The 144,179-nt window shown below is 45.6% G+C and overlaps 1 protein-coding gene and 1 pseudogene across 5 annotated transcripts; both read left to right on the forward strand.

The window, feature by feature from the left end:
* Window positions 1–19,748: 19,748 nt before the first annotated feature.
* LOC119185775 (uncharacterized) lies at window positions 19,749–68,997 on the forward strand. 5 transcript variants are annotated; one of them, XR_012885760.1, is made up of 7 exons: window positions 19,749–19,901; window positions 21,833–21,871; window positions 22,596–22,735; window positions 24,367–24,509; window positions 52,297–52,373; window positions 65,430–65,513; window positions 68,747–68,997. XR_012885760.1 is itself a non-coding variant. In XM_037434660.2 (7 exons), the coding sequence occupies exons 1-6, from the start codon at window positions 19,821–19,823 to the stop codon at window positions 65,469–65,471; spliced, it is 516 nt and encodes a 171-aa protein (XP_037290557.2). In that variant the 5' UTR covers window positions 19,749–19,820; the 3' UTR covers window positions 65,472–65,513; window positions 68,747–68,997. The 5 variants fall into 5 exon arrangements, 4 of the variants coding, with proteins under 4 accessions (XP_037290557.2, XP_075728553.1, XP_075728554.1 ...); XM_037434660.2 differs by lacking the exon at window positions 22,596–22,735 and adding an exon at window positions 61,571–61,704; XM_075872438.1 differs by lacking the exons at window positions 22,596–22,735; window positions 68,747–68,997 and adding exons at window positions 61,571–61,704; window positions 66,948–67,284.
* A 48,405-nt stretch (window positions 68,998–117,402) lies between these two features.
* On the forward strand, window positions 117,403–119,203 carry LOC142768339 (uncharacterized; annotated as a pseudogene).
* The last annotated feature ends 24,976 nt before the right edge of the window (window positions 119,204–144,179 follow it).

Raw genomic sequence — 144,179 nt, forward strand, 5'->3', positions numbered from 1 at the left:
TATCGCTGTTGCGTAACAGCAAAAACTGTGTTAATGAACAAAATGCCATAAAGTAGCTCAGGTCTAGTTAAATCATGACGCACTAGTTTTGCCTTCATCGAGAACTGCATCTTGAACAGGTGTCTCGATTTATGCGTGACACACAATGTACATGCGTACACTTGACATGGCACTGCCTGGGACCGTTGAGCGAAAAGAACCAGAAATCAATATAAAACGTAAAAAGGTAAACGGCCATAGTAAATACGTACGTGTAATTTGCAAGCTTATATTAGGCTAGGTTTCAAAATTGTTTGAAATCAGGCAGCAAAGCTGATTTTAAAAACAACTGCAGTAGAGAACGTCCAACTTCTAACTACTATGGTAAAAACAAAGCTATCAAAAAGAAGTTAGAAGCTTGTTATACAAAAAATACGTAAAGAAGATGTTTCGAGAAGTGGACATATCTTCTTTAAGGCTAGATGGAATTTCCTTAGCGCTAGCGTGTACGTGCTTCGTATCCTTTTCTCCATCTTAACAAAAGACGATAAGAGAGCAACTATGAATATGTGGGTGGGGATGTGGGGAGGAGTGCCGGGAGGAGTTGTGTGAGTGAAAAGGGAAAAAGTATTCCTTTATTAAATAGAGAGGAATAAAGCGGAGGAAGGTGTGGGGTGGGGGGCTTCACAAAACCATGGTTGTGAGACGTTGACACACCATTTAACTACGATACATTACAGGTTATGGAAGGACTCAAGTCTCAATTTTTTTGTCGATGTACTATATCAAGTAATTTAAGAGCCCTTTTCTTTGACATTCTTGCCTGCTGACTGAAGGTGACCTGAACGTATGAATAAAAAAATGACAGTATATTTTTGGTCGCTTGTGGGCCGAGATTTCCACTGAGCTATGTAATGTGTGAGATTGTTGAAGTTGTGTCCCGCTACGTTAAAATGCTAAGCCGCTACTTTCACTAATTCCTTTTTCATATCCGCGTAGCGAGCACTTTATCGAACATTAATGATCTGTCCCGTTTCGCTAGTGTACCATTTGTGACAATATGAGCATTACATTATGTAGAAAACATTTAAAGTAGTTCAGGTAAAACCAGATTCCATGTGGTGGACGTAGTCACTTGCAGTGTTTTCAATTATCACGTAATCTTGGAGATTTTTGCGAGTCTTGCATCTTGGATAAAAGAAGGTGTAGCCTCTTGAATAGAACGCGCGTTTACATTTGCCTGCACTAATATTTAGGATTCCTATGGCGGGCGTCCCACGCCTGTGCTACTCCAGGAGAGACTTTTATAAGGCACTCTTTGCTTACCAGTATCGGATAATATTTACGAAGGACGAAATTTATGTTTAGGACCACCTTTGAGCAGTTGCTTACAAATGCTGTTCGCTGATTGGATTGTGCTACGGGGGCTGTATAACTCGTGTTGTTTTCCTATATAGTTTACACGCTTATTGGTATATATTGTTAAGTGTGTAGCTGAGGCTGCAATGCCTTCATTTGTAGAAAAAATAATATTTTGTGAGCGCTAAAGTAGCAACTTATCATGGCCGTACTACAGGCCGTTATAACAGTCAGCCGCCACCCGATCCAAAAGGCACAGCCGGATACATCTTCTAATCCATCCGGGCATCGGAGCGGCTGGGGCGCTGAAATTGTACGGCACGCACCGAAGCTGTGCAAAGTTATCAAATTATTTGTGAAGGTAGAATACGTCTTCATAGTGATGCAAGCTTCAAGGGAATTCGGGAAAACTGCAACACAGTGAAGTTTAGGATCAAATTAGGACCTTAAGCAAGAAATTTGAAGGCACGCTGATGGCACTGTAAGATATTCTACCGCTGTAAAAGCATGCTTACTTTTTTCTATGGAGCATCTAGTGAATATATGTGTACAATCCCGACTTATCCAACGACTTTGGTGGTTTTTTACGCGTCACGGAAGAAGTTGCAACTTTTGATGGCGCATATCGAACCATTCAGGCTATATATACACATTCGGTGCTTCAATATACGAAGATACATATCTTAAAATTGCCTCTCGCCTATTTAATCAACGGCCACTTTGAATGAATCTGTGCTATTAATTCAGCAATTCTTGAAGATCGAACAATACCACGCTGTTGTGTTTTGTTTTGCGTTATTTATCACTACACTGCCCTAGCGCGTTCTAAGTTCGGTTGGCCATGCAATGTAGTTTTTCGGCTCTTTGCTCCTATGTGTAGATTACTCATGCTGTTTTCCTCTGCCTTTTTTGATTATTTTTACTGTAAAGGCTGAAGCCTCAAATGCCTCCACAAACATGAAAATTGACCAACTACGATCCACTCTGGAGGCGTCAACAATGTGACAGAAAAAGTTATCTTGTCGTGCTCATCACGCACTGAAATCGAAATTTTCCTTTGCACGCTTTTACAGCTTGAGCAAGTTTTGTACAGCACTGTGGTACAACCACTCTTGGGAAATCCCCCTAGCAAACGTCTAGTGGTAGCGCTGAAGTCTCTGTTGCATGCAACAGATGTGTACTTTCCTTTTTTTAAGCTGTGAGGGGCTGCATGTTGTTCCGCCTGTTCGAGTTATCAGCTCTAATCTCTTGATAAGCTTAGTGCCTGTATCAACAAAAACAGCGAGCATTTCATTCATCGGCATTCTGTATTACCCACTGGCATAGAACGAGGAAGACGTAGGCATATGCTCAAGTTCAATAAATGCGCCTTTATCCATTGCAGTTACGTCAAAAATGCTCGTGCATTGGGTCAATGCAGCCTGAACAGTGCACAGCTCGCTGACGGCTGCCGTCGACACTTGGCAGGTGCATAAGCTCTACATCTTTTTTCACTGTACAAATACGCCGTGACACTGTGCGAAATCCTCGCGACAGCGTCGGCTTGATTTTTGTAATGTCGCGCGGTGACTTTACAACACCACGTTTCATTAGCCACTAGTTCAGCAAAAGATGTCACTCGCATAAAAACTTTTTTCTGACACGCACACATTCGGGGATCAAATGTGAAACCGCGAGCCTTTTGTCGTGGTATTGCGACACACTTCCACTCTTCCCGCTGATCACTCTCTGTAGGCAGCATGGACTTGGAGAGTTTTTCATCATTTATTATGTAACTGGATCGACAACCAGGTAGGCAGCTTGTATAGGGTATCCTTTCCGTTATTCAGGCGCAGCACACTAGGCACAATGGTAACCATGCGGTGAAAAAACGACAGGACTGCGCATAAGGCACAGCACAGTCAAAGCGAAAGATAAAAAAGCGGCCTTTCAGAGCCTTTTCAAAACACTTATTGGGTAACCACTGCAAGCACACTTGCTTGATACCCACTAGGGCATTAATAATAATTTTTGGGTACTAGACCGGCATTCGATGCTGTTTTATGTCATTCTTCTGAGAAGCCTGGTATCCGCTAAACACTTGCAAGGAACTTTGTGCCAATTGTTCATGCAGTGGCTGACGATAATGCGCTATGGCTGGAGTGGGTGTGCGACAGAGTAATTAGGGCAGCAAAAACAAGCTTTTGTAATGGGTTGGAGCATTGGACGGCCCACTCGTTGCGCTATTTGCATTTTACCATGACTGGTTGTTAATTCGCCGTTATCAAACGCTTTATTTATCGTAATAACGCGATAACCTGTGCATATACGAACACACAGATAGGACGCATATATATCTAAGGCAACGCGCACAGCTAATGGTCCTATACCGAGAGCACAATATAGGTCTGCAACTCCTTGAGGAGCAATGGCTAAGTTTTCGGACTTGCACAGATGTGCACGAGCAACTGTAGGGAATCCAACACGCCCGGGCAGCGGTGGAAAGACTACGTCTTACTGCACATAATGTACTGGTGGCTTGAGCCTGGTCTGACGCCAAGCAGCTGTTCTAAATAAAGTTTTTTCCGTCGGTCCATCCATACTTTCATTCGGACTCTCACTACAGAAGCCAACGCCCGGTAATCCCACCAGTGGAAGTGAAAAAAAAATTATCTGGCACTAACTCTAACATGGAGAGCATAGGTGAACGGTAACGGTGAATAAGGTAACGTTAGAGGAAGGGTCATGGTGCTTCTATGGTGACCTGATGTTCGCGGCTTTTACTACTGGCCGCCGCAGCGGCATTCAGATAGCGGCGCAGTGCTAGTGGTTGAGGTGCTTACATGTAGGTGCCTATTGAAAAACACCATTAGGTCGAAATTTTGGAAACACTCTAATGTTTCATTTCGAATAGACATATTGTGGTATTGGAACATTAAACCTCAGCACTCGAACTGCTACATGTGAGAGAGAACCTTGCGCCTGACATTTTATTCGCGCCCGTCCGGGACTGTAGTTGAGCTGGACGAGACGCTGTTCCCCGTTTCGCCATCTGCATCTCCACACACTTTAGACGTTCCTGTCGTTTTGTTTGGTGTCAGCTTGTACTTGACTGGTGGCATTAATTTAGGTTAAATGAAAGAACGAAGTATTGAGGGTTTGTTTATGACACAATCTTAGCTCCTAGCTATCGCACTAAATCCTGGAAAAACGCCATGGGTTTTTACCAAACTTGTTGTATTCTGTTATCAATGCTTCACTGCATGAACTGTTACAGTTAGTTTTGCTTGTGTGAAAAGCTTTGAAGCACAGAGTCATGTGAAGGGCAATACGCATTTTTCGCACGCCTATCGGCTCTCGAATGATGATGGTTGTGTAGCAAAGAGCGGGTTGAGCCTGGCCTAAATTTCCGCTAACGATTGTGCGTGAGCACCTGCTGAAGAGTACGTACTCGTCGTGATATGTCACACAACCCAGTGTTTTCAGGAAGCCAGGAAAATTTACTGCATGTTCCTACTCATTGCCCTGGAAGATTCACAAAAATTACAGCTTGAAATGAGTCACCGGCACAGCCAGATCAAAGGCTCCATGTCGTCGATGTTACCACAAAAGAAACAAAACGGGGAAGCTTCACGTTCAGCCTTGAATAGTCGCGCTGGCGTGTATACGTAGTGAGTCTTCATCTGCCAAAAAAAGAAAGCGCCGCTTGTTCTCTAAAAAGTCCACGGATCACAAATGACTGATGCGGAAACTTGTGAATCCCCTGACGTAACTGCCTATTACATCCATGCTATGGTAAATTTTAGGAGCTCTTATTTTTTTAACATAACCTCGTGCTTCATGTACAAGAGCATTACCTATTTAATCGCCTCCAATGCCAACGTGGGATGGGATGCACTGCAACAAGACGTTCTTGCAGATCAGGTGTTCATTGAGAACCACACTGCCATGTGAACATTCTTCAGGTAGGTCTCGATACAGTCGCTATAATGCCGACTGTTAGTCGATCAGCCCTACTACAATTTGAACATAATATGATCGCAACGTTTGCAAAGACGCGGTGATTGCGGCGCTTTCTGCTATTGTGTGCGACAAAACACGATCCAAAAGCCCGGTCATACCATACTTTATGACGACAGTGGAAATGCCGCATGTCCCATGAACTCTAAGAATGGTCGGTGCGATGAATGATCATCGCTGAGAGGAAAAACAGACGCCTCAAGTACGCTCTTTCTTGAGCGAGGTTGAGCAGTATTGCAATACAAGATTATCAAAAGATACTGAAACATATCTTATGGATGCTTGATTAGATGCTCAGATATGAACACATCCTTGTGGTGCAAAAAAAAATAGGGCACCGTAGCGAACACCGACAAAACAGTCTCCCTTTGCAAAACTTCTAAAAAGGATCCCCTCAATTACGCGAACAAATTGGTGTCTGTTCCATTAAAACAAGCTAGGAGTTATGAATACCGTGGCGTAACCTTCCCCGACAATTTTCTTGGAACCTTTACATCGAAATCTCATGCTCCACTGCATTCCCAAACTAACGTATCTGCGACACAATCTTGGAAATTTCTCTTTATACATTCAGTTACTCGCTTATCTAACCTATATTCGGTAAAGCTAGAATATGCCTGCGTCGTGTGGGATCCGTATACTAAGCTCGATATAAACAAGCATGAGAAAGTACAACAAAAGCAGATCGTTTTATTTATGATAAATAAAAGAGTTCAGACTCACCGCCCCAACCTATGTTGGTTAATGATATTTCTTCTTTTCAACTAAGAGAACATAAGTGCCGCCTGCAATTTTTACATAAACTACATTTACATAAATTACCCACAAATTCAACCTCAGCCCTTCCTCTTTATGTAAGCCTCCTTTCCACAAGGGAAACATGGCACCATCGCTTTAATGCACTAACACCAATGTATGTCAGAACAGGCCCGTTCAAGTTTTCCTTTTTCCATGGATTATTCCAGAATGAAATTCGCTGCCGGCGTCTAAGAACCTCTGACGATATGGTTGACATGTACCTTTCTGCATATTTTATGAACATTCTGTTATACTTTTGTTGCATACTTTGAATATGTATATATATAAATGTAGGTGTATACTATTTTTGTATGTATATATATTTAGCAGTGTGTACAATTATGTATGCTCGTCTTGCAAGGGTCAGAATGTTGCCTGTAGTACGTGCTAAAATAAAATAAAAGAAAATATTTCTTGTAATTTTTTTTGTTTTAATATAAATTTGTAAAATGCACTTGTATCTTTGTATTAAATTACTTTTAAGCTATACGGAGTACATTGTGATACTGTGCGGCACACAGATAATTCTTAATTTTTGGTAGAAAGACAGCTGCCTACTTTGCAAGGGGGAATGGAAGGCTTTTGTGCTACGCGAAGCACATGCCACTGGTCGCCGTCATAGTAAGTCAAGTGCTTGAGTGACTGACTGTCGCTGGCGAGGCGTTGTCTTTGAGAGAATTGGGCATGACTCAAGCCATCTCGACTTTTCTAAAAATGCTCCCCAAGGCGGGATGCGCCCCACAAAAGCAGGAAAATTTTGCGAGCTCGTGGAGACGGTGGAGCGATGTCGGAGCTGGCACAGCCTACATAGAGAAACTTTTTGCCTTGTTTGGTGCCTGCCTGTCTTGTATGTCTCGAAAAAAGCAATTATGTCACCGAAAACCATTCCCTACCCTCTTGGATAGAGGCAGAGCCATTCGCTGGATAACTTGTCTTCTCGATGTACGTTACGTGAATGTCATGGGCAGCAGGGACTGTGTATCGCCGAGTGCAACGACTCCTCGACGACAGTGTGTTACTTGGTGGTGATGTGGTGAGTGGTGTCGTGTTTGTGATTGTTTTGAATCGCGAGAGAGCAGCCAGCCTGAGGTGTTAAAACTACTGTACTAATTGGAATAAAAGGCTCTGTATGTTAGAATAATGGCTCATGCAGTTCGCTTGCGGCTCCGGACTTTAGAATATTAACTCATCCCGGACACTCGGGGCTCATGACTCTGGGTTGATGGTTGAATAAATCCACTCTACTTGGATCTCTGACCTTTTAAACACTTATTTGGTGTACAAAAGAGGGCACGAAACCTGTTTGCTTTCGTTTTTTTTCTCTTCAACTCAATCGGGACACTCAGACACGCTACCAAACTCAATCCAGCTCTGGCGCCACCTTAGTGCGAAACAACTGACTTCAAGGTTGATGTGCTCGTAAACCTTGGGCCCAAAAGTGTCCAACACTGTGATGGCAGAAAGGCGGAGGCAGTTGAATCCTATCGATGAAAGTCGATGATCCTTTTCGGGCATTAAGTCATTTCACAATACTTTTGTTGAGGCCGAACTTACGTTAAATTACAACCTATATTAGAACCTGTTTTTGCTCAAGTGCAGTTACCGCAAGAACCATATCATCAATGCACATGTTTTGTTTGTAATAAATTATTGTTTTTTCCCGATTCATTGGTGTTCGTCAGTGGTTTGTTTGATCTGCTGGACTAAGAAGTGTCGTTGCGCTTAAAAATTGTTCACAACACTGCCCTGCGTCTCGTAAATGTCTTTGCAGTGAATCAATACTCCCTAAATTGAACATGTATTGTACTAATTGCATTGTCTTATCTGTATTCGTATATCCGTATTCCAGAATACTTTTATTCCGTGTGCGAAAGTCTTTTGCAAATATCTCTTTGCGTAAAGTTAAATGTATCTGGATGTTTGTATTTTAGGCTTCTAGCGTTTATTTTTTTGTCTGCGTCTCAATAAATGTTTGAGTATTTTTTCTCAGACCTGCTTTTAGTATGATGTCCACTGAATGTATTGTCTTTGTTTGGGTAACTTACTGCCGGTACTGTTCTCAGAATGGCGGTCACTACATCTATCCCTTTCCCTTTCATGAATCAAGGGCTCTCATGTACTCGCAACACTCAAGTTCGAAGGACAACCTCAACGGGGAAAATTTTCAAGCACCCTGTTCATCAGAAAAAAACCAGCACTATCTGACATGTTCGTTATGCTTCAAATTTTGTGTTGGGTTCAATGTAGGTTTACTATATCTGCATTCGCTGTCGGTGGGTTATAATAATTCATTTAGTCAAATGAGCAACGTCTCATGCACCTTCTCCGCGAAACTGATTCATTTACCATGAATGCTATTAATGTAAGATGACTGGATACGCACATGCAAGCTATCGGAATGGGCAGAGACCCTCCCACCTGCCGTAGTACCACACTTGTGTGAGTTCAGCGCCAGATCACGGCCGATGACTGACTCTGAACGGTGGTTCTCAAGACTGTCACGACTATTTTATTCCGCGAGACGAGAACTAGTCAGTCAATAGTCAAAAGTGCGTGACTTCGTGACTTCGTGTTATTAAATGTACACATAATGTTTCTTACAAAGAGCCTCCTTTTAACTTGCATTTTGGATAGACGTTGCCCCACGTGCATATCAAACAACATAGATATAGCGAAATAAAGAAAAGTACGCAACAAACGTAAACACTGCGCAACTTGTTCTTCATTGTAGGATGGCCACATACTACTCTAATTGTGTGTTGGTAGCTGCCAATCACAATAATACAGGGAAAGCTAGTGTCAACTCAAAACAACTGTCGATTTGGGCGGTGATGCTGTCCTCTGCAACCATCACCGGTGTTTGTAGCAGAATGAATGTAAAAAAAAACAGGCGCAGGTTCATATTTCATTAGGTATGTCACCTTGCAGCCTAGGCATTGTTTTGCTGATTACAATAATGAGGCGAAACATAAGCAGACAACTTTCCTGGCATCACATAATGCGTACTTCTGAACGTGTGGTGGTATAGCGCCTTTCAATTCATTGCCTCAGTCATATCTTCCCTATACAGCGTTGTTATGAGCCGCAACATTAAAAAAAATGACCAGCACAGTCACAGCAAAAGCTGCAAAAGCGGCTTTGTAGAGTCTTTTTTAAACACTTTTTGGGTCACTGCTACACGCACACCAGGTGAATACCCCATACGTCATAAATAATCATATTTTTTGTGTAGTACACCAGAATTTACCATGCTATCTTTCGTCATTCTTCCGAGAAGCTACACACTTGAAAAAAATTTTGTGCAAATGTTTTGTGCACTAGCTGACGACCACAAAAAATATGCCTGAAATGGGTATGCGCCACGGTTATTTGATGATCAAAAACAGGCTTCTGTAATAGGTTGGAGCATTGAGCGACTCACTCGTTCGCATTTCGTGCTGCCTGACTATTTTTGCTGTTAGAAAACGCTTTATTACACAATTCCTTTCCCGACATTATGCCTGCTTAAGACAAGTGTGCAACTGCCTTTCAAGCACAGGCATGGCTCTGTAAGTACGCGGCTGGCGCCCAGGGGACCCGGGTTAGGAACCAGCTGTACCTTTCGTGTTTTTATTTGGTAAAGTTTCAACTTTCTTACATCGTGCTATAGGGATTATGGACACCGCCCCGCCACGGTGGTCTAGTGGCTAAGGTACTCGGCTGCTGACCCGCAGGTCGCGAGGTCAAATCCCGGCTGAGGCGGCTGCATTTCCGATGGAGGCGGAAATGTTGTAGGCCCGTGTACTCAAATTTGGGTGCACGTTAAAGAACCCCAGGTGGTCGAAATTTCCGGAGCCCTCCACTACGGCGTCTCTCATAATAATATGGTGGTTTTGGGACGTTAAACCCTACAAATCAATCAATCAATCAATCAGGAATAATAGACACCGGCGGCAGTGGTGGACAACTACGGCGCCGCATGGGACCCTTGTTGCGATCTCATAATAGCTTTCGCAATAAAAAGTGCCGAGCAATGTACTCGAACACATTGATTTGGAGCCTCATAGTGGGTACAACGGCAAAGTTTTAAATAGTGATAAGTTCTCTAGTACTACAACTTTGCAACATTGTTCGAAGTGGACAGTCTGACAGCGGGCTCTGAGGGTGGTCGTAGAGTTTTATACATTATTATCTAGAGAGGAGTCTCGCGCTGCAATTGTGTACCCCATAGGAATTATCGGAAGTACAAGCTTTGAATTGGATTGCGTTATCTATCAAACTGTCTACAAACTTTTTCTGCAGTTTCAGTTTTGTTCTTCGCGCAGACTGGTAGTGGGGTGTGGTGAAAAGCGCTGAAGCAGTGCCTTTGTTTTTCAAAGAGGCTGATTGATGTGCTGCGACGCTGGAGCTCTACAGGGTGCAGTTTACAGTTCAAGCGAAGCGTCGTCCACTCACTGCTACGCACAGATGTAGCGTTCCATGCTAGTGTAGGATATCGCATCGAAATCACATTTTTTTTTTCATGATCACTTCTTGCCGAAACCTATTTAGAACGACTGGTGTACCCGTGTTACATGGGCATAGAAAATGACATTCGGTAGCGAAGACATTCGGTTCCCGAATCATTACATTTCTAGAGCGGCGCCGCTACACGTCCAAAGCTAGGGAGCCTACATGAACGGCCGTTTTTAGGGTGATGTCAGCCTTTGACCAACTACATGCCGCCAACGCACCGCCGCCCGCCAAAACACAATGTTGCCAGACAGCAACGCCGCGCTGTCGCCCCATCTTGGTACCCACACTGCGTCTACGCCCGGTTGCGTTTGGTTCTCAATAATACGGCGTCGAACGTTGCGGTAGCGTGTTAAACGCTGCCGGTGAAGCCTTAGAAGGCCTGGATGCTGTGTACCGCTCTGCACTAACCACAATAAAAAGGGGGTGCGAATGTTCAGCTTCCCAGCGAGCCCTGGCCGACGACAACTATGGCTGGCTCAAGTGAAGCGCGACGGCTGGGAGCCCACCAGTGTGTCTCGTATTTGCTCTGGGAGTACTGCGTATTTCGTTCACTGTTTTTTCCTGCGGCACACGTATATGTGTTCGCGGTGTTCGCGAATGAGTAGATAACCGAAGTTGTCGTTGCTGCGTCCACGCATTGCGAGTAGGAAGCCCAGAAACGGGACGCGTCCGCGCGTTCGTACGGAGACGCGCTCGCTAGTCTGAGCTGTTGCCACGCTTGCGTTCGTGTCAGCGTAACCTCAGTATTATGTCGCAAGTGTTTGTGTGTGGGCTGCGAATTTCTTCGTGCGCTCACTTTGAGAACTGGGTCGCTTACACGACCCTGAGAACCGCCGCTGTCAAAAGCCCAGGTGTTGTGTGTTGGCTGGCTCCAAAAAGGCGGTGCACAGAAAACTATGCTGAATTTGGGTGGAAGCTGGCAACAGAGTGCCCCGTTGCCCGTTGGTTTTGGATGAGTTTCTTGAAGGCACTTATTAAGATGTCTCCACCCTAAAAACGGCCGTTCATGTAGGCTCCCTATCCAAAGCGAAAGACATTTAACTTGATGATGTCGATCGCAGCACTTTCCTCGTGAGCATTGAATGAGTAACAATAAAACTATTACTGAGCGTTTACAAAATTCATACACATCAAATAATAAATAAATGTATGAATAGGCATAATACGCTGCCGTTATATTTTATTCATTACTTTGTTTCATGACGTGTCAACCGACCATGTAGCAACTGAAGCCGAAGCTAGTCAGATCCACAGCTTAAACATAAAATGGCACCTGTCGCATTTTGTTTACAGCGTCTACCAGCTGAAGATAGGTTTTAAACCACTTGTTTAGGTAATTAGTGAAAATAAAATACGCAAACGTTTCCTTCCAGTTGAATCAAATGTATTTTTATACAATGACTTCATCAGCTGTACCATCGAGAGTACGCATTTCTCCGTCGAATGAGCTCTGGCGATAACACTAGGTGACGAATGGCATTTGAGCGAATGCCATTTCGTTGATTCGTGTGGGACCGCGCGAATGACATTCAATCTGAAGGCATTAGGAGGTAAATGTCATTTTCTCTGCCGGTGTGGCATGTGCAGACGCCTCATCACGCTCCCCTGACACGACTTCACAACAAAACGAGAGGAGCGTTGGGCGCACACAACTTAGACCGATTCACCTGACATAACAGCAAACGAAACGTTAAATGTTTCTTATTTAGTACTGTACTGTTGTGTCCATAAAGTGATACACCACATTTTCGAGAAAAAACAAGTATGTTTATTTTCAAGTGTTGCGAAAAGTAATTGATTATCTTGTGATGCCGAATTCGGAACGCAATGGCAGAGCAAATTACACTGCTGGTTTAGTTTGTTTAGGTTTCACTTCTACCCCATGGCCATGAAATCCCTTTGCGTTAAGGTTTACATAGAAAAAGTTGAAGCAGATTTGGTTTAAAAATACCGTTATGTCACTTTGTTTTACACTCAGCGAACATGCGTCGCGAATCTCAAGAGCATGATTTATCCGAAGCAGATCCGAAGCCTGTGCTTGCCATATATTTCCATGGTGGTACAATCAGCACTGAAAGAGCCCCCGTAGACACTACCACCAGATTTCCCTGTACGTATTCTTGAATGAAACTCTGTGGAGTTATTCTCCACGCAGGAACTCTATGGCACGTCTCGCGCAGGGTTGCCAGTTTAAATGCGAAGAATTTCTTAGCGAACTTCGGCGACTTTGAACTTATCTATCTATCTATCTATCTATCTATCTATCTATCTATCTATCTATCTATCTATCTATCTATCTATCTATCTATCTATCTATCTATCTATCTATCTATCTATCTATCTATCTATCTATCTATCTATCTATCTATCTATCTATCTATCTATCTATCTATCTATCTATCTATCTATCTATCTATCTATCTATCTATCTATCTATCTATCTATCTATCTATCTAGCCACCTACGACTTTCAGCTCTCCTGGCCGTTTCGATAATGGTATCGATACTAAACTTGGTATGGCATAGCATGACTGTATGAAGAACATATTTGATTAGTCGTAACATCAAGAAATTGGCAGATCCCACGTACAGTGAGAATTGATGATATGCAAAGCCCGAATGGGGAATGTTGATATGTTTCTTTAAAATCAGCATAACGTTATGAGCTCCACATATACTAAATTTGGTATCACGAGATGTGAATAAGTGACGACGGCAAACGATACATCTAATCATGATAATCAGGACAAGCAGGTCATGTGCGGCATCACTTAGCTCCAACTCGTAACGTTGTGCTGATTTTAAAATGACTCATCAACCTTTCTCATTCGTGCTTCCGATATCAAGAATTCCCACTGTATGTGGAATCTGCTAATTTTTTTCACTCACTTATGGCACACACTTAACACGGAGCTACACCACTGAGAAGCTCATAAATTGAAGAAACAACAATTGCATAAAATATTACCGTTTGAATATACGTACAAAATTCGATCATCGCAGCAGCTATAGGTGGCGAACCGAAAGGTCGAAATGGCATGCAGACGAGATGGTGATGTCGCGAGCGTTTACGTCAGCTTCGCAGAGCGTGAAGACGCGTTCAATAGTTTATGACCCCTGAGAGACCGAACTGCATCACAATTTTATCACCATGTGACAGTTTCGAAGCATGGCTACATGGCACCGTCTAGGTCACTGGAATGACTGAATAGTGTTTCTGGCTGCTGCATGTATGCTGCTTCCTGATATACAGTTGTCAACTCTCAAGTCTATACTCGGCGACAACTTTTCTTGGCATTAGATCGAAGGTTACAGAGCTAAATTGCTTGCCTTCTGCCGCCCGCGAAGCTAGTTCCATAGTAGCGCCGGCGTTGTCACCGTGAAATATAGAAGGTCCCCGTTTATTTTCTACGTGCAGCTGTTTGAGACTGGACGCAGCTCTCACGATCAGATAGTGGTATTAACTCATTGGTTGTGAATAGGCCTCTCTGAACGTGCCAGAAATTCTCGTCGTTTTACGTGCACGTCGAACGCTAAGCGGCGTCTGCGTCTACACGAAACGCTGATGGTGCGCTCCCGTCACTTTCCACAGCGCTACGAGACGCGCGCCAAAACAAAATACGTCGCGTAGTGCCACATGTGCAAGAGCTTTGCCTCCGTAGCTTTCCCTTTAGTGCCAAGAAAAGTTGTCACCGAGTTAGGACGACAAAGCGTCGCACGCAGAACAGCACGAGTGACATATGCAGTCGCAAATGCACCACATCTGAGCTTGTACGGTGCAAGTGATGTACCTGACTTGCAGTTTTCTCCGCGGCCTTGCTGTCTATTTTATCTGCCGAAAGGGCTCTAAACAATCTAGCGCAAAAATGCAAGCAAAAAAAAAAAAACTAAGCAAAGCGTTCTCGCTGTAATGTGGCACCACGAAGTGAAAACAACTTGAGAGTATAAAACGCGCCTATCCAGGCAATTGCTGGTTTTTTTCATTTTTTACGGTGCTATATAGTTCACAGTCCTTCGACGGCGAAAGCAGTCCAGAAGGATCGAAACTGCCAGGCAGGCACATCACTGTCACGACGCATGCTGAAATGTGGGGTATTTGTGGCTGAAGATGTCGCTCATGCTGTTCTACGAACGATTCTCTGTCGTTCTAGACATGAGAGTTCACCACTGTACAACACGTGATTATCAATATATCTGATTCAGAAAAGTATTGCCTGCGTGGTCAACACCCATGCAATTATCACTCTCAGTGAATTGGTAAATTGAGACACCACTTAATAAAGCAGTCAGGGTCGGTACATCGGTTATAGCAGGTACTATTATGAGGTTATGTTGCAGATGGAACGAAGAACTATCAACTGTTGCACCAACACGAGACCATATACCTTATCTGTCAAACCTTAAAACCGAAGCTAATGAGCTAATCAGCACATTTATCTTGTCCAAACTCAGCTAGTGATATAGTTAACAAATTAGCAACATTGTGCTTTTATAATACCGAAATGTTGATGACCTAGCATTGATTCGGCGTTTAGATACTTGAAGTGAAGGCGTCAATGAATCCACAAAGACAATGACGGTGAAGCCGTACACGTGATCAACGACTGAACGCAGACAATGCAATGCTGGCTATACCGATGACGTCAGGTGCTGTCCCTCCTCGCCCCCCCCCTACCTAAAATGGTTTGGCATAAAAGAAAATTAGTCTTGAAATATTTTGCAGAATAGTTTTGGTGACTTTTAGACCATCGGTAGCATGCGACGCGTTCCTCATCATTTTTTCCCTCAGTTGAAACCGACTGTGAAACTCTTCAATCTTAATATTGTCCTGTGCGTCATCGCCACAGTGCTTCCATCCTTCCAGTTTCTTTTTTTTTCTTCGACAGAAATAGGAAAGCTTCCATGAGACAAATGCTGTCTATAACAACACGGTGACTCGGTATAACATAAAACTCTCTAGACCATTTGGGAGCTTGCACGAAAGCCAGTGATGAGGCTGGAATATTCGACGGTACCTGCATAAAAGCCGTGGCGCATCGCCGCTTGTCAGTTGAGTGACGGCCGACGATCCGTTAGCCGCGCGCTATCAGTGCCAGTGTGTGTTGCTGTGATTTCCCTTGGCGTTCACCATCCACAAGTTCCGCAGTGTAAACAGTTGCATCTTAGACCTCTGCTCTGCTCGCTTTGTCTATATCACGAACCCGTGACAATGTCAACTCACGCAAACGTCTTTTTTTACTAGGATAACCTAAACGCCCAGGCAGCTATACATAAGTATAACAAACAAGGAGCAGAAACGTGAGTTGGTGTGCGTTTCCTAGTAACTGCGTAACCGACCACTGCACTCACAGTTTGTCGTTCCTTCGTTGACGTCATTTTTCGCAATCGCACCCACAACCAAGCGGACAATGGAGGCCTATTTCAAGGCAAGCGATGCTCAAACACGGATTGAACTTATTCAACAAAGTTACTATAACAAAATAACACTGCAGAAATAATTAGCCTAATATCACTCCAGCGTTTTTCAAACCTGCTAGAGTGCCACCAGCTTACAAAATTTTTCATTGATCCACCTACTGACGCCTTCGTTGCCTTTACTGAAGAGGGAAACGACCAGGGAGCACTCGTGGCACACGACCAGGGGAGCAGCCAGGGGGTGGCACACAGGGCACGTGCCACCCAACCCCCGAATATTTTCTCCATAGCATAGAGAGCGAAAAATGACCATTAAAAGGAGGTGCTCTTCCCGAAATCAAGGTGGTTCTCCTCCCCCCCCCCCCCACACACCGCTCGAAAAACATTTCTGGCTACGCGCCTGCACACGACAAACAGTGTCACCTGCCATAACAAATGAGAACTAAAAAACTGCAAAATTTGGCACGCATGTCGCACACTTGTCTTGCAAGCCACCCTAGAAGTATTCAATGCAGGAAACTTAACGTGCGTACTCGAACACTGCTGCCATTGATGCCTTGGCAAAAAAGACAAGTTTAAACTCTTCACAGTAACGTAAGTGGCTATTGTGAAGGCTTTAGGACTACACCGAAAGCTGCATGACACTGTTTCTTTTTAGTTTTTATGTGTTCGTAAATGCTAGCAGACAGATTGTTACATTTTTTGCAAGAGGGAACACGCAAGCAATGATATGTTGGTATGAAACAACGCACGATCAGGCTAAGTGTTCCACAGACGTGTCTCATTTATAAACAACTTGGAGGCCAGTCTCCTAGCCCGTGCAAGTGCATGAGATTCATGCGTCACACGGCCACGAGATGTGTGAACACTTGCGAGGCACTGTACACGCCCACCTAGTCACTCGCTCGTTTCCTCAGTAAATAGGTTATTAGGAGTGTTCTCTGTGGGGATAATTAAACAACAGAACTAACGTCAGCGAAATGCTAGTGGACCAAGTCGTGAAAGCACGTTAAGTTTTGAATACAAAAAAGCTCATTGTAAAGAACACCACGCGGTCGAAATTTATGAAACCCACCTTTACCCCATTCCTCACAATCTTGCGTAGTCACTGTATTTTATTATAGGGATGGAGTCCTTAAAAAGTCATTTTTGGGGTGTGCGAGAACAGCATTGTCTGTTTCGTACGTACGGCGGCGTACGTGAGAGGCGTAGTGACAGGTGGTTGCTTATGCATCGGTGGAAGGGCCTCAGCGACTTGGGTTCGAATGGCGTGTTGAAGGTCCGGTGCGAAAGCTTGCGCGGGCTCATGTGTCAGTGGCAGCAGTGACAGCTGGCACGCTACCTTACATCGCGGAGAATGTTTGGGTAACATACAAGACGTTGATCTCTTGCGCCCTCTGGAGTTTGCCGAACACCCACCTCACCTCCAGCTCAATGCTGTGACGCCACCTGTGGCCACACTGCCCGCGCAAGACTCATTCCAGCCCTCTGTTGCCGCTGAGCTATCGCCGACACAAAGACGCGAACTCTTGTCCCTTCTTCGAGAGTTCCGTTCTGCGTTCGATTGCGCTCAACCATCTTTGGGTCACACAGCAAACATCACGCACCACATTGACACCGGTACTCATGCTCCCTTCCGCTAACGACCATATCGAGTTTCAGCGCAAAGGCGCCGTATTATCAACGAACAAGTCAACGATATGCTCAAGCATGGTGTCAATCAGCCATCGCAGAGCCCTTGGTCGTCCCCTGTTGTACTTGTGCGCAAAAAGGATGGGTCTATCCGATTCTGTGTTGACTACCGCCGGCTCAATAAGATAACTCGGAAGGATGTGTACCCATTGCCACGCATCGACGATGCCCTCGATTGCTTTCAAGGAGCAGAATATTTCTCCTCTTTAGATTTACGCTCAGGATATTGGCAAGTTCCAATGGCTGATCCTGACCATTCGAAGACTGAATTTGTAACATCTGATGGGTTGTATGAGTTTAACTTCATGTCGGTCATTTTCGGCCTGTTGACGTTCCTCGCTCTTCTGGCGTTCCTTGGCCTTCCAGTAGGTCTATACGTAAATAAACCACGTGACATCTCTAACACTCGAACGCATACTATCATCTAACGCGCATGTCACGAATGCTCAAATGAGTGTTCCATGAGTGAAACCAATGAACTGAATCTTCGCGGCGTTCGAAGCCTTTCTGCAGGGTTTTCCGACCAAATCAAATTTACATGAAAATCTTCGCAAAGCAAATACATACCATTATTCAGAAATTAGTTGGATGTTATCAAGCATGGGAACGCAAGATCGACCGATTTCTCTCTACTTTCGCGTCACTCGCGGCATTCCGGTGTGCTCTTAGCTTTCGGTGATGTTTTATTGTGATAGCAATTATATGGACATTCTCGACAGGATTTCGCCGCCCATGTTGGTGTTGACGTGTGTGTCGGCGTCGATGTCATGCACAGTATATGTATACGTACCTATTTATATTAAAACGCAACAAAGAAAAAGTCCAGAAGAAAGACTCTGGCGTGTGCACTCGAACTTGGGACCTCGGCGTCGGGATTGCGAGGTGTTAACCCTTGAGCCACTAGAGGGCACCTCCGTCACCGTTGAAACGGCAACCTAATCATATCTACCTTTGTTGGTGGGCATCTGGGGGGTGGTGGTGCACTGATCGTGTTTTCAGCATTATCAGCAATAAGTCGCAATGGACATGCGGTGGCTCTCATCTCTCATGCGTACTTTGGCCTGCGGAAAAGAGGGGATTGGACGATCTCTCACGAACCGTTATCTCCCGGTTGGGAGGATATTGGCTGGCGTTGGGCTTGCACTGTAATGATTGATGTTGTAGTTTCGGGGTACACAAAGGTCACTGCAATCGTTGCACAGCCTGCATTTGTGAAAAACGCGCGCTTTTCAGACACAGCGAAGTAACAACTGAGGTGCTTATTCACGTTCATCTGTACCCGTGAGTACGTTTCGTGCGTCATTTCTGCGTGCGAAACGTGGAACACGTTTTGATCTGCTTGCCTTTCTGCACGGGACCTTCCAAGCTGTTGCTATCACGTTCATTCCTTTGCCTTTCGGGCAAAGCTGCGAAGGTTTTGTTATAATTCCATTTATACAATTAGATATTCTTCATCTTGCATCAAACGACGGCGTCAGTTCTCAGAGTACAAAAGGAAAAACATAGTTATACTGATATACATAGGCTTCAAATTATTTCAAGCAGTAACTTTAAACACACAGTAGTGAAAAAAATTGAAGTGAAGCCGTTCCAGTCTTCTCATTGCAAAGCCACGGGTGCTTGCTCTCCCCATCGTATTGCGCGCTGTACGTGATATTATGGTGTTTAAAAATTATTAACAACGAGTCAAGTAAAATATTCAAGGTTGATTCGTACATTTGAAGGTTGGGGAGTGAGCGGGGGCATTGTCATCTGATGTGAAGGTGGTGACAGCTGAAGGAAAAAAAGTTAAAAATGTAATTGACACAGATGAAAAAATTCAACCAGGATGGCTACCGCATTGTAGTAGACAAAGGGCAGAGTAGCAATGAACTCGTCCTGAGCACGTGTTCTAATATTGACAAAGCTTTCTCTTCGATAAATCTTTAACGAGTGCTTTGTGAGTCCTTCCGTTAACTTCCAAGTGAACTTCAGCTTTCTGACGTCAACACTGTATTGCAGCGGATATAAAGAGTTTCGATAACAGGGTTTAGAACTCTGTATGATACAAAATTTCCGGAACGATTACTTGTGCCGCGGCTATAATGGCTCCCTACATTGTTCACCCATGGTTAATCATTTCAATTGCCGCAGTCGTGCCTCTTCGCGTCTCAGCTGAACAACCGGTAAGCTTAATGAACCTGATATATGTTGGAGATGTTATTTATATTGAGAATGCTTAATGGGATAGCTAACAAACGTGCGCATTTGAAGGAGCAGTCACACAAACATTATGCGTGTCACGTTTTTTGCATCAACGTGTAGTTATTGATCTCCTAGTAAAGATTCGGTAGTGTCAATGCAACAGAAAGACGAGATGATAAATGTAATACAAATTAGTACTACCAGCATCAAACCCAATTCAAGAGGCATCCAAAGCCCGCAAATTTCTAGCGCTGCCGAGTGGCCATGTCCCGCGGTCACGCCGCATTTCTTCACGTACCCACACAAATTGGGGACGTGAATTTTTGTTGATATTTGGTGAGATAGGCTTCGCCATCCCCGTCATTACCGCCGCCGTCGTCAGCATCCACAAAAAACGATGTAGACACTGAGGAATACACAATCGCGGTGGTTCGCGGCACGACGAATCAGTTTCGGTTTGATCCTCTAGTGAGCAGTGATTCTGAAATCGATGCCGGATCGAACAACGGCAAGGCAGCTGCAGACGAACGCTTGGGCCACGCAGGCTAGTAAGGCATATGAACACTGCGTGCGTGTTACTTATTGGCGATGATCGTAGGTTCAAATAATCAGATTCGCCCTCACAACTTCCCGACAAATCCCCTGAAGAGGCACAACACGGAAGAAGAAGAATTCACACGAAGGCGTTGCACGAAGTAAGCTAAGAAAAGCAAGTGAAGCCATTGCAAGCCAGCCAGGCTTCATAGAATTGCTGCTCGATCGTTGTCACTCAGCCTCAGACGCGGCCTAGGAGCTCGTTTAACCCGTAAAATACTACCGATAACTCATATGCCCCTGAGCGCGCCGTTTAGCCTTTGGAAGCTCTTGGCGCTCGAAGTTGAATAACGTAACGCCATTCAGTCATGTTCCGCTAAAAAAAATTGCCAGGTCTCACGTACAGTGGGAATTGATCATATGCGAAGCACGAATGAGAAATGTCAGCACAGCGTTACGAGGTGGATTAGCACAACGTTACGAGTTAGAAGTAAATGAGGCCGTACATGACTTCTGTGTCATGATTATTGTGTTTGGATATGTCGTTTACCTTGGTCATCTATTCATGTCACGGGATACCAAATTTAGTATATGTGAAGCTAGTGAAATGGCCGTGAGCACGCTATGAGAGGGGTATGTTGTCATGTTCTTACGTCACACGCGCGTCAGGATTATCTTGTTTTCACCAGTCATATATCTCGTCATTTATTGATGTCACGTAACACAAAATTTCGTATATGTGGAGCCAGCAACACGGCCGCGAGCACATAATGAAGGGCCCATACACTGCAATGTATCGTTGACACGCGCGCACGTTGGCCACAGTGACGCTATGTTAGCAAAACGTGAGCATGCACTGTATAGTGTGACGCCAGTCGCGACCAGCGTCCGTCGGCGCGGCTCGACGGTAACTGGCGCGAAATGCGACATGCTGCATTTTGAGCTTAGGCGTTATCCAGACAACACTACGTCTCCCTCTTTTCGTGACGGAGGGACGCCGGACGCGCTCAAAACACGCATGCGTCAAAGCAACGCAGCGCGGCGGGTACCTCTGATTATAAGGCAGGACAGGCGCCTGGCGTGGCAACGCTGGCGTGAAAGGACGAAATGTACGCCGGCGAGTGCGCGCACCGCGTCGAGTCTAAATGTATTGTCGCCTTCACTGTGGCATGTAGTCATGTTCCCACATGACACACATCTCATGATCATGTTCGCTCAAGTCCATATCTTCGTCCTTCATGGCATCACGTGATACCAACTTTGGCATATGTGAAGCTAGCGAAACGACCTAGGTTGGCCAGTGAATTGTTTTTCGGATAAATCACTCTTAGAAGTTTAGCGGGTCGCCGTAGAGCTGAATTATTTCTTTGTTTTGCAGAAAAAAAGTGCTCCACAGAAGAGGACAGGCCCATGGAAGGTAAGACATGAAAACGAACTGGCCCAATTATGCCTAATAACGTGAAAAAATTGTGCCAATGTTACTAAAGTGGTGGACACTGCCGAGGAACAGGTCACCAAGTTCGTACTGAATGCCACAACGGTAGGCTTCCAATTGGAGCGTGTTTTAAGGCACCTATTTGTAGTGACACCTGAGAATTCAACTGTATCTGAAATACACCAAGTTTGGCAGGAAGGTGTTAGGTGCAATGCGGTTTCTCTATGAAAGTCAAGAAATGCAGATGCAAAAGCTGTGGGCGTATTCACCACAAGCGCACATCGAATTCTACATCCAAAGTTGTCAAATTTCATTGCATATGGCTGCTTCGAGGTGAAACAAGTATGACCTACATTTTTGGGTTTATGTGCTCCTTCTACTATTTATCCTATGAACCCTAATGGCACTATGTTTGTGTTCTAAAGGCTGAATACGTCTTAGATAATGTGTAGGTCATTAAATATGCAGTGCCGTGTTGTGGCAAAAACCAGAACTTCGAAAAATCAAAAAGCAATGCGAAAGTGTCCACGATGTTACTGCACACATTTGGTTCAACTAAGCCTTCTTTGCGAAGAAGTGAGTAACCAGTAGTAAGCGGTGGTTTCCCATGAATTACCAGTGAGAAGACATATGAAGCTATACTGAAAAGCTTGGCATGATCTTTTCCCATGGAATGGAATGAAAAAACTTTATTTCGGTCCTGCAGGACGCGCTTAGCGCGTAGCGGGCGTCTCCCACGTAGGGACCGACAGGGAGTACCTGGCGGCCGCTTCGTGGGCCTGCTGGACGGCCCATCGCTGGTCGGCGAGAAGTGAGCTCCTGAGGGACCTCTCCCACTTGCTTGAGGTAGAGTCGGGAGGAGTTGTTCTACACTCCCAGAGCATGTGTTCGAGTGTCGCTGTGTGTCCACATGATGGGCATGTGTCGCTGGGGTATGCATCGGGATAATAAACGTGAAGCGTGGCAAGGTTTGGGTACGTGTGTGTCTGTAATAGGCGTAGGGTTAATGCCTGCGGTCGGTTAAGTTTCGGATGTGGGGGTGGAAAAATGCGGCGTTCCAAGTAAAAGTGCTTTGTAATTTCATTGTACGTAATTGGTGCATCCCGATTGGTATCCAACCCAGCAAGATGAGGTTGCCCTGTGGCAGTGCGGTCGGTAAGTGCGCGCGCTGCATCATGGGCGATCTCGTTGAGGTTGGATAGGGCACCCGGCACCTGGCCGAGATGGGCGGGGAACCAGATGACAGTGTGGTGCTTCAGGGCACTCGGGTCCGCATTGCGCAGGATACGTAACGCCTGGTCGGAGATGACTCCGCGTTCGAAGGCTTTGATGGCCGGCCTGGAGTCGCTGTAGATAAATTCCCGTTTGCTGTCGAGCATAGCTATAGCTATAGCTACTTTTCCCATCTGCATAAATTATTATCAGCACCGAACTGCTTCATGTAAGCGTAAACTCCGTGTTGCATGCGTTGCAGTCAAGCACTCTCACTTTAATGTTCATATATTTTGCTTATAAAACTGCTACCATTCATAGCATAACAGTGAAAATATATGAGAGTTGTCTGTAAATTTAGAGGATAACTACACGAAATAGAAAATTGCGGCCATATTTGTCAACTTGTGTATGGTAATAAAGCCAGACGGCATGCTTTGCGAGTACGCAGGATCCACTAAAATGATGAGGTGCGCTTGCGCACTCGAGCCACCTGGCTTTTCGAACCCACCCAGGCTGGCAGGTGCCATGTTTAGGATGCGCCCAGGTTATAGGCTTCGTTTCAACCAATCTGCTCAAATGGAAGTCTGTGTGTCAAAGACAATTTAGCAAGAATAAAGAAGACAACAGCAAAACGCCTAGAGTGCTTCTACGCTTTTATGAACAATTGCTTTCTTTGCGTTTCATTCTGCAACAGTAGGATGTCTTGCTTAGCGCACCGCTTCTTTTTCCTGCTTGCACCACTTTCCTATAAACTACTTCGCGCACAAATATAACATTTCATGACAAGGTTATAATTGAAATGAAAACGATTACTTTACCATTCCTAACTAGTAGATATATTCACTCACATTTTTTTTATTTACAAGAGCGTTTTGGCCACTGGAAATACCCTGTTGCGTAAGTTTTCATACGTGAAAACGCCAGTTTAAAATGGCATAAGGGTGTTTGTTTTAGACATGACGAACCCCTTTTAAGGGTGTAAAGTTAATTACGGATTAAGAAAGGTCACGTCACCAAAAGAGAATGCAGAGTTTCTAGGATTGAGTATATCTCTTGGAAAATGCTGATTTGTCGGATTTTATTTGAGTGAGTGCATTTTAGCAGGCTCTAACGGTCATCAAAGCTGTCAAATTTTGATGTGACAACTTGCCTAAAGATAAAACCAACCATTTAGTCGATATTGTATGCGTAGACGCCTTTTCCCCACGCCTTGATGATATCGCTAAGAAATAGATTTATTGTTGTCTTGTTCTTTTCTTCAGTTCATGAATACTGGTGTCATTTACCTAAACTTGACTACGATGAACACATCTGGAATATTGTGCAAAGCAGCAATGAGAACAAAGTTGAATGCTACTGCCAGAACCTTTTCTCAGGACATAGGAATCAGATACCATGATGCCTGGTGAGTCAACACAGCTACATTCATGCTAATGCCGATTTCTTACGAAGTATTTCAATACACTTCAGTGCTATACTTATCCAGTGCAAACATTCAAAAAAAAACAGAAGTCTTATAATGTTCACCGTTTCTATTTGGATAAGCATTGCACTTTTCCAGTAGAGAAGTCTCTGGTTGATAGTATGTGCACTGGCATCCATAAATAAAATGCAAGACTCTGACCAGAATATTGATTGTAACATTGTAAAAAATACACGAAAATAAAGCTGAAGGACCCAAAGCGTGTCGTATCAGCGCCATGAACTTTGCCCGAACAATCCTGTCGCTATTCCCACCGGCACTTGTGAAGCCTACTCTTGTGTCTGGCCCTACAATCAACGAGGTCACGTAATTTCGCTTTCTAGCAGAATAATTTCGTCAAAACTGCTGAGTCTTCTCAGTAACACGGGATTCTCCAGCCTGCAATACGTATTATGGCAATGTGCTACAGGGAAAGAACACTTGAGAAGAACGTGGTATGTCCACACGCAAAGTTTGACTTGGAAAACAATGCTCTCCTATAATTCCAAGATCATCCACATGATCGCAAAACAAACTAAGAAGAGATCTAAACTGTACATACTCTCAAAATGAGAGAAGAACAAACATGAAAGAAACACCATTTTCACGTTTTCTTGAAGAAGCAACCTGAGAATCAGATAACAAATGGACATTTGACTAACACAAGCAATCTTACTTTCTGTGATACTGCAGGTGAAGGCATCCGGCATATATTGTCGATTCAGATGTTGTCATACAGTGAGCTTTCCCTCTGACCCTAATTGTTATTAGACTTTAGTGTCCCTTTAAGGATGAATTATACTTGTTTTGTGTATAAGAGGTACCAGTACCACCTGGTCCATTTTTCATATTAAGTATGAGTTCTCCTTAGTGTTGGTCATCATTAAAGTATAAACCAACACAACCACGTGACAGTTATTTTGTAAAATTGGTTCGCCTATGCCTATAGAAACAAGTGAAACCAGTACTTTAAGATTACTGAGTTTCATATTACTGATATTGTTTCAGTTACTCTCACGCTTAGATATGTTAATTTTGTTTCTGATATCGAATTTCATCCAATAAATAAGCTCTCACTATCTTTATATTACCCAGCTTCTTTGATGTTATGAAGAACAGGAGAGAGCGCAAGCGGTACATGATTAAGGCGGAAGTAATTATCGCGGAAGAGAGGATGGAGAAACAAAGACCGACGGATACATTCGGTTGTTAGTTTTGTGCTCTCCTCTGTTCTTTCTCTGCCCTGTGCCCGGTGCTCTTTGTTTCAGCGCTAAAGGTATTGTCGTGAGACATTTCATTGGAAACGTAGTAATAATTTCCAGTCGCAGTAGCGCCAATCTGACAGAAACGCAGATTTCGTGCATAGCCGCAACCACAAAGAATTCGTCCACTTTCTCGTCCTCTGTCATTGCAACGAGTGCTCGCGTGAAACGTCGCTAACAGCACGAGAATTTTACGAAGAAGCAAAGACAAAGTGACACGTGAATCGGCAAAGGCTATGTATAGTAAGTATCTTGGTGAACATTGTCAGTGTCCCTCCTTTGTATGAATTTGATAATTAGTTTTTTTATATGATAGGTTGCGATGATAGTTGTTGGAGCTTTTTGTGTGTTTGCATGCATGCCTGATGGTTTCAGAGCTACGGTTTAATTAAAGTAAGTTGTGAGTGTGCGCTTTTCCATGTATTTTTTTTTGTTTTCTTTTAAGTTTACGCCTACGATGTTTTACAGAGCTATACACTAACTAGTCCGACAGCATACGTTACTGGCCTTCCTGTTCTTCCCTACAAAAGCCCCCGGGAGTGAACAGCAGTGATCGAGGCGACTAAGGCCTGGGTAGAAATAAAGGCTGATAATGAACCTTGAGCCGGCTAACATGCACCGTTTCACGACTTGGTTCAGGGACAGGATCGAGACGCGTAAGACCTCGGTTTTCCCACTGCACGGTATACGAGACACGGTAAGCGCATCATTGTAGTTTTCATCTTTGTCATCAACATGGCTAGCATAACTGCGCCTTTACGCATTGGTACGCTGAATGTACGTGGTCTAGGAACGCGTCGCAAACAGTACCAGTTGAAACGCTTGATGCAAGAAAAAGACCTTGACTTGCTCGCGGTCCAGGAGACGAAAGTTAGTACTGAGGACGCGACCGATAGCTTGGTAGCAGGATTTTTATTGCGGTACAATGCGTGTGTGAGCTATGCAGCGGGACCATCAGCCGGATGTATTATTTTTGTCAAGAACTCTCTTGGTATTGTAGGGAAAGAGGTCAAAAGTTGCCTACACGGGCGTTTTATTTTGTGTGACTTTTGTTACGGGAACACTAAATTCAGAGTTATCTGTGTATACGCACCTACAAATTCGAGAGACAGATGTTTGTTTTTTCGGGAAATGCAAGCGTACTTTGAATGTCAGAAATGCGTGATTCTGTTGGGTGACTTCAATTGTGTTTTGACCCAAGACGATTGCACGTATACTGCTAAATTAGGTGATGAAAGCGTTGGTTTGCTTAGAGACAGCCTTAATAAGTACTTTTTACATGACGTAGCTCTGTTTGCGATGGGTGGTAGTCGCCAACACTTCACACATTTTCAAGGTTCGAGTCACGCACGACTAGATCGAGCATATGTTTGTTCTGAGATAGTACCTTTATGTCAGAACTATGACGTTTATGCTGTTTCCTTTAGTGATCATTGCTTAGTTTCGTTTGAGATAGGTAGAAAGTGCAAAAAGAAGGTTGTATGGGAAACATGGAAACTGAATACTAAGATAATTACGCACGAAAGGTTTGTAGATAAGACAAAGGAGGAAATCGAGAATTTTTTCAAAAACGCAGAAAAGAGTGCCGCGGAAAGATGGGAATTATTTAAGCAAAGGATAAAAATGAACGCAATAGAGTGTGGTTGCTACATGCAGTATCAAGCTCGGAAACAGGAACGTGAGCTACGGGCAGAGCTAAATGATTTGGTGAATATTGAAGCAGAAAACCCGGGCTCATTCACACATCAACTGCAGGTTGTCAAAAACAAAACTGAATATCTTGAAGAAGATAAATATAAAGGCGCATTTATACGAGCAAGAGCTGAGAGATTCCTCGTGGGTGAAGCCCCGACAAAGCGAGCCTTGTCAGATGAAAAGGCATATGCGCGAGCTCACGACATACTAGAGATAGAATGGAATGGTAAAATATTGAAAGAACATAAAGATATTATGAAAGCTTTTGAAAATTATTATCAGGACTTGTTTGCTTATCGCGAACCAAAGGAGCCGGGTTTTGTAGATGAGTTCTTGATAGAAATGCCGACACTCAATGATGAGGACACAAATTATTTAGAAATGTCTATTAGTATAGGGGAAATTGAGAAGGCTATCGATGATCTTGGCATGGGCAAATCACCTGGTCCAGTTGGCATTAATGCCGCCTTTTACAAGGCGTTCAAGGAGGATATGGCCGCCGCATTGCATGAGGTTTTTTCAGAGTCTTTAGATCGCGAAACTCTGCCTCCATCGTTTAATCGAGCACACTCCGTGCTGATTCCTAAAGGGAAAGAGCAACATGTTTTACGCAAAGTGACAGGATACAGGCCAATCACGCTAAAAAACGTAGATTATAAGGTTTTTATGAAAGTTCTGGCTAGGAGGTTGCAAGGAGTTATATACAAGTTGGTCGGGTCACATCAGACTTGCGGCATCAAGCGTAGGAGCATATTCACGAATATTTATGTTGCCAGGAGCATTTCGGAGTATTGTGACGAGGCGCTTCTAAAAGTAGCTATGTTGCAAATTGATCTAGCCAAGGCTTTCGACATGGTTTCACACAATATACTCTTCATGCTAGCTGAGTACGTTGGTCTTGGTGCGATCATATGTAAAGGTATTAGATTGGCATACAAAAGTTCAACCACCAATTTAATTGTAAATAGAGAACTCTCACAGCGCATACAAGTACTTTCCTCCGTGCGCCAGGGGTGTCCTCTAAGTCCTTTGCTCTTCCCTATATTTTTGGAACCATTGTGTCAGAAAGTGATTCACCATGCAGGGATTAATGGTTTCATGTTGCAGTCATGTGAAGTGCGTGTGTTGGCATACGCCGACGATATCGCTTTTTTTGCAGTTGATAGAGAGAGTGTCACTTCGTTATTAAAAATCACTCAAAGGTTTTGTGACACGAGTGCAAGTTTAATGAAGAAAGAGAAAAGCATTGGTTTATGGCATGGTAACTGGGACCTTGCGCCCAGTTCCTTTGGAAATATTCAGTGGCTCACGACGCCTAGTCGTTACCTAGGGGTACCATTGGACAGGTATCAAGACAGTGAAGCATTTTGGCTTGGAAAGGCTGAAGAACTGCGTGCGACCGCCGAAGGATGGGGCGGTCGTGGCTTATCAATTTTCTCTCGGTCAGCTGTATGCAATGTGTTTCTGGCTGCTAAAATATGTACCTTTTGCAAGTACTTAGTTGTAAGCGTAAAATCATTCACAAAGTTCACAGGATATTCGCCACGTTCATCTGGAGCTCTACGTGGTAGAGAACATCTAGAACGAACTTGTTTCGGCGAGTTAAGCAAGGAGGGCTGTCTCTGTGCCATCTGTTTCTTAACCAAGTATTATCACGTTTCCTGCTCATTAGAGACCAGAGAGACTCGTTTTTACGTTCTTTATTTCAAACAACGCTGTTACACCACATGCCTGACTTCTTTGTATCTTCAGACAGGCGAGAACGACACACCTTGTCACCGTTCTTGCGCGAAGTTGTGTTCTCGTATCGTTTCTTAAGGGCGAGGTTTTCGATAGATTACCTAGCTAATGTGAAAAGAAAAACCTTAAGAAAGACCTAATACAGAATGTTTTTCCTGTGCCCCTGTACCGTTCAAGGTATGAAAAATCATATGTTCATTACGTACTAAAGCGAGTGAAAAACATGTGTATACCACCAAATGTGAAAACCTTCTTTTTCAAACTTCATACGGGAACCTTGCCAGTAAAAACGTGACTTGAAGAGAGAGGGATGTATGTACCATGGGGAAGCAGCTGTCTCCTGTGTAACAAACCTGAGACCATTGAACATGTGTTTATTGATTGTAAGAACGCTAGTTTCTTTTGGGACATTTTACAGAGGAATTTAAAGAAAGATTTACCTCTTACTTCATATGGAATTCGTTTTGCCTTGCGATAGTTCTGTGCAAAATTTGGATGTTATATTTTTACTTGGTCTTCATTCGGTTTGGCGTAGTATGCTATCGTACAGACACTGTGATGTGAGAGTTCTATCCGTTAATGAGTGTTTCGTGTAAGCTGTTATAAAAGTGCGAGATGTGTATAAGACTACCAACTGTTTTGAAGATGTAATATCTTTGTTTGACGCGTTATCACGCATGAAACACGTGTGATACTGATTGTCATATTAGCTTGACCTGTAGTCAAGAAGGCAATAAAGAAAAAAAATGCACCGTTTCACGACTGCAATGGCTCGGGTTGCGGGATAGCGTCCAAAGAAGTAGTTGAGAGAGGACGTGCGGTCATTAATTTGGTAGGGGCCGTCATAAGGGGGAACAAGCTTCGTTGAATGTCCAGAACTGTGGTGGACGGACAACCAGGCGAGTGAACCCGTCACGAAATGTTTGCAGCAACGTCACTGTCATCTCGGAGCTTTTCACGACCATGGGCGTTGCTCATGAGTGTACGTGCAAGCTGCCTGCACTCCTCCCCGTATTCGGCCGCTTCAGACACCGTCGTGCACTCGAAAGTGTCGCGTCGGTTCAGAAGCAATGTATCCATAATGCAAGACAGTTCTCTCCCGTACTGCGAAAATAACGGTGAAAAGCCAGTGGTAGCTTGTATGGCTGCGTTGTAAGCGTATGTTACGGATGGCAAAACAGTGTCCCAGTTGTTATGTTCGGACATAATACATAGGCAACATGTCGCCGAGAGTGTGGTTGAACCTCTCCGACAAGCCGTTAGTTTGCAGATGGTGGGCTGTTGACTTGCGATAGACGATTCTGCATGCAGAGACGAGGTATTGTATTACTTAGGAAAGGAACACGCGTCCTCAGTCGCTAAGCAGCTCCCGTGCTGCTCAGCGCCGAAGAACGAAGGTCCGCAAAAGGAAGAATGCATGGACGTTGTGTGCTGTAGCGGCCAGAAGTGCAGCAGTGTCGGCGCAACGCGTCGGATGACCGACTCCTACAACGGCATATCGGTTGGTCACCGGAAGAGCCGCAGGCAAGCGGGCCATATACGTCTATGCCAACGCGATCCAAAGAACCAGCTGGACGGGGCAAACTTTGCGATTTGGCAGAAGGCCGCTGGCGAACTTTTCGTCGCTGGCGTGACATGCAGGCACGAATGCACTGACCGTGGAGGAATACATTCTAGGCCAGTAGAAGCCTTGCCGTAGTCAAGTATTCGTTTTGAGAACACTGGCATGAACGTTATGAGGAGCAGCAGGAAATTGTTCACACATTTTAAAACGCATGTGTCCGGGAATTACGAGTAGCAACTGGAGACCAACGGGTGAATAGTTTCGTCAATAAAGAACACTGTTGGGCACGAAAATGGTAGCGGCTTGGCGACAAAGCGTACGAGAAAGTGAAAGGGTTGGATCCTCGAGTGAGTTGAGTAGAGCTGAAAAGGTGGGAGCCTTGCGCTGCTCGACATCCATTTTGGCTGCGTCGGTGGGCAACAGAGATGCTAAGGACATTGATGTGGAAACCACATCGAAAGGTATCGGCAATCGGGAAAGTGCATCAACGTCAGCGTGCTTCTTGTCTGATCTGTAGACAACGGAGTTGTCATGCTCCTGTAAGCGAAGCGCCCTTTCTTTGAGGCAGCCTGATGGTTTTTTTAACGAGGACAGCCAGAAAAGGGCGTAGTGGTCGTCAAAAAGACGACCATATAGGTATACATATGTACAAAATTTGACGAGAGTTCAAATGACGGCTAAACATTCCTTTTATCTGAAAGAGAAGTTTTTTTCTGTCTTCGTTAATGTGCGGCTGGCATACGCCACAGTATGCCACTTCTCACTACAGTATGAACAGATTGGTTATTTGAATGTCCGCTTGCTAGTGTGACGATTACGGTGGAGTAAAGCATGATTTGACCACTAGTGAAGCTTCACTGACTACCCATAAAACCAATACTAATGCAGAAATTGGCGGCTTTACACCGACTCTACTTTGCAGTCTGCAATCCTGCGTTACTTAACTCGGGTCTAGGCACCGTATGAATTTTAAATTTTTTCTTATTGTATACCTTTAATGCTCAAAAGCTGAAGATCACGCTCAGAATAAATGTAGACCTTGTTCATGTCAATGGGATAATGTACTCCGTTTTTTTGCAACTGTGGGAAAACAGCAATGCGTGCGGTGGCAATGCCTATATACTGAATTCACAGAAGAAGGCTCTTCAATCACCAGTTTAATCCTACAATAATATGTGCGAACGTTCTAGCCAAAAATAATGCATTAGGTTAAAGTGTCTGAACTTTGAAGTTCATCCTTCACTCATACAACGTTGTGGTAGGGACGTGCTTTTTTCTCCATTAGCATCAAATCACATTGTTCAAGCAATCAATCTAGAACAAACGTTGAAGCATAATCTGGGCTTTCCAAGGCGCGCCAGCACACCTTACTACGCAAGAGAACAAACAATATTGAAGGACAATTAATAAATTTGAAATTGTGTTGGCGTGAGCCTGCGGATATTTCACTGACTATGCCTTTTTTTCTTATTTCGATGTATAGCAATCGGCATATTTTTGGTATCTGGGGAGTCCACATTGTTCGGGCCTTCCTCAGAACTGCTTCACGTGGAATCATCTTTGTACCTCTCCGTAAACGTGCGACTGTCTCCACTGTTGCAACGAGAAGCCTGGCAAAGTAGCAAATGGAAGCTCCTCCTAAGAAACAATGGCACGCCTGCTTTTCTCCTGTGAAAAACGCGACCTAGTTTCCACTGAAACCACAATCACTAAAAAATGAAGCATTTCTTAGCGAACTTCAGCGACTTAGAGCGTATCTATCTATCTATCTATCTATCTATCTATCTATCTATCTATCTATCTATCTATCTATCTATCTATCTATCTATCTATCTATCTATCTATCTATCTATCTATCTATCTATCTATCTATCTATCTATCTATCTATCTATCTAGCTGCCTATGACTTTTTGCTCATCAGGGTGTTTCGATAATGATATCGTTGCCAAACTTGTCGTGGCATAACAAGACTGTATGAAGAACATATTTGTTTAGTCATAACATGAAAATCATGACATAAATGACATGAATGTCATGATTTTCATTTCATGGTCCTGCAGCTTTCGTGGTGGTTTTGTTCACATGGCATGTTGGAAAACTGGTATGGCATGACAAGATTGCATGGCGAACACAAGCGACAGACCATAACATTAGATTCTTGACATGCATGTCATGTAACATGATTACTTGCCACGCTTCTGAAGCGCTCGCGGCCGTTTCGCTAGCGTAACATATTGGGTATTACGGTACTGAATGGATGACAAAGGTATGTGACTGGTGCAAACATGATAATCGTGAGATGCGTGTCATGTAATAACATGACTACGTGCCACGCTCATGATCCGCCAGTGGCCGTTTCGCTAGCTTAACGTATACCAAATTTTATATACGTGACGTCAATGGATGACGAAGGTATGTGACTGGTGCAAAGATGATAATCATGAAATGCGTGTCATGTGAGAACATGACTACATGCCCCAGTCAAGGCGCCAATACATTTTGACGTGACGTGGTGCACGTGCTCGCCGGCGTTCATTTCGTCGTGTCCCGTCGGTGTTGCAACGCCAGGCGCCCCTGCCATATGCTCGCAGGCGCGCGCCACGCTGCGTTGCTGCATGCGCGTTTCATCGCGTCTGGCGTCCCTCCGTCATGAAAAGAGGGAGACGCATTGTTGTCTGGGCAACGCATCGGCGTGAAAAACAGCATGTCACATTTTGCGCCCATTGCCGTCGGGCTGCGCAGACGGATGCCAGCCGCGCCTGGCGTCACATTATAGAGTGCTCTTGTTTTGCTAGCGTAGCGTTGCTGTGCCCAGCATGCGTGCACGTTAATGCTACATCGGAGTATATTAGGCCCTTCATGATGCGCTTGCGGCCGTTTGGCTTGCTCCACATGTACCAAATTTTGTATTACGTGACGTCGATGGATGAAGAAAGTGCATGACTGGTGCGAACTGGATAATTCTGACAAGCGTGTCTTGTAAGAACATGACAGCATACCACACTCATAGCGTGCTTGCGGCTGTTTCGCTAGCTCTGCATATACTAAATTTGGCATAACAGGACGTGTATAGATGACGAAGGTAAAAGACACATCCAAACTTGATAGTCATGACACGAAGTCATGTACGGCATCATTTACCTCAACCTCGTAACATTGTGTTGATTTCAACGTGGCATATTACGCTTTCACAATCGTGCTTAGCATTTTATCAATTCCCACTGTACGTGAGATTTGCCAATTTTTTTCGCTACATAAAGCATTGCACATACTTGTGAATATTTGTTCGTTGCTACTGTCAATATTATCATGTTTGCCAGATCAGCAATGACACCATGCTGAGCGAAATTCACCTGAGGACACCCAAATTATTCAAGTGAAACCAGTGACGCAATTGCTCGTGCATATCATGTCTGGGTACGAATGGAGGGACACATGGATGGATAAGAGGACGTCACCTAATGGCATGAAGGCCTTGGCCACGAAACATTGTTTGAACTAGCCGAATGGCGTCTTACAGTTCAGAGGAAAATGCTCTAACACGAAGTCCGACTTTGCGATATTGAGTTGACGCGCATCTATTCGGTTTACACTTATTAACCATGCTGTCTCACCAGAGGCCACTCTAGCAAACTTCCAATAATTTATACAAATTTATCTTCAAGGCGTAACGTGTCGCTCATATGATATTAAATGCGAAGCATTTCTTAGCGAACTTCGGCGACTTAGAGCGTATCTATCTATCTATCTATCTGTCTATCTATCTATCTATCTATCTATCTATCTATCTATCTATCTATCTATCTATCTATCTATCTATCTATCTATCTATCTATCTATCTATCTATCTATCTATCTATCTATCTATCTATCTATCTAGTTGTCAACGTCTTTTAGCTCTCCTAACTGTTTCGTTAATGGCATCGATACCAAACTTGGTGTGGCATAACATGACTGTATGAGGATCATGACTACCATAACATGATTATCATGACATGTATTTCCTAAACGTCATGATTTACATTTCACGATTCTGCTTCTATTGCGGCGGTTTCGTTCACATGGCATGTTGAAAAACTGGTATGGTATGACATGACTCTTTGATGAACACAAGTGACAGACCCTAACGCGGAAATCATGACAAGTATGTTATGTGTGTCATGACTAGACACCACATTCATGGTGCGCTCGCGGTCGTTTCGCTAGCTTCGCATATACCAAATATTACGGGACGTGTGTGCATGACGAAGGTATATGAGGGATGCAAACCTGATAGTCATGAGATGCTTTTCATGTTAGAGTGAGACTATATGCCACGCTCATGATGCACTCGCGGTTGCTAGCTTAACATATACCAAATGTGGTATTACGTGACATGAAAGAATCACGAAGGCATGTGACTGGTGCAAACATGGTAGTCAAGAGATCCGTATCATCTCAAACATGACTACATGCCATGCTCATGATGCGCTCGTGGCTGTTCCGTCAGCTTCACATATACAGATTTGATATTATGGGACGTGAATAGATAACAAAGGTATGTGACTGGTGCAAACATAATAATCATGAGATGCGTGTCATGTAACAACATAACTACGTACCATGCTCATGATGCGCTCGTGGCCATTTCGCTAGCTTCAAGTATTCCAAATTCGGTATTACTAGATGCTAGCGGATGACAAAGGTAAATTTCACGTCCAAACAGAATAATCATGACATGCGTGTCATGTCTGGCATATTTTGCGTTCGCTTCGTAGCATTGCGCCCATTTTTAGAGTGACCTGTCAACCTTCCTCCTTCACGCATCTGATATCATCAATTTCCACTGTACGTGGGTTCTGTCAATTTTAGCTTGATTTTGTAACGTGTAGCTGAATAACAAATGTAACAGAGTCATTTTATCTTCAGCATCATGCTTCTAATAACATCAATTTTTAAGTAACGTCGACTCTGCTGAATTTTAACTTTAGGATCAGGTACATGAACAATACTCCCACAATTAGCATCTTTAAGTGACGTGAGCGATCGGTAGGAGTACACCGCAACGTTGCCAAAGATGCCGGAGATGACGAGGTTGGTTTCCACGCCCACATTTGCTGTGCACTCCCGTGAGAGGAGCAACAACATTTTTGTTTTGCGTATTGCTCCTGCTGCACTTACCAAAAAACAGTCATGTCATCACCAACAGTAATGCTATTCCTTGTTAACCAACGCCTCTACAGATTATAAAACCACTCTTTTTAAGTGGAGTGGTGCTTTCGTTTTGTTTAGTGTAAAGTGATATCTAAGCTACCATATTTCTAAGTTTTTAGTGATGCACTCCTCGTATGAAGTGTTTTCCCATTTGTACCTAGAAGCGACTATGTTTAAATATTATTAATTTAATTTCGATATATTTTACCTTCAAGTTTATGATGTGTCATAAATTTTTATTGTGTTTCGCATCTCTTATAGAGATGCGAAACACAATAAACAGAAATTTCTTTTTCTGAAAAGTTATCTGATGCTTTGCACTTCAAAAAATTGGCCCGAATCTACATGTTACACTGTAAATGCTGTCGAAAGACGATAGCCTTGCGTCTGAAGAGAGTGAACAGAGAGAGAGAGAGATAAAGATGCAAGGAAAGGCAGGAAGGTTAACCAGACGCACATCCGCTTTGCTACCCTGCACTGGGGAAGGGATAAAGGGGAGAAAAGAGGTTGCAGAAATATGAGAAGGTACACACAATCACGAGCACACTCGGGGAGCACACACAGTCTACAGGCGGTCGCTTAGGTGTGTTGACTTAAGATAACGTAGCAGTGTGTCATGATATGCGCGGTAGGTTCATCTGGTGCGCGATGTTTGTGAGTTTGTGCTGTGCCGTACGCCGACGAAGATGACGATGAGACAAGGAAAAGGCGGAATCGTGTCGTCAAAGTCAAGCCAAGCCATGGGGAGAGAGAAGAGGAAGACGACGACGGGGCGTTCGAGAAGAAGAATCTGAACGAAAGAGTGGCAGGCTGAAGCGCTCGTCGGGTCGTGGTCCCGAAGCCTACCTGTGCCTGTGGTCCGCACGAGCCTGGCTCCCTTCTACCGTGTGATCCAGCAGCCGGCGCCGGTCCGTTGTACTCGGATCCGGGCGTATTCCAGACCTGGGCCTACTACTGGCTGTCCGGGACGTGCTTGTCACACATCGACTCTGCCTCACGCTCCGCTCCGACCATGCCTGAGTCATCGCTGAGGTCGGCGTAAGACGCAACGCAACGCATCGACTCATCTGCCTTCGACGCCACACGGTGAAGTGTTTCAAACCTTGTGTAGTGCAGTGGGGGACTACGCTAAGCGTCAGACCTTGTCTTCCGAGAACGTATGTCGTGCTCGTACCTAAGGCAGTTCTTCGCTGTTGCCATGTAACACGCCAAGCTTCATTATTGTTTTTTTGTGTGGCATTAAAGCCTTATAACTCAAGTTGCAAATGTCTTCGTCAGTCTCGACAACGATTATTTAAGTTGCCGTGATTACCCGAACCTTATCCCTCACAATTGGCGTCCGCACGACAGGACGAAGCCGTTTGCACTGGGTTGAAATCTGTAGGGAAGATGAGTGAGCAAGAGCTTATAACGCTAGCGGAACGCATGGGGCTTCAAGGAGCCGAACTGAAGACGTGGGTAGACGCGCGGTTATAGCGGGCTCATGAGGAATCTGTGCAAGCGCGTGAAGAGCGTTCCGCGGAAAGGCAGGCGGCGAAGGAACGTTTGGAGATAGAAGAAAGAACTCTTCAACTGCGAATTCGACTAGCTGAGGTTGAAGGTAGCCGAGAGCCAACAGCGCGGGACCGCGAACCTGAGAGGAGTCAAAGCCGCCCGTGCTTGATCAATCCTCACAACCTGATTCCAGTGTTTGACGAGGGGCGTGACGATCTCGATGCGTATCTCAAGAGGTTCGAACGCGTAGCAGTTGGTCAAGAGTGGCCTGAGGAGAAGTGGGCGACAGCGCTTAGTTTATGCCTCAGTGGGGAAGCATTGAAAGTCTTCGGTCGTCTGTCGCCAGAAGACTCAATGGATTACCAGAGTACGAAAATGGCCTTGCTCCAGAGGTTTCGTTTCACAGCCGAAGGCTATCGCGAAAAGTTTCGGCAAAGCAAGCCTGAAGACGGCGAAACTGGTAAACAGTACGCCACGAGATTACAGAGTTACTTCGATAGATGGCTGGAAATGTCGGAAACGGACGAGGACTTTGCATCCGTGCGCAACCTCATTGTAGCTGAGCAGTTTCTGAATAACTGCCACGATCGCCTGGCACTTTTTCTAAGGGAGAAGAAATGCAGGACGGTAAAAGAAATGGCAGAAGCAGCTGATACCTTCTTGGAAGCCCAGCCGCAAACATGATGATTGATATGTGAGGTTTAACGTCCCAAAACCACTATATGATTATGAGAGACGCCGTAGTGGAGGGCTCCGGAAATTTAGACCACCTGGGGTTCTTTAACGTGCACCCAAATCTGAGTACACGGGCCTACAACATTTCCGCCTCCATCGGAAATGCAGCCGCCGCAGCCGGGATTCGAACCCGCGCCCTGCGGGTCAGCAGCCGAGTGCCTTAGCCACTAGACCACCGCGGCGGGGCGCCCAGCGGCAAACAAACTTGTTGGTATTTCGTGCCCAGTCTGCAAACAACATTCCCAAGGAGCAAGAAGGATTTACTTATACCCAGCCTCCTCTTAGATGTTTCGTCTGTGATCGACCCGGCCACAGAGCATCTGATTGCCGCACGAAACCCCAACGAGTCTTCTGTGGGCACTGTCGGAAGCCCGGCCACGATGCAAGAGCATGCCCAAGCAACGGCGGGTCAAAGAAAATGACATCTTGCATCGTGTCTACTGACCAGAAGTCCGAGACGCCCCGATGTGCCGATGATTCATCACAAGATGAATATGTTGCTAGTGCACTCCGAACGCGCACCGCAACAGCTACACGAAACTTGCCGGTGTTACAGGGAGAAGTGTTTGGACATACTGTATCAGTCTTGAGGGATACTGGGAGCAACACCCTGGTCGTGCGACGTTCCCTCGTTCCCGATGATGCGCTGACGGGTACTACCGCCACTATTTTATTGGCCGATGGTAGTTGCATCGAGGTACCGGAAGCAGAAGTACGGATTCTATCGCCCTATTTCACCGCAAATGCGATAGTCAAATGCATGACGTCACCACTTTACGATGTCATCGTAGGAAATGTTCCCGGCGCCCGTGACGCTAATGACCCCGACTCAACGTGGAAGGAGTCAGCGAGCCTGAAGTCGGAAACTAATCAGGCATTGAATTCTGAAGAGAAGTCCAAGGATGGATGCGGGACGAATAGCACAGTCATGGTTGGTGTTTCAAGCAAAGGACATCGCCGGAAGCTCACGACTGCTAAATTTGGAAACTTAGAGGTGACACAGGAGTCATTTCGCCAAAAACAAGAGGAAGATCGGTCGCTGGATGTTTGTAGGGCGAAAGTCGACACCCTCATCCGCGGTAAAGGAGCCACATACCACTCATTTATGTTCGAGAAAGGAATCTTGTACCGCGTTTACCACTTGACTCCGGGCAAATCGGTTCAACAAGCGGTGGTTCCAAAGGCGTTGCGTGTCCATGTGTTGCACTTGGCACATGAATCACCGATATCTGGTCACCAGGGTATCAAGAAGACGAAGGACCGAGTTTTGGAGTCGTTTTATTGGCCCGGTGTACAGGAGGAGGTACGAAGATTCGTAAAATCATGCGACGCATGCCAAAGGACATATCCCAAAGGCAAAGTAGGCAAGGCGCCTCTTGGACGAATGCCTTTGATTGACACGCCATTCGAACGTGTGGCCGTTGATATCATTGGACCTCTGACGCCGATTTCAAAGAAGGGTAATCGGTACATTCTTACCCTTGTGGATTTCGCCACTCGGTACCCGGACGCGGTGGCTTTGCCCGCAATTGATTCGGCAACAGTAGCAGATGGACTACTGGAGATGTTCTCTCGAATAGGATTTCCACGGGAGATCCTCTGTGATCAAGCATCCTGCTTCACGTCAGGCCTGATGGAAGAGGTGAATGCTCTGCTTGCTATTCGACATTTGAGCTCGACGCCTTACCACCCGATATGCAATGGCTTGGTCGAAAGGTTCAACGGCACTTTGAAACAGATGTTGCGCAAGTTGTGCCAAGAGAAGCCGAAGTCATGGGACCGATTTCTTGCGCCTCTGTTATTCGCCTATCGAGAAGTACCTCAGGCCAGTATGGGCTTCTCGCCGTTTGAACTGATCTACGGCCGGCACGTCCGAGGACCCCTGGATATACTGAAGGAACTCTGGACAGGGGAAGACCTAGAGGAAGATATCAAGACTACTTATGGATACGTGCTTGATCTGAGAGAACGTCTTGAACGCACCTTGAAGCTGGCTCAAGAGAATCTCTCCCGAGCTCAACACTCGCAAAAGAAGTATTATGACCGAACCTCCAAAACCCGACAGCTCAAAGTTGGTGACCGGGCTCTTATATTGCTCCCAACCAGGGAAAACAAGCTTCTTATGCACTGGAAGGGGCCATTTCCGGTTACAGGAAAAAAGAATGACCACGACTATTGGTTGGACCTTGGGCACACCACGAAAATGTTTCACATAAACATGCTCAAGCGCTACGAAGAACGTCAACCAGAAGTCACTAGTCAAGCTTCATCGTTCGTTGTAGTCGAAGAAGGAGAATCGGATTCACCCCTCCCTACATTTAAAGTAAATGAAGGGAAAGGTATTGAGTCGGTCACACTCGGAAGTAATTTAGACGAAGCACAACGCGATGATATGTGCAATCTCTTGAAGGAATTCCGAGACATATTTTCCGAAGTTCCTGGGAAGACGAACCTCCTAGAGTGCCGGCTAGAGCTTACTACAACAAAACCAATCAGCACGTCACAGTATCCGTTGCCGTTTGCAATGAAGGAAATAGTAGAGAAGGAGGTTCAAGATATGCTGAAGTTGGGAGTTATTGAACGATCCCATTCGCCGTATAACTCACCCTTGGTCCTGGTTAAGAAACCGGACAACAGCTTTCGCGCGTGCATTGACTTCCGTCACATTAATGAGGTTCTGGTGTCCGATGCTGAACCCATACCCAGAACTGACATTATGTTTGCTGAAGTCGGCACGAAGTCGGTTTTCTCAAAGTTAGATCTTACAAAGGGCTATTGGCAAGTACCCTTAGAGGAAAGTTCTCGTCCGAAAACAGCTTTTTCAACGCAATCTGGACACTACCATTTTCTCTATATGCCTTTTGGGATTAAGACAGCCTCGGCCATATTCACACGATTGATGAGGACATTGCTGCACGGCATTCCAAACACAGTGCATTACATAGACGATGTTCTAATTGCCACAGCTACGTGGGAGGAGCATCTAGTGACATTGAAACAGTTGTTTCAGAGGATCCGAGAAGCAGGCCTACGGATCAGACCTCAAAAATGTGAGATCGGAATGACTTCTGTCATCTTCCTTGGGCATCACCTCGGCGATGGTACAATCCGCCCAGTAGAAAGCACGATAGCGAAGATCGCTAAAGCCCCAAGACCGGAAACGAAGAAGCAGCTTCGCTCTTTTCTCGGCTTGGCGGGATATTACCGAGACCTCATACCTCACTATGCCCAGAAAGCGAGACCACTGACTGAAATGACAAGAAAGATGGAAAAGAACAAGTTAGCGTGGAATACCGAAAGAGAAGAGGCATTTGAAACCCTCAAACAAGCTCTAGCATCTATGCCAGTAGTCAAGGCTGCTGACATAAAGAAACCCTTCGTATTACGTACAGATGCATCTGATAGGTGTATAGGCGCGGTGCTTATGCAGGAACACGAGGGTCTTCTTCACCCGGTGTCATATGCCAGCCGCCAACTTATGCCCCGGGAAGAGAGATACTCTGCAATTGAAAGAGAGTGTTTAGCGTTAGTTTGGGCGATCGCGAAATTTCATATCTTCCTTTATGGAACCTCCTTCGTCGTTCAGACTGACCATCAACCGCTACGATACCTCTCTCAAGCCAAGCATTTGAACAGCCGGATCTTGCGCTGGAGTCTCGCATTGCAAGAGTACACCTTTCGCGTTGAGCATATCAAAGGATCAGAGAACGTAGGTGCTGATTATATGAGCAGGCTACAGGTGTAGGTGCTAGCTATACAACATTAATGTAATAATGTACCATATGCCTAGGGACTCTCACATACAGACTATTCTCTTGGTGCAACAGTTCTGTACATTTGTTTGTCGTAAGTCTTGTCTCCCGCGCACTTTGGACAGTTTTTTTTTGAAAAAAAAAACTTTTGAAAGGGGGGACTTTTGTCATGATATGCGCGGTAGGTTCATCTGGTGCGCGATGTTTGTGAGTTTGTGCTGTGCCGTACGCCGACGAAGATGACGATGAGACAAGGAAAAGGCAGAATCGTGTCGTCAAAGTCAAGCCAAGCCATGGGGAGAGAGAAGAGGAAGACGACGACGGGGCGTTCGAGAAGAAGAATCTGAACGAAAGAGTGGCAGGCTGAAGCGCTCGTCGGGTCGTGGTCCCGAAGCCTACCTGTGCCTGTGGTCCGCACGAGCCTGGCTCCCTTCTACCGTGAGATCCAGCAGCCGGCGCTGGTCCGTTGTACTCGGATCCGGGCGTATTCCAGACCTGGGCCTACTACTGGCTGTCCGGGACGTGCTTGTCACACATCGACTCTGCCTCACGCTCCGCTCCGACCATGCCTGAGTCATCGCTGAGGTCGGCGTAAGACGCAACGCAACGCATCGACTCATCTGCCTTCGACGCCACACGGTGAAGTGTTTCAAACCTTGTGTAGTGCAGTGGGGGACTACGCTAAGCGTCAGACCTTGTCTTCCGAGAACGTATGTCGTGCTCGTACCTAAGGCAGTTCTTCGCTGTTGCCATGTAACACGCCAAGCTTCATTATTGTTTTTTTTGTGGCATTAAAGCCTTATAACTCAAGTTGCAAATGTCTTCGTCAGTCTCGACAACGATTATTTAAGTTGCCGTGATTACCCGAACCTTATCCCTCACACAGTGCTTTAGTTTCTTTCTGCGCAACTGAGGCAGATGCCCAAGGTCCTAGTATCTTCTGCACACAAAATGGTCTGGGGTCAAGTCGAGTGAAAACCATCCGTAGCTGGCATCGCTGTGTGTCGTAGCAAGCGCAGCTGTACAGGACGTGTTCGATGGTCTCTTCATCTCCGCAGTAGTCGCATGTAGGAGTGTCTGCCATACCAATGCGAAAGGAGTACACCTTTGTGAATGCAACACCCAACCAAAGGCGGCATAACAGTGTCGCATCGGAGCGGGAAAGTTGTGATGGTAGCTTTAGCTTGAGCGAAGGATCCAGTTCATAAAATTGACACCTTTGGAGGCTGGTAGACGACCAGAACGTGCGTGTGAGGTCTCGAGCCAGCAGGTAAAGTTGTCTTGCTGCATCATTCCTTGATAGAGGAATCGGGGCTACACGGGTTTCTTCATGGGCTGAGCGGGCTGCATCATCGGCTAATTGATTTCCGGTAATACCGATATGTCCAGGCAGCCATTGATATATAATATCATGCCCTCGTGCTAGAGCTTCATGATGGCAATGTCTTATTTCTTGTACCAGTTGGTCATGGCTCCTCCTACGCATGGCAGACTGCAAACTCTGAAGCGAACAAAACGTTTGTTTTATGTTCTGCACAAGAAAATCGGTGAATAGTATTCTGCAGGCGCTGTGTTAGAGTGACTCTAGCGTGTGGTGGAGGCGAACGAGCGCATCTAGGCACATTAGACACAAGTGCCATCTGGCAGTTATCTTCGAAAACGAAGTCGTGCAGCCAGCGGAGAAAGATGCGCGCTAGTCTCGGAGGTGATAAGCTGTAGAACGCAAAGCAACGAGTAGGTGCCACCAATGTGACGTCGTAGCAAAGCGTTGGAAACACCTTTTTGACCATTGCGTTGCACTGTCAGCGCAGCGCAAATAAATGCTGCATTCCTTATAGTTACATGCGTGAGCCTTTTCTAGTATAAAGGCAGACATAGAAAACATCGAGGCGTTGTTGTGGCGCCTCAGATATGCGCAATAATTGCTTTTTGATTGACGATCGCACAACTATGAACGCTAAACCTTGAGCAATATTGGTGAGCGCTTCGGATGGGATTGGCCGTTTGGTGCCGTTTGAGGTATCGTTAGGTTGGACAAACAGACAAATGTACAAACAGACAGAGAGAGAGATAGCCAGACCGAAATTTTCTCTCCCACGCCTAGCCATGTGTGGCTTTGCCGTGTCCAGGGAAAAGCGGATCTTGGGGGTTGAGCCGACGTAGGGTGATCGAACCTTTAAAGCTCCAAGCAAAGGCAACATGACCCTTTGGCCCCGGCTTCACGTGGACGGCACCCCTAAGCTGACCCCCCCCCCCCCCCCCCCTGTGGAAATTGGCCAACGCCTTTTCCCATCTCCCTCTCCCTACATCGTCTTTATCTCTCACTTTTTATCCGTCCTGTCTGCTTCTTTCTTGTGTTTACTTCCGATTCTTCATGGCGGGAAGGGTTAACCTCGTGTGTTCACTCTACCTTGGGATGCGCCACATTAGTTTACAGTAGCGGTGCACAGCTGGCATTTCCAAGCCATTTATTTGTCTTGCAGCGTCCCCTCGTTTGGCTCGGTGGTGGGTGGCTGCCACCGCTACCGAACACAATCTATATTTTATGACTAAAAACTTCCAACTCTTTTTTCATCATTCAATGAAGAGCGTGCACACCGAAGCAAGCTCGCAGCTTCTCCAACCAAACAAAAACAACCTCCCACGCTATCATGTCATTCATAGTAGCACACCAGCAAAATCAGTCATAAAGCTCTCTCTGTTCTCAGTTTCAAGGTGTCTAATAGACACGCTTGGAACAAGTTACAAAGCACAGAAAATGGCCAGTGGAGACCTCCTCATTGAAGTCCGAGACAAGAAACATTATGAAAACTACCCAGCTTCAAGAATTTCGGCGACGCCCACAACATCGAATCAGCACATCGTTCGATGAACACTGTCTAAGGAGTAGTGTCGAAGGATGACCTAGTTCACTTGACAGACGTTGAACTTCTCGACGGCTGACAAGAAGAAAACGTAATCAAAATGCAGAGGATGAGAATGAAGTGAGATTGCAAAAATATTCCAAAAAGATATACTGATTACCTTTCGTTACAGCAATTTTCCGGAGACAGTTGCAACTGGGTACACAAAGCTCCGTGTGTGAACATAGATACCGAATTCCAGACAATGCTTCATATTTTAAAGATGTTGCCATGGCTCGCAAAGCTGTCGTGGCCGACAAATTGTGCGCAGTCTGGAGTTGGCAAAGAACTAGTGCACTGCGTCAACTGTGATGGAAATCTTGCCGCATATTCAGTCATGTTAATTGTGGAAAAAATACATCATCACATTGAAGGTGTAGCAGGATATACATTCAAAAAACAAGAAGAAGGGTTTCACTATTCCATGACCCAACAACATATGCTGATACGGGGCGAAAGAGGGCAGCGTCGCACCAGCCCTCCCCACTCACTCCTTCGGCCTGCGCAGAGTGAGCCGTTGGGTGTGGCGCCTACCCCAGTGGCGGCAGTAGTTCAGCCTACTCCGCCTACTAGAGAACAAAGACCGGAGACACCAGGGTCCTCAGATCTGAAGGCCTCACTTCACCAAGCGAGGCCAATGACCAGCTCGCACGTGCGGGCCTACAGTGCCTCCAAGGAAGCAATTGACGCGGTGGTACCCTTGGTGTCGAAAACTTGGCGCGGCTCGTTCGAGTGCCCAAAGTAAAAAAAAGCAGATAAAGGGGGCCGACAACGTTCCTGTTATTTGAATTGCCACTCGCTGTCTAAACAGTCACTTCCTATTCGTACACACAGCAGTGCAATACTTTCATAATGAACACAGAAATTATAAAATCTAATGTCAGGGGCCTTTTCAAAAACCTTGACGATGTCCAAGAAATTTTACACAAGCACTCACCAAAAGCGCTGCGTGTACAACACCCTTAAAATCCAATACCACCAATTTTCTAATCAAAAATGCTGTAATCAGAAAGTACCGGAACGATGCTGCGACGTTATTCGGTGGTGTCGTATTATAGTTAATCAAGGCGTAGCATATACTCGTTTACCACTACAAACATCCCTTGAGGCAGTGGCTGTTTGAGCATTTCTTTTGAACAATCCTCCCACCATCAGCTCTCTTTAAATACCTCCTCAGTACCGCCTTGAAGAACATGACTTCCTGTCCCTAATAGATGAATTGCCAGAACCCTACTTAGTTTTTGGGGACCTGGACGCACATAGCAGTCTGCGGGTTGGTACTCACTCTGATGCACGAAGTGGCCTAATTGAACAGTTTTTGTTCTCTTCTAATGCATGTCTGTTGAATAAGAAAGAACCAACGTATTATAACCTCACCAACAAACCTTAAGAGTCTATAGGCCTCAGTATTGTATCTCCTTCACTTCTACCCCTACTGAAATGAAAAATTATAAACAATCCATATAGAAGTGACCATTTGCTTGTAGTTTTGAGTGCACCAACATCGTATGAAAGTGCTCCAGGTGTTCCCAAATGGCTTACAAATAAACCTAACTGAGAACAGTTTCAGACCACTACTCGTTTAAGTTGGACTGACATAGGGGGGTTTGACGTAGATGAAGCTGTGCAGTACTTTCACAGAATTTCTTACTGATGCTGCAGAAAATGCATCCCACAAACATCTGGACTGCCCGGCAAGTGGTATTACTAAATGTGGTATTACGTGACATGAAAGAATCACGAAGGCATGTGACTGGTGCAAACATGGTAGTCAAGAGATGCGTATCATCTCAAACATGACTACATGCCACGCTCATGATGCGCTCGTGGCTGTTCCATCAGCTTCACATATACAGATTTTGTATTATGGGACGTGAATAGATAACAAAGGTATGTGACTGGTGCAAACATAATAATCATGAGATGCGTGTCATGTAACAACATAACTACGTACCAAGCTCATGATGCGCTCGTGGCCATTTCGCTAGCTTTAAATATTCCAAATTCGGTATTACTAGATGCTAGCGGATGACAAAGGTAAATTTCACGTCCAAACAGGATAATCATGACATGCTTGTCATGTCTGGCATATTTTGCGTTCGCTTCATAGCATTGCGCCCATTTTTAGAGTGACCTATCAACCTTCCTCATTCATGCTTCTGATATCATCAATTTCCACTGTACGTGGGATCTGTCAATTTTAGCTCAATTTTGTAACGTGTAGCTCAATAACAAATGTAACAGAGTCACTTTATCTTCAGCATCATGCTTCTAATAACATCGATTCTTAAGTTACGTTGGCTCTGCTGAATTTTAACTTTAGGATCAGGTACATGAACAATGCTCCCATATTTAGCATCATTAGGTGACGTGAGCGATCGGTAGGAGTACACCGCAACGTTGCCAAAGATGCCGGAGATGACGAGGTTGGTTTCCTCGCCCACAATTGCTGTGCACTCCCGTGGGAGGAGCAACAACATTTTTGTTTTGCGCATTGCTCCTGCTGCACTTACCAGAAAAACAGTTATGTCATCACCGACAGTAATGCTATTCCTTGTTAACCAACTCCTCTACAGATTATAAAACCACTCTTTTTAAGTGGAGTGGTGCTTTCGTTTTGTTTGTTGTAAAGCGATATCTAAGCTACCATATTTCTAAGTTTTTAGTGATGCACTCCTGGTATGAAGTGTTTTCACATTTGTACCTAGAAGCGACTATGTTTAAATATCATTAATTTAATTTCGATATAATTTACCTTCAATTTTATGATGTGTCATAAATTTGTATTGTGTTTCGCATTTTTTATAGAGAAGTGCAGGCATTTTGTTTTTCTGAAAAGTTATCTGACGCTTTGAACTTCAAACAATTGGCCCGAATCTACATGTTACACTGTAAATGCTGTCGAAAGACGATAGTCTTGCGTCTGAAGAGTGAACAAAACGTTTGTTTTATGTTCTGCAAAAGAAAATTGGTGAATAGTATTCTGCAGGCACTGTGTTAGAGTGACTCTAGGGTGTGGTGGAGGCGAACGAGCGCATCTAGGCACATTAGACACAAGTGCCATCTGGCAGTTATCTTCGAAAACGAAGTCGTGCAGCCCGCGCAGAAAGATACGCGCTAGTCTCGGAGCTGATAAGCTGTAGAACGCAAAGCGACGAGTAGGTGCCACCAATGTGACGTCGTAGCAAAGCGTTGAAAACACCTTTTTGACCATTGCGTTGCATTGTCAGCGCAGCGCAAACAAACGCTACATTCCTTAAAGTTACATGCGTGTGCCTTTTCTAGTGTAAAGGCAGACATAGAAAACATCGGGGCGTTGTTGTGGCGCCTCAGATATGCGCAATAATTGCTTTTTAAATGACGATCGCACAACTATTAACGCTAAACCTTGAGCAATATTGGTGAGCGCTGCGGATGGGGTTGGCCGTTTGGTGCCGTTTGAGGTATTGTTAGGTTGGACAAACACACAAATTTACAAACAGACAGAGAGAGAGATAGACAGACCGAAATTTTTGTGTCCAAGGTACCCAAGAAAGACTATTGTTTTTAAAAGTTGCACGAACCCGTACCTAAAATTGTCAGTTACGTAGATTCTACGCAGCAGAATCTCCACCTTCGCAACACATCACAATAAATGATTAAAACTGCACTATATCAGCCTTGTGAGCTTAAATATTTATGTGCAACATGATCACAAAACAGGCCATACTTTAAATTGAGGTTGAGGCCAGGCCTACCAAGCATCACAATACGGCGAAGAGAGTCAGTCAAGTCTGCGGTGAATTCAACTCATTGAAGGGTTTAAAGCTTGCTTTCAAGGGCTACTTGTTGTTCAGAGTTTGTTTCAATCACGCATTGGGCAGGCACCTTGCAGTTTCTTCCAAGATGTTCTTGCCTTCCGCAACGTGTGCCACTCGTTTGGTCTCAAGGCTTCTTGGTAATATTTTCGTCTCTCTAAAGGTCCTCGCGAATTAAAAATGTGTCTGGTAGGCCGTGATTCCGTGCACCGCGTTCTCAGAACACTTTGAAAGCAGTGCTGCTTCCTAATCCAGTCAATTATTAATGGTCTAAATTCAAACGACCGGGTGAGTGTATGACTTTTCTCGGTGTGAACGCATACCTGTGCGTATTTGCACTTGACGTCGTGCTATCGAACTGCCCACAAAGATTATGTGGTTTCAGTGCTCGTTTAACGGGCAAAAATATTTCTCACTTGAAAAAAGAGAGAAAGTAGATAAACATTGCCGAGCCACTAAAGCAGAGATACATGGAAAAGTTCGAGCACTGGGTGTGGCGCCATGTATTGAGAGGGCGACAACCGTGTCGATGCGAGGTACCTGCGAAACACAGACTACGCCAACCGGTTCCTTCATTGCCACCTCACCGCCAACAATAGAATCGAAGAAGCTGGTCCTGCGCATTGTCATCTCTCGTGCACCGAGAATCATTTAAACTCGTCAGGATCTCCGGAAAATTGTTAGTCACCATGGTTCACAACCTGCATCTTCGCTCACCCACTGGCCACCACGGCTGAAGAATTGGCCTTCTAAGGCGCAATGCCAAAGCGTAGTCCACGAGTAGTCCTGCTAGTGCGTGCTGCCAGCTACATAGGCGAAGACACGTGTTTTCTGAAGGAAATACGCCATCATAAAAACGACGTCAGGCAGATTGAAGTGTGACGCAGCAACACGCCTGTAAAAGAAAAAGACGCGAGGTGACACTTCCTTGACAAAGAGTGTTCCTAAACATCGGGCTCTCGACTAACTCGGCTAGTGACATTTAGGCTTCCTAATTATGACATTGCCATGTATTGCACAGTACGGCAAGAGTGCGGAAAAGATAAGTGGGGAGAAGGAGGAATGATTTGAAAGTAAGGAAGAGCAAAAGGACGCAGATGGTTTGAAAGAAGGAAGGAAGGTGACAAAGAGAGAAGGCAAGGGAGTTAACCAGAAAGACATCCACTTGGGTAACCTCCGCCAATAGTTTAGGGAAGAGAACCACAAATTTGAGCAAGTGGAAAGAGAAAGAAAATAACGGGCAGAAACAAATAGTAAATTCACTGCAGCGTGTACGACCACACCATAAATGAGAGGCGTTCAAACGAACCCGTCGTCCACAAACACAAAAGGGCTGTCCCTGTCGAGAGATATGAAAAATGCTATAAAAGCACCTGTTCAGAAAATGTTCGATCATCCAGTAGCCGCAATGCGTTAGCAAGTACTTGTCTGTCTGAGTCAAATGAAGGACAGTGGCGCAGCAGGTTTTCGTTATTTTTATCGGTGCCGCAAACATCGGATGCAATCGTAAAAGAAGGCTTATCCATATTTTGTGAGGAACCAATTTATTCAGCCAGGACCGAGCTAAATCACGCTGGTGATGATATTTACAGATGAAGAAGATCTACAGATGATGATGTTATCAAAGAGAATAAAGAGTCATTCGCTTGTCGCGCTCACATTATGTATGCGGTGCAGACAGGAAGACACATGTACACCATATTAGTCTTGCATAGCACAGTATAGTAACTTAATAGAGTCCTCGAAGTCGTGTGATGGGCAATCAGGTCTGAAATTGGTCAACAAGCAAATCGCCTGCAGTGTGCTGCCACTTACTAAAATGCGCAAAGACAGGTGGTGTAGCACTGAACTTTACATAGGCGCGAGACCGCACACAGGTCGTTCGCTGTACGTCTATCATGGAGAAGGAACACCCTAGAATCAATAAACTCGCAGGATACATTGCGGTGCTTTGATGGTAGTGGGCAAAGCGCCCTATTTAGGGCATTGTCAGTCCGGCATTGTTCAGTTATAGAAGCGCACATTACGAGCCCACAAAAGTTTCCACGTACGGTGTTATGGAATTCATTTCCTTCAAGAACACTGAAATGCGCGATATGCACCGGCTTGCGTTAGTTAACTAACCTCAAGGGTCTTTCGTTCAAAAGAAAAAATTCAGACTGAAGGTACTCCTTCGTCTCGTTAATATTTTTTCTTTCGTGGTATCTGTTCTCTTCTTTCAGTAAATTCCTCTGCAGTATCAGAACATTAAGGCTTCAATGTGCATAAGGCTACGCATAGTTCTTAGTTTACCAGAGAAAAAAGAATATAATAAATTTTCTTTATTTTATTTCGTGTATGAATGACGAAATAAGGTGTTGTCATGCAAATTGTTATCTTGGTTGCCCCACTTTTTTTCTTAGTCAACAAAATTTGATTGTGTCCTATCACTGTGTTTTTGCGATTGCATGAGCAAATGTAAGGCTAGGGGACCTTTTATTTCTTCGTGCCTGGCTGTCTACTCGCGTTCATATTTAGCATGTACATGCGAAAGAAAATAAATATTCGCATATGCGTAGTCTACCATGAATAATTTATTTTTCTCTGATGTCTGTCAGCTCTGCCTTTCAAACACAGGAGGCTTTGGCAGTTCAATTTTGTGTATTGCATTACAGCTCTCTCGCAGTGTCAGTAAAAGATCGTTGTTATTGTAGCTGTTATTGATAATAATGATATTATTTTAATTATTACTATCACTCTTCTTTCAAATATTATTATTGTTACTGTTCTTATTATTCATATATATTTTTTATAAAATGTTCAGTTTTTACTGAACAAGTCAGATGATCACAATTTAACTACGTAGCTACGGGAAAACCTTGTGAAGCGGATTTGTGTGCACTGTTAGCTGTGATTAAAAACAGGAGTGCAGACGTACTTTCACGAAAACATCATGTCTTTCAAGAACAAGTCAGATTCATCGTGTCGAGTAGGGCCCAGTATGCTGACTGATGCAGAAAACATGAAAATCACGAGTTACATTTCTTGCTAACGCGTTCACGCTGAGACAAGACAAGTCGAAGAAGTGCGTGACTGCATTGTGTTGTCATTGCGTCGTTTACTAACAGTTTTCGAAAGATTGACCTTTATTTCATTTGGCGGTGTAACAGTCTACGCACATTTTGAATCAAACACTGCACCATGCTATATATAAACAAGGAGATCTTTGGCGTATGTGATAGAAAGGCTGTGCATGCATAAAGAAGGGTAATTGCATTCGCCACACAATAAATTGATGGGTTGAAATGTAACACCAGCCAGGCATTCTGTAAGCTTCTACCAATAATCACGTATCCTTATCCGCTGATACACTTGAAAAAGGAAGCGCAAGAAAAAAATATTTTTTCCAGTTCAGGGTGCTGTGTAGTCCTGCTATATGAGTTGATAACTACAAATGAATTTCATGCGTATGGCAGTCGTGCGCAAGTATGCTTTTTAATTATTCCGAACGTATGGCATTGGCGCAAGTATGCTTGTTATTTTCTAAATAGATCTTAAATTTGAGTAGCAAGTAATATAACATGACCATGAATTTTGTTTTTTCTCCTGATCAAGGGATTATAAACGTGTGGATTACACACAAATACGGAGAAACAATACACCGGTGAAAAGATTCACATCGGTGAACAACGGTATGTTATCTAAATTTACGTCATTTCTAATTTCAGACGTTTATTCAACAAAGTTTGCTGGCGTAGTAATCTGGTGTATGTAGAGTTTGAGGTCAAATGTACAATTTGTACTTCTATCTTCAGTTACGGTAACTGAAGCATTATTTCGTGGTTATCAACCTATCGCTCACCATTTTGCTAAAGTTTACATGAAATTATGATCAATAAATTCGTTTGGAAAGACAGTGCAGGAAATTTTGCTGTCCTTGTTTATGGGCAGATTAGAGCTAGCACTCACATAAGACCGTGAACTGCAGACTCGTGTCTGCGCATTTCTTTGATATATCAGTTAGGGAGATTTTACAGCATTTCTTTTACAATGTTTCCTGTAGGTGTTAATATTCAACAATGGGAAAATTTTAATAAATTTAACAAAATAAATGGAAAGTAAGGCCAAAAATACAGCTGCCGTATGTTCCTCTACTAGAAGACGTTACCATAAACATAACTTATAGAAAATACCTTGATGATTTTGTGATGAGCATGCTATATAAAATAAATATTGCGTGTAGTACTCTAGTCTCTACAAGTTGAGGTTGAATGGTTCTTGAAGTTTTAACATGTAGGTTTTGTGTACCTATAGGTGAAGCAATTTAGGACGCAGAGATGTAATGTTGAAATAAACACCAAAACGCCTGCATGTACATACGAAACGGACGCTAGATTTTTTTGCTCCGTGTGGTATCGTTCTGCAATTATTAGCTATCAGTCTTTTTCAAACGATGCTTGACATCAAAAGAACTTATTGGTCAATCTGTATATGCATCTCAAACTTACAAATTCGTTAGGGTTGCCTTTGTGGTCAAAACTCCAGACAAAAGAAAGGTTGCTTGACCCAAATACTAAGCAGAGGCACTCCTTCTTCTCGAGGCCGCACCTTGTTTATTCAGCACAATTTATGCACAGCCAGGTGCCTCCACCTTGTTGCTCCTAGGAAAGGGCTGAAACATAGGTCTATTCGCAGACAACGTCACATAACGTTCCTGCTTCTGTGGCGCCAGTATTAATAGGGGTTTGAAGTGCTGACTCAATGCTACAAATAATGGGTTCTGCAATTCTCTTGCATTCATTTACTTATGCATTCATTTGTATTCAAAACGTATCTGAGTAAAACTGATAAGCAATGAAGCTATATTCGAAGCGCCTGTCTTCCCGAGCTTCTTGAGTGAGAATCGCACGAGAACTGGCAAAGAAATGAGAGTCACCGTATTACTACACTAAAATCACGAATAGCATATCCAGCCTGCTGAATTAGCAGGCTGGATAGGTACTACTCTCCACTTCAATGCAATCGAATAGACTTAAAAGGCTTTCTACCGCTCAAAAAATTGTTTTTCAAAATGTGACACTAATGAGAAGATCGTTCATCACATCGGCGGCAACGAGCGTGCTTTTGTTTTACAAAAGAAGCTGTAATTTCAACTTGATGCCGCAATTCGACAAAAAATGAACGCTAGCATCACTCAACAGCGATGTGGCGCAATCTACTGGTAGGACAAGAAATCCTAGCAAGCAGACTTATTTTGCTTAAAAACAAACATGCATAACCTGAACTAGTATTTTACGCACCAAAAGCGGCTAGGCTGCGCCGGAGACAAGTATTTGTTTTTTTTTCTCAGAGTTCAAATAGGGGTCTGTTGGCACTGCCAGCGGTGGATTCACTTCCCTGCATTCAAACGGCGGCGAAACGTGAGCACGGCCTCCGCCGCCGCAAATAACAAAAACAAAAAGTGTGCGCATGCCTTGAATTACCACTAAAGTATTTGTTTTATTAGTAAACAAAACTCGATGAAACATGCAATGGCCGCATACGGTACAAGCATTCTACTTTTACGTGCAGTACAATTGTCATCACCTCCACCGATCAGTGTTCAGGGCATTCATCCCACCGATGAAGGGTGACCTAACTCAGATAGCAAGATTCGGTTTTATTAATTTCCACGAACTTTTCAGAGAAACCCCTGCAAGATTATACACTTTATATGGTACGCTTGTTATTGCGACACAAAACAGGAAAGCCGTGAAGGACGGTACACAGTCGCTTTGAATTTGCTGTTCAAGATATGAGCGGAACAGGATACCTGCTGCAGGCGCGCATTTCTTACGATGTATAGAGCATGTTGAATGAGTGTCGTAAAATATCCAGTGCATTAACGTACAGCATAGCCGTGTGGAGGTTTTCAATAAATTTATGCCGTTCCACACACTGCTTAAAAGTCAAGCTACCGCCGACTTGTGCCATGAATATATGTGTGGTGTGCGTTCTTGAACTTTTTATCCAGTAATCTATACGAAGGCTCAAGTAACCATAGCAGAAGTAAAATATATACAGTCTCAATGGAATGTATAAAACAAACAAGGAAAGCTCCTAGCAAGAAGTGACTGAGCGAAACGTATAAGTACCTTAAGTCCAAAGCTTATTCCGTATTTTCATCACGTATTAATGATGCAGGCATTGTACGAATTTTATTTCTCACTACAAAAAGTTATTTCAACCTCAAACTTCTAATTAAAAATAACAAAAAAGGCTCACGACGAATAACCCAGGCATAACCCAGGCAATCGGGCAGCAGCGGTAGCGGTTGGCGAAGGTGGATCCCGTCTAAACGCACGCCTGATATTCTTGCAGACGATTATCGCTGGACGTTTTTGCGCAACCGGATCAAATTGCATCGCAACAAACAGCTGCCACTACGGATCGCCGAGGCACGTGACCCTTACCGAGACACGTGACCTTACCACTGACGGAGCCTACAAAAGGATCGACATCTAGTCAACGGACTCACTCGGGCAGCAGCGGTAGCGGTTGGCGTAGGTGGATCCCGTCTAAACGCACGCCTGATATTGTTGCTGACGATTATCGCTGGACGTTTTTCCGCTACCGGATCAAATTGCATCGCAACAAACTGCTGCCACTACGGATCACCGAGGCACGTGAGCCTTACCGAGACACGTGACCTTACCACTGACGGAGCCTACAAAAGGATCGACATCTGACCAACGGACTCACTCGGGCAGCAGCGGTAGCGGTTGGCGTAGGTGGAACCCGTCTAAACGCACGCCTGATATTCTTGCAGACGATTATCGCTGGACGTTTTTGCGCTACCGGATCAAATTGCATCGCAACAAACTGCAGCCACTACGGATCGCCGAGGCACGTGACCCTTACCGAGACACGTGACCTTACCACTGACAGAGCCTACGAAAGGATCGACATCTAGCCAACGGACTCACTCGGGCAGCAGCGGTAGTGGTTGGCGTAGGTGGATCCCGTCTAAACGCACGCCTGATATTCTTGCAGACGGTTATCGCTGGACGTTTTTGCGCTACCGAATCAAATTGCATCGCAACAAACTGCTGCCACTACGGATCGCCGAGGCACGTGACCCTTACCGAGACACGTGACCTTACCACTGACGGAGCGTACAAAAGGATCGACATCTGGCCAACGGACTCACTCGGGCAGCAGCGGTAGCGGTTGGCGTAGGTGGATCCCATCTAAACGCACGCCTGATATTCTTGCAAACCATTATCGCTGAACGTTTTTGCGCTATCGGGTCAAATTGCGTCGCAAGAAACTGCTGCCACTACGGATCGCCGAGGCACGTGACTTTTACCGAGACACGTGAGCTTACCACTGACGGAGCCTACAAAAGGTTCGACATCTGGCCAACGGACTCACTCGGGCAGCAGCGGTAGCGGTTGGGGTAGGTGGATCCCGTCTAAACGCACGCCTGATATTCTTGCAGACGATTGTCGCTGGACGTTTTTGCGCTACCGAATCAAATTGCATCGCAACAAACTGCTGCCACTACGGATTGCCGAGGCACGTGACACTTACCAAGACACGTGACCTTACCACTGACGGAGCCTACAAAAGATTCGACATCTGGCCAACGGACTCACTCGGGCAGCAGCGGTAGCGGTTGGGGTAGGTGGATCCCGTCTAAACGCACGCCTGATATTCTTGCAGACGATTATCGCTGGACGTTTTTGCGCTACCGAATCAAATTGCATCGCAGCAAACTGCTGCCACTACGGATCGCCGAGGCACGTGATCCTTACCGAGACACGTCACCTTACCACTGATGGAGGCTACAAAAGGATCGACATCTGGCCAACGGACTCACTCGGGCAGCAGCGGTAGCGGTTGGCGTAGGTGGATCCCATCTAAACGCACGCCTGATATTCTTGCAGACCATTATCGCTGGACGTTTTTGCGCTACCAGGTCAAATTGCATCGCAACAAACTGCTGCCACTACGGATTGCCGAGGCACGTGACACTTACCGAGACACGTGACCTTACCACTGACGGAGCCTACAAATGATTCGACATCTGGCCAACGGACTCACTCGGGCAGCAGCGAGCGGTTGGCGTAGGTGGATCCGTTCTAAACGCACGCCTGATATTCTTGCAGAATATTATCGCTGGACGTTTTTGCGCTACCGGATCAAATTGCATCGCAACAAACTGCTGCCACTACGGATCGCTGAGGCACGTGACCTTACCACTGACGGAGCCTAAAAAAGGATCTATCTCTGACCAACGGACTCACTCGGGCAGCAGCGGTAGCAGTTGGCGTAGGTGAATCTCGTTTAAACGCATGCCTGATATTGTTGCAGACGAATATCGCTGGACGTTTTTCCGCTACCCGATCAAATTGCATCGCAAGAAACTGCTGCCACTACGGATCGCCGAGGCACGTGACCCACACCGAGACACGTGACCTTACCACTGACGGAACCTACAAAAGGATCGACATCTGACCAACGGACTCACTCGGGCAGCAGCGGTAGCGGTTGGCGTAGGTGGATCCCGTCTAAACGCACGCCTGATATTCTTGCAGACGATTATCGCTGGACGTTTTTGCGCTACCAGATCAAATTGCATCGCAACAAACTGCTGCCACTACGGATCGCCGAGGCACGTGATCCTTACCGAGACACGTCACCTTACCACTGACGGAGCCTACAAAAGATTCGACATCTGGCCAACGGACTCACTCGGGCAGCAGCGAGCGGTTGGCGTAGGTGGATCCCGCCTAAACGCACGCCTGATATTCTTGCAGACGATTATCGCTGGACGTTTTTGCGCTACCGAATCAAATTGCATCGCAACAAACTGCTGCCACTACGGATCGCCGAGGCACGTGATCCTTACCGAGACACGTGACCTTACCACTGACGGAGCCTACAAAAGGATCGACATCTGGCCAACGGACTCACTCGGGCAGCAGCGGTAGCGGTTGGCGTAGGTGGATCCCGCCTAAACGCACGCCTGATATTCTTGCAGACGATTATCGCTGGACGTTTTTGCGCTACCGAATCAAATTGCATCGCAACAAACTGCTGCCACTACGGATCGCCGAGGCACGTGATCCTTACCGAGACACGTCACCTTACCACTGACGGAGCCTACAAAAGATTCGACATCTGGCCAACGGACTCACTCGGGCAGCAGCGAGCGGTTGGCGTAGGTGGATCCCGCCTAAACGCACGCCTGATATTCTTGCAGACGATTATCGCTGGACGTTTTTGCGCTACCGAATCAAATTGCATCGCAACAAACTGCTGCCACTACGGATCGCCGAGGCACGTGATCCTTACCGAGACACGTGACCTTACCACTGACGGAGCCTACAAAAGGATCGACATCTGGCCAACGGACTCACTCGGGCAGCAGCGAGCGGTTGGCGTAGGTGGATCCCGCCTAAACGCACGCCTGATATTCTTGCAGACGATTATCGCTGGACGTTTTTGCGCTACCGAATCAAATTGCATCGCAACAAACTGCTGCCACTACGGATCGCCGAGGCACGTGATCCTTACCGAGACACGTCACCTTACCACTGACGGAGCCTACAAAAGATTCGACATCTGGCCAACGGACTCACTCGGGCAGCAGCGAGCGGTTGGCGTAGGTGGATCCCGCCTAAACGCACGCCTGATATTCTTGCAGACGATTATCGCTGGACGTTTTTGCGCTACCGAATCAAATTGCATCGCAGCAAACTGCTGCCACTACGGATCGCCGAGGCACGTGATCCTTACCGAGACACGTGACCTTACCACTGACGGAGCCTACAAAAGGATCGACATCTGGCCAACGGACTCACTCGGGCAGCAGCGGTAGCGGTTGGCGTAGGTGGATCCCGCCTAAACGCACGCCTGATATTCTTGCAGACGATTATCGCTGGACGTTTTTGCGCTACCGAATCAAATTGCATCGCAACAAACTGCTGCCACTACGGATCGCCGAGGCACGTGACACTTACCGAGACACGTGACCTTACCACTGACGGAGCCTACAAAAGATTCGACATCTGGCCAACGGACTCACTCGGGCAGCAGCGAGCGGTTGGCGTAGGTGGATCCGTTCTAAACGCACGCCTGATATTCTTGCAGAATATTATCGCTGGACGTTTGTGCGCTACCGGATCAAATTGCATCGCAACAAACTGCTGCCACTACGGATCGCTGAGGCACGTGACCTTACCACTGACGGAGCCTACAAAAGGATCGATCTCTGACCAACGGACTCACTCGGGCAGCAGCGGTAGCGGTTGGCGTAGGTGAATCTCGTTTAAACGCATGCCTGATATTGTTGCAGACGATTATCGCTGGACGTTTTTCCGCTACCCGATCAAATTGCATCGCAAAAAAACTGCTGCCACTACGGATCGCCGAGGCACGTGACCCACACCGAGACACGTGACCTTACCACTGACGGAACCTACAAAAGGATCGACATCTGACCAACGGACTCACTCGGGCAGCAGCGGTAGCGGTTGGCGTAGGTGGATCCCGTCTAAACGCACGCCTGATATTCTTGCAGACGATTATCGCTGGACGTTTTTGCGCTACCAGATCAAATTGCATCGCAACAAACTGCTGCCACTACGGATTGCCGAGGCACGTGACACTTACCAAGACACGTGACCTTACCACTGACGGAGTCTACAAAAGGATCGACATCTGGCGAACGGACTCACTCGGGCAGCAGCGGTAGCGATTGGCGTTGGTGGATCTCGTCTAAACGCACGCCTGATATTCTTGCAGGTGATTATCGCTGGACGTTTTTGCGCTACCAGATCAAATTGCATCGCAACAAACTGCTGCCACTACGGATTGCCGAGGCACGCGACCTTTACCGAAATACGTGACCTCACCACTGATGGAGCCTACAAAAGGATCGACATCTGGCCAAGGGACTCACTCGGGCAGCAGCAGTAGCGTTTGGCGTAGGTGGATCCCGTCTAAACGCACGCCTGATATTCTTGCAGGTTAGTAGAAAGTGTCTGCAATATTATTTTGTATTCTTACTTATCACTCACCACTTCCGCTGCTGCTGCTGTCCTGAAAACTGTTTGAATTGTCTTGACATGTGTATCACTTCCCTCGAGCAAACATGACTGCAAAGGCTTGTTTCTTTTGTAAAACTGCGTTTAGCGATAATGGTGTCATCATGCGATGTGTTTACTGCAGCGGTGACTTCAACGGGAAATGTAGTGGCATCACAGCTATGTCGTTTAAGACGATGAAAGATGCGACTAATAAGTCACTTAGATGTCCTACATGTAAAATTGCTCAAGGGAACACTGACACATAAGGCCAATCTGTGAACCTTCAAACTGAGCTTGCTGAAATAAACAAAAAGCTGTCGCAAATGCAAGCGCTAGAAGCAAAGTTAGATAAACTGGTGTGCTTGCAAGAAACTGTGCAGAGCATCGAAAGTTCAGTGCAGCATTTGTCTGATACCTACGATCACCTTAAAGATGCTGTAAATCGGCAGGAACAAGGTATCGGTGAATTACGCCACCGAATAGAGGCTGTTGAACAGTCGCAAGACGTGACATTGCTTTCAAAATTAAAAGAACAAATGGCCACTCTGGAGCAGTACAGCCACAGACAGAACATAGAAATTCACGGTCTGGCTCAACGAGAAGGCGAGTACCTGCTAACAGAAATAAATAAGATTGCCGCGCAGCTTGACCTGCTGTCACTATCTGAAAAAGATATTGACGGAATGCACCGTCTGCGTGCAAAAGAGGGTAGGGACCCTGTCGTTCTTGTGCGCTTTGCCACAAGAACATTAAAAACTGCGTGGTTCGAAAAGAAGAAAAATCTCGGGAGCAAAACACAGGGTAATAAATTCTTGGATAACCTGACTCCTACAAACAAGCGGTTACTATGGCTTGCGAAAAACCGGGCAAGGGAATCGAACTATCAATTCGTTTGGAGTTCAGAGGGAACTATCTTTGTGCGCAAGCAGACGAATGCTCGCGCAATAAGGCTCGCCACGGAAGGTGACTTAGAAAAAATTGTTTATGACTATAAAGCGCCGCCAACTTCCACAATTATGGAATCTCATCACAGTGCTGCATCTTTTAACAACTTGGTAGCGAGGAATAGCTGTTTTTGTGACAAAGGGCTTACACTGTTCCATGTGAATACGCAAACCTTAAAAAATAAGCAAGTTCACATGGAGACATACCTATCGCAACTAAATTGTTGCTTCGACTTCCTAGCTTTTTCAGAGACGTGGTACGTGGCTGAGCATGAAGTCATACATTTTCGGGTTATAAGCACATTTCAGTTTATCGCTCCAGAAAACGAGGTGGTGGCGTTTCTCTGTTTGCTCGCGAATGCCATGATTGCGAAATCTTGCCTGAATTCAAGTGTGTGACCGATGATTTTGAATGTGTTGCTGTAGTTTCTAGAAACATTCTGATTGTTGCTGTCTACCACCCACCACAAGGTGCGCTAACAGGATTACATGGACTCAGTGCTTGAACTTGCTAGCACTGAGAACATGAAGAAATTTCATTCGATTATTGTTGGTGATTTCAATGATGACTTACTTTCGAAAACTAATGAAAGTATGCAACTTACTGAAACTATGTTAACAAATAATCATGAAAACCTTATAGAAGTTCCTACGCGGATAATCCCGAGTTCAAAAACATTGATTGATTTATGTTTTACTTCTTTTACAAAAATGAAACATCTTCTGGAGGGCTAAGCTCTGGCATATGTGATCATTTGCCGATATTTGCTGCGTTACCATTCTTTATGCGCATTGATAAAAATCACAACTTCAAGCGTGTTATAAATAGACGAAGTATACAGTTATTTCAAACGTTACTTTCCATTGCAGATTGGTCTGATGTTTATGCTGAAGAAAATCCCTCAGCATCGTATGATCTATTTGTGTCCAAAGTGAAAGAAATATACAATGTAGCATTTCCTTTCTCCGCTGTGGTCTGGCCTAAAAGAGCTAGAAATGAATGGGTAAATCATGAACTATATAAACGAATTCAACACAGAGACAATATATCCAGTCTCTTCTTAAAGACAAGAGACCCCCAAATATTAAAAGCATTCAACAAAGTCCAAAACAAACTCAACAGTGATCTGAAGAAAGCAAAATCTGAATACTGTACACGTAAATTTGAAACTTCTATGAGTGATGGTCGTAGAATGTGGAACATATACCGCGAGCTAATAGGTTCCTGTTCGCAAAATGCGCCAACAGAGGTTGTTGTAAATGATGTTAAGTACTGCGGTATTGATGCAGCTCATCTCTTTAATAATCATTTTATCAATGCTGGTGCTCCAACGTCTATATTTGGTTTTTGCCAAAATCGAATTTATGAAAGTTACATTGGTAATCGTGTCGGCGAGAGAATATTTCTTACGCCTACATCTGAAAGTGAGATTTTTTCCATTATTAACTCCTTGAGTAACAAGTCAGCCGCTGGAGAGGATGGCATCAAAGCTCAACCTATTAGAGCAGTTGCTCACATAATATGCGGTCTATTGGAACATATTTGCAACAGTATACTCTCCACTGGTATTTTCTCTGAAAAAAATGAAGCTAGCTTGTGTTTCAGTAATCTTTAAGGGTGGAAATCACAATGACTTAAACAACTACAGACCGATTCAGGTACTCCCATTATTTTCAAAAATAGCTGAGCGTATTATATATAAGTGCCTTAATAGGTTTCTACTGGATAAAGGTATTATTTCGGATAAACAATACGGCTTTGAAAAGAATAAGTCAGCTGAAATGGCATTATTAAGAATCAGAGATACAATTATAAGTAATATTGAAGAAAAAAACTCACCATTGGTATAATTTTAGACTTTCGAAAGGCCTTCGATTCTATAAAACATGAAATATTGCTTAACAAGCTCCACGTATGTGGCATTCGCGGCGCAGCCTCAGAAATTATGAATAGTTACCTTGATTCTCAATTGCAGTATACTTGCCTGCAGGATTACAGTTCAGACAAAAGCTCGATTTTTTATGGGGTACCACAAGGTTCAATTTTAGGGCCATTATTGCTTATCGCGTATATAAATGATATAGTAAACATTCCACTCACAGATGAAATGATCATGTACGCGGATGACACTAATGTGTTTTTTTCTGGTGCTGACCTTCAGGAACTAGAAGTTACTGCAAATTCTTGGTTAAAAGAACTTCACCAATGGCTATATGTAAATCAGCTAAACCTGATTGCGAAGAAAACAAAGTTTACGGTTTTTTGTTCAAAGAATAAAGAAATGAGCTACGATGTAAAACCTTTATAGTGTGGATCACAACTAGAGCATGTGACAAGCCATTCTTTTCTAGGTGTTATATTTCATAAAAATTTAAGCTGGCCAGAGCACATAAATAAGGTCCGCACCAAGGTAGCACGCTCTGTTGGTCTACTACGACGGATCCGATGCTATCTGCCTGTGAAGTTCATCAGACAACTGTACTTTTCACTTGTACACTCGCATCTTAGCTATGGCTTATTAGTTTGGGGGAACGGAAACAAAACTGATATAGAAAAACTAGCAGTACTACAGCGTCGAGCTGTTCGTTTGCTTAACTCTTCAAATCAATACATGGGGTCTTCTAAATTAATGATGCGCTACAATATCCTTGACATTAGAAACTCTTACAGATCGAAGATTTGCATTCGGCTGTTTAAAGAAGTTTCCAGCAACTTTGAGACATTTTCAAACCGGTACCTCAGTTGAGACACAGGGTGCAGTTTACGCCGCACATCAATAGTAATGAAGAAGGCCAGGACAAACTATAGTATGCAAACTAATGAGTATGAAACTATGGCTTTATGTAATATGTATCCTAATGTTGTTAAAATAGCCAGAAGTTGTAAAACAATTAATGAATTTAAACAGTTAATAATGAACATGTTTCTTGCTTGGGAATTGGATGTGTTGTGTAAATGTTAATATCTTTGGTTACTGCATTAGCATTGGTACTAAGTGTTACTGTAAGTAAGCATTACTGGTCACCGCATTGTTATGTTCTTGTTGCTTAGTAATTATGTTCTTGCTGTTATTATATCATTACTGTCATTACGTTCTTACTGTAATTAGCGATCATGCTCTTATTGTACTAGTGATTATGTTCATGTTGACTTATTCTGTTCTTGTGAAATTGCAACTTTCGAATCCGCTGTCTCTGCTGCCCCAGCGAGGTACGGCCTAGTAAGGGGGTTTAAGTCCTCTTTTTGCCTTACCTCGCGGGCAAACCCTGTATGTGTTATGCCCAAATAAATAATAAATAAATAAAAATAAAGTAGGCCAACCTGAATGAAAGCATGGCATAACGTAAGTACCTAATAAACTATATGCCAACTATAAAAGCTGACAGCATGCTAAAGAAAACATAACTTAACAACCACGTTAAAACATAAGTGGGCTAAGGCAAGTTTCCAATTTATTCAGATTGGAATCACTCAAAGTATGACAGCTAGAATACTTACTTTAAACGATGAATGCTCAATCACCATATGATTATATGTGATATGGCAATAGTCGCTGTACAGCCGTAGGAAGGCATGTCTATTGTTCACGTAAAAAAGTGGTGCTAAACGAAGCATCAAATGAAATTTAGTATGACGCCAAGGTCAACCTATATTGCGGAACGCTCGCACAAGGCTATCTGTATTATTGCATGGCAATTTGTACACTCAGCTTAAAATGAAAAAAAAAATGCGAGGGCCCCTTCCATTAGCGGCGCAAAGATTTACGGACAGAGGAGCTGATCGCTTCTTAGCTGGCCCTGTTTATACAAAGTGGTGCAAATCGATAATGAATTATACAAGGCATTTGCAACAGATGGCTAGTTCTATTCGAGTTCAGCGCAGACCCCTCTCGGCGTTCCGGCCATACTACATGTACTACAACGTGGTTTATTTTGAACAAGTCGAGTCCAGCTGTCTAGGAGTGCACCACGCTGTCAACCTGTAGCAGCACCTAATACACGTTAGAGAGCCCTAAGTCGCTTTTTTGGCTTCTGCACTCGCAGTGATGCGATTTCTGTTCATTGTAGCACCTATCTGCTAGTTCAAACTACACTCTATTGATAAAACTTTGTACCAGTTATTTAGCATCATCGAGTTTTAAATAACGAGAGTTCGCAATAGTTGTTTAAAAGGAATTCTATAAGAACTCAAGGTCTGTTTTTAAAATGGCTGCTTTGCTATCCGTAACCTTACAAAGTGTAAAACGACTATTTACAAAAGCATTACTGCTCTCATAAAGTATTAAGTATTTTTGTACAATAGTTGGGAAATGTGTTGCAAGAACGCGTACTTGATTGGTCTAAAGCTAGATATTGCATTTCGTGCAAAGTGAAGCATCTCAAACACCCAGAAACACCGGAATATTTTAAAAATGTTTTCTTCAAATATAGAAAAAATTTCATTGCTTGTACACTGAATTCAATAACTGTGTAAATCATAATGAAGTAGTTTATGTCAACCATACTATTACGCAGGCACAGCGTACTACAAAATTTTTCATTTCATACATTAGCTGACTCGTGTGTTAGGATGCGGGTTCTTGTATCAATAGGCACCATGCAGAAAAACGGAGAACCCACAGGAACCCGCACCTTGCTGTTTGGCCTCTGCAGTTAGATCACTCATGGTAGCCTGACAATTAAGCAGTGTGGCGACGGTTCAGTTTTCATCATAATTTTTGCATTTCAGAAACAAATGAATACACAATGTACACATTCCCATACGTACTAGATGAGTGCGCTGTTATAAAGAAGCAAACGAATACAAGTCGAGGTACGTAAACACACATATCAAGTATTTTTTATGCATATACGTTTAGTTGCCGCATATGCCAAGTTGTAACTGGTATTGAAGTTTCCAGGGGAGGTTTATTTTCCGTTACATTCCTTTAGCAGCTCTTAAAAATTGCCCGCAGCTTCCCTCGGGGGAACACTGAGGAGGATGCGGAGCATATAATTGGTTAACGGGGTGTTAAAGTGCGACTTACTTGGGTCGATGGCTAAATTGGTTAACGTGGTTGTGAAATGGGGTGTTAAATTGCGACTTACTTGGGTCGATGGCTAAATTGGTTAACGTCGTTGTAGGAGGGGGTGTTAAATGAGTGAACACGTACACACGTATGCGAAAGGACGGCGCTGGTCGAAGGGACGTCGATCATTGTGTTTGTGGATTCGTTGGAATTCATTTCACCGCGACCTTGGACGTCGACGCGCCGTACAAACCAACCGACGAGCGGCAACTGAGCGAGCGAGCGCCGACCTTGAGTATATATACAGCACGACGGCGCATGCACTGTCAGCTGTTGAATGTTCTCGAAGGAGAAGCGCGCGCGTGGCACAGATGGCGACGGCGCGACGGCGCATGCGCTGTCAGCTGTCGAATGTTCTCGAAGGAGAAGCTCGCTCGGCACAGATAGTGGGCGACGGCGCGACGGCGCATGCGCGCGCGTCAGCTGTCGAATGTTCGAGAAGCGGTGCGGACGGCGCGGACGGCGCACTACAAGGCGCGAGTATAAGATGCTTCCACATCTAAAAGGTGCACATACTTCGTGAGAGAGGCGTCCAACTAGAGGCGCAATTCTCTCTATCACATGAACTATAGGAGCAATCATGCAGTTATTAGAGGAAGAGTCTCAAATTCTAACTACCCAATAATATTTGGGTCAAAGTGTGAGTGATCAGCCATTTTTCTCCCGCTACTAACATACACACATGAAGTCATGCATGTGAAATAGAAAGAGAAATAGATCCTCCGCACAAACTGAAAAGCGCCAAAACCAGAATGACTTGCTTGGTTGAAGTTTTTTTGTCGTAGGCAGCAAACTGCTCTCGTGCTAGCCTTCTAAAAGCTGGCAGCTCCCCGCCTCCGCACGAGCTAGATAAAAATAAAATCTCACAATGCATTTTTTTGTCGCAATCATCATTATCAGACTCACTAAGGCCCCTACACGGCGAAGCCCTCTCCTATTATTTCAACTATGAATATGAACCTGTGCTTTCTTCATTACGTTATACCTCGATAATTTCTCTCCAAACGTTCAAGTCATTTTGGCAACCATCTGCTTCATTGCATTGAAAAACGCAGACAAGAATAGTTCGGAGAGAAAACAAAATGGTCACTTGAGTTCCTTCCAAGTTCCCAGAACGTCGTCTGGGTGTGGTCTGTGAAAAAAAAAGTTACTCTATAAGTATCGCTCCTTCTTTGCAGACAAACAGACAAATGTACAGACATACAGGCAGACCAAAAGTTTTGAGTCGAAGGTCGCCAAGAAAGACTATCCTCTTTAAATGTAACTAAGCTGCAACCTTCATTTTTCTGTCAACGCGGCCTTTCAAAAGTAGCCAGTCTGGCGTAAAGTAGCCAAGTATGGCAGCCCTTATAAGGACAATACTGCTACTGTGATTGTGCCGTCAACGTCGTAGAGTACACAACCACATAAGCCACTGTGAGCGAGTGGGGAACCCATCGTTGGTGCCTCCAAAGAAAAGTGTGAATTTTAGCAGAGATATCAAATTAATTGAGACGAATAAAGTATAAGCTTATATATGTGTCCTGCATAGTGTCACACTTCAATTGATATATTGTAAAAGTATTTCAGTGCTAAGACAAAAAATTTCAAGTGCATCTTAGTATGGATATGCAGATACTCAACAGTATTCCTCAATTGTCATCGCGATACACTGGCATGCTAAGACTGCTCCGCCCTGTACGTAAACCTTGGAATGTAGTCTTGAGGATAGCTGCCTCAAACAAAATCATACGTGCTTATTCATGTGCTCAAATATGAGGCTGAAGACGTAAAGACTGAGGGATGTTAGCACGCTTGTATTTCACCTCGGTAAATTGCCCCTGGCTACATTCATGCATGTTTGTTCAGCACGTGCATAATTGAAGTGCTAGGGTAGACTTATCTCAAATATGAGGCAGATAATGATGCTTTTGTGTTTTGTCAATGATTTATTGCATTTTTGCGGTGATTTTTACCAAAAGCAATGACGTCATTGCGCTTTAGAGAATCTGTGAAGATATGTTCATCGAATTATTCTTATATATTAGTTACAAGTTAGACATGGAATATGCCCCACCGCGGTGGTCTAGTGGCTAAGGTACTCGGCTGCTGACCCGCAGGTCGCAGGATCGAATCGAGGCTGCGGTAGCTGCATTTCATATGGAGGCGGAAATGCTATAGACCCGTGGGTTCAGACTTGGGTGCACGTTAAAGGACCCCAGGTGGTCGACATTTCCGGAGCCTTCCACTACGGTGTCTCTCATAATTATATATTGGTTTTGGGACGTTAAGCTCCACTAATCAATCAATCAGACATGAAATATAGTATTATGTCTAATTATTTCTTAAGTGATGAACCCAGCAGCACGCGATGCATATTATACAAATTAACAATCGTAAATATATTACCAAAACGAGACAGCGCACAAACGTATGTTTTCATTAAAGAAAATACTGCAGGAATGAAGCTGGTTAAACGATTGATTTGAATACTTTTCTTTTCCAAGAACACAAATGCCCAAAAAAATCTGCCAGAAAATCCCTCTTTAACTTTATTGATGAGCCGATTATTACACCATTGCGAGAAATGCTCCCTTATGAGTGTCCTTACATCATAGAAATTTGAATCGCCCCGCTTCGTGCCCTGATTTGTCAAGGGGTATTTCAATGCTCTCCTCGTGTTCGGTTGTGCAATTTTTTATATATTTTTCTGGGCGCACTTCTGCCGGGAGTGAACTCACTAGACACCTTGCTAAAAAATATACGGTGTAAAAGTTTTACACACAGCAGCCCCGATTTAAATAATGTGCTGCCCGTGTTCCTAATGTACGGAAAGTCACTGGGCTACACAGCAGATTGTTGTTTACAGTGCGCTGTAGAAGACACGGATACACCATACAGTGTTGCCTGTGCTTCCCGATTCGCCGAGGCGCAGCATAAAGTGCGACAACGCGATTATTTGTTAGAGAATAATTCATCAATGAATGCCTTTTCACAGAACCCAAAAACGTCTGCGAATTATGGGTGAATTACAAGTTCTTTGAAAGGAAACCTGAAGAAGTCTACCTCTGCACAAAGAAATTTCAAAATCATTGCAAAGTCTCGAACGCTACACGCTACAACATTGAAGACTGCCATGCAAGTGTGGGTAAACTAATTCTAATAGCATAAACAGCGTCGTACATTCTTCACAAACAACATAAGTAGTTGTTAACAAGAACATTTTCACAATAAATTTATTTGCAACCATTTTCTTATCATCTGCGTGCTTCCTCGATATGTACATATGCACTTATACAATTTTTTTGCCGCGCATGTGTGTTCATGATTATATTTAACTTCAGAAAATACGTCAGTTATGTTCAATAATAATTGTTCGGGTTTAACGTTTCCAAACCATATGCTTCAGATGTGATTCAGCTGCTTTGTCACAAATAGCTAGAACCATGCTCTAATACTTCATGGAATGCACTGAATTGTCTTTTTTTAATTTTAGCATTTTCCCACCAGTATTTTACCATCTTAACTAGATGATATGCTTATTTTATTTGTTTTTGAGCAGTTACAACTTACTACCAAGATCAGTTAAGAAAGCTATTATTATTTACTGGTATTACTCACAAAAACTTGTCGCATCCGTCAATACACTGATTAAACGCTTTAAAAAAAGAAGGCAACAGACAGGCATCAAAGACCAACTAATCATTATAGACAAACACAACCTTGTATTACATCGATTATGTAAAGTAACGAATCGAAACCTTCCTTGTCTACATAAAAGCTCGTCGCTCTGTTTCCTAGCAAGCAAGCAAACCACATAGTGCACCATTTGGTGCAACCTTGATGAACTGCGCGTGCGCCAAAGCAGGAGTAACGAGTAAAAGTTAGTGCAAAGCCCTGCCTACCGAAGATAACACTTTGCGAATCTGCCACGCCCAAACTGCCTGGTGTGACGGCTACAAAGCCGCGGCTAGACCATGGCAACAGTATGCGAGCAAAATATAACCACGGTTAAATGTGATGCTAAAGTTGGAATGAAATGTTGCCTACCAACTGTAGATCGGTTAGAAATACGTCATGAAATAGGCAACAAGCGCTTTCCTTGCAGGGCGCCATAAAAGAAGCTACCTATAACCGTGTCAAGCACACATACAAACATGTTCCTTGCCCTTTGGGAGTCATGTACAAGATCCTGTTATAATAATTTCGAAATATTAATTCGAGCTGAATATGACACGTAATTTAGGCAACAAGCACTTTTCTTGCAGGACGCCTAAAAACTCAGCTTTCCATAACCATGAAAAGCACATTTGCAGAAATGTTTCTTCATCCTCGGGAGTCGTGACAGCATCCTGTTCTAATTATTTCAAAAAACTAAATTCAGCATAACCCACGACTCATTCACGCACACAAACACACCTGTTTGGCCACTACTATACTATATATCAAAGTGGTAGTGGCTGAACAGTTTGACATGGTGATAGTTATGAACGACCACCTTCAGCGACCCGAGATCAGCCATGTAGGCCTATCTTGACTAACCTGGAAACAAAGGACGAGTATTCTCAAGCAAGTGCCCCCTGATGCTTTTCACATCACCGTATGGTTCGCAGCTCACAAGAAAATCAATGTACAGTCTTTCTCAAACAAAGGAAATCTAAGCCTGCATGACACCACGGTGTGCCACGGGCACTGCAGTCGCACGTCGGCAGCAGCTAACGCGTGCTCAGACACTTGAGGGGCGTAGTTTTGGACCTTGTCATGCGCTACAGCTGCACACCACTATATGGTTGGCCGCACCACGTGTAATGCGCTCCGATATTTCCGCTAATTGTGAAACAGGATGTACATATCAGCAAACGAAAGCCGAAGAGTCCAAAATGATCCCACTACGCAAGACCATACGGGTTTCAAGCAAAATTCCAATGCATCACTTCATTTTCACGAATTTTTTAAACACTGCCAGCTTAAGCACCCCAAATTCCTGCTTCCACAAGCAAAACGCGCTAGAGCTTTTTCAGTTAATCCGAGTGTACCGAACGTGATCTCCGTCGCCAAGAGAAAAGCTTGGTCTAGCCACTTGCGGCAATGCCTACACAGTGACGAAGACAAAGTCCGTGCAGGCGTGAGGTAGTACACGCAGGCCGTGTACTAAAGCAGTTGGTCTTTGTCATTTGATGTAGCAGTATCCTTTTTCCTCTACCTGCCTTCAGCCAACCGAGCCAAGCTTGGTTAACCTCCCTGCCTTTCCTCTTTATTTCTCTCTCTCTCTCTCTCTCTCGTAGTTCGGAATAACATTCTAGAAGATTCTACCAGACACCCGAATCGAGCCAACCAATCCTGACGCGCCTATGACCATGGCGCGATTACCAGATACGATCACTCCGGCGCCCTGCAGCCTTTCACCGCCGGAATTGCCCGAATTCAGATATAGAAGCCCAGTCATCTGGTTCATTAAGGTGGAGGCTGGTTTCTTCCTGCGCAACATCGTCTTGCCGCAAGACAGGTACACCGTCACTGTGGTCATGCTTATTCCTCTTAGGGATCTGTTGTGTCTCCTTAGGGACCACAGCCATACGAGTGTTTCAGCCGTTTCATACGATCCCTACCGCAACCGAGTGTGTCACATCACTTGCTCCTGGTGGGCCACATCAGTACTACTGAACTTTGTCTACTCCCGCCTGTAACGTTCGCTGGACGGGACCGTCACAACCTTATCCTGGAACCCAGCGAGTGATGTCATCGGCGTATATATTGTGACACAATGCACGTATGTCTAATAATTTCATGGTGAGCCTGCCTTGCAGTCGAATGTCGAAACCTCCGAGCCTCAACTTAGGCTTCTGTTGTGTTCTAAGTGGGTAGCGGTGTCGACGCGCAATTAGTGATGTCCGACGGAAAACAACGGAAGCGCGCCGAGAGCCAGTGCTATTAATAGGCGCAGCCACCTGGCGGTCTCCTACCAAATTGGAGTACACGCTGACAGTGGTGCTGAGAGAGATCGTGTGCCGACAGCCCACACTTAAGTAGGGAGCCTTCATGTGCGTGCGATTTAGGGTGGTGACAACTTCGATCATGGTTGCTTTCAACAGGCTAAAACGGCCGAATACTTGACGGGTCGCCATGTTGGTTTTCAGAGGTCGCTGATTCACGTTGAGGGCAGCATGGGTTTCAACGAGAAGGGAAGGTTTTTTTATATATAGCAAGTTCTGAAAGATGGAGGGCTGTTTTCTGAAGTGACCCGCCGTTTTGTAAAACAGGAAAAGCGTGTTCCTTGACTGGAGTTGGTTTAAAATACTTTTAAAACAGTTCGTTCTTTCTGCTAGTACAACCACCACATTGGCCGAGTGAGGATATTTCGGTAGCCTATATATGCGAGAAGGAGAACCTCAATGTCACTGTCAACCGACTTCAGTGTGTGCGCGGCATTCCTGAGGCCAATTCACCTTATCACTGCAGACACCTCGAAGGTCTTTTAGTGCAAGGCTCGAGACAATGCTGTATTATATGACGGTACCCATAGCGACAGGCAAGCCAGATCAAACAACCGGGTAGCTCGCGATGTTCTCTGTAAACCACATAAGTAGCCTAGCCTGTTTCTCATACCTTAAACATTGCTTTTGTCCACAATACAATTTCCTGCAGCTAGTGTACTTTGTGAGAACGAGTCTGTAGAATGGACTGCTTAAAAACCCTACAAGGTGTTAGCATTGCCAGAAAATAGTAGGGAATTCAATCATATTTCTACATGCATGTTGACATTTTGTGGGATGATGCGCGTGTGTACGGGACGAAGAGGACGAAGGGTGGTCTCCGCTCGGTGTCTGGTGAACCAGTCACGCCGCTGCTGCTGGTTTGAAATATATTTCATTCACAGCCTCGTTGATACGGCGTCTCTTTTCTTCCGTAAAATATTTGGTGAAGGTGGAACGTTCCCCGTCCTCACCACGAAGCTTCAAGTGGCTGCACCGTCCAGCCTCCGGCCATGGCTTCCAATGATAACAACCCGTCACCGCATTCAGCTGGAGCACCAGCTACTACGTACCATGCGATGTCCCACCCCCGTGATCCTGGCACGTTCGCCGCCCAGCCTGGCCATGACGTTGACTACTGGCTCCGCATGTACGAGCGCGTTAGCCTGTCTCACCGATTGGACCCTACCATGATGCTCGCTAACGTAATCTTTTACTTGGATGGCGCTCCGCGTGTATGGTTCGACCCTCGTGAGGCAGAGCTCACCAGCTGGGACATCTTCAAGGAACGACTACCCGACATCTTCGCGGAGCCGTCCAGTCGACAAATGGTTGCACGACAAGAACTCGCCACCCGTGTACAGTCATCAACCGAGTCGTATGTCTCGTGCATACAGGACGTGCTTGCGTTGTGCCGCAAAGTGGACGAGCAAATGACAGAGAGTGACATGGTAGGCCACATACTCAATGATATTGCGGACGCTTTCAACTTGCTCGTGTACAACAACGTCTCGACCGTCGATCTCATAATTAAAGAATGCCACCGCTTCGAAATGTCCAAAATCCGCCGAGTTTCTCCTCAATTTTCGCTGCTCCAAAATACGGCTGTCACGTCAACCTGTACCGATCTTTGATGATTGATTGATATGTGGGATTTAACGTCCCAAAACCACCATATGATTATGAGAGACGCCGTAGTGGAGGGCTCCGGAAATTTTGACCACCTGGGGTTCTTTAACGTGCACCCAACTTGAGCACACGGGCCTACAACATTTCCGCCTCCATCGGAAATGCAGCCACCGCAGGTGGGATTCGAACCCGCGACGTGCGGGTCAGCAGCCGAGTACCTTAGCTACTAGACCACCGCGGCGGGGCAACCTGTACCGATCTTAGTGCCACACCACCCATGCACTAGAATGTTACATGCATCGTTCGGCGCAAGTTTGAGGCGGTCCGTCCGGCGCCGTTTTATCCACTTCTACTCGACCAAGGCACCATTCAAACACCTCCGGTGGTGTCAGTTATTCAAGTAGTCGTCCGGCAAGAAATTACTAACCTTCGTTTTCCTGTCGCCTGCTCCATCTGCCGACTGGACTACAGACCGATGCCAATGAACGCACCCCGTTATGAACCATACTTTCTGCCCAGATCCCACAATCCAACGGAATGCAGAACAGCGGACAACAAGCCAATCTGCTTCCACTGTCACTGAGTTGGCCATGTTTCCCGCTACTGCCGCAGAACTTCCGCAGCACTGCGTTTGTAACTCCCGACGGCATATACCAATTCAAGGTTATGCTGTTTGGGCTATCCAACGCCCAGCCACGTTTGAGCGTATGATCGACTCGCTATTGCAAGGGTTCAAGTCGTCAACATGCCTGTGCTACCTGGATGATGTTCTTGTAGATTCGCCTACACTTGAGACACCTCCAGCGTTTGTAAGTGGTTCTCGACATCTTCCGCACTGCTGGCCTTTCACTAAACTCGTCGTAATGTCACTTCGGCCACCAGAAGACTACGGTGTTGGGCCACCTCGTCGACGCATCAGGTGTGCAGCCTGACCCGGAGAAATTTCGTGCCGTCACGTGCTTTTCTGTAACCCGGTCTGTCAAGGATGTCCGGAGCTTTGTGGGACTCTGTTCTTATTTTAAAAGGTTCGTGAAAGATTTCGCAACGATCGCTCGACCACTCACCAACGTTCTGAAAAAAACGTGATTTTTACGTGGGGCTCCACTCAAGCTGCCGCTTTTTCTCACCTCATCACCTTCCTCACCACTCCAGCTATAATGGCCCACTTTGACCCATCCGCTCCGACAGAAGTCCGAACTTATGCGAGTGCTCACGGGATTGGAGCCGTCCTAGCCCAACGCCAGTTGGGACACGACCGAGTTATCGCATACGCTAGCCGCCTTTTCACAGCTGCCGAGCACAACTATTGAATAGCAGTACGTTAATGCCTTTCACTTGTTTGGGCAGTCATGAACTTCAACCCATATTTTAATGGCACAAATTTCTCTGTAACAACGGACCACCATGTGCTATGTTGGCTTTCGTCACTGAAAGATCCTTTTGGCTGGCTTGGGTGCTGTGCTCTATGGCTGCAAGAATACACATATACAGTAAAGTACAAGTCGGGACGCCTACATCAGGACGCAGACTGGCTCTCCCGTTACCCGCTCGATCAACTGAGCACCATCCCTGACACCAACACCGATACTTGCGTCTTCTCCGTTCTGCAACGAACCCGTATCGGTGACGAGCAACGCCGTGATGCATACTTTCGTGCTATAATCGAACATCTCGAATAACCATTTTCACCATCACCATCTCGAATCACCTATACCACCAGAACTTTTACCCAGATAGACCAGCCCAGCTGCTCGTCTTTCCAAAACACCACTGCTCGGCAGTTTTCCGCGAACTCCATGACCTTCCAAATGCCGGTCACCTTGATGTGTCACGCACTTACGACGGGATATGTCGACGCTTCTTTTGGCCAGGGCTTTCAAGCTCAGTCAGAAGAAATGTTGCGGCTTGTGATAAATGCCAGCTCCGCAAAACACTATCAAGGCTTCCCGAGGGGCACCTTCAACCTTTTGGCATTTCGCCAGAACCTTTCTTCCCCCTTGGCTTAGATATCCTGGGCCCTTTTTTCTTGTCTTCTTTTGGCAACAGGTAGATAGCTGTGGCCACAGACTACACCAAGCGCTACGCCATCACAAGAGCACCTCCAACAAGCTGCACCACAGATGTGGCGGACTTCCTCCTTAAGGACGCGATCTTGCAACATGGAGCTCCACGCCAGTTGCTTACAGACCTTGGCCGCCCCTTTCTGTCAAAGTTTACAGCCAATATCCTACAGTAATGGGAAACGAATCACAAGCTCACTACGTCGTACCACACGCAGACAGATGGACTTACGGAGAGTCTGAATCAAACACTTACAGAAATGCTTGCGAAGTACGTTTTTCCAACGACTCTGACTGGGCCCTTGCTTTGCCATACGTGACATTTGCATATAATTCTTCTTGCCATGAAACTGCCGCTTACTCCCCGTTTTTTCTGTTGTTCGGCCAAGAGCCTACATTACCCCTAAAATACCCTTAGACTTGGCAGCAGCGTGGGCGGCGTGGAACACGCCTGAATACACATCTTTCTTATCGTCACAGATAACCCCATCAAACAAGCCACAGCTGCTCCTGTTGCAAATCCACGTGCCTACGTTGGGGGTGTGGCCGCAGTATCTTCTGGAAGCCGCCTCATCGTTCTGCCGCCAGGGGCTATTGAAGCCTACATAAGCCGGACACCATCGTGCACCGGACCACTTGGCAGCAGCGTGGGCAGCGTGGAACACGCCTGAAGACACATCTTTCTTATCGTCGCAGGTTGGATATCGCTGCCATATATACGCATTTTTTCACCTTTCTGTTTTTTTGTTTTTGTTTTGCTGCTCCTTGCTACCAAAACTATTGACTTATCTCCTGTTTAACCATGTCTGCTCGTTTTGAAGAAGAGATGAGGAAAGAACTTAAAGAATTCAAATCTAAAATTGAGCGTGAGCTCAGAAAGGAGTTGAGGGAAGTCAAAAAAAGTCTTGAATTCTTAAGTAAGCAATTTGATGAAAGCAAAATAAACAATGAAACGCTGCAAAAAGAAAACGAGGCCCTCAAAAAAGAGAACCTAGCACTGAAAGAGGATTGTGATAAGTGTATGAAACAACTAAATGATCATGAAACAAGAATCACAAATAGCGAGCAATACTCTAGAAATCGCAATGTGGAAATCAAGGGAATTGAGGAGAGTAGTAATGAGAATCTGCATGAAATTCTGTGTCAGATGGGAACAACCCTGAATGAGCCAATAACAGCAAGCGACATTGATGTTTGCCATAGAGTGAAAACCAAGAACGATGCTTCCTGCTCAAACATCGTAGTGCAGTTTAAGAGCTGCTCAAAGCGTGACGCCTTTTTGCTCAAGGCTAGGAAAGCTAGGCTATCAACAAGTGACATCAGTCGCTCAACAAATAAGCCAGTATTTGTTAACGAGCACCTCTGCCCTACTCTCAAGAGATCGCTCGGGATGGCAATCAGCAAGAAAAAGGCATGTGAATGGAAATTTGTTTGGACAAGAGATGGGAAGATTTTTGCCCGCAAGGACCACCAGTCCAAGGTAGTTCGCGTACACTGTGAGAGTGACATTGCAAAAATAATCTGAATGTACAGTGACACGCCTTCAACAATGATTTTGTACCGAAAATGACATAGCAGCCCGAAGATGTCAACCGACTAATAGCTTCCGAAAGCATTATTGGACTAACGTGCTTCCATCTAAACATCAGATCTGCCTATCATAAACAAGACTTGCAAAACGTTTTCCTAGATCGGTTTTATTTCAAGTTCGACATAGTCATGCTCACTGAAACGTGGCAGAATTCGGACTGTGATGCCATAGTGAATGATAATTATCGCACTTTTCACTTAAACCGCAAGGACAAACGTGGTGGAGGAGTGCTACTAAATATCAAAAAGTGCATTACTTGTGACCTACTTCCTGAATTTTGTTTTATAACTCATGATGCAGAGTGTCTCACAATTGTATCACACAACTATGTCATAGCTGTAATGTACCGCCCTCCAGATGGAATCGTCGATGCATTCATTGCACATTTGGAAGACTTATTGAGCTATGCAAGTGAAAACAATTTAGTATTAATTATAGGTGGTGAATTTAACATAGACATGTTAAATTACTCAAATGCTCAACACAAGTTATCCACAATGCTATCTTCATACTGCTCAAATAATGTGATTAAAGAATGCACTAGAGTGACAAATATAACGGAAACATTAATCGACTTGTTTATAACAAACTTACCAGAGCCCGAAGTCATCAGTGGTGTATTAGCACCGAGCATCAGTGATCATTTGCCCATTTTTTTGTTGACCAAAAAGCCTAATTCTGGCCGTACCTCTATAACGAGCAAAAAATTCAAGACATCAATGAAAGAACCTTGCGGAACTTTCGCAACAGCCTCGAAAAAATAAAATGGGATACTGTATACCTGTCTACCACTTCGGATAATGCATATGATGAATTTTCGCGCCTATTTCTTGAAGCATACTCAAAGTCTTTCCCATTAATCACACATAAAAAAGTAAAAAAGCGCGTAAGCCCTGGGTAAATAAGGAGTGCCCTAAAATGATTAAAAAGAAAGATAGGCTTTTTAATATATTTCTCAAAACGCGTAACGCTGGCGACTGGAATACATTTCGGTTACATAGAAACAAAACTTATGCCTTATTACGTAATGCAAAGCGAAACTATCTGTACAATTATTTTGACATCGGAAATAAACAGAACTTGGACGTAATGTGGAGAAAAATTAATGAGCTACTAAATCATGCATCTAAAAACCCAGAAACTCATGAACTAAAGTTGAACAATCAAGTCATACAAGGAGCAGAACTAGCTGAAGAATTTAATAGTTTTTTTGTAAATCTAGTTTATAGCTCTCATTCCCCGGAGGCAATAAAGGGGATCAGCAGGAACTCGGCAAGCATATATATGAATCCCACCACTGATGGTGAAATAGCTAACGTTTATAAATCTCTTAAAAAACAGCTTAACATGCGATATTGACAGCATTCAAGTTAGGCCAGTCAAGTATGTTCTTGAGATCATACTGCCACAGCTTACGCATATCTATAATCTTGCTTCCTCTACCGGCGTCTTTCCGAAGAAAATGCAAGTAGCAAAAGTTATTACAATATTCAAAGGCGGTGAAAAAAATAGCTTATCAAATTACAGACCGATTTCCATACTGCCCGTGTTCTCCAAAGTCTTAGAAAAGATAATTAATGCCAGAATAATTGGTTTTGCAAACAAGTACAATTTACAAGTACAAGTACTGGTTTTACAAGTACTGGTTTTGCAAACAAGTACAAGTACAATTTACTTGGCCCAACTCAATTTGGATTCAGAAAAGGGAGATCAACAGAACTTGCCCTTGTCATGCAATAAGAAATCGTTTTAAAAGCATTCTACGAAAAAAGTCTAATAGCTGGCATATACATTGATTTCTCTAAAGCATTTGACCGCCTAAACCACTTAACACTCACTAAAAAACTTGCATTATACGGAATTAGAGGCACACCGCTCGCTCTTATAACGTCTTACCTGCAACACACAATACAATGTGTTTGTATTCAAGGCAATTTATCTCGGCAAAAAGCAATTACCTCAGGTGTACCTCAAGGAAGGATACTTGGACCACTATTAATTAACTTCTATATAAATGACATTTCTAAAATTAATTATGGAGCAAAATACATAACTTATGCAGATGATACAACTATTTTCTTTCTCAGCAATTCTTACGAAACTCTTCAAAATAACGTTAACATAGCTCTGCGCGACTTACACAAGTGGAGCGTAATCAATTTTCTTGAAATTAACACAGCCAAAACAAAAGCTATTATCTTTACACCCCGACAACCACCTGTAGCACCCACTCTGAATATTACCTTAGGAAATTCACGTATCGATATTGTTGACTCAGTAAAATCACTTGGTGTATTTTTTCAAAAGCATCTATCATGGGACATTCATATAAATGATGTTGTTACACAGGTAGCAAAGGTAGTAGGAATTCTGGCGAAATTCAAATTCCACTTGCCATCAGCTGTCAAGCTTCATATTTATAATGCACTATTTCTTTCTCGCTTAAATTATTGCTGTCTACTCTGGGGCACAACAACGTTAACAAACCTGAAGCACCTGTTTGTTTTACAAAAGAAAGCACTTCGCCACATTGCATGCGTGGAAAAAACTGCGCACACAAAAGCCCTGTTTATCAAATATAACATCACGTCCGTACACAATTTGTATCCATTAAATCTAGTCAGAAAATACAAGCACGATACAGACGGACTACTTCGTACATTTCCTGAGTTGACACCACTCACAAGGTCATATAATTCACGAAATGATGATATCTGGAAAATACCTTTTTCACGCATTAGGATAACAAAACAAATGCTTCGTCATACGCTTCCAAAGTTGTTAAATGAACTCCATCAATGTGAAATCATTTTAGAGACAACTAAGGACAGTGCAATCAAAGCATTCTTTGCCGCCAAGGATTGATGCTCTTTTTCTGTAAAAAAGTATAGATTCTGTTTCAACGAGTTTTCAAGTTTTAACTGTTTTCTCTCCTTTTTGTCTTTTTTCAGTTATTTTTTTTGCATGAAGAAATGCTGATTGCGATCTCATGATTATGTGAATGATTTACCACTAGATAGTGTGCACATTTTTGTATTGTATAGTGTTTTGTTGTAAATATTGTAATACTGTGTTAGTATAAGTATTGTATTATATCAGTACTGCATAATCACTTCCATGCTCTCGCTCTATGCCATGTAAAACGGGGGCTCGAGGCTTCTCAAGTGGATGAATCCACTTTTTCTCGAGCCCTCCTGTTCCACAACACACACACTTGTGGACGAAATAAAGTTTTGATTTGATTTTTTGATTTGATACAGTCGTTCCGTCTAATACTACACCGACCAGCGAATATGCCCTTGACGCTATCAATCGGGCTGCCCACGCACGCGAAATCGCCCGCACTCGCTTTCTAGCCTCTCAAGAGAACCAGCAGCGTTTGTAGGATCAACTGCACAACGACTTGCACTTTTTGCCCGGTTCATTGGTTGTGATGCGATGGTGATGCGACTGGTGCGCGTAATTGTGAATGATTGAAAAGTGCGCGAAATTAAAGGATGACCGAGTGCACGTGCTGGGTCGCCTGAACAACGACGACGCCGAGGACCGGTACACGTGAGAGCGTGGAGCGCAAGCATCCAAGACCATAAAGCAAACAAGGGCCAATGGCTGATCACCACGGAGTTTTGAAAGGCCAATCGGGACGAGACAAGTGTGCCCCAGAGGAAGCCAATCCTGAAGGGCAAAAGAGCTAGTAGTTCGAGGTGAACGAGGCAAGAGGAAGGTCACAGCTGGGAGCTGAAGACAGGCAGTCGGGTGGCAGACCTGAGCCTTCTGGACTTCACCCGGTCTGGACCTCCGGACAACGCCTTCCAAGGACGGCGAGCTGCCTCAACGGTCGAGACCAAGGCCTGCAGATTCCGGTGCGGGTGCAGCAACGGCAGTTCGGGTCACGGGCCTGAGCCTTGCAACCAGCCACCTCATCGGGCGAATCTGGGCCGCCACAGGCATCACCGAGCGAGTCCCGTTCCATCGTCGCCGCCAGCGAGCATCGGTACACGCCGTCGCCACCATTACAGCAGCAACGTTTTGGTGAGATCGAACTTGCTCTCTTCCCTGCACCGCCGAATCACCGCGTCAGAACTGCATCATGTAGCTGTGACTTTCCGTCGGCAGTTTCGGGACTTTAGATGTTTGTTTTCCTTCTAAATCCCGCTTTTAGCCAGCTACTTATTTCTTGTAGTTTGTGTTTGAGTTTTGCTTCAGTTCTGCAGTAAATGTTTAGGTGTTGTTTGTTAAGCAAACGGCTTTGTCCTTATTAGAAAAACTCTCCGGGGCTCAACCAGGAGAAACAAATCAGCAACAAGAACCCGCATCACAAACTGGCGTCCGCGACAGGACAAAGCCGTTGGTTTGACACCTTCATTTATTGACGCGGTTGACATCATGTCGAATATGCGAGAGCTAATGGCCTTGGCGGATCGCATGGGAATTGATGGGGCGGATTTTAAAGCATGGTACGAGGAGAAGGAGGCACGAGCACGAGAGGAACGGGCTGCGGAACGAGAAGCTCGAAAGGAACAGTTGGAACGGGAGACGCAGGCCAAGAAGGAGCAGCTTGAGCTCGAGACGCGCGAAAAAGAAAAACAGCTCGAACTGGAGACACGCGCAAAGAAGGAGCAGCTGGAATTAGAGAACCAAAACCTGCAACTGCGTCTTAGACTTGCCGAAGCTGAGAATAGCCGTGTAGAGACAAGAACTGTTGACTCAGCACCAGGCTCAGCACAAGAAAGGAGTGTTTCATGCAGCGTGAATCCTCATAAGTTGATACCGGGATTTAATGAAAGCCGGGACGACTTGGACGCCTATTTAAAAAGGTTCGAGAGAGTCGCCATCGGTCAAGAATGGCCTAGGGACAAATGGGCCACAGCTTTAAGTTTATGTTTGAGCGGAGAAGCCTTAAAGGTGTTTGGAAGACTTTCGCCGGAGGATTCACTCGATTATGATAAAGCCAAGTTGGCGTTGCTCCAGCGTTTCCGTTTTACGGCCGAAGGGTATCGGGAAAAGTTCCGACAAAGCAAGCCACAGGACGGCGAAACAGGCAAGCAGTACGCAACTAGGCTACTGAGTTTTTTCGATCGTTGGGTCGAAATGTCGAGGACCGGAAAAGAATATTCGGCTCTTCGTAACTTGATAGTTACAGAACAGTTCTTAAGAAACTGTCATCACCGTTTGGCACTTTTCCTGCGAGAAAAGAACTTCAACAAGCTAGAGGACATGGCCGAGGCCTCAGATAACTTTTTAGAAGCTCAGAGGCAAGTCAACCTGTTAGTTTTCCGAGAAAAAGTGGAATCTAAAAGCAATACGGAAAAAAGTGGTAGTTACTCGGAGAGAGGAGCAGTACGTTGTTTTGTATGTGGCAAAATGGGTCACAGGGCATCGGAGTGCCGATCAAGGCCAAAACAACCTTTCTGTGGATATTGTCAGAAGGCGGGGCATGATTCCAAAACTTGCTCAAAGAAGAACGGTTCAGCCAACAAGACGTCATGTCTTTTGTCGCCAGAGGAGCACTCAACGGAAGTGAAGCTTTCACCGGACAAAGAAGAGGACCTGGCGGGCGCCGTGAATACTCACCCGAAGTTTGCCACACACAAAATGCCCGTGTTACAGGGCCGAATCTTTGGCCGAACCGTCTCAGTGTTGCGGGATACGGGTAGCAATACACTGGTGGTGCGTCGTTCTCTGGTACCCGATGAAGCCCTCATAGGTACTACCGCTACGCTATTCTTAGCCGATGGCAGTAGCATCATCGTTCCTGAGGCGGAGGTGGAAATTCATTCACCTTATTTTTCTGGTACATCTATTGTCAAATGCATGACAAACCCACTCTACGACCTTATCGTCGGAAATGTACCAGGTTCACGTGAAGTCCATGACCCCGATACCAAGTGGGAGGAAAGGATTCCGGTAAAAACCTACCCCAACTATATAGCGAGTGGAAAAGGAGCAGATAGAGAGGATGGTACCCTGAAGTCTTCAGTGGTTGGTATCAAAATCCGAGAGCAACGGTCAATCTCCTCTGAAATCGATGTACCCACCTTGAAGACGACCCGAAAGGATCTTAGTGCCGCTCAAAAACAGGACAAGACCCTAGATTCTTGCAGGAGTAAAGTAGGTCAAGGGCTACAGGGAGGATCAAAGTCCTATTCGTTCGAGATAGAAAAGGGGCTGCTATACCGCTATTATCACCTACCATCTGGTAAGGTGATTCAACAAGTAGTAGTGCCCCAAAGATTGCGCAGCCAAGTGCTTACTTTGGCGCACGAAACCCTGATGTCGGGGCATCAAGGAATAAAAAGAACGATTGATCGTGTTCTACAATCATTTTACTGGCCAGGAGTTCAAGAGGCAGTGAGGAGATACGTGCGCTCTTGTGACGCATGCCAACGAACCTACCCCAAGAGCAGAGTTGGTAAGGCACCACTAGGTCGAATGCCTTTGATAGACACCCCATTCGAAAGAGTGGCAGTGGACATTATCGGGCCTTTAAAGCCAATATCACACATGGGTAATCGATATATACTAACACTAGTGGACTTCGCTACTAGATACCCAGATGCAATAGCCCTGCCATCCATCGATTCAGCCACAGTAGCCGAGGCACTGGTAGAGATGTTTTCTCGAATCGGGTTCCCGCGTGAGGTACTTTGTGATCAGGCATCATGCTTTACATCGGAGCTAATGAGAGAGGTCAATGACTTGTTGGCGATCAAGCATCTCAGCTCCACACCCTATCATCCCATGTGTAATGGCTTAGTGGAGAGATTTAATGGCACACTAAAGCAAATGTTGCGTAAATTGTGCCAAGAGGAACCCAAGACATGGGACCGACTATTAGCCCCACTCCTGTTTGCGTACCGGGAAGTCCCGCAAGCCAGCTTGGGATTTTCGCCTTTTGAGCTGATCTACGGTAGAAATGTTCGAGGACCTCTCAGTCTACTTAAAGAATTATGGACCGGAGACAATCAAAGCGAGGAAGTGAAGACAACATATGGGTATGTCCTGGATCTCAGAGATCGCCTAGAAAAAACATTGCAGTTGGCACAAGAAAACCTGTCACGAGCTAAAACAACGCAGAAGAAATACTATGACCGGGGAAGTCGGATGCGTCGGCTAAAGGTTGGAGACCGCGCCCTCGTACTACTTCCCACGACGGAAAACAAGCTTATGATGCATTGGAAAGGACCTTTCAGGGTCACAGGAAAGAAGGGTGACTCTGACTACTGGCTGGATATGGGACATACTACCAAGCTGTTCCATATAAACATGTTAAAACGCTACGAAGAGCGTCCTCCAGAAATATCACCCCAGTCCGCATCTTTCATTGTAGTGGAAGAGGAAGAGACAGACACGCCAGTGCCTACCTTTAAAGCTACTGAGGGCTTTGGTACTGAAGCTATCAAGCTTGGTCCTAACCTCAGGAATAGACAAAGGGAAGAAATTGACGAGCTCCTAGCCACCCATAAAGACATCTTTTCCGAAGTCCCCGGCAAGACAAACTTGTTAGAGTGTCGTCTTAAACTGACAACGTCCGAGCCTATCAACACTCCACAATATCCGTTACCATTCGCAATGAAAGAGGTAGTTGAGAAAGAAGTCGGAGAAATGCTGCGACTCGGAGTGATTGAAAGGTCCGACTCACCTTACAACTCACCATTGGTGCTGGTGAAGAAGCCCGATAAGAGTTACCGTACTTGCATCGACTTCCGTCGCATCAATGATGTGTTGGTCTCCGACGCAGAACCAATTCCGAGAACGGATGTATTGTTTACAGAGATCGGCACCAGAAAATTCTTCTCCAAGTTTGACCTTACGAAAGGATACTGGCAGGTGCCCTTGGACAAAGAATCCCGGCTAAAAACGGCATTCTCCACCCAATCGGGACACTACCATTTCCTCTATATGCCATTCGGTATCAAAACAGCGTCCGCAGTGTTTACCCGGCTAATGAGACGTCTCCTTCAGGGCATCCCGAACGTCGTTCATTATATCGATGATGTTCTCGTCGCTACGACAACCTGGGAGGAACACATGCAGACTCTGAGTGAACTGATGAATAGGATTCGAGAAGCAGGACTCAAAATTAAGCCCCAGAAATCGGAGATTGGAATGACGTCGATTGTGTTCCTGGGTCATCGACTGGGAGATGGAACAATTCAGCCGGTAGAGGACACGATCATAAAAATCGCCAAAGCCCCATTACCCACTACGAAGAAACAACTACGTTCGTTTCTTGGCTTGGCAGGATATTATCGTGATCTAATCCCTCACTACGCTGAGAAGGCACTGCCTCTGACAGAGATGACAAAGAAAAGGGAGAGTAACAAGATCAATTGGAATATTGAAGGGCAGACAGCTTTCGAAACACTAAAGCAAGCTCTGGCGTCTGGACCTATTTTAAAGGCTCCGGATCTCAAACGTGGATTTGTACTCCGCAGTGACGCCTCCGATTCTTGCATCGGTGCAGTCCTTATGCAAGAGCACGACGGTGTTTTATACCCGGTAAAATACGCCAGTCGTCAGCTACTGCCTCGAGAACAGAACTACTCAACAATCGAGCGGGAGTGTCTCGCGTTGGTGTGGGCAGTGGAAAAGTTCCACATATTTTTATATGGGACATATTTCACGGTTCAAACAGATCACCAACCGTTGCAGTACTTATCTCGAGCAAAACACCTCAACAGCAGAGTTCTGCGGTGGAGTTTAGTACTGCAGGAGTACAACTTTCACGTAGAACATATAAAGGGATCCGAGAATGTTGGAGCCGACTACATGAGTAGGTTGCAGTGAATATGTTCTGTGTGTTATTATTACAAGGTTATGCTTGTGTGGTGGACTGTTACTGGAGTTAATGACTGTATTTGTACTGTTCTTAGTTGCTGCCAAAAACTTTTCTTATTGTTGTTGGTTGAATGTTACGTTCTGTGGACTCGGTGTTTCGACGTGAGACATGTCAACGAAGAAGCAGTGTGGTGCCATCGGTGTGTTGTGATAGCTTGTGTGGTGCGCATCGAACGACAGTTTTTCAACGGGAAAAACTTCTTCGAAAGGGGGCCATTGTGATGCGATGGTGATGCGACTGGTGCGCGTAATTGTGAATGATTGAAAAGTGCGCGAAATTAAAGGATGACCGAGTGCACGTGCTGGGTCGCCTGAACAACGACGACGCCGAGGACCGGTACACGTGAGAGCGTGGAGCGCAAGCATCCAAGACCATAAAGCAAACAAGGGCCAATGGCTGATCACCACGGAGTTTTGAAAGGCCAATCGGGACGAGACAAGTGTGCCCCAGAGGAAGCCAATCCTGAAGGGCAAAAGAGCTAGTAGTTCGAGGTGAACGAGGCAAGAGGAAGGTCACAGCTGGGAGCTGAAGACAGGCAGTCGGGTGGCAGACCTGAGCCTTCTGGACTTCACCCGGTCTGGACCTCCGGACAACGCCTTCCAAGGACGGCGAGCTGCCTCAACGGTCGAGACCAAGGCCTGCAGATTCCGGTGCGGGTGCAGCAACGGCAGTTCGGGTCACGGGCCTGAGCCTTGCAACCAGCCACCTCATCGGGCGAATCTGGGCCGCCACAGGCATCACCGAGCGAGTCCCGTTCCATCGTCGCCGCCAGCGAGCATCGGTACACGCCGTCGCCACCATTACAGCAGCAACGTTTTGGTGAGATCGAACTTGCTCTCTTCCCTGCACCGCCGAATCACCGCGTCAGAACTGCATCATGTAGCTGTGACTTTCCGTCGGCAGTTTCGGGACTTTAGATGTTTGTTTTCCTTCTAAATCCCGCTTTTAGCCAGCTACTTATTTCTTGTAGTTTGTGTTTGAGTTTTGCTTCAGTTCTGCAGTAAATGTTTAGGTGTTGTTTGTTAAGCAAACGGCTTTGTCCTTATTAGAAAAACTCTCCGGGGCTCAACCAGGAGAAACAAATCAGCAACAAGAACCCGCATCACATTGGTGCTGCTGTGGTCACCGGTCCGTCAAATCAGCTTGTCGGAAAAATTTCTTTTCCGCTACACAGGTCCATATCGAGTCCTTCATGAGGTTACTCCTGTGACATACGATATCGCCCCTGCTGCCTCATCGCCTTCAACTGCCCCACAGACAACCGATATTATACATGTAGCATGCTTGAAGCGTTACCACTCTCCCGCTGACATTGACATCTAATATGCCGAGACGGCACTTCTGCTACCGCGAATTATGCTACATGCTTGTTGAAATTTTGTGGGAAGATACGCCTGTGTGCCGGACGGAGAGAACGCAGGGTGGTATCCACTCGGTGACTAGTGAACCGCTCACGCCACTCCTGCTGATTTCAAATATATTTCATCCACAGCCTCGTCGATACACCGTCTGTTTTCTTGCGTAACAATATGAACCCCCCCCCCCCCCCCCAAGCCAATACATTACGCTATAAAAAAGCAGAGAAGAGCAGCAAGGGAGATTCTCCAGGTGAGATTTTATTCCAAACAGCATCCAAACGGAATCTGGCCTTAATTACTCCAAACGGTTCTACCTCCTTTGCTGGAAGCTTGTGTCCTCGCAATAGCCTACAACAAAGCAATAAGGCGAAAATTCATACATGGCCTTAACAACATATACGCTGCCCATACATCTTATATGTACAAGCACTAAATAAACCTGAGTTCATGATATCTAATCATCTTTTTCACTGGTTATGAAACAAAGGAACGACAAAAACAACAACAGAGCACCAATCTCCCACAAAGCATATTTGAGTTATGGGCCATCAATTGACTTGTTTAATACACATATACGGCCCTGTTCAGGACCGACAGGCAGACAGAAGGACGGACGTGCACCAACAGGAAATCTGTCGCAGTCTATATTAATTAAGCGAAATACTTTTTGCCATTGTTGAGTGAGTTTCGATGTGGTTCCGTGTGTAATTGAAAAAGAGAAAGAATACCCAACGGCAAGTCGCACAAAATTGATTTGTGCCGCAGGTACGCAACACTACAAGAGTCTACAGGGAACGCCTTCGTCGGCTCGTCTGTTTTCCTCGCCAAATGCCATTCATCAGCGACCAAGGTGAAAGTGAAAAAAAAAACGTAAACATCTGCCTGCAAAGGAAGACGCGAACGCGAGCGTTACTTGATGGTTTACTGACCTGGAGTTTTACGCGGCGAATGCGGCGACGGCTTCAGAAATCGATGAAAAGCAGATAGTGAATGCATGCAGGACCACATGTTCGACTAGCCATATCATTCGATTGGTAAAGTGCACGTTGACTACGAGGATAAACAAGCATAGTCAAATTAACCAGCTTTCGCTTGCATAACCTGGCCTAGCCTAGCGAATCCTGATGCATTTTTTTTACTGTGCAAAAAAAAACTTTGCTCATACTGCTTTTTGTCCAAGACGAAGTCAGCCATTTCAGGAAATATCCACTTGCAATACCACTGGTACTAACCTAACAAACACGAGAAGAAGTAATTGGTTCAAAGCTGTCTCGCTTCACTTGTGTAACCCAGCGTTTTCGTCGGTTGTCGAGCAGCGGAACAGTCTCCAAATGGTTTTGCATTGCGGCACGCAGCACCCTGGTACTTACACTTTAAAGTTTCTATAGTTGCACTTAGCGCGAGGATGGTGTCGTAGTGGAAGCTGGGTGTATACGATGTAATCAAATGCCGCTCATACCGCAGCTTGCGCACCCACGCCAACATGCAGCTGGTGCAGTGTGGAGGAGCAGGAACGCCTGGTCGGGAGAACCAACATGACACTTGATGCAATAGAAACTGTAACTGACAACTTTTTGTTTTGTGGCAAAGATACGATGCCAACTGGAACATGATAATACGCATGTGCGCAAGTGCAAGCAACTGGTTATATAAACCTCTGCAACTCTTCAACATAAATCTGTGCGTACCACATTTGTACATATATTTAGAGTCATCTCATGACGTGTCGCTCAATAAAAAAATTGCAACACGGTGACCTTCCCTCCGCATGCTTTACATAACGTTGATTTCCAAGTACGTGGGATCTGCTGATTTTTTTCTTTGTCGTTTCCTAGCGGTGTTTGATTCATTCACTTTTTCTGCTCATTTGTGGTATTTTAGAGCCCCCCTTACACAATGCCCAGAAGGCCTGTGAGAAATTTTAAATGAATAATAAATTAATAACTACATGAAGATGGGGCATGCCGAGAGAGTAGTGAATTGAGTTGTGGAGCAATCATCTCGGATTTACTACGAAACGCACCACGCAGTTGTGCGAACCGAAGTCAAGACGACCTGTCATGCCTCTGTACCAAATGAAACTGTCTTCGCTGCAATGAACTCAAAAGGCGGACCTTTGTAATGTTCGGAGGGTATTAAATATTTACCTTTCTTTGAGAAGATGACGAAGAAGGAGAAGCGGCCGAGAAGCAGCCGTGAGCTCTCAACGTAGGAAACAAAGAAGAAAGCGTTCGCCATACAGTGTTTTAACTGCTATGTGTAAATAATGTGCATATATTCTTGTTTCTTCAAACGCCATGATAAATTATTTCACAAAGTGGTGCCAATTATTTCACAAGCAAGTTGCGCGTGATACTTTCTGACACGCTCTTACAGAACCCCATCTTCTGTTCTGTTCATCATCAAATGAATGGCTAGTTTCAGAACATGCTTGCACTGGCTGGGACCCGGCAACTAAGCGTAGTATTGATGCAATAGTCGGCATCGAGAAACCTGCCACATGCCCGGTTTCTAACTTGAACATCATGCTAAACAACCCAACTTGATCATAAGGCTGAATTAGGAATGCACTGAGATGGCCGTTACTATTGTCGACGCGTAAGTATATGAGACTACGTACTTTCTGCAACTGAAAAATAAAAAGAAAACTTGAATCTACAGAATGAAATATAAAAAAATATATATAAATATATTTCAGCAGGACAGCGCCATTCCTTAAAAGTACGTGAATATATATTTCGAACAAACTCATTTGCCACTACTCTCTTTCGAAAAAGCACACATGAATGAAGCAGTGTTCCACCACTTTTATTACCACTACTCGCACAGTGCTCCCATGAACTTCACAAAAATATGCACTTTTTTTTGCCTCTCTTTCTATCTACCACCAACTCTCCAGTATAGGTAGCTTCATATTTACAGTGTGCTGAGAATATTTTTTTGTTTATGAAGTGTACTGCGAAAAACAATTTCTTTCATGACGTTTGTGTAACTTGCCTTCGTAAAACCCTTTCAACAACGCACCTGATTGATTTGATTTGTGGGGTTTTTCGTCCCAAAACCACCATATGATTATGAGAGACGCCGTAGTGGAGGACTCCGGAAATTTCGACCGTCTGGGGTTCTTTAACCTGCGCCCAAATCTGAGCACACGGGCCTACGACATTTCCGCCTCCATCGGAAATGCAGCCGCCGCAGCCGGGATTCAACAATGCACCTACATGGCACTTTAGGTACACGCATGAATAAACAAACAAACAAATAAAGAAATAGTGTCATATGGCTTGGCAAAAATACAAATCTTTCCAGGTATCATATCACGTGAACTGCGTCTCGCCGGTTATAACAAGTCCCTACATCTCACACAAAGTTCAAAAAGACACATGACTTTTGCTTTCCTTTTCACGCCCCGCCGTGGTGGTCTAGTGGATAAGGTACTCGGCGGCTGACCTGCAGGTCGCGGGCTCGAATCCTGGCTGCGGCGGCTGCATTTACGATGGAGGCGGAAATGATGTAGGCCCGTGTGCTCAGATTTGGGTGCACGTTAAGGAATGCCAGGTGGTCTAAATTTCCGGAGCCCTCCACTACGGCGTTTCTTATAATCACATGGTGGTTTTGGGACGTTAAACCCCACAAATCAATCAATGCTTTTCTTTTCACTACTTTTTCTGCGAGTGGTATCTTTTCATCGCAATCAATTTCTTCATAAATCACCTGGAATTCCGTGGAATTTCAGCACTGAGCGTTCAGCCAGTCAGGATTTAATGATCTGTGCCTATACGCTGCGTTATTTGCTTACGTAGTCGCAAACGCATAGAAATACATGAAATCAGTTTAGCGTGCACAGTCACATGCGACACATGGGCAAACGGGCATGCGAGCAAATGGTGAAGCAGGATAGCTGACAATGCATGCACAACAGGTGTCTCCGTGTATTGAACAACCAAGAGCTTGTTCAATCCCGAAGTCACGTGAGGAGACCACTGGCGTCACGAATCGTGTTTCAAAAACGGGAATAAATAACCCGGTCGTTTTTCATATTTACCGAGCTTGTTTATGGTCCCTTGGACGATACCAGTATATTACAAAACACCCCGGGTTATTAATTCATAGCGAACATTACCATCATTTACATCACCAAAAAAGTACCTACTCATCACCCACACATTACCTTACGTTGAAGGGGCGCTTTCGTGAAGCAGATTAGGGAACTGCACAATGTCACTTGCAGCACAAGGCACGATAAAATTTGCTAAGGCTCTAAAGCCACTGGTCCTGCTTATGTTGTGACTATGTTACCCGTTTCGCATGGGGTAGGCATTTCATTCTAATGCCGAATAGCAGAAATTTGCGGTCATTGTTAGGCCAAGGAATGTTTCGTTAGCAGAAAAATAATAACGCCGTAAATAGCTAGGCAGTAATACAGACACAGGACAAACTTCCTAGCTTCTACGTGCTTTTTCGCATATTTGAACGAACATGGGTTCCACCCTTGAATGTATTCAAACAATACCGCCAGCTTTGTAGCGCAAACGAACGTTACGTAAATGCTGGTTTCTTTCACTGCTAAGTACGTTCATTTCTATAAACCGTTTTCCGACTTCTGCATTACAAGTACAGTTCTAATGCATAGTCAACATATACAATGAGTGACGATCCCGAAAGCCGGGCATGCGCCCCACGGGGGCATCTGCGCAAGTAGGCGTTTAGTGTGTAGTGACACCACGGATCTGATCCAACGGGGAGGTTTCGATTCTCTCCCACACCTAGCTATGCGTGGCTTTGCCATGTCCAGGGAAAAGCGGATCTTGGGGGTTGAGCCGACGTAGGGTGATCGAACCTCCAAAGCTCCAAGCAAAGGCAATACGACGCTTTAGCCCCGGCTTCACGTAGACGGCACCCCTGGGCTGACCCACCCAGGGGAATTCGGCAGTCACCTTTTCCTATATCCCTCTCCCTACATCTTCGTCTTTATCTCTCACTTTTTATCCGTCCTCTCTGCTTCTCTCTTAAGTTTACTTCCGATTCTTTATGGCGGCAAGGATTAATCTCGTGTGTTCACTCTACCTCCGAATTCCCCACTTTAGGTTACAGTAGCGGTGCACAGCTGGCATTTTCAAGCCATTTTTTTTTGTCTTGCAGCGTCCCCTCGTTTGGTTCGGTGGTGGGGGGCTGCCACCGCTACTGAACACAATCCATATTTTATGGTTAAAAACTTCCAACTCTCTTTTCACCATTCAATGAAGAGCGTGCAAACCGAAGCAAGCTCGCAGCTTCTCCAACCGAACAAAATCAACCTCCCAAGCTATCATGTAATTTATAGTACCACACCAGCAAAACCAGTCAGAAAGCTCTCTCTGTTCTCAGTTTCAAGGTGTCAAATAGACACGCTTGGAACAAGTTACAAAGCACAGAAAATGGCCAGTGGAGACCTCCTTATTGAAGTCCGAGACAAGAAACAATATGAAAACAACCCAGCCTGAAGAATTTTGGCCATGTTCTCATCATTGAATCAGCACATCGTTCGATGAACACTGTCTAAAAAGTATTGTCGAAGGATGACCTAGTTCACTTGACAGACGTTGAACTTCTTGACGGCTGGCAAGAAGATAACGTAATCCATACGCAGATGATTAGAATAAAGGGAGATGACAAAGATATTCCAAAAAGATATACGGATTACCTTCGGTTCCAGCATTCTTCGAGAGGCAGTTGCAACTGGGTACGCAAAGCTCCGTGTCCGACTATACATACCAAATTCCGGACGATGCTTCCATTTTTAAAGATGTCGCCATGGCTCGCAAAGCTGTCGTGGCCGACAAACTTGTGCGCAGTGTGGAGTTTCCAAAGAACCAGTGCGCTGCGTCAACTGTGATAGAAATCTTGCCGCATATTCGCAGTCATGTAAAATGTGGAAAAAAATAAATCATCACGTTGAAAGTGTAAGTAGGATATGCGTTAAAAAAACAAGAAGGAGGGTTTCACTATTTCTTGACCCAACAACTTGCTGATACGGGGCGAAAGAGGGCAGCGTCGCACCAGCCCTCCTTACTAACTCCTTCGGCCTGCGCAGAGTGAGCCGTTGGGTGTGGCGCCTACCCTTATGGCGGCAGTAGTTCAGCCTACTCCGCATACTAGCGAACAGAGACCGGAGACACCAGGGTCCTCAAATCTGAAGGCCTCACCTCACCAAGCGAGGCCTATGATCAGCTCGCACGTGCGGGCATACAGTGCCTCCAAGGAAGCAATTGACACGGTGGTACCCTTTGTGTCGAAAACTTGGCGCGGCTCGTTCGAGCGCCCCAAGAAAAAAAAGCCGATAAAGGGGGCCGACAATGTTTCTGTTATTTGAATTGCCACTTGCTGTCTAAACAGTCACTTCCTATTCGTACACACAGCAGTGCAATACTTTCATCATGAACACAAAAATTATAAATTAGAATCTCAGGGGCCTTTTCAAAAACCTTGACGATGTCCAAGAACTTTTACACAAACACTCACCAAAAGCGCTGAGTGTACAACACACCTAAAATCCAGTAACACCAATTTTCTAAGCAAGAATGCTGTAATCAGAAAGTACCTGGACGATGCTGCGGCGTTATTCGGTGGTGTCGTAATATAGTTATTCAAGGCGTAGCGTATACTCACCTACCACTACAAACATCCCTTGAGGCAGTGGCTGTTTGAGCATTTCTTTGAACAATCACACCACCATCTGCTCGCTTTATATACCTCCATAGTACCGCCTTGAAAAACATGACTTCCTGTCCCTAATAGATGAACTGCCTGAACCCTACTTAGTCTTTGGGGACCTGGACGCACATAGCAGTCTACGGGGTGATCCTCACTCGGATGCGCGAAGTGGCCTAAGTGAACAGTTTTTGTTCTCTTCCGGTTCATGTCTGTTGAATAAGAAAGAACCAACGTATTATAACCTCACCAACAAACCTTAAGCGCCTATAGGCCTCAGTATTGTATCTCCTTCACTCCTACCCCTACTGAAATGGAAAATCATAAACAATCCATATAGAAATGACCATTAGCTTGTAGTTTTGAGCACACAAACATTAGATGAAAGTGCTCCAGGTGTTCCCACATGGCTGACAAATAAAACTAACTGAGAACAGTTTCAGACCACTACTCGTTTAAGTTGTACTGACATATGTGGGTTCAGCGTGGATGAAGCTGTGCTCTACTTCACAGCTTTTCTTACTGACACTGCAGAAAATGCATCCCACAAACATGTGCACTGCCCAGCAAGTGACACGTCCCATGGTGGAACACTGAGTGTCGGAATGTGCGAAACTAGCAGTACAGGGCATGGATGATGCTTCGGAACTCACCGACAGCCGAAAATCTTGATAGCTTAACGATAATAAAGTCTCAAGGCAGAAAACTGCGTCATCAGGCCAGGAAAAAAAGCTGGTGGAAGTTTTTATCAGGATCAATTCATATACACATGAGGCTGAAGACTGCAGCATTGTTGGTATAGCAGCAGGAAGACAAGTACTCTCACTCCCACTCGTAAAAACGCAGAATGACAGCCTGGAAGATCAGGCGAACTTCCTCGGCATACGCTTCGTGCGGGTGTCAACCTCGTCACACTGAGCTGACGGTTTTCAAAATACAAAACAAGAATGCAAAAGCCTAAACTAGAAAAAAATGTACAAAATGCGAGGCATGCAACAAAGTTTTCAGCTTAGCTGAGCTCCAAACATCACTTAACTCCTGCAGCGATGCCGCCCTAGGTTCTCATCGTGTGGTGTATGGAATGTTGAAAAACCTACCAATCTAAACTCAAAGAACCTCACTTTGCTTGTACAATGCCATCTGGTTTTCTTGCTCTATCCCTACTTCCTGGAAAGATGCTAGTGTTATTCACATTTTGAAACAGGGCTCGGACCCTTCTTCAATTTCGACCTACAGACCTACTGCAATTACAAGCTGGCTGTGTGTACTTTTAGAAAACAAATTATGAACTTCTGATTTGTATAATTTCTTGAAAAAAAAGCAATATGTTCAAGCAGCTTCAATGAGGGTTTTAAGAGAGTACATCCACCACTGACCACCTTGTTCATGTCGAGGCACAGATCAGAGACGCTTTAGTCCACAAAGAATAAATTCTTCTAGTGTTCCTAAACATTTAAAAGGCTTATTATACAACATGGCGCTTTGGCTTATTAGGAGACCTGTCCCACATTAGCATGCGTGGAAGAACCTTTACTGCAATCGAAAATTACTTGTTTAAGCGGACGTTCCGTGTTCAAATGGGCAGTGTTCTTTCTCAAACAGTTTTCCAAGAAACAGGAGTGCCGAAAGGTGCTGTACTCAGTTGCACACTTTCTAATATCAAAATGACTTCTTTGCGCTTGTCCATACCTCAAAGTATGTTTTGCTGCACATAAGGCAATGATGTCCAGCTAAATTTCACGTCTTGTTCTGGCCGTGTCTGAGCCACAGGTTCAGCTTTGTTTGGACAAAGTCTCTTATTGGGCAGACGAAAACGGGTTTCGACATAATGTATAAAAAACCACGTGTGTCTTCTCCAGGAACACGGGCATTCATCCCGAACCCAATATTCAACTGAATGGGCAACGTATTTCTGTTAATACTGAACATAAATACTTAGACATAATCTTAGACTTCAAACTAGCCTTCATACCACACATCACGTATTTAGAAAACAAGCGCGTAAAATTCATGAATGTTCTAAATGTCTTGCCACACACTACGTGGGCACCTCACAACAAGTGTCTGATGAACTAGTATAAAAGCCTCAAAAGTATTCACCGAGACTATGGGTCAATAACAAATCAGTTTGCGACACCTACTGCATTTAGGTTGTTTGATGCTGTTCCTCACCTTGGCATCCGCCTCTCTACAGGTGCGTTTCGCACTAGCCCCATGGAAAGCCTGTACGTCAAATCGAACGAATGGTCGCTCCACCTACAGAGATGTTACATGTTTTTTAAATATTATCTTAAAGCGAACGCAGACAAGGAACCCCCATCACATTCTAAAATAACGACATGTCATGTTTTGCTGTGTTTGAAAAACGACATTCTTTGAGACAGCCCTACTCAATCCGTGTGAGGTGCCCAGCATAGGAAACCAGTGTGCAACTTGAACACCGCTTGATGGCTTTCGCAGTATGCCTGCCATCGTGGCAGTGGCAGGCGCTAGATTGCGACGTGTCTTTCTTGGAGGCTATAAAGCACGCGCCAATTGCACGTATTCAGACATACTTCCTAGAACTACAACATAAATACAGATGTCCTGAATTCTTTACGGATGCCTTAGAGTTCAACACTTCTGTGTTCTGTGTCGTATACGCAGCCACCAGCCCATACATTTGGAAGCCGGTGTTCTGGACTCTGATACAAGCATTTTTACCGGTGAAGCTTATACGATACTTGCGGCCGTTAAACGCTATAAACAAATGAAGCTACAAAAGGCAAATATTATACACAGATTTCCTGGGCGTAATAAAAGGTCTGAAAACTCTTAAAAAGCTCAAAAACCCTGTACTTCGCTTTATTTACTCACTCTTATGCATAGTATACTCATTCAAACAGAATGTTGTAGTCTGGGGGTACCAGGACACCGCAAAATAAAAAGCAACGCTTTGGTTGACCAGCTGGCTGGATCCGCCAACGAAACCGCTGCCACTACATCGATATCCATACCTGCGTTCGACTTGAAACCTGTTCTTAAACGAAAGCTCAGGGTTTATTGACAGAGCATGTGGGACACACACACACACACACACACACACACACACACACACACACACACACACACACACACACACACACACACACACAAACACACACACAAACAGAGAGAGAGAGAGGTAATAAACTGCATGTTATCAAGCCGCAACTTGGTCATTGGGCGCCAGTATGAAAATCGCACCACACAGAAGTATTGCTTACAAGGTTAACAAGAGGACATACACAAACTATGCATTCATTTATTTTGCCTGGCGGCGATCCACCTTTGTGTGACAGATGTGGCACTCACCGTACTTGACATTTCAATTGAGTGTAAACAATTAGACACGTTGAAAGACAAGACTTCCATTACCCTACCGACTGGAGATACCACTTCACCCTGCAATGTCCATTCGTAGGGAACCACCTTTCGCACATCAATCGTTGTCGGCTTTTTTGAGAAACATCCGTACCTTTCATGTCATATACCTGGCCATTCCGTAGCACGACCTCTCTAGAGATGTCTCCGTTGGGGTGGCTGCACTGAACAAAGCACTTGTCTCGCGGCCTTTGTACGCAAAGGTTTAAACGAGTGAGGCACTTGTGGTAATGCTATAGATGTCCACCGTGGTTTTCATTATCACAAACTTTCGTCATCCATTGACTCTACACACATTGCATGACATAGACAAGATGTAATTAGTTTTACGTTTTTACCTGCGTTAGCACAAGAAGCTTTAAGGCCCTTATACAGCCGCTTACCACCAATATTGTACACACTCTAGTCCAATAGAATGGCGCTATTTGGCCATAAAATGAACCTTGTGCCAGAAAACACCAAACATGGACATCAAGCAAGATACGCTCAGGACTAATAGCTGGTACGATTGTGCTAGGATGGGGTGCTCGGCGAATTAGTAGGTAACCACAGAACTGTTGGTTGGTTGGTTGCGAAACTTTACTGCAAGGCGCGCAAGGTCCTGCAAGGCGCGCGTCAGCGCACAGCGGGTGACTCTCACGTCGGGACCGTTAGACCAATCCTATCGGCTGCTTCGCGGGCCTGCTGGACGGCCCAAAGTTGTTGGGCCAGGAGGGAGCTGCGTAGCGCCGCCTCCCACCTGACCGATGTAGCATCGGCCCGGGAAAAATAACACTGGTAAGAGAAGAGCCGTGCTTCGCGTTCTGTTCTGCTATATCATTGTTCCTTTCAGGCCAATCGTTCAAGAGAACTGTGGTGCTGTTTTACTAAAGAAATCCAAAATGCGGCATCTCACGCGAACCTTATGGTGCTCTTTCAGGCTTGGCTGCTAGTGAGCTAGCAGCTACCTTGTCTACAGTTAGCTAGTGATACAGACAAAGAACTCAAGTATATCCCCTTTTAGAACGCTAAAAGGATAATGTCCTAGAGTGTCCTTTCGCGTTTAGATACATTATTCGGTTACGTCACGTGCAGCGTCATTGACTACACGTAAACAATGCTATGCATATTAGGGGAACAAACTAAGAATTCACAGCAAATTCACGGAGTGAATGATGATGAGTGAGGCGAAGCTTCGAAGGATTTCATCGACAAACCGCGAATCATCCGCTGGCCGCATCCATCCGCACGTCTGTCTGTCTGTCTGTCTGTCTGTCTGTCTGTCTGTCTGTCTGTATGTATGTATGTATGTATGTATGTATGTATGTATGTATGTATGTATGTATGTATGTATGTATGTATGTATGTATGTATGTATGTATGTATGTATATATGTATGTTGATCAATCTGTCCGTTTGTCCATCCGCCTGTCTGTCTGTCCGTCTGTATGTCCACGTGTCCGTCGGCCTCTATTTCAGTACATCCATCCATCCGTCTATTCGTACAACTAGTCAACACCCCAGGTACCACCATCTCGCATCTGTTCATCATATATTAAACATATACAAGTAACGCCATTCAGCCAACATTCCAAAGATTAAACCGAGAGGTGGCTGCTACAAAGAGGAGGCGAATGACCCACGCCTTAAGGAGCTTCACTACTGAAACAAAATTTAGTTTAAACCCTTCCACAAAGTGCATTAAATGACCTTCAATGTACAGGTCATTGGACGCGATGCATATCTCAAATCTGTATTTCTATTAGTTTCAAGTATGCGCTGAACTCATCTTTGAGGTCGTGCAATGCCCTTCGTGAAGATTATTTTGCCGTCTCCAAATCATTGCAATGCTTTACTCTGAGCATTTCAGGCATTCTTTGCAATAGGAAAAGGTTGCACTGGGAATGTGAAGAGTGGAGAACGTAATATCTCACTTAAGGTGAAAGGCATACCCAATAGATCAAGATATGAAAAAAAAAATCGCCAGGCCGGCGCGAAACGCATACTACATTGAAATTGAGAGCGGCCTGTCAGAGCCTTTTCTAAACACTCTTTGGCTATTTGCTACAGACACACTTGATGGGTAGCCACTACGCCAGAAATACTCATATTTTTGTGCAGTAGGCTGCAATTCAACACGCTATTCCTCTATTTTTTCGGAGATGCGTTGTATCCACTACACACTTGCAAGGAATTTTCTGTGATTTTTCTCTGTCAAGTAGTGGCTTTTCAAGTAGTGGCTCTTTGTCAAATGTAGTAGCATTTACACCTGAAGTACGTATTTGCCACAATTAGTGGGTGATCACGAACAAGATTTTGTAATGAGTTGAAGAATTGGATGACCCACTCGTTAAGCATTTCGAAATGTGTAACACCTGGTTGTTGATTGATTGATATGTGGGGCTTAACGTCCCAAAACCACCATATCATTATTAGAGACGCCGTAGTGGAGGGCTCCGGAAATTTCGACCACCAGGGGTTCTTTAACGTGCTCCCAAATCGGAGCACATGGGCCTACAACATTTCCACCTCCATCGGAAATGCAGCCGCCGCAGCTGGGATTCGATCCCGCAACCTGCGGGTCAGCAGCGTAGTACCTTAGCCACTAGACCACCGCGGCGGGGCACCTGATTGCTTGTTTGCTGTTCCAAGACGCATTATTTCTTCTACTAACACGATTCCTGTCCAGATATTAATTTTGCCTAAAGCAAGTGTGTGAACAAATCCCGAAAACCCGCTTGGCTTCACGTTAGAAGGCAGCTTTTCTTGGCGTTGGAGCGAAGGCTACAAAGCCATATTGCATGAATTTCACCGCAAGAGAATGTAGTTCCACAATAGCGTTCGTATTTTCAACGTCAAACATAAATCCCCCTTCTTTATTTCTACGTGGAGCTATTCGAGACAGCATGCTGCTCACGCCATTAGGATATTCGTAATTTCTTTACTTTATTCATTGTGATTTCGCGTTTTTGAGCGCGTGAGAAAGTCTCGCCTTTTTAAGTGCACCTCAAATGCTAAGCGCTGTCGGCGTGAAACTCTGATGACGTGCCCCCGTCACTTTCCATACCGTTACGAGAAGCGCGCCAAAAGGGGCTACTTCGCGTAGCGTTACATGTGCAGAAACACCGCCTCCGTAGCTTTCTCTTCAGTGCCGATAAAAGTTGTCGCCGAGAATAGGCTGGTACGCATTGGACCCAGTTTTGAATCCCACTATACCTAGGTAACCTTTATTTGAGTTTTAAATGCGAAGCATTTCTTAGCGAACTTCAGTGACATTCAGTGTATCTATTTATCTATCTACCCGCCTACGACTTTTAGCTCTCCTTGCCGTTTCGATAATTGTATCGATACCAAACTTCGTATGGCATATCACGACTGTATGAAAACATATTTGATTAGTCATAACATGAAACTTATGCCATGTATGTCATGATTTACAATTGATGGTCCTGCAGCTCTTGCGGTGGTTTAGTTTACATGGTTCGTTGAAAAAATGGTATGATATGACATGATTGCATGGCGAACCCAAGCGACAGACCATAACATGATAATCATGACGTGCGTGTCATGTATCAACATGGCTACACGCTACGCGCATGATGCACTCGCGGCCGTTTTGCTAGCGTCACATATAACAAATTTGGTAGTACGTTACATGAATGGATGACGAAGGCATGTGACTGGTGCAAACACGATAATCATAAATTGCCTTGTCATGTAACAACACGACTACATGCCACGCTTATGATGCATTGGCGGCCCTTTCCGCTGGCTTCACTTATGCCAAATTTGGTATTACGGGGCGTAAATTGATAACGAATGTATCATACTGGTGCAAACATGATAAACATGAGATGCGTGTCATGTATCAATATGAATACATGCTAAATTCGTGATGCGCTCGCGGCCATTCGCGGCCATCTTCACATGTACCAAACTCGGTATTACGTGACGTGAATAAATGACACACCCAAACATCATAATTACGACATGCGTGTCATGTAACAACATGACTACATTCCACACTCATGATGCGCTCGCGGCCGTTTCGCTAGCTTCAGATACTCCAAATTCGGTATTACGTGACGTCAATGGATGATGAAGGTATGTTATTGGTGCAAACATAATAATCATAAGATGCGTGTCATGTGAGAATATGACTGCATGCCACACTTAAGGCGCTAATACATTTCGACGTGACGCAGTGCGAGTGCTCACCGGCATTCACTTCGTTGTGTCATGCCGGCGTTGCCAGGCCAGGTGCCGGTCCTGGCATAAATTCGCAGGCCCGCGCCGCGCTGCGTTGCTTTGATGCAAGCACGTTTGAGCGTGTCCGGCGTCCCTCCATCACGAAAAGGGGGAGACGCAGTGTTGCCTGAGTGACGCATCGCACTAATTGCAGCATGTCGCATTTCGCGCCGGTTGCCGTCGGGCAGCGCCGACGGACGCTGGTCGCGCCGGTCGCGCCTGGCGTCAGACTATAGAGTGTTCGCGTTTCACTGCCGTAGCGTCGCTAAGCCCAGCGTGTGTGTGCGTCAACACTACATCGAAGTATATTGCACGCTTCATGACGCACCGGCGGCCGCTTTGCAGGCTCCACATATACCAAATTAGGTGTTATGTGACGTCAATGAATGATAAAATCTATGACTGGCGCACACATGTTAATCCTCACACGCATGTCATGTAAGAACATGACAACATACCACGCTCATAGAGTGGTTGCGGGCGTTTTCTAGCTCCACATATACTAAATTTGGCATCATGTGATGTGAAGAGATGGCGGAAATAAACGACACATTTAAACATGATAATCTTGACATGTAAGTCATGTACGGCATCATTTACCTCCACTTCGTAACGTTGTTCTAATTTTAGAGTGACTTATCATCTTTCTCATTTGTGCTTCGCATATTATTGAATCTCTCTGTACATGGGATCTGCCAGTTTTTAGCTCTCCTGGCCGTTTTAATGATGATATCAATAGCAAACTTTATGTTTTTTTTAAATTTTATTGCGATTACCTTCAGGGCAGATAAAGGCGTTACAGAAAGGGTTCGTAATACAACAAACATGCAGTAAAAGAACATAAAACAATTGCCAGCACATCCACGGAGTAAAATAATGGAGAGTGGGGCGAAGCATTCGTCCGTTCATTCGTTCTTGCTTCCGTCCGTCCATGCGTCCGTCTGTGTCATCGTGCATGCGTCCATCCGCCCGTCCGTACGTGCGTGTGTTTTTGCGTCCGTCCTTGTGTTCGGCCATGCATTCGCCCCTGCGTCCGTTCATGCGTCCATCCATGCGTCTGTCTGTGTGTCAGTTGCTCGGTCTATTCAACACTCCAAGTACCACCTTCTCGCATCTTTTCATCATATATTCTGTATACAGAAGCACCGCCATCCAGCGGACATTTCGACGACTAAACGAGAGGTGGCACACGCGCACTTTCTCACGGCTTGCGCTTCGGGTCTACTTCCCACCTTAAGGCACCTCGAGTTCATGATATATAGCAGTTCACTGTATTCATGGCACTGTGGCCCAACGCTCGCTGATGTAACGCTCGCTGATGTAACTTACCTGCCTGGAATAAGTGATCATAGCCTTCCCTCGTTTAACGTTTGCCTTGCGCAACCTAAAGACGTTAAAACGAATGAGACACTACGAGATTACAACAAGGCCGACTTTCTTACCATCAACAATGAACCTGCTGTATTTCTTGATGATTTCTTGAATGATTTCGGCTATCGCGACGTTCAGTCAAACTGGAGTATCTTTCTGGCTAAGGTTGTGGAACTAACAGATGAATACATCCCTCTTTACGCTATCTCCTCCAACCTAAAAAAAGCATGGTATAAACACCAGCTTAAACGCTTGTCTAATAAGAAGAAGCGTCTCTTCAAATTGGCTAGTGTTATCAATAGTAGGGCTCGTTGGTCAGATTACAAGAAGTGCGCTGATGAATACGCGGCGGTTTTAAAAGTTGCCAAAGATGGTTTTCTAAGCAACACCTTACCTAAGATGTTGAAGACAAACCCTAAAAATTTTGGCGAGTGATCAATCCTCAAGAAAGTGATCTTATAGTACATATTGAACTTAGCGGTAACGCTATACCGACCGACCAATGCTCGAACATGCCTAATGATGTTTTTTTTCAAAAAATTTTTCTTTACCCACCACCACCTACGCTCCCCATGTGCAACCATATCACCACGATCATAAGTTTCTGTCATTCTCAGCTATGATGGTGTCGCAAGCATTATTAAGTCACTGAAACCATCCTCGGCACCGGGTAGTGATAAATAAACGTCAAATTCCTCCAGAATACTGTCTGTTATTCATCCATATTACTAACCAAAATCTTTCAACAGTCGCTCAACGACGGTGTTCTCCCATCTGTGTGGAATGTCGGGAAAGTAGTTCCAATCTACAAATCGAATAACAAGCACTCTCCCTTAAACTACAGACCCATTTCTATCACTAGTATACCATGTAAAATATTGGAACACCTTTTGGCTTCTCACCTAGCAAATTTTCACACAGAAAATTTGCTAGGTGAGAAAAGTCGCACTCAGAGCTTGTTTAGAGCTTGCTCGCCGACTGAATTTTCCTCGATTTTCCCAAAACTTTTGACAAGGTGTGCCACAAACTGCTCATTTTTAGTTTATGACTACTTAACCTTGACCCCTGCCTTGTAACCTGGATTGAAAGTTTTTTTTACTAACCACTCACAATACGTTTCGGCTAATGGAATTAATTCTGCGGAATGTGCGGTACATTCTGGTGTACCACAGGGCTCCGTTCTTGGTCCGCTTCTTTTTCTAATCTATAATAACAACCTGCCATCTTGTGTCACCTCATCTGTTCATCTTTTTGCAGATGATTGCGTAATTTTTCGTGAAATAACTGGACCTATGCGACGTCGCCCTTCTTCAATCTGACCTCACTGCTGTCCTTAACTGGTGTAACACATGGCTAATAGAATTAAGCATTAAAAAATGTTAATTCATGCGTGTGTCAAGAAAGATCACCACTTTACCTATTTATAACTTACATAACACACCATTAGACAGTGTCACTTCATACAAGTACCTCGTAGTTCATATCAGTAACAACTTAACTTGGAATACTCATATTAACTATGTTGTTTGTAACGCTAATTGCATGCTCGGATATCTTTGTCTAGCTTTATCAAATCACCTTCTTCTGTCAAGCTGATGTTGTATAAAGCACTAGTTCGGACTAAACTTGAAAATGCCGCATCTGTTTGGAATCCATATCAACATAATTTGGTGCATTCATTAGAAATGGTACAAGATAACTCTGTTCGCTTCATAACCGCTAATTACAATAGAAACACGAGCATCACACCAATAAAATCTACCCTTAAATTACTTTCGCTTGCTTCTCCTCGTACTACGGTCCGCTTAACCCTTTTCCTTAAAATATATCATTACTCATACCTCCGTGATTTACTAATCCTTCCGCCGCATTAAGATTCTCGTCGTTTAGATCACGCTCACACAGTTGGCATCCCATCGTCTCAAACAGAGTCATTTCGACAATCATACGTACCACGCACTTCACGCGATTGGAATTGCCTTCCCGAATTTTTTGTAACAATTTCAGATCGTGACGCATTTGTGACTGTATTAACCAATTCTTTGAATACCTGGTCGTAGTATTTCACCTAATACATTTCTAAAATAAAGATCTCACTGTTACCTGATGAATTAGTTGTACCTGTTGAACTTAGGTGTAACGATGCTCATTGTATACTTAGAAACGTTCTTTTTATGTTTTTTATAAGAATGTATCTTTCTATTTTCCTAAATGCCGTTTTGATATTTCTCATTTCTTTCTTTCACTTGTTTTCTTTCAATCTGCTCTTGTATAACCAAAAACATTGTATTGCCTCTTGTACTTACAAGCTTGTTTTGTTGTTTTTACCACTCCCCTCTGTAATGTCTGTTGACCCTGAGGGTAAATAAAAAATTAAAATAACTAAACGCTCGCTAATCCTTTCTTAAACCAAGGAGGTTACGCCTAGCCAGTATAATGCAGCAACCTTTTCCTGTCAGATAGTACTCAATGTAACTGCCACGGGCTGCTAATGGGAAATGAGACACAGGAGAATTCGGCTTTTACTTTCCTACGGCTTGCGCTTCGTGTCTACACTCTAAGGCAAAATTACCCGAAAAAGGAGTAAGGGAGCCCAATTGGCGCGCGCGATAAACGAATAGACCGTTGAGGAGCAACCACAGAGCGAAGCGTGTGGCTCGAAACCATTTAGTTTCCACTGGAATGAACCGCCTGGGGCATTGCAGGCAGCGCGAAGAGCGTTGCCAAGGTGACCAGCTTTCTTTCTCTACAGAACAGATGTTCTTCTCCTCCTCTGCTGGCTCAGTCTTTACCCGTATTTTGCCGGCGATGTTTCGCGGTGCGTGGCGCTCAGAGTGCTCGACCACGGCCGCCTGGATTCAACGATCTAAGAATTGCGACGTGGTGTTTGTGTGTTGGCTTGGATGAGCGTGGGCTGCTGCTTTTGCGTTTCGCTGCACCCATGAAGTCTGGAGCAAGCCTCGACACGTCACCTCGCCGCGCTGTATATCTCTGGCTTAAAGAGAGTCACGACCAACACACGACAGCAACAGTTGGGGAGGCCAATATGGTGAACGAGAAGTCAACAGGCCTATCGGATTTATACTTCAGTACGACTCAGGGCAGGAAACAGCGGTGGATTCTAAGGCAAGTAGGTTATCATTCTTTATTCTACTCTACTTGTCGCGTTCGCGATACGGATCGCGCTTGTCGGCAACAGGCTGGGTCGTGTTGTATATCGCACGCACGAAATGCATCGAGAAGGTCAGCTTCGGCGTCTGCAGTTTGCCTGTGCTTTGCGACCGCCTCAAAATTGACCGCCATTGCCGTCGGCCTCCCGTACGCTCGCTGATCAAGTTCTCGCCTGTCTTCGCCACCGCGATGAGCTCCGGGCTGACGATATTGGGTTGAGACCTCGTCGGTGTGTTGGCAGTCGTCGAAAACACGTTGCGGGTTCTCGTAAAGAGCTTGGTTGTAGTATATCGCGGGCTGTAAGTGAACCAGCACGGGCTGGCGGGGCTTTCGCTAGCGTCAAAACTCATTGAAAATCGGCTGCCATTACAGTCGGTCGCAAGCAGCTCGGCTCCGTCCGCTGGCCGCGGCGGCGTACTCGCGTTTGCGCGCTGCACTCGCCCAAGTTTGTGAAAAAGGGCCGCATTACCGTCGATTTCTTCGGCGCAAGCTCCAAACCAGCTCGGCGCTGTTCATGGCGGTGGTGAAGTGTACGCTCGCTCTCCTGTTCGATGCTCGCTGGCGGCAGACACTCCGCTTGCAACGCCGTGTTTGTTCTCCCGGTCGCTTGCTCGAGCTGAACGACGTCGCTCGCTTAGGACTCGCCGACTTGTTAGCGGCACGGTGGTTCGCCGAGTTGTGGCTGCAGCTGCCGCTCCTAAGCTGTTGTGCTATGGGTATCGAAATGATTGTTTTACTATGTGTGACATCACGGTGAAATTATTAGTATGTAATATCTCACGTATGTTTTCATTTCACCTTGCACGTATTTCTCATATGCATTTGTATTCATCCTCTGTCACGTGTGACTCACTATTTTACAAACTTATTGTGCAGCCGTGGGCACAAAGCGTGCTTAAGACAGTGTGCGCTGGCGTCTGCGATGCCTATCATCCATCTCTTTCGTCAGAGCAGCTTCAGAAGCACTGTGCAAGATGTGAAGGTAAAGTTATTTGTGTGTATAATTTAACGCTTGTTTTTAAATTAACGTGCACGTACTTGTCATATGCGTGTATCTTCATCTTCTATCACGTGTGTCTAACAATTTTTTACTATAATATTGTACGTGCAGCCGTGCGAACACAACAGGCAGAAGCCTGCGTGTAATGGCGTCTGCAATGCCTGTCATCTATTGCTTCCATCAGAGGAGCTTTTCAAGGAGTGAACAAGATTTTACAACGAGACTGGACTTGTACACTTCACCATGAATTCACTCAAAAGAATGGAGAAACTTCATGTGTATGTAGAAAAAGAAAAAAATTCGATTTCTCGCTCTTGTCGTTCGCGTTTGCCATGACTACTTTTTCGCGTGTTCTTTTCTGCGCAATTTGTTGCTCACTGCGCAGAAAAACAAGCGAAAAAAGTATTAGGCCTGGTGGAAAATAAACAAAAAAACAATGTTTGAGCTGGGGACCAAAAGTTCATCCGATTGGAGTATTTGAGTGGATCAACCGTTCGTCCGACAAGGTGCAACTGTGTGGACTAACCGTTGCCCGGTAAGGTGTAAATTTGGAGAATAACAGTTCCTCTATAAGGTGCAATTGTAGGTTCTAAATGTTAGTCCTTCGGGGTAAACTGGGACTAACGGTTACTTCCTAAGGTGTAAGTGCGTGGACTAAATGTTAGTCCCATGAGGAGACTAACTGTTAGACCTGGTGCCGCTAGTCCTTAAAGAGATTAATGGTTGTAGCAGCTCATTAGTCCCCAAAAGGACGAAACACACACCCTTTTAACACACTTTTGCCTTAGAGAGTATACTTTCCACCTTTAACCACCTCGAGTTCATGGTATATACCAGTTCATTGGCACTTCGGTTCAATGCTCGCTAGACCTTTCTAAAACTAAGGAGGTTACACCTACACTCTAAGGCAAAAGGGTGTGTGGTTCGTAGTTTTGAGGACTAGTGGGGCTGCCACAACCATTAATCTTTTTAAGGACTAACGGCACCGGGTCTATCAGTTAGTCCCCAGCACTGAGCTCAAGGAACTAACATTTATTCCTCGCACTTATACCTTAGTGAGTAACCGTTTGTTTCATAATTCACCTCAAAGGAGTAACATCTATAAGGTGCAAAGCACGTTTGCACCTTATAGAGCAACTGTTTTCGCCACATTTACACCTTACCTGGCAACCGCTAGTCCTCATAGTTGCACCTCTCGGACGAACGCTTGATCCACTCAAATACTCCAAGCGGATGAACTTTTTGTCCCCAGTTCAAGCATTGTTTTTTGTTTATTTTCCGCCAGGCCTAATACTCACTTCGCCTGTTTTTCTGCGCAGTGAGTAACAAATTGCGCAGAAAAAAACACGCGAAAAAGTACTCATGGCAAACGCGAACGACAAGAGCGAGACATCGAAATCTTTTATTTTTCTACATACACATGAAGTTTCTCCATTCTTTTGAGTGAATTCATGGTGAAGTGTACAAGTCCAGTCTCGTTGTAAAATCTTGTTCGCTCCTTGGGAAGCTCCTCTGATGGAAGCGATAGATGACAGGCATTGCAGACGACAGCCCACGCAGCCTTCTGTTTGTTGTGTTCCCACGGCTGCACGTGCAATAATATAGTAAAAATAGTTAGACACACGTGACAGAACGTGAAAATGCACGCATATGACAAGTGCGTGCAGAACAATAGAAAAACAAGCGTTAAAATATGACACACAAATAACTTTACCTTCACATCTTGCACAGTGCTTCTGAAGATGCTCTGACGAAAGAGATGGATGACAGGCATCGCAGACGCCAGCGCACACTGTCTTAAGCACGCTGTGTGCTCACGGCTGCACAATAAGTTTGTAAAATAGTGAGTCACACGTGACAGAGGAAGAATACAAATGCATATGAGAAATACGTGCACGGTGAAATGAAAACATACGTGAGATATGACATGCCAATAATTTCACCGTGATGTCACACATCGTCAAAGACTCATTTCGATCCCCGTAGCGCAACAGCTTAGGAGCGGCGGCTGCAGCCACAAATCCGTGAACCTCCGTACCACTAACAAGTCGGCGAGTCCTAAGTGAGCGACGTCGTTCAGCTCGAGCAAGCGAACACGAGACCAAACACGGCGTTGCATGCGGGGTGTGTGCCGCCGGCGAAATTCGAGCAGGAAAGCGAGCGTACGCTTCGCCACCGCCAAGAACAGCGCCGAGCTGGTTTGGAGGTAGCGCCAAAAAAAATTGACGGTAATGCGGCCCTTTTCCACAAACTCGAGCGAGTGCGGCAGCAAACGTGAGTCCGCCGCCGCGCGGCCAGCGGACGGCGCCGAGCTGCTTGCGACCGGCTGTAATCAACAGATTTTAAGTGAGTTCCGACGCTAACGAAAGCCCCTCCAGCCCGTGCCGGTGCGCTTACAGCGTGCGACATACTACAACCAAGCTCTTTACGAGAACCCGCAACGTGTTTTCGACGACTGCCAACACACCGACGAGGTCTCAACCCAATATCGTCAGCGCGGAGCTCATCGCGGCGGCGAAGACAGGCGAGCCCTCGATGAGCGAGCGTACGGAAGGCCGATGGCAATGACGGCCAATTTACAGGTGGTCGCAAAGCACAGGTGAACTGCAGACGCTGAAGCTGACCTTCGTGATGCATTTCGTGCGTGCGACATACAACACGACCGAGCCCGTTGCCGGCAAGGGCGATCCGTATCGCACACGCGACAAGTAGAGTAGAATACAGAAAGGTAACCTACTTGCCTTAGAATCCAGCGCTGTTTTCTGCCCTGAGTCGGACTGAAGTATATATTCGATAGGCCTGTTGACTTCTCGGCCGCTATATTAGCCTCCCCAACTGTTGCAGTCGTGTGTTGGTCGTGACTATCTTGAAGCCAGAGATATACAGCACGGCGTGCTGACGTGTCGAGGCTTGCTCCATTCTTCATGGGTGCCGCGAAACGCAGAAGCCGCAGCCCACGCTTATCCAAGCGTAAAAACAAGCACCACGTCGTAATTCTTCGATCATCGAATCCAGGCGGCCGTGGTCGAGCACTCCGAGCGTGACGCACTGCGAACCGTCGCCGGCAAAATACAGGGAAAGACTGGTTGGTCTGTGGTTCGTAAGGAAAAGGATGAAGGCACCTAATTTCTGTCTGCCTTCAGGCAACACTGTGCAGTGCCTTATAGGGGTTGGGGGAAGGATGGATAAAAAGAATAGAAGGAAAATAGATGAAGAAATAGAAAGGCAAGCGACGGAAAACAGAAGGAGATAGAAAAGTGGGGATCCGGTCTAAGCAGTCCAAGGGCGGGGCACCAAATTGGGAGAGCACATAGCGTCAGGAGACCGTGGAGGGCGAACCGGTTGGCAGGAGCTACGCTGGTGTCGGAGATCGCGAGGGCACGACCGTCCAGTTCAAATCCTGCGAGCGAATCCGGAAAGACTGAGCCAGCAGAGAAGAAGGACATGTGTTCTGTGAAGAAGGAGGGCTAGTCACCTTGGCAACGCTTTTCGCGCTGCCTGCGATCCCCGGGCGGTTCATCCCTTTGGAGACTAAGTGGTTTCGCGCGGCACGCTTCCTTCTGTGGTTGCTCATCAACGGTGTATTCATTCTTTGCGCGCGCCTATTGGGCTCTGTTACTGCTTTTTCGGGTAACTTTGCCCTAAAGTGTAGCGAGTATAACGTAGCAACCCTTTCTTGTCAGATAGTGCTCAATGTACATGCCAATGTCTGCTAATGGGAATCACAGCGTGCGCGTTAACTAAAACCCGAATGCTCCTGTCTCTCATTGCCTATTAGCAGCCATTGGCATGTACATTGTGCACTATTTTTTATTGTTCAACAACGCACAGAAGAAATCTCCCACTGGCACCACCTTGGAGGTCAAAATGTAACAATCGTTACACACTACGACTACGAGGGACGACCGTGTACCGCTATGAGGAGCTTCGCCCCTAACATACAAGTCACTGAAAATACATGTTTATCAACAAAAAGTTATTTAGGGCGCATAAAATATTCTGTCAGTGCAGTTTCGAATGATTATGCGTCTTCAGTGCAGGCGATGGAGGAAGGAAGGCGGTTCCACTCGGCACTAGTTTTTTTGCAGAAAGGATTCGATAAAAACATTGGTGCGACAGAGGCGAGTGAGAACTTTATGCTCATGGTCAAGACGTGACTATATGTATGACGGTTGTGATAGGAGCTCCTGTTTAATTGAATTCTTCGAGTGAAGAATTTTTCGGAAAATGCATAGACGAGAAATTTTTCTTCTAAGCTGCAAATCAAGTAGTCCGAGATCAGATTTCATTAATGAAACACTAGCTGAGCGGGAATAGTTAGACCTATTTAAACATACTGATTGATTTTGAACGGACTCAATAATGATTTTTAATGTTTTAGATCGGGGTCACAAACACAAGAGGCATACTCGAGTTTTGGTTTAAGGAGTGTGTGTAAAGTTGCAATTTTAAATGCCGTGAGACATTATAAAATTTCTGCGTATGTACCCGAGTGATTTATTGGCATTGTTAGTGATGCAATGAATGTGTGCATGCCAAGAAAGGTTATTCGTTATGTGAATTCCGAGATACTTATACGAGGTTACGTATTCAAGGTTGATGTTATTGATAGCATAGCTGAGAGGAATGGATGCAGCAGAGCGACGTGAAACAGCCTTATTCTTGCATTTCGTCGCATTATTACCATTAGCTATTGTGAGCACCACTTTGATATGTTATCTAGATCAGACTGAAGATCGAGCTTATTATCCAGACTATTTATTTCATGGTATACAACACATTCATCAGCGAAAAGTTTAATAGAACTATTATAACGGTAGGTAAGTCACTAATATATATTAGAAATAGCAAGGGACCCAAAACAGAGCCTTGAAGAACGCCAGACTAAACGTCACAGTGGGACGATACGGCGTCATTAGCGGTTACAAATTAAGTACGGTTAGCTAGAAAACATTATATCCACTTCATTATGTTAGGATTAATATTAAGAGTACTAAGTTTAAGAAGTAGTAATGAGTAAGACACCTTGTCAAAAGCCTTAGGAAAATCTACAAAATACAGTCCTTTGTCTAAGAAGGATGAAATATTATGCATAAACGATACAAGTTGTGTTTCGCAGAAATAGTTCTTAAGAAACCCATGCTGAATTGAACTGAATTGAAGTGAAAAATGCATTGGATTCAAGAAATGAAACGAGGTTAGTAAATATGACATGTTCGAGGATTTTGCGAAAAATGCTAGTGAGCGAATGGTTCTGAAATTGAGAGGAGAATGCGGGTCACCTGATTTAAACAGAGGCCCCATCTTCGCCACCTTCTAATCTGTAGGCACAGACGAGCACTCAATAAACTGGGTGAAATGTACATAATAAATACAGAGGAGTACACAGCAGTATTTTTAAAGAACTTGGAAATAATGTCATCAGCCTCACAGGAAGACAATGGTTTTTAAAAATGAAATAGTTTCAAAATATCCCCAAAAATACCTAGAAGTGGATTTATGGGGAAACAATTGTTTTTGTAAAAGTGCGGCTCTTTGTCAATATAGCTATCAGAAAACGATTTTACAAAAGTGTCATTTAGCACCATGTAACATTCTTCATTGCTCATAGCGCAGCCATCAGAAGCTGTAAAAGATATGCTAGTTTTCTTTTTTATTTGAATAGTGCTCCAAAATTTTGATGAATTAGTAGACAGAAGTGATGGTACAAAACAAAAAAAATACGGCTTTTGGCTCTTTTAACGCGATGCAATATACACGCAGTGCATGAAAATATTATTTCCATTGAATAGATGTTTGAATGCATTTCGCAAGGCAAAAGAGGCGTTTTTTGATGTTTGATAATCTTTTTAGTGTCTTCGAAAACCCAGGAAAACGTTTTTTTAGGGAAGCCTGCGCAGTGAAATTTATTTAGCAACAAGTGATGTGGCTTTATTTTTGAACAAATTCCAATTATCCTCTACAGTACTGCTGAAAATTTTGGCATGCACTCTTCAATCAACAGTGCAAGCTCAATATAATTGCTGTGTAATCACCTCTCGCATAATTTCTGATCAATTTTGGAGTGCTTTTTTTGCGTATGACGTAGCCCTTTACAAAAAAATGTAAAAGACAGTGATCGCTTATTCCGGGTAAACAAGTTATTGAGTGTACTAAGTTAGGGTTGTTGACGAGTACGAGGTCGAGAGAATTCGGCGAAGTAGAGCTAGTTCTATCAGGTCCAGAAACAAGTTGCGTAAGATTAAACTTTAAGCACAAGGTAATGAAAGAGTCGCTTTCAGTAGACGAAGCAACAACAGAGGAATATTGCGAAGCCCAATTCATGTAAGGAAAATTAAAATCACCCAGGAGAAGCAAAGAAGAGTGGGGAAATTTCGAGACAAGAAAATTAGGAACGTCATGAAGTTCATCGCAGTAAGCAGTTGGTGCATTTGGCGGACGGTAACAAGCACAGAGAAATATATTTTTTTTTAATTTAAGACAGCACGTACACATATTGATTTCAAGGATGTCGTAAATGAAATCCTAGCAGACGCTACATTATCGGTGACGGCTATCAGCACGCCACCACCCAGTTTCACATCACAGTCTTGAAGGTACACAACATAATTATTCTCGCACTGACAGAACTCCTCGATAAAACTTTTATCGGTCAACCAGGTCTCTGTCAATGCAATCACGTCAGCGTCACATTAATCAAGAATATGGGCTAGAGCGTCACGTTTATTCATTAAACTGCGTACATTTGACAACAACAAAAAAAGAACCACCAGAATGGCAGTTTGCAGCACGAGACGATAGTTACGTGTTACTTGGAGCATTGCCAAAATGCAATTCCCAGACACTGTCGTTGTCGGGGGAGTAGACGTAACACTTTTTGTTCATGTATAACTTGTTGTACCTCACAGAAAAAAATTCGCCGCTTATCCTGCCAAAATCGTACAGCTTTGTTCTGACTGGTCTGGCTGCCTTACAAAAATCTTCGCTTACGGAAACACCAGTTGCTTTTAAGTTACTTTTGGAAGACAGTATCGCTTCTCTTAGTTTACAAATTAAAAACCGAACAATAACAGGTCTGGGATTTTTTAGTGACAAAATGGCGAAGTCTGTGGGCCCGGGAAATCCGGTAATCACTGTTGTTTAGGTTCAGGCTTAATGCTGAATTTATTATTAAGCAGACTTTTTCTTCCGATTGTGCCCAAGTTTCTGAATCGGTGTCAGCTATGCCGTAAAATATTAAATTTTCTCGACGCGAACGGACTTCAAATTCATCTAGCCGTTGGTTCAGTGCAGCCTAATGAGGCGCTACGGGGTCCACTTGTTGAACCTCAGATGATCGTAGGCAATGTTCAACGGCAGAGAGCCTATTATCGATATCAGCGATTTGCTGCTCGATCGAAAATTGAGCTTCTTTTACTTCACCCAGGCCAGACACGACTACTTCAAGTTTCGCATCAAACTTATCGTGAAGTGATTTAACAAGCTGTAGTAGTTCCTTGTTAGGATCGTCTCTGAGGGGCCCAGGGCTTAGCTCTACGTCACCAGACATGAATAACGACTTGGCGATAAACACACACTCACATGTTAGTTGAAACAATATTTGGGGGCCTGGAAGCACTAGCAGTCAACGATTGTTTGACATTTTACAGTGAAGTTGCGGCGCTGTACTCATCCGCACCCAGAAACAGAAAGGTGTTTCAATCATGTTGACAGCTGCAGTGCCTCCATTCCCACTAAATCTTTGCAAGCTTTTCCAGCAGCCTTTACGGCTTGCCGATGACGAGGCATCGGTTGACTTGATAGCTGGGAATAACAGCACAGCAGTAATACGCGGCCTGTTCGCACGGAATGTCTCAGTAGCTTCACAGCGAAACATGGGCCCCGTCATTCGGCTCAGCGGGTCGATGCTTCCGTCATTAGCTGCCGGGATTTACCAGTACTTGCGCAGTGTCGGTGAGGTTGTCCCATTGATTGATATGTGGGGTTTAACGTCCCAAAACCACTATATGATTATGAGAGACGCCGTAGTGGAGGGCTCCGGAAATTTAGACCACCTGGGGTTCTTTAACGTGCACCCAAATCTGAGCACACGGGCCTACAACATTTCCGCCGCCATCGGAAATGCAGCCGCCGCCGCCGGGATTCGAACCCGCGCCCTGCGGGTCAGCAGCCGAGTAGCTTAGCCACTAGACCACCGCGGCGGGGCATGGTGAGGTTGTCCCACACGAAGAAACTGATGAACAGGTGCACTCAGAAACGGAAAAGTGTTTCAAACATGTTGGCGGCTGCAGTGCCTCCATTCCCACTCATGCAACGGTATGCCATAACCTTACTGTATGAAGAACATATCTGACTAGTCATGACATCAATATCATGATGTATATCTTGTGTGTCTTGATTTACATTCGAAGGTCCTGCAGCTCTTGGGGTGGTTTCGTTCACATGGCATGTTGCAAAAGTGGTATGGTATGACATGATTTCATGGTGAACACAAGCGACAGACCTGAACACGAAAATCATGACATGAGTGTCTTGTAACAACATGACTACACGCCACTCTCACGATGCGCTCGCGGCCGTTTCGCTAGCGTCACATATACCAAATTTGGTATAACGGTACGTGAATAATTGGCAAAGATATGTGACTGGTGCAAACATTATAATCATTAAATGTGTGTCATGTAACAACATTACTACAAGCCGCGCTCATGATGCGCTGGTGGCCGTTTGGCTAGCTTCACAAATATGCGAAATTTGGTATTACGTGACGTCAATCATTGACGAAGGTATCTGACTGGTGCAAACATGATAATCATGAGGTGCGTGTTATGTGTGAACGTGCCTACATGCTACAGTCAAGGCGCCAAGACATTTCAACGGGACGCGGTGCGCGTGCTCGCTGGCATCGCCACGCCAGGCACCTGTCTTATCATATACTCGCAGGCACGCACCGCACTGCGTTGTTTTGACGCATGCGTGTTTCAGCGCGTCTGGTGTCCCTCTTTTACGAAAAGAGGGAAACGCGGTGTTTTCTGGGTAACACATCGGCGCGAATTTCGCGCCGGTTGCCGTTGGGCCGCGCCGACAGACGCTGGTCGCGTCGGTCGCGCCTGGCGTTAGTCTATACACTCTAAAAAAAGAGCTAGTAAAAAAGGGTGTCTTTTTGTCCGACAGCAATAATTGTCATCTATATTGCGTTCCATCCTTGCGCTATGGCCCCGCGCCCAGTACATTCCGGTCACGATCGACATGCCCATTATAAGGGTTACGTTGCATTCTTGATAGGAAAGTGGCCAGCGCCGAGTTTTCAAGAAAGGAAGCGCACGCAAGTCTGATGACGATTATTGTTGTGGGACAAGAAGACAACCTTTTTACTCGATATTATTTAGAGTGTAGAGTGCTCGTGTTTTGCTAACGTAGCGTCGCTGCGCCCAGCAGACATACGCGCCGACGCTACATTAGAGTATATTGTGCCCTTTATGATCTGCTTGCGGCTGTTTTGCTAGCTACACATATACCGAATTTGGTGTTATGGGACGTCAATAAATGATGAAATATGTGACTGGTGCAAACATGATAATCCTGACACGCGTTTCATCCGAGAACATGACAACATAGCACGCTTATAGCGTGCTCATGGCCGTTTTGCTAGCTCCACATATTCAAAATTTGGTATCAATTAACGTGAATAGATGACGAAGGTAAAGGACACATTCAAACACAATAATCTTGACACGGAAGTCATGTACGGCATCATTCACCCCCACCTCGTAAAGTTGGGCCGAGTTTAAGTGACATATTAACCTTTCTTATTCGTGCTTCGCATATAATCGATTCCCACTGTATGAGGCATCAGCCACTTTTTTTTCTGATTTTGTGTGATAGTGGTTACGGACACTTGCGGCCGCGGCGGTGGACAAATACAGCGCTGCGCGTGACCCGTGTTGTGATTTCATAGCAGCTTCCGCTCAAAATGGTGAGAAAGAAACAGAAGGGTTGAAAGGTGGGCCAGGTAGTGTATGTTCATACTAAAATATTGGCAGAGCAAACTAAACGGATGCAATCATAGGAATGTGGAGTCTAACATCCCCAATTCATTGTAGAGGTCGCCACCCTTCAGTCATTTAGTTCGGCTGCCACTAGCAGGTGGCGCCCCGGAGATTGTATATATTCTGCCCCGAATAAAGTGGGAGGCCCTTTTCGTTAGCTAAGCAGCTGTCGTGCGTATCGTCTCTCTCCGCTCGTGCTCCGCCACGCTGGCGCGGCACCAGCCACAAGACATGGTGTCAGAAGTGGCTGCGTAACGCCCCCTCATCCCGAACTCGCCCGTACCGCACGACGATGGTCCTCGACGGAGTGGCGCCGAAACAGCTCAGCGTCAACCTCCAGCCGCCCGCACCGTTCGACTTTGTGAACCCGGGAACCTGGCCAGCATGGTTCAGCCGCTACGAAGACTACGTCGTCGTTTCCGGCCTGACTCAAGCATCCGGCGACATGCAGGTACGCTTGTTGTTGTACTGCATGGGGCCGGAGGCCCGCCCACTTCTTGAGAAGTTCTCGCTCGCACCGCATCACTCGCCTCATTTCAAGCGGTTGCCGCCAGCTTCACCGACCACTTCGTGCATCCGGCGAATGAACTGTACGAGTCGTCGCGTTTTCACCGGCGTGTTCAGTTACCCGACGAGAGCGTCGACGCCTACTACGCCGAACTGTGTAGAATGGTGAAGCGGTGCAACTATCCGTCAGCTGAGGTGGAGCAAAGGCTTGTACGCGATAGATTCGTCGTCGGCCTCCGCGACTCGCGCCTTTCGGACCAGCTTTGCCGGAACGCGAAGTTGACGCTCAAAGAAGCATGGATGCAGGCCCGTCAATCAGAAGACGCCGACAAAGAAAAAACGTTGCCTCAAAACTGCGCAGAGCACTCCCGCGAGCTACACCTCGACGCCGTACGAGATAAGAAGTTCGCCTCTCGCCGCCGCAACTACGATAAGCGGCCTTCGCCCCCGCGGAAAGCAGAGCGCTCCTGCCAGCCGTCAACATGTGAATTCTGCGGCCGCGCGCCACATCCACGTTCTAACTGCCCTGCTCGAAACTCCGTCTGCAACTTCTGCAAAAAGAAAGGACACTTTGCGGAAGTGTGCCGCGCGCGGCAGGCAAAACAGAAGCTCGGCTCCATTCAGCTACACGCTGTCGGGACGCCCGCCGCGGCAAAGTTCGTCGACATCACCGTTGACAACTACACAGCGCAGTTCAAGGTCGATTCCGGAGCCGAGGTGTCCGCCGTTCCGAGCGACTTCCCTGCATTGCCGGCCAAGCTCGACCCCGTCAACAGCCTGCTCACCGGACCTGGCGGGCAGCCGCTGCGCGTGTTTGGTTCGTACATGGCGAGACTTCGGTGGCACGGGAAAATGAGCTCTCAGCGCTTGTACGTGATCCAGTCTCTCACCGTACCTCTTCTTGGACTGCCGGCGCTTCAAGCTCTGGAAGTTGTAAAGTTTCTCGACGAACTTCAGACTCCAAAAGCAACATTGCGTGCTGAGCTCTTCCAGGGATTGGGCACCCTCAAGGACGAGTACACTATCCTTCTGAGACCTGACGCCGTACCCTTCTCCCTAAGTGTGCCTCGCAGGATTCCCATCCCGCTACGCGAGGTCGTCCGTCACGAGCTTGACAAACTGGAGGAAGGAGGCGTGATCCGCAGGGTCGACAACCCAACCCCGTGGCGCTCTGGTCTCGTTGTAGTACGGAAAGCCGATGGTTCCTACCGGCTGTGCGTTGACTTGACTCAGCTGAACAAGGTTGTCCTTCGGGAACGCCACATCCTACCAACTGTAGAGCAAGTCCTTGGCCTCCTTGGCGACGCAACAGTTTTCTCCTAGCTGGATGCAACGGCCAGTTTTCATCAGGTTAAACTATCTGCAGACTCCCAAGAGCTCGCGACGTTCATCACCCCATTTGGCCGATACTGCTTCTGCCGGCTCCCCTTTGGCATCACTTCCGCGCCGGAGTACTTCCAAAAACAGATGGCCAGGATCCTGGAGGGCCAGGAAGGAGTCGCCAATATGATAGACGACATTCTGGTCTTTGGGCGCACCCGCGAGGAGCACGATGCCAGACTGAGCCAGGTGCTGTCTCGCCTTGCAAAAGCTGGCATCACGTTGAACCAAGACAAGTGTCGTTTTGGTGTCTCCGAAGTCTCCTTCCTAGGAGTCATCGTTTCAGCACAAGGCATCAGGCCAAGTCCAGACAAGGTCGAAGCAATCAAAGCCACGGAGGCTCTAACCGACATCGCAGGTGTCCGGCGACTGCTTGGAATGGTGAGCCATCTTGCCCGGTTTTTGCCTTGCATCTCAGAGGTCACAGTTCCCATCAGAGCACTTCTAAACAAGTCTGCGACTTGGGTGTGGCAGCATGAACAAAATGCTGCATTCGAGAAAATCAAGGAACTCCTGACATCAGACCGTTGCATGGCTAAGTACCATCCCTCATACGCCACCACAATTTCGGCTGACGCAAGCTCATTCGGACTGGGCGCAGTCTTGCTGCAGACACAGCCCTCTGGAGAGCGCCGCCCAGTTGTGTTTGCTTCAAGATCAATGACCGAGACAGAGCAGCGTTACAGCCAGACAGAAAAGGAAGCGTTGGCAACAACATGGGCTATCCAACGGTTTGACGAATTCGTCCGCGGCATCACCTTCGATGTTGAGACAGATCACCTACCACTCGTTTCTCTCTTCGGCAAGATGGAGCTGGACATGCTGCCGCGTCGCATACAGAGGCTCAGGTTAAAGACCATGCGATAACAGTTCCGAATGCTCCACGTGCCAGGAAAGCTGTTAGCTACGGCAGATACCTTGTCACGCATCACCCAGAAGGCGTCCCTCCCCCTGGACACCGTAGAATTGTTTGCAGCTCAAGTGGTCAGCGGCATGTCAGAATCCTTGCCACTAAGCCCAGAGGACGTGCGACAAGCACAAGAGTCCGATGGCGAATGCAGAGCCCTCACCTCCTTCTGCCAGAATGGTGCCACAGAAGTCCAAACTGCCACTGCACCTCTCCCAGTATGCCTCAGCAGCAGATGAGCTCTCTATCTGCGACGGTGTTCTACTGAAAGGCGCCAGGATGGTCATCCCGCATTCTCTTCGGCCGGCTGTTTTGACGCTGTTGCACGAAGGACACGAAGGCATCAACAGGACGAAAGCTCTCGCTCGAGAGTCCATTTGGTGGCCTGGCATTTCGGCAGACATTACCTCGCTGGTAACTAACTGCGAGCAATGTGCTTCCACTCGGGTGAACCATGCAGAGCCCCTGGTCTCCACGGTCCTACCTGGACGTCCCTGAGAACTTGTCGGCGTGGACCTGTTCCACCTCTGCAGCCAGACATTCATCTTGGTGGTGGACTACCACTCCAGGTACCCTGAAGTTGTAACCTTGCGGAGCACAACGGCTCAGGCAGTCATCGACGTTCTCAAAAGCATCTTTGCCCGGCATGGGACTCCTCGAGAAGTCGGATCAGACAACGGTCCACCGTTCTCTTCACGCGAGTTTGCAGCATTGACGGCATCTTACGGCTTTGACCACGTCACCAGCAGCCCGAACTATGCGCAATCGAACGGAGAGGCGGAGAGAATGGTCAGGACCATCAAGGAGTTGTTTCGCAAAGCAACAGACCCTCATCTGGCCTTGCTCAGCTACCGGGACACCCCCGGAGTCGATGGCTTCAGCCCGGCCCAGCTCTTGATGGGACGACAACTCCGAACCAAAGTGCCGAAACAGGACTCCCAGTTATGTCCTCACTGGCCGTCGAGGAAAGACGTGAGGAGAAAAGATGCAGCCTACAAGCAGAAACAGGCCGCTGACTTTAACAGGCATCACAGAGCTCAAGATCTGTCATCGCTCCAAACAGGCCAGTGTGTCTGGGTACGACCTGATCAGGTCAAAGCTACAGTGCTTAGCCCAGCACGCCGACCACGAAGTTATGTCGTGGAAACGGAGCAGGGTGGCGTCCTACAGCGCAACCGGCGTCACCTAGTGCCTTTTGCACCTCCTGCGCCAAGGGTGGAACCACCGCCGTCTGAGCAGCAGGAGCCACACCGAACACTGCCTCCTCTGGAACCCCAGCAAACTACTATAGTGCAACCACCCGATTCCCTTGGACTGCCCCCTGCAGACAGTGACCGCAGTGATGGTGTGACACGAACACGTAGTGGCCGCCGTGTTGTGCCTCCGAACCGCCTGAACTTGTGATGTGCAGTGTCTGGCGTCCTCCGTCTTCCGTCTGGTCTTCAAGGGGGGAGATGTAGAGGTCGCCACCCTTCAGTCATTTAGTTCGGCTGCCACTAGCAGGTGGCGCCCCGGAGATTGTATATATTCTGCCCCGAATAAAGTGGGAGGCCCTTTTCGTTAGCTGAGCAGCTGTCGTGCGTATCGTCTCTCTCCGCTCGTGCTCCGCCACGCTGGCGCGGCACCAGCCACAAGACATTCATCAAACTACCACAAGCGTGTATTACGCGGTAATATTACTGGCGGAATTGTATGCGCCGCTAAAGGAAAGACGATGAAGACTCATTCTCTGTATCTTTATTATTTTTTTGCAATATGCATTCTTCCTTCAACAAATTCTTTTCTTTTTTTGTAAGCTATAGTGCAGTTATCTTCCATAGAATATTAGATGTTTTTTTCGCTATTCTCCCAGAGTGGGTGTGTGCCATGTACTCACGGCTACAAACAAACAAACAAGCAAAAGAGGTCGACGAGTTCGCTTTGCCAGTGATAGTACCAGCCTGGTGTTCGGCCTGTTTCTGCTACATTATATTGTGACATTTCTTGGTGGAGATACCGAGTAGGCACTGCGTAAAGTTTCATAAGCTCCTCGCGTACAATGCTGTGTACAAGCTCGGTGAGTTCTGTGATGATGGTGACGTCGAGTGGTGCCGCGGATGATGATAATAAGGTGGCCTTCATAAGGTGATCGTAGTGCGAAGACTGCTGCTTGAGCATCTGTGGAATCTTTCCAGCTTCACGGAGAAGTTTCGCTATGGTACCACGTGGGTTCTTTGCGCACGAGTGAGGTGTCATCAGAAAGTGAGGTGTCATCAGAAAGCGTACCTTTCTGTGAGTCTCAATGGCGGAGTCAGCTCTCCGGAACAGCCAGGGCATCTCCTCAACGAACATGGCAACGGTTTTTTGGGGTGTTTGATTTCTAGAAGTCAGGAGACGCTAAGCTTGTTCTTTTCGGTCGGAACATCCATACGTGTTTCGCAGCTGAGTGTAAAGCTCCGACCAGTTTATCAAGGCAGCTTATATATTGTTAGTGCGCCTTCAGTGGGGAGCCGAGGACATGTTTATTTGCAAAACGTAGAGGTAAACTCGTATAGCTACCAAGCGGAGTGAGCGTCAGCAGCAACAACGCTCTTCCTTCTGTCCTTTCGCTGGTGCTCCGGCCTGTGACATATATCAATGCTACAAATCACTTCGCCTTTTCCCTCCCCCCCCCCGCAGAAAAGGAGCCATACTAGTGACCTATGGAGCGGGTACGACAGGTGGTTGGTACTGCGGCTTCAATCGATAGACATGAACGGTCTCGCCGCTGCAACGGCGTCAGTCTGTCGATGGTAGAACCGGCTCAACTTTATAGTTGACCGGTGAGGCTTCGGTGAACCAGGAGCAGATGAGGGAACGCGAAGCCTTACCAACGTGCTATTCGATTATGACTGAGGAGTTAGGTTTCTGTCATGATGGCCTTTCTGGTACACTTGATCTTGTGCCGTTAAGGAAGGTGTGAGTTCTGTGCATTCTTTCGCATAAGTGGTGACCTTGGATTCAGTTGTGGATTCTGAAGCGTCTAGAAGGCACAAAAAATGGTGTCCATGGCGAGGGAAGTTCGCACTATTAGAGGAGAAAAAACGAAAAGGAACCTGTTGGAGACTCAGCGGCGCTGTTGTAAGCGTAAGTAACAAAGGGAATTATGTTTCCTAGTTGCTATGGTCAGCGGACAAATTCACAGATAACATGACGCCCAGGATGCAGTTAAAGCGTTCGGTCATTCCACTCCTTTGCGGATGGTACGCGCTGGTTGTCCGATGCAGAACGTGGCGTTCACGAAGAATGGCGTGTACGGCTTCGCAAAAACGTACGTCCGCGTTCGCTGAATAGCTCATGGTGCACCATGGGGAAGAATAAGATTGTGAAGAACAAATAACTTAACTTGACGTAATGTAGTCACTGCCAGCGCAGTGGTTTCAGCATAGCGTGTCGAGGGACCATTAGCGACAATCACACAGCAGATCCCGTCAGGTGTGTAGAAAAGGGGATTGCACAAGTCTATTCCGATACGGTTGAAGGTCGGGAAGGGCAAAGCAGCCACTGCAGTTGTCCATTGGTTATGTTCGGTGGGCAGTTTTGGCATTGACATTTCAAACACGAACTTGCATACTATCAGGCAAAGCGGTGAATTCTCCGCCAATATCACTGCAGCCAGAGCGATGCATACGTATTTATCACACCTGCGTAGCCGCACTAGGAATCCGCATGAAAGTGAAAAGGGGGAAAGATGAATAACAAGAGAGAAGGCAGGGAGGTTAACCAGGCACATGCCCGGTTTGGTACCCTACGCATGGGGAATGGGGGCATAAATTTGAGAGACATAGGAAAGAGAAAAAAAGGATTTTCAGTCAATGGGCTGACGCACATGCAGCGGTGGCACTACACAAAAACTAAAGGTGGTCACGTAGGCCTGTAGTCCTCAAAAAGCACAAGACAGCTTTGACTCCTTTTTGAGCCGACGAAAGGCGAGGACGGTGTTCCAGTAGCAATTGTCGCAATGCGTCCGAAAGCTACTGTCTTTCAGAGGCATATCGAGGGCAATGGCATATCAGATGGTCGATGTCTTCTTTGGTGCAACAGACGTCGCATTCCGCATTGTCGGTCAATCCGATGAAGGTTGTATATGCTTTTGTGAAGGCAACCCCCAATCAAAGGCCACAAAGAAGCGAAGCTTCACGTCAACGAAGTCTGGATGGAGGTCGAAGTTCCAGTCGAGGATTTATTTGGTAGAGTCTCGTATGTCTTATGCTTGGGGTGTTCCACTCCAGCAGACACAGACTACGTGCCAGGTGGCGAAGTTGCTTTGCAGCGTCAGTCCTTTACAAAAGAATCGGAAGGGTGTGCTCTTCTTGGTGCGATGTACGAGCCACGTTGTCTGCAGAGTCATTGCCACTGCTCCCGCAATGGTCAGGTAGCCACTGAAACTTGACCTCGTGGCCTGTTTCTGTGACGTGGTGGAGAAGCTTGACAACCTCGTAAGTTAACTGTTGATGGCAACCTCGTCGAAGGATTGACTGCATACTCTGCAGGACCGGCTTCGAGTCGGAAAACACAGCCCATTTACTCGGTCTTTGGGATTTGATATACTCTAGGGCGCACGCAAAGCCGCACGTTCTGCCGCCGTAGACGTAGTGACGTGTGAAAGCTTGATTTGCAGAGTGATCCCTCTAGCTGGAATTACCACCGCACCGTTAAAACCAGACGCTGTGGTTGAACCATTGGTGTAGGTGTGCACATGGTTATTGTACATTTTGTGCAGGAGGTGCAAGCTCAATTGTTTGAAGGCTGATATAGGCAATTTTGATTTTTTGTCTACCTGAAATTGAAAGACTTACTTGCGGAAGCGTCAGGCACCACGGAGGATGCACCAGTTTCTCAGCAGGCGTAAAACCTGACGTAAACAACGCAGGATGTGCACAGATATTTGCACAGAATTTCGTGCGAGGCCTCTCAGTAGCGAGGGTTGCCAAGTGGTGAAAAGGATTCCTAGCATGGTGCCTGAGGTACGTACGCATCGTTTCAATGGTGATGTGCGTCATGATCGAGTAGTTCTGTGGAATGGCAATTGTTCCAGCTGTCGGTGCGCAGCGGCCGGAGTGAAGCAAGGCATATCCTAAGCGCCCGGGCTTGAATATTTTGGATTGTGCGCATGTTCGTTTTTCATGTGCATGAAAGTAGTCGCAAATATCTGCACGTAGGTGGTGAGGAATAATAAGCAAACACTCGCGGCCGTCAGAACGGTAGTTGCGACGGTATATAAATGCCTGTGGTGTGACCTGTACACGACACGGATCTTATAACCTCGGAGACGTAATGTCCAACCACCAGACGGGGAATACTGGACATACTCGATGTGGAAGATGGAATAACTTGTCTTTTAAAGGATATCTATAAAAGTAACAAGGTAGTTATAAAACAGAAGGAATAGGTATCCGAACTTGTAGATACAACGCGGGCTTCCGCAGGCATGTCCATTGTAACCTTTGTTATTCATGCTGTATCTACAGGGACTAGAAGCCGTGTCAGAGGGGATAGTTTACTCGGCTTCAGCCTCTCTTTTCCCAAACAAGGAAAACGCATTGAACAGTAATTACCAGCTTTCTTTGATGTATGCAGATGATATAGCACTATTAGGTGACAAGGAAGATTTCCAAGAATTGATAGACCTTTCTGGTAATGAGGGAGATATTTTAAATTTGAAGTTCAGCAGGGAAAAATCGGTAATGATAATTTTGAATGATAACAAAGGCAGTGAGCATAGAATAGAAGTAGTCACGCTAGATATAGTGCGAAATACAAATATTTGTCTTTATAAATAAATAATGGCGCTGAGTACCTAAAGGAGTGAGAAAGATACGTTATGACTAAAGGTAACCGGGATGCAGCTGTAATAAAAAATGTGATGATGATGATGTGTAGGACTTAAAGGCGCAAGGGCATTGATGGCCAAAGAGTGCCCTTTCAGTGACTAGAATGTTGACAATGATATGGTGCGTTGCTGCATAGCGGCCTTGGCATTCCTCGCGCTAGCGTGGGTAAAAACATAACTATTTAAATAATACAGTGGTGTGATATTTATAGTAAAAATAGGTGACAGAAGGTTTTGATAAATAAAGCAAGTGTAAAAATATTTTGCACTATCCCAAATGCCTCATCAGCGCCCTTATTTCCAAAGGCCACGAGGCAAGTGCTTTTCAATGTAGCCACAGCAGCACCAATCTCTCTTGAGCGGTCATGCTACGCAATGCCTTGGTATATTACATGGTAGAAATGGAAATCTCTTAAAAAGCTAGCAACAATTTATGAGTGAAAAGTGGTTTCCGACCGACGAACATTGCCGGCTGTAACGGTATATGTTGTCGGTAGGGTAATGGAAAGTGTTGTCTCCTTAGAGTGTCTAATTGTTCACACTGGATTAAAATGTGAACAACTGTCACTGCTTCACCACATCTGTCACACAATCGTGGATCGTCACCAGACAAAAGATAAGAGTGTGTCATGTAGGTGTGTGCTATCCTGAGCGTCGTTAGTGTTACTTCTGTACGACGTGATTTTGATACTGGCAGCCGATGAACAAGGTGTGGCTTTATAACGTGTAGTTTGTTTTGTGTGTGTCTATCCCACTCGCTCTGCCAAGTAGTCCCTGAGCTTTCGTTTGAGAGACGGTTTAAGATCAAGGGCCGCGATTGATGTGAGTTTAGTGGCAGTGCTTTCGTTGACGGTTGCAGCAAGCTGATCCGCCATCACGTTGCCTTAGATCTCACGGAGCCCTGTCACCCAGCACACTACAACACATTGTTTAAGGGTGTAGAGTGTGCATAAAATAAACTGAAATGAGGACAGGGTTCTTTGTTTTTTAAGAGCTTGCAGAGCTGTTACTATAGTGAGGTGTCAGAAGTTCCAGGAAGTATGTCTGGATATGGGCAATTGGGCATGTTTTGTAACTTCTAGGAAAGACACATCGCAGTCTATAGTCTGCCACTGCCACGGTGGCGAATATTCTACAGGATCCACTTAACTGTGTTCAAGTGGCACACCAGTTTCTTCCGCTAGACCTTTCAGGCGAAGAGAGTAAGGCTGCCTCATTGAAGGCCTGTTTTGAAACAGAATGGAGCTCGACAAATCATTAACAGTGGAGTATAAGAAGTGTTTGCTGTCCACTTTCACCTTAAGGAAATATACAATAGACATGTAAGTTCTATGCAGATGAAGCGACCACTCATTTGACTCAACGTAAAAGCTTTCTACGGGCCGGGTGTGAAAAGCACCCGTAGAAAGGCGGATGCCCAGATGATGCACGGGGTCCAGCATCTTAAAAGCACTTTGAGTCGCAGACTAATAAATAACGGCCCCTAGTCTATGTGTGTGAGAATGAGGCGTCTAATCAAATTCATGAGACATTGCCTGTCACTACCCGACGTTGTACGAGATAACACGTTTAGAACATCCATGATTTTTACACATTTTGTTTTTATATACTTGATGTGCGGCGTGAAGTTTAGCTGGTCGTCCAAGATTGGGCCCAAGAATTTACGCTCGGCATTAGCAGACAGACGTTGACCATTCAGTTGAATGTCAGGTTCTGAGTGCATGCCTTTCTTTCGGGAGAACAAGACACACGTGCTTTTCTGTGAGTTCAGTCGGAATCCATTTTCTTCTGCCCATTTAGAGACCTTCTTTACGCCTAGCTGAACCTGCCACTCACACATTGCCAGGTTGCATGCCTTAAAGCCAAGCTCGACGTCATCGACATAAGTAAAATAGAACTTATTGCGGGGGATGGACCTGTGCAAGGAATTCATTTTGATAATAAAAAGTGCACAACTAAGTACACCGCCATGCAGTATTCCCGTTTTTGAACAAATTTTAAGAAAGAACTTTGCCCACACGGGTACTGAATGTCCGGTTGGACAAGTACCTTTCGATTATGGAAAGTATTCTACCATCCACACCTAGGTGAAACGAGTCTCGTAATACGCCAAAATGTCATGTTGTGTCGTAAGCCTTTTCGATATTGAGGAACACAGAGAGGAAGTATTGTTTGTGGACGAAAAAGTCTCAGATTTCTGCCTCAATACACACCAGTTGGTCGGTGGTGAATCTACCCTCTCGGAACCCGCACTAGAATCGGTCGAGCAGATTGTGCGTTTCAAGGAAATGTAAACGTCAGCGGTTTATCATCTTTTCAAAAAGATTACAAAGGCAGCTTGTAAGTGCAATGGGCCTATAAATCAAAACTGACGAAGGGTTCATGCCCTCTTTTAAAAAGGAAATATTTATAGCCCCTTTTCAGGAGATAGAGATAGCGCCAGAGAACCAGATAGCATTGTACAAGCAAAGTAGGGCTTCTTGCGTTTCGATTCATAGGTTTTTCAACGTTTCGTACACCACACGATCAGAACCTGGGGTGGAATGACTGCAGGAGTTAAGTGATGTTTGGAGCTCAGCTAGGCAAAAGGCTTGGTTTCATGCTTTGTGTTTTGTACATTTGTGTTCTAGTTTATGCTTTTCAATTCTTGTTTTGTCTCTCTGGAAGGCTTCACTATAGTGTGACAAGCTGGAGATTTTTTCAGTGTGCGCCGAGACAGTTTGCTCGATCTTCCAAGCTGTGACCTTGTGTGTTTACGAGAGGGAGCGAATGTACTTGTCTTCCTGCAATACTCCTAATCAAGTTTCAGACGTTAGCCTTCTGTGTATATGAATTGATGGCTGATGGAAAGTTGAACCAACTTTTTCTTCTGGCCTGTCAGAGCGTAAGTTTCTTAAATTTAGCGTAAGATTCGTTAAATTTGTAAGATTCTCCGCTGTCGGAAAGTCTCGAAGCAGCTTCCATGCTTTATTTTGCTTTCCACGAGCATTACGACACTCACTGTTCCACCAAGAAGCGTGCCGCCTGGTGGAGCGTCTGGTTTGTGGGATAAACTTTGTTGCAGCATCAATAAGAAGTGCTGTCAAAAAGTCAATGTAATGAAAAATAGGGCACTGAGGAACTACATTAGGTACTACGTTGTGACATTGATTTGAAAAGGTGTCATGGTCCCGGGTTGGACGTTCGGCCACGCGGGCTTGTGCATAAAATCAGAGGATCAAGCACGATTGGAAAATAAACGACGTGGCATAGGTAGGCTTGCTTTGAGAGCACACGGGAATACACCGAATTAGGGGGTACAGGGTGAAATGGGATAGACAATTTGAGTGCAGCAAAGCTAAGCAGGGAAGACGTAAATTGAGGAGCGAATGATACAAATGGGAGAGAAGCGTTGGGCTAGGAAATTTTTCTGCTACTTCACTCAAGAATGTTTATACTCAATGAAGGAAGCGAACCCAAAACTTGTCAAAGAAGTATTTTGACAACAGCAGAATACCAAGTCAAAAGAAAACATCGGTCAAAAAGAAGGTGAAGGAAACAGAGAGGGACATGTGGAAGATTGGAATGCCTATGAAATCTATATTGGAGTCCTACCAAACTTGCAAGCAGAAAATTTCGAAAGAAAAGATCTACAATAATTTTCGGATAGTTCTTTGCTGATCGTAGCCATAACGGGAATACTGCGAACCAAGACTTACCGGGCTAAAGTGAAAGGCACAGACACGGTATGTAGTGCGCATGGAGAGGAGGAGGAAACGCCTTAACATTCGATAATGTTCTTTAAACAGCTCTACTCTGTAGCCATAAATAATGACGACAAATTTTTCAAAGCATCAAGGTTTAGGGACAGTGAAGGCAAAGTCGACTTTTAACAGGTAAAAATAACCAGGAGGAGGCTAACTTATTGGTGGCTACAATCAAGGCGCGAATAATATTCAATTCTTCAACACATGATGATAGTACTTATCTCTTTGACTAAGTGGCGCGAGCCACCACCCGATCTGAAAGACGCAGCCGGATACATGCATCCATCCCATTAATCTGCCCACGTCAAATGGACGACCATAGACATAGGGTTGAAATGTTAAGATTGCCCGAACAATCGTTAGAATTTCCTTTTCTCTGACTGATTATTCTCTTCTGCCTTTGTAAGAGTGTGACTGCCATAACAAGCGATATACTCGTCAAAGCCAGACTAGCGTTGCGCAAAACTAGCACCAAAGCGGGTTCCCCTAGTGTCGTTGTCAGTTTCGGTAGGGGCATCTGGATCAAAGTGATGAAGTATCAGTGGAGGTCAGCTGGAGACGTTGTTTCGTGAATGCGTCATCGCAAGTGAAAAGCCACGCCAAAATGCCTTGGCTGTCAGAAAGTGGGCGTGTCCAAGGAGCCATTACGGATGGGAAATCACGGACGAATTGATGAAAATTTGAACATAAGTTGATAAAGCTCTGGAGTTTCTTTAGTGTCGATGACTAAGGAAACTTTGCGTTGGCACGTAGTTTTGCAGGATAAAGTAAAACGCCGTCCTTGCTGGCAACAAGCCCTAATATGGGAAGCTTTGGAAGGGCAAAATGACATTTTTTATTTTTCAAATTTAGTGTGAATCCAGCATGTGTGATGCATTCCAGGACACTTGTCTGGCGCAGAAGATAGGTATAAAATTCTTTTGAAAAAAGTTACGACGATGTCGAGACAGTAAAAGCATGTCTGCCGTCTTAGGCCTCGAACTACGTTGTCTATCAGACCAGTGCCCCCTCTATTTTATCTACGGCAGCCCAATGCATCCAATCCAGCTCTTGAACACCCTCTCTTCTAGTCCTTTCCTACTCTCTTTCATCACCTAGCCTTCGCCTGTGTGTGGCGGTCATGGGTAAGAGAGCCCTACAAGCAGTGGTTCACGACGGGAATAATACAAAGTAATGCTTTTGTGAAGATGTGCCTGCGGCGAGCAGCATCGCCAACGCTGGGCTCTCTCGGCTCGTGCTTCGGCTCGCTGCTGTGCTGGACATTATGCGCGGCCGTCCGGTACTATATTGATGAAACTAATAGGTTGACTAATTAACCAGTTTCATTATCCTAACAGGTCCACACATTTATATACGTATAAAATCAGATTATTGCTCTATTCCAAGAATAAATTCGTTTATGTAAACATTTGTATGCAGTACATTAAGCACCACACTTTCCTAGGCTATCGGTAATCTTTCTATTAAACCTCCATCATTCCCAATCTGAACAGTAAATTTTGAAACCACTCGATTCTTGGCCGATCCCCCACAGTGGGTATGCGCCACTAACAATAGGAGAACAACAACAACATCATCATCTCTGCTGGACGGTTCTTCACGCTGTCTTGCCGTTGTCGTTATCGACTAATAAACCTCGTCACATTTGGTGAAGAGAGCTGTTTATCCCCGTCGCTACACCCTGGAACTGCGAAGCCGCACGCTACCGCCCGTCATGACTGACAATGCGAACCCATCGGCATCGTCGCCTTAGTTCAACTGCCCTGGCCATCCTACGCTACGGGAGCCGAAGGTCTTCAGCGGTGCGGATGGGACCGACGTGGAAGACTGGCTTGAGCACTACGAGCTGGTGAGCGCCAATAATAAGTGGGATGAATCCGGCAAGCTCGGCCGTGTCACAATTTATCTCACCGGCGTCGCAGAATTGTGGTTTAACAACCACAAACACAACATACCCACATGGAGCGTCTTCAAGACGTCATGTGCAGAAGTGTTTGGTCGGCCGGCTGTCCGCAAGCAGCGGGCAGAACAGCGCTTGCGTGTCCGCTTTCAGAAGACTGGCGCAAATTTCACCAGCTATATTGAGGATGTCGACGACCTTTGTCGACGCGCGAATGACACCATGCCCGAGTCGGACAAGGTCAAACACTTCTTAAGGGCATCAACGATGGCGCATTTCAAATGCTCTTGGCTAGAAATACGAGCACAGTTTCTGAAAATCCGAGCACAGCTTATGTCATAGCTACGACGAGTTAAAAAGCAACGCTCTCTGAATTGACAACCTCAGCGTGGTGGTGAGTCGCTGTCCAGTTTCGACGCCATGCCTGACAACTCACCATTGCTTCAGGAAGTCCGAGCCTTCGTCCGTGAGGAAGTCGCCCGCCAACTTTCTCTAGTGCCTTTTGCTCACGAGACCACCACCCGTCTACTCGCCCCGCTTCGCACTGCTATATCGGAAGAGGTTGCACAAGCTGTTCCCCTTGCACACTACGAGCCGCCTCTATCTAGCCGTGTCCGCTGCCCGCGTGTCGCACAGCCGGTAGGTGCCCCTGTCACTATCCGCCAGCGATTCAGCTTGTGGCCGCGCCCCTATCGTATGTAGCGCAGCCTGTGGCTCGTCCTGTCGCCTGTTCGCAAGAGATACAGCCCGTAGCCGCCCCGCTCACATATGCAGACGTTCTGTGTAGGCTTCCGCAACCGCCCTACACAATGCGCTCACAGCGCGCACACCCGGCTGCTTATACTACACCTTGGGCGGCACCACTAGTCACCAATCCATGGAGGACGCCCGATAACGGACCGATTTGCTACGGCTGCTTCACTACCGGACACGTTGCCCGCTACTGCCGCCGTCAACCTGAGACGTTCGGCAACTATGCCCGGTCATCGCAACCCGGCAGCCAACCGTTCGACCAATACGGGCCGGTCTCGTCACCTTGCTATGCCCCTAATGACCACCTTGACTACCAGCCGCAGCGCGCACCGTCTCCTCGTCGGCGATCGCCCTCCCCCATGCGTCGCCGGCCCGGACCTTCCGAACAGGAAAACTAAGCACCGCAGTTCAAGAGGCAAGAACTGCGCCGTTTTCGAACTGTCTAAGCCCTCGCCCCTCTCCTGCTAACGTGGTCGCAGTAACTGTTGAAGGTTATTGTACTTTCGCCCTTGTGGACACCGGCGCAGCTGTTTCTGTTATTGCCGCTAGTCTCTGCCGTTTATTGCGCAAAGTTACGACACCGCTTTCGGGACTGTCGCTCCACACCGCAAGCGCACAGCAAGTAACGCCCCTCGCAGCCTGCACTGCAAGAGTGTCCATCGAAGGCAATCTTTACATCGTGGAATTTATTGTTCTCGCTGTCTGTTCACATTACGTCATCCTCGGGTGGGACTTCCTATCCCGGCATAATGCTGTCATCGACTGCGCTCGCGCCGAAGTTGAGTTTTCATCCTTGTGTGATGTCCCATTACTTGACGCTCTTCATCAGCCGGCGAAGTTGCTCGTCCATGAAGATACCAATATTTTACCTGGAAATTTTGCCCTTGTTACCGTATCATGCAACGCCTACACTGACGCTACATGCCTTTTTATGCCTTCGGATATCTTCAAGAGACGTCGAGCTCTGCCGCTGCCTTTCGAAACAATCGACCTTGCCGCCGGAAGAAGCAATATGTTCGTAAGCAATCCGCTTTCCACACCTGTCACTTTGCTTGCAGGAGAGTGTCTCGGGCGCGTGCAAGACCTTGACCCTTCGGCTTTGGTTGATGTCCCGAATGACTACTGCGACCACCCAAAATCACTGCTGGCACTCGAGGAGTCGTCCAGGGATACGTTTTCTGGTGCCATTGCCGACACTCTCACTCCCATCGAACATGCCGACCTGCTTGATCTTCTGCAAGAGTTCAGGAGTTCTTTCGATGTGTCGCAGCCCCAACTGGGCCGCACGTCACAAGTCAAACATCATGTTGACACCGGCCTACAGCAGCCACTGCGTCAAAGACCATACCGTGTCTCCGCTGAAGAGCACCGCGTCATCAACGATCAAGTCAAAGATATGCTTCGTAGAGACGTCATTCCACCACCTCACAGTCCCTGGGCGTCTCCTATTGTCCTCGTGCGTAAGAAAGACGGATCTATCCGATTTCGCGTGGACTATCGTCGTTTGAACAAGATAACCCCCAAGGACGTCTATCCTTTGCGGCGCATTGATGAAGCCATCGACACCCTCCACGGAGCGGAATTTTTCTCGTCGCTAGATTTGCAGTCTGGCTACTGGCAAGTTCCAATGGCTGAAGCCGATCGCCAAAAAAAACGGCATTTATTACACGAGACGGACTATACGAGTTTAACGTCATGCCCTTTGGGCTTTGTAACGCGCCTGCCACGTTTGAACGTCTTATGGATAATACGCTACGTGGCCTCAAGTGGAATATGTGCCTCTGTTACCTCGACGATGTCGTGGTTTTCTCCCTTTATTTTCCTACGCACCTCCTTCGCCTCAGGCACGTTTTGACTGGCCTGACCAACGCTGGCCTGCAGCTTAACCTGAAAAAATGCCACTTCGCTGCACGCGAGCTCGTCATACAAAGCCACATCGTGTCCAAACACGGCGTATTACCTGACCCGGCAAAACTTCGAGCAATTGCAGAATTTCCCAAGCCAATGACCATGAAAGAACTTCGCAGTTTTGTAGGCCTATGCTCGTATTTCCAGCGCTTTGTTCGCAATTTTGCATTTATCATGTCATAATTAACCCAGCTTCTTCACGGTGACGTGAACCTCCTCTCCTGGTCCCCTGCATGTGACGTTGCCTTCACTACTCTATGCCGTCTGCTCACCTCCCCACCTATTCTTCGCCACTTCGACCCGATGGCTCCTACCGAAGTGCACACCGACGCCAGTGGCGTCGGGCTAGGCGCTGTCCTTGCTCAACGAAAGCCCGGCTATTCAGAATACGTTGTAACCTACGCTAGCCGCACTCTGACGAAAGCCGAAACTAATTACAGCGTGACAGAAATAGAGTGTTTGGTTCTGTCGTGGGCGCTTGGAAAATTCCGGCCATTTTTATACGGCCGCCCGTTTGATCTAGTAACTGATCACCACGCGTTTTGCTGGCTCTCTACTTTGAAAGACCTTCTGGCCGCCTTGCGCGATGGGCACTCCGCATCCAGGAGTACGACATTCGCGTCGTATACCGCTGCCGACGCTAACACTCTGACGCTGATGCCCTGTCCCGCTCACCTTTTTTCACCAGATCCGACGTGCGGAAACACTCGCCTCGAGACCATGTCATCGCTAAATCTCGACTCGATTGCCACCGAACAACGTCGTGACCCGTGGATCGCATCTTTTATCGAATATCTATCTGGCACGCCCAACCTTCCAGTATCTCGATCTCTCCGACGTCAAGCTTTCCATTTCGCCATTCGCGATCAACTCCTTCATCGACGCAACTACGCTCCTGATGGCCGCTGGTGGCTACTGGTCACTCCACGCACTTTACGATCACAAGTATGTGCCTCTCTTCACGACGATCCGCAATGTGGCCACACCGGGGTGTTCAAAACATACGAACGCCTTCGCCATCACTATTACTGGCGCGGCATGTACACTTTTGTACGCAAATTCGTGCAGTGCTGTCCTGACTGCCAGCGACGCAAATCAACAGCGCCACGAGCGACTGGTGCATTGCAGCCACTTCCATGCCCTGCCAAGCCATTTGATCGCGTCGGCGTTGACCTCTACAGCCCCCTTCCATTGACATCAAATGGTAATCGGTGGATTATAGTGGCAGTTGACCACCTGACACGCTACGCCAAAACAGCCGCTTTGCCGAGCGCTACAGCTCAGGATGTCGCCTCTTTCATTTTACGTCGCTTTATTCTTCGACATGGTACACCTCGAGAGCTCCTTAGTGACAGAGGCCGCGCTTTCCTCTCCGAGGTCGTCGAAACTCTGCTTTCAGAATGTCACGTCATTAATCGGAAAACGAAAGCATAAAACCCGCAGACTAACGGGCTAACAGAACGGTTCAACCGCATGCTGGGTGATATGCTCTCAATGTACGTGACATCTGAGCATAGCAACTGGGACCGTGTTCTCCCATACGTCACATTCGCATATAACACCAAACCACCACGGGATTCACACCTTTCTTTCTTTTTTATGGACGCGAGCCTTCCGATACAATCGACACCCTACTACCCTACCGTCCTGATGCTTCCCAGTGCCCACCTGTCTCCGATACTTCTCGACAAGCCGAAGAGTGCCGCCAGCTCGCCCGTGCGTTCACCTCAAAAGAGCAGCAACGCCAGAAAGAACACCATAGCACCACATTTTTAGATCCCAGCTATGCCCCAGGGTTTTTTGTGTGGCTCGCCATTCCACACAAAACACTGGGACTCTCCTCGAAACTTGTCCCCCGGTACGAGGGGCCTTACACCGTTTTGGAGAAAACCTCTCCGGTTAATTTTCTATTTGAGCCAATTTCCAGATCGGACGACATGCGCCGGCGCGCACGTGACATTGTTCATGTTTCCCGACTGAAACCATACCATGAGCTTCTGCCTGACACTTCTCAAGTCGCCAGGATGGCTCCTTTTTCAGCGGGGTCAATTGTGAAGAAAATGTGCCTGCGGCGAGCAACATCGCCAACGCCGGGCTCTCTCGGCTCATGCTTCGGCTCGCTGTTGTGTTGATCTCTGCTGGACGGTTCTTCACGCTGTCTTGCCGTTTTGGTTATCGACTAATAAACCTCGTCACATTTTATTCATTTGTGAAAGATCCGCAGGGCGGCATGTTCCGTTCCTCGGTATCACAACGTTGGCAGTCACGCTGGCTTTGTTAGTGATTCGGTCGTTTCAGACAGTTTGTCGCCATACGTGGTGCTATCCGGGCGAAAATGGGGACGCGTCACGGTGATGCCGCTGCATAACTAGCTCCGAGGGTTGACGGCGGCATTGCTTCCAGCCACAAAAAAGGAGTACGGAAGAACGAACCTGATAGTCGTATGATATTGGAGAGGAGCACACATATCGCACTTCTGTGGAAAAGCGCTCGGATGCACGTGTGATGCAAGGAGCCTTACCCCTTTTGTGGCGTCGCATTATGACCACTTTCTAAACTAGAGTGGGCCGACCACTCCCATTGAAGAGCACGCGTTCGCACTGGCATTGATTAAAATAAAGGTGGTGTTGATCAAAAGCTCCAAGGAGGCAGGGGTGTTTCAAAGGCCGGACGGCATCACGTTAAACTCTTAGAAGCTTTCTCAATTTTCGCGTGGTCAGCTTCATCCATGGGAACCTGCCAGTATCTTGATCGAAGATCCAGCGAGGAAAAGAACTCTGCTTCTTGCCAACAGTTTAGAATGTCGTCAATTTTGGGTAGTGAATAATTATCTTTGCGCGTCTTATTATTAGGGCGCCTGTAATCAACAGACAATCCGGGTGCTGCCATCCTTGTGTTTCAATAATACCACCATGAAGGCCCATGGCCTATACGATGGCTGCATGACGCCACGATTGAGCATATCAAACCCTGGATCGTCCATAACATGTTGTTCAGCGTGAGAAACCCGGTATAGATGCTTAAGCAATGGTGCGTGGATGTTGGTTTACTGCGATGAACAATTACAGATATTTGACCCAAATAGGTCGGCTTGAAGTTGAAAGACCTCCGGAGGTGGTTGCAATGGTACGGGAGATTATCAGAGACGTTGAATAGTCGAGCTGTGTGTGGCAATGAACGATTGGCGATTCCTTGGTACAGCTAAGACTGTAACTCTATCATAGAGACCATCCATGTCCCTTGGGGCTGTTCGGAGGGCCTTTCAGTGTATGAAAGTGCTGCCTCATTGAGGCTAGAAACAGACGCACTTACAAATTCATGGAGAAGTGGAGAGTGAGAAAGATCGTGGACATCTGAAGGCGTCCAGCCTGGTTTCTTGCCGTAAGCACTGCGCCGTGCTCCCGATCAGCCTGTAGAAATTAGGTGCCTTTGTATTTCTTCTAACCACTACCACCACCTCTTGCCGAGGGCTCTCATGCTTTCTTGCTGAGGGCATTTGCTTCAATTCACCAAAGAAAAATGAAGACGAGCTATCTTGATAAGCTTGGTCGTCGCTAGATGAACGCAGTTTCATTGGTCAGATATGTTCCTAATTAGAAAACCCGGATTTCGTAGTGAATGGAGCAGATGAACCAACAGATATTCGTCTGCAGAAGAAGAAAACAATTGGTGCTTCGATTATTTTACGAGATACTGTTTTGTTTTCTGGCCTTGCAGTGCTTGACCAGGCCATTATTCGCCGTCTATAGCAAAGTCATCGATAAAACAAGTTACAATTGTATGAGGTTGCCAAGGTAATCTTATTGGAGTTGGCACTGTCATCTCGAATATTGTCCTGAAAACCAACAAACAACATGACCAAAATAGTCTTTTCACACAGCCGGCTACACTGGCAGCAACGTCCTCATGCATCGGCGCTACGCGTTACGGTATCCGTCAATATCGAACGGAAGCGTTGAGCGCCGTGAAAGACCACGCTCGACCAACGCGGTGTACCAACGGCTGACTGTGCGGTAAAAGCGGAACGAGAAATCTGCGTTCACCTTTGTGATATTCCGCAGTACGCAAGTAGCTAAACATTGATTCACCAACCATGATTATGACATCTAAAAATTAGGAGACCCTAAAGCTTTTTCGCCTTTAGGAGTTTAACGTGATTGCAAAATGGAGCCCTTAGTGCACCCTTCAACCGCTAAAAGCTTATTTATTGATGTTTGTTGCATACAAAAACAAGGCACAGAAGCACGCACAAGCACGTAGATTGGACCAGCGCGCACTATTATCGCTTAAATGGCTCATTTTAGTCATGACACCTCTCCAACGAAATGCGTTAAAAGGACCCTAAACACTTTTCAAGTAACATTAAAATAATTCACTACCACAGTTTATTGCCTCACGGATTCAACGCCACAAAAATTATAGGAATCTGTCTTGTGCGAGTGGAAGAACAAAGGTTTGTCGCATGCTGCAATTGCATTATTTCTTCTCTCGTCCCGATGAAAGCGCTGGAAGCTAAGCAGGGAGGGGTGCAGGGCAGAGAAACTACCGCGCCTCGTGACCTTGGGCACTTTTTTTTTAGGGGCGAAGCTCCTTATAGTGGCACCCGTTCGTCCCTCGTAGTCGTAGGCGTAGTGTGTAACCAGTCTTACGTTTAGACCTGCAAGGTGGTGCCGGTGGAAGATTTCTCCTGTGCGTTGTTGAACAATGAAAAAGTGGTCGCGTGCGCGTTAACTAAAAGTCGAATTCTCCTGTCTCTCATTCTCCATTAGCAGCCATTGGCATGTATATTGAGCACTATCTGGCAAGAAAGGTTTGCAACGTTATACTCGCTGGGCGTAACCTCCTTGGTTTTAGAAAGGTTCATTGAGCGTTGAGCCACAGTGCCATGAATACAGTGAAGTAGTATATACCATGAACTCAAGGTGGTTAAAGGTGGGAAGTAGGTACGAAGCGCAGGCCGTAATAAAGTAAAAGCCGAATTCTCCCGTCTCTCATTCCCCATTAGCAGCCAAAGACATGTACATTGAACACTATCTGACAAGAAAGGGTTGCTACATTATATTCGCCGGGCGTAACCTCCTTGGTTTTAGAAAGGTTTAGCTCGTGTTGGGCCGCAGTGCCATCAATACAGTGAACTCGAGGTGGTTAAAAGTGGGAAGTAGACACGAAGCGCAAGCCGTAAGAAAGTGTGCGTGTGCCACCTCTCGTTTAGTTCTTGGAATGTCCGCTGCATGGCAGTGCTTCTATATCGCGAATATATGATGAAAAGATGCAAGATGGTCGTACTTTGAGCGTTGAATAGATGAACGAAGGGACACACAGACAGATGCATGGACGGACTCACGGATGGTTGCACCGACGGATAGACGCATGGACGGACGCAAGGACGGATGCATGGACGAACGCAGGGACGGACACACAGTTGGACGTGCGGACGCACGAACGGACGCACGTACGGATGGGCGAATGGACGCATGGACGGTCACACAGACGGACGCATGGATAGAAGGAAGCAAGAACAAATAAACGGACGGATGCTTCGGGCCACTCTCCGTCATTGACTCCATGGATATGCTGCCATATTTTTCAAATGCGTGGCATTTTCAGTGTCCTCGCACGCCCACACGTGCAAAAATAGCGAACTCTTGCGGCTATCTCGATAACTTGATTTTTCGGTCGCAGACGCACAGACGGTTTTTCGCTCACAACCAACATGGCCGATGCCGGCGGCGGGTTTTCTCTAACACAGGCTCGTGAACGCTATCGCGTTGAAATTTGTAGTCATTTAAAGGGCCAGTCAACAGGCTCCGGAACGCCCAAGAAAAGCTGGCGCATCTTTCGTACGCCTGACCACCCTTCTTCCAAACGCAGTGATGTTAACTCGGCGATCGGGGACGTTGACAATATTACTATTTATTGGTACCTGGTTTAGACCAATCGACGAAATGCGTGCTACGTCACGTCGCCGATCACTGAGTTGACGTCACCGCGCGTTGAAGAAGGTTGGTCACGCACAGGAAAACTGCGCGAGCTTATCCTGCGGGTTTCGGAGCCTGTTGACTGGCCCTTTAAGGTCGTTTATTGATGAAGGATAATCAAACAGTCCACACTGCAATACAAGTCAATAGCACAGGCTCTCACAGACTCTCAGCACCTGTGATCGTCGTCTTCTTCCACGGGCTAATACTTGTTAAATGGTTTGCTCCATCAAAACAGCCCCTGTGCCACTCTTTTACAGCGAAAGCTAATATGGATCACAAGAAGGGTCACGTGTGGCGCTGTTGTTGTCCGCCACCACCACCGCTGCTGCTGGCGTCCGTAACGGCTATCACACAAAATAACAAAAAAAATCAAATAAAGAACATCTAAAGCATGTGGTGACATAGGAGGGTTTGAACCCGGGTCCACTGTGTGCCAGCCCAGCATTCTAGCCATTTTAGAGGCACGCTGGTGCACACTGTGGCATATAACCTCTTCAGGCGTTTTTTTTCATGGTCGTCAGCTGCTGCGTATGACAAAAAATTCTCGCAACATTGCTTGGAAGATACCACGCTTCTCCGACGATTATTGAAGGATAGCCTAGTGAATGCCGGCTTACTTTGAAATTATTTACTGTTTATGGCGTAGTGGGTAGCCAGCAAGTGCGCTTTTAGCATTTACCCAAAGAGTGCTTAGAAAAGGCTCTGAAAGACCCCTCTTCATGCTTTCGCTGTGACGTTGCTGCGTGTTCATCAAATGCATTCTCTTTTTGTAGCGGGTAAATGAAGTTAATTCTAAAGCAGATGGTCGAGGGAAAAGGCTTTTTGTTACGGCTTGTCTCCTTACAGCTCTTGTGAATGACACAATATACAATAAGATATCACGTAAGTTACCGCAGATAGTAATATAGTTGCTTGACAAGGGGGATAAACTTGTGCAGATCTAGATAGATCAATTCCTAAAAGCTTTGACATTAGTTAGAGACTTTTGTAGTGCTTTGAATTTCTAGACGAAGGAGTCTCGATTCTTTGGTTTGATCTTGCAGAAGCGTGACGAGTCAATTGTTGTGTCAAATTATGAGCACTGTCTAATTCAAAACTTCAACAGAGGTCATATTGCATGAACCTAGAAATATTTATAGCAGTTCCTCCTTACGCATCATTTTGAATAGGAAGCTAAGTAAAGCCGCTGCTCTCCTCAATACATTTTTCTCTTTACGTTTAACTGTTCTTGTTAACAATCAATCCCACTGAGCCTCTACTTTTGTGATTCCCGAATGAACTAGTGGGCATTGTGCTACTTTGGATGGCAATTTTCAACTCGCTAGACTAGTATTTCCTTGTGTATTTGTACTTTGAGCGTATTGAAAACGAATAAAAATAATAGTAAGAATAACATTATTCTTAATATTATTATTATTATTATTATTATTATTATTATTATTATTATTATTATTATTATTATTATTTTCTCATGTCGATGAACTTGGCTATGCAAAGGCATTTACGTTTAAAGCAAGTATGCTTACAGCGTACAAAAAACTTCCAAAGAAGAATTTGCAGGATATAGAGAAGCAAATCAACTGGCTAAGCTATGTGACTATGAAATTCGAGTAGAGAAAGGGTGATGTAGTAATGAACCGGCCCCCCAGTGCAAGTCCACCGATGCGCCAAACTTTTTCTTGAGGAACTCTTAAACAAAGGGTATCTGTGCTCCTTTGTGTCTATTTATATAGCCATTGAACTTAGCCTTCGCGAGTAGAAGGTTATTCTGCAAGAGATATATAAGGGGATACTTGTATCTTTTAACTCTCTAAGAAAGTTCTAGCAAATATATTTGTCCGAGCCCTATTTGTTCAACGGTATCATTGGCTTCGTACAGCAACTGGCGTAGGTCATGCCTTCTGATTGCTATAGTAATCCCTTCAAATCTGGCGACTGAACAGACGGTAAGTTACCCACTCAATGTTTCTGGTCAATATGGTAATTGTTAGTTATAGGTGTGGTTAACGTGATAGCAAATATAGCTTTTTACTAACTAGAACAGCTTCACAAAGTAGTACTGATAGGGTATCATTTCTAAAATTATCTTGGCGAAAATATTAGTCTTGTATATTGAGAATTGCCAGTAAATATTACTTAGCCAATATATTTTTATTCTGATGTCCTATCATCACTACTTCTTGATGTTGTTCTTCTAAGTAAATATTTATACTTGTAAATCATATATATGTACATTTTGCGACATATCAAAACAGGTGCATATGAAAGTCGAAAGTGGCGCATTTTCAGCAGTGATCGTTCTGTGTACATGATAAAGATGTATTCGTATGTAAAAACTGTGATGCTTTCTCTCAACCCGATGACGGACATTTGAGCGAGATGTCTATGGCATTACGCAATGCGGGATCTGTCGAAGCAGCGTATTGTTCTACATAGAGAAAAGTGCTTGCCTTGTTTACAATAAAAGAATGAGAACTGAATCAAATATATATCACATTTTCCTTGAGCAGCGCAGGCGCCGATTCTGTATACGACTTGGAACAGGTCTCAATGCAAACTTGCCTAAAAAGACCATCATAAATTTGTATTACTCTTGCTACGTGATACCTCAGTCGGCTGTTCCGCCAACACTGCTTCCTCGTATGGGGAGCTCGTAGTGATCAGTGATAAAGAATTTCTTCAGAAAGGATATTTATCACTAAATTTTAACATTGAAATTGTGAGCGGTTTTAACCCCGCACATTGGGATGCCTGGGCAAACTAGACATTTTCTTACAGACCTCAACATAAGCAGAACCCTCAGCGCATACAGTTTCTCTGTGAAAGTGATGTATTGAGTGGCCTAGTTAGGGACAACGCAAATAAGAAAGGACAGCTGTGGCTTGTTTGAATTCTTTATATGAATAATAAGTTTTGATGAGTTTTCTTGGGCAAACAGATCATATAAATTGTGCGTACACTGCAGAATACGGGGTCACATAACTTGAGATCAGCCTATATATATATTTCATTTTATCTAGGCGTCCAGAGGAGCACAAAGTTGAATACAAATGTTTTATAGTAGCAGTGACATCAACTTGACGAATGTCACGTTTTTTTGCGTCGATGCGTGGTTATCGTCACCTAAGTAATGATTCAGTACTAATAATGCATCAGCTAGACGGATTATTATACACAACATTGATTAGTATGAACAGTATCGAATATATTTCAAAATGGGTGCAAAGCCCAACAATTTCAAGCACTGCCAACACTACCAAGCTGTCATCTCCCGTCCCGTTCTATCTTATGACGTCCCCAAACTAAACGCTGACGCAAGTTTCAGTTGCCATTTCGTCTGCTTGCCGCACACGTGTAAACGCACGTCTTCACCACCTCCATTGTCGCAACCACCGCCATCAGCCTATCTTATGACGTCCCAACACTAAATGCTGACACAAGTTTTAGTTGACATTTCGTCGGATCGCCGCGCACGTGTAAAGGCACGTCTTCACCACCTCCATTATCGTCACCGCCGTCATTAGCATCGACATGCGACCATAAAAACAGTGAGAAAAATTTATGGACTATCACCCGAAAGGAAACCCTGGTGGAATGCGAAGCAGCAGCGATGTGCAAGACGTTGACCTGGTTGAAATGAGCGTTGACACGGCTGCTGAAAAACCATTTTAAACAATTGAACGCGGTGTAGCATTTACTCGAGTAAACATTTGCTTGAAACGTGAAGACTGGGTCGGTGAGTTGGGTCTCGTGTAAGTTTCATCGCAGAAAAAAAAACCCGAGTGTTTCCACTCGACGTATGGTCGAGGGTTGCGGGTATTGGAGAGGGTGAAACGAGAGATAAGTGTGTTGCGAGCGGGCGAAGGAGCCGGCAGCTGCGGCCGCTGTGGCGAGCGTTGCTTCGGGTGAGGGAGTGATTGATATCAGCGTGCACTTGCAAGAAATCGTGCGAGGGGAGTGTGACAAGAACGCGCAGCTGCGGCGTGACCTTCTTAGCCACTTCAGCACTGGACCAAACCGGAACGGCGACACCAGCGACTTCACAAATGGGACCCGGAAATGAGGTTCCGCATGCCTCCTAAATTGAAACGGCAACTCACAAGTATGATCCACCGCATTCGTCTTGGTGTAGCGTA

This window comes from Rhipicephalus microplus, chromosome 8 (assembly GCF_043290135.1).
Source record: "Rhipicephalus microplus isolate Deutch F79 chromosome 8, USDA_Rmic, whole genome shotgun sequence".
Classification (NCBI taxonomy): Eukaryota; Metazoa; Arthropoda; class Arachnida; order Ixodida; family Ixodidae; genus Rhipicephalus; species Rhipicephalus microplus.

Excerpts from the sequence above, each read along its gene's own strand:
- LOC119185775 (XM_037434659.2), top strand. The coding sequence starts at position 19,821 with ATGGCTCCCTACATTGTTCACCCATGGTTAATCATTTCAATTGCCGCA. Across the intron at positions 19,902-21,832 it reads GCGTCTCAGCTGAACAACCG|AAAAAAAGTGCTCCACAGAA; the intron begins GTAAGCTTAATG and ends TTTGTTTTGCAG. Across the intron at positions 52,374-65,429 it reads ATTCACATCGGTGAACAACG|AAACAAATGAATACACAATG; the intron begins GTATGTTATCTA and ends TTTGCATTTCAG.